This window comes from Pygocentrus nattereri, chromosome 26 (genome assembly GCF_015220715.1).
Source record: "Pygocentrus nattereri isolate fPygNat1 chromosome 26, fPygNat1.pri, whole genome shotgun sequence".
NCBI classification, from domain to species: domain Eukaryota; kingdom Metazoa; phylum Chordata; class Actinopteri; order Characiformes; family Serrasalmidae; genus Pygocentrus; species Pygocentrus nattereri.
This window is the reverse complement of record NC_051236.1, coordinates 18,235,591-18,379,769: the sequence shown is the minus strand read 5'-3', so window position 1 is coordinate 18,379,769 and position 144,179 is coordinate 18,235,591. Positions and strand designations below refer to the sequence as shown.

The window sequence follows — 144,179 nt, the reverse complement described above, 5'->3', positions numbered from 1 at the left end:
CTCTTTGCTACGAGCCATTCAGGCCCTGTACAAACAAAGCAGGAGTTTGGTTCGCAGTAAGTCAGACTTTTTCCCAGTGAGAGTTGGACTCCATCAGGGTTGCCTTTTGTCACCGATTCTATTCATAATTTTTATGGATAGAATTTCTAGGCGCAGTCAGGGGACGGAGGGTGTCCTGTTTGGTGACCTCAGGGTCACATCGCTGCTGTTTGCAGATGATGTGGTCCTATTGGGGACATCAGGCCGTGAACTTCAGCTTTCACTGGATCGGTTTGCAGCCGAGTGTGAAGCGGCCGGGATGAGGATCAGTACCTCCAAATCCGAGGCCATGGTTCTCACGCGGGAAAGGGTGGAGAGCCCTCTCTGGGTCGGGGATGAGCTCTTGCCTCAAGTGGAGGAGTTTAAGTATCTCGGGGTCTTGTTCACGAGTGATGGTACAAGGGAGCGGGAGACTGACAGGCGGATTGGTGCTGGGTCAGCAGTGATGCGGGCTCTTTACCGGTCTGTTGTGGTAAAGAAAGAGCTGAGCCATAAGGCAAGGCTCTCGATTTACTGCTCGATCTACGTTCCCACCCTCACCTATGGTCATGAGCTTTGGGTAATGACCGAAAGAACGAGATCGCGAATACAAGCGGCCGAAATGAGTTTCCTCCGCAGGGTGGCTGGACTCTCCCTTAGAGATAGGGTGAGAAGGTCGGTCATCCGGGAGGGACTCGGAGTGGAGCCGCTGCTTCTTCACGTCGAGAGGAGCCAGTTGAAGTGGTTCGGGCATCTTGTTAGGATGCCTCCTGGACGCCTCCCTTGGGAGGTGTCACAGGCAAGTCCACCGGGGAGGAGACCCCGGGGAAGACCCAGGACACGCTGGCGTGACTATATCGCCCAGCTGGCCTGGGAGCGCCTCGGAATCCCTCCCAGGGAGCTAGTGGAAGTGGCTGGGGAAAGGGAGGTCTGGGCTTCATTGCTCAGGATGCTGCCCCCACGACCCGAACCCCGGAGAAGCGGAAGATGATGGATGGATGGATGGATGGATGGCTTCTTGACAACTAAATATCCTTTCAGACTCATAGTGCTGAGTTGTCTTCTCACAGTGGAAGGATGGACAGAAACACTTGTGTTTTGTCTTGATTTTTTCATCTCTCTCGAAGATGATAGATGGATGGATGGATGGATGGATGGATGGATGGATGGATGGATGGATGGACAGATAGATAGACATTGGAACACTGGATAGACAAAGGACATTGGTACTGTCTATCTGATTGGGTCAGTGTTGGTGGTCTACCAAGGGTTTATTGCACTAAGCAGGATTTCTCAGTTAGCCAGACATCTTAATTATTTTCTTATTTGACAGACTCGACCTTGGGCTGGAGACATGGCTAAACCAAGAAGGCCTGCTTTGTGAAATACCTTCCAGGTCTTCCATGGTTGATAAGAGTCATATTTTGTCTATATTTTCTAATCATTTTATGTTTTTCACCTATTTCGTTTTGTCTTTCCCCTTCCTTAGTGGATTATCTATGTCCAATCTCCTCAGAAATATATCTTGAAAAATGAATAATTTGGACGTAATGGCCATTTTGACTGGAAAAAAAATAAATGTAGAGTGGTCTCTGACTTTTGGAGAGTATTTTAATTATTTATTTGTTTGTTTGTTTGTTTGTTAAAAGGGGGACCTTAAATAGCCGTTTTCACAAAATCTGAAGTTGTGAATTTGCAAAGGAGGGCTGCCTTGAAAATGTAAAATAAAAATAACTTTGATTGGTTTAACACTCTTCTGCTGTATAGTTCCACATGTGGTATTACTGTATATGTCTGCTTGGTACCATACACAGCTAAAGACAAATACACTTAGAGCCCTGATGACACAGCAGAGTGGAAGGCAGGAGGCAGAAGGGTGTGTCCACTAGGTTTACTGTATGTTTACTGTAGCTGGAATCTGTGTTACTGTTCAGATTGGAAATAGTGAAGTCAGAGTCACATTACATCACGAAAGTGACTCAGTGGGCCATGAATCCCTATCACACTCACACACACACACACACACACACACACACACCACAACCACCAATCCCACTGACTCTGATCCACTGAAACCCTGCTTTGAGTAAACAGCTCTGGATTATTCCAGATTATTCCAGATTAAAGCCTTCAGATGAATCTGGTGCTTGTTTATGCAGTGACAGACACTCACAAATCACTGTGTAAGTTAAGGGGATAATTCTGTGTAGTTAAATGGTTAAGATGTAATGAAGTTGTTCACAATGGTTTGATGTGAAATGTTCAGTTCTAGACAAATTAGACACTGTTATTAGACACTGTTCCTATTACAGCAAAGGTGATAGGAACAGTGTCTAATACTCCTAAAAGCTACACCACAGAAAGTTTTTACATGAAATGGAAAGGATTCTGGTTCCATTGACTTACACTAAGAATAAAGTAGTTTTTTTTTCTTCTACTGTAAGTTACCATTTTGGAGATTGAACATATTTGAAAATATTTAATTGGAGTATGATAATTTTAAATCCTCACAATAATGTGTGTGTGTGTTTGTGTGTGTGAGTGCGTGTTCAGGCTGTAGTAATCACTTAAGTTTCAGGTTTTATCTTTGTAAGTGAGAGTGATATAACAAAGCTGTAGCTATGTAGCTGTAAGAGCAGATGGCTGGAGAATCAATAATCTGAGTTATGAAAAATCAAACAGCCACACTTTATACATCTTACAAACCAGAGAGACTGCTTATGATTGAATGTCTAGTAGCATCATTTAAATTAGAAGAGTAGTAACTACACTACATGTCCAAAAGTTCGTAGACAACTGTTAATTCATAGTTTCTTCTAAAACAAATGTTATTAATAGGGACTTTGTCCCCCTTTGCTGCAGTAACTGTCTTTACTCTTATGAGAAGGCTTTACACTAGGCACTGGAAGATTGTGAAGATTTGATTGCATTCAGACATAAGGTACTAATGTCAGATGATTAGAAGTGAATCATAAATGCCATTCCAACTTGTCCAAAAGGTGCTGGGTGCAGCTCCATCACACACACTCAGTTCCACTGCTCCACATCCCAGTTTTGGGGGACTTCATATCCCTTTAGGCAACACTTGGCAGTGGGCATGATGACCTTAAGCTCATGCATGGCTGATGCATGGCATTTCATTCTATTATCAGGCTTTTCTATAGAGATTATACATATAACTGTGTGAACACAGCTGAATACCTCTGTCAGAACTGCTGCACCATTTAAGGTGGAACGGGAAAATTCAAGACAAAAAGCTGGCGGATAGCTGACTTTAGCTCCATATCACAGAAGAATTAGGGGTGGGCAATAATAAATAATTGTTGCATCCCCCTTGTTTTGAAGACATATGATTCCCTAAATTTAACTAAAGCAGTGAGGTTGCCAAACTTTACCCTCCTCTGCTGTTGTAACATGGAGCGAGGAGGCAGACGCATATGCTGAGATAAGCAACTTTTATCCTCCTGACTACCAGCAGTTCATTTTTGTCCTCTCTAGAGGACCTTTTTAAACTTCAATATCTCCCACCCCCTGCATATCACTAAACCAACTCATGCTGTTCCTTACAGAGGACATTTAGACCTTTTGAATGATATCCCATTTGTGGGGGTGGAGTTTTAGGAACTTTTTTTTTCTCTCAAAGAAAATGGCGTCCTTCACCACGGGGGCATTTTACGGCAAAAGGAAAAGTAAGTGCAAAATACTTAAATCTCAACAAATGTTGTTTTGAAATATTGGTGATATATTTTAAATAAATATCTTAGGAACATGTTAAATCAATTTAAATGTCAGTGTGACCCTGTTTCATCACAATATTTAAGCTTTTAAGACATGTCCTCTGTAGTGGACATTGGTAGTTATGTTTTTGATTTTGTTCTGTTTTTTTAAACAAGAGAAGGGCAGGATTCATTATCAGAGGCAGAGAGGATTTTGCTGAAAATTGTTGAGGGAAATTCAGACATTGATCCAATGTGGGCATGTTATACATCATTCAAACCGTCTGGCTCTCCGGATTACGATGCGATCCGTTTTACTGTACGACGTAGGGTTTCCGAATTAGAGCCAAAAGAGTGTGGCATTTCAAACAGGAGATTTTTTTTTGCGAAAACTCAGAAGCCGTGCGTAATGACCCCTGGCGGTCGGCGGAACACATTACACGGAAACCCCTTACAGATCCGGTTACCTCTCCTTCTTGGCTTCAAAATGACCTCACACCCGTGTATTTCCGGTAATGCGTTCGGTAGTAATCCTCTTTTTTGTGCAAAGAGTGCTTGTAAAAAACAGAAGGCAAAATTCTTTTATGTCTAATTTAAACCCAAATTAAAATATGTTCTCCTTGGGCTATCGCTTTCAAACACACGTGGTCGTAAAGCTGAGATTCTCCTTTTTCCAACGACACGTCAATCAAATCTGTCGACCAACCAGGTGTCACGTTAGGCGGACGCGCAACAGGGGAGGCACGATATAACCTGGAAGATTAGCGCCAAGTGCGCAGGAGGCACGGTAAACACAGCTCACATGTTTGAAGTTCCCATGTCCACTGTAGTGGACACATTATATCTTTAAAATAAAAAAAATATATATATATTTTAAATGTTGTCAATGTCTTTATTTACCTTAAAACATTTGGGGAAGTAAAAAAAAAAAACAAAGATTTTTAACCTTTTTTTTCCCTGGTAGTCAGGAGGTTATTATGAGCAAATCCAGGGTCATGGTCAAAACGGTCCAGGTTCAAACAGCCGATACAGAGAGCAGGAGGGACAGACATGGCAAAATGAACACAAAACCTCAAACAAGAACCAACACCACGAGAATACAATACAATACAGCCAACACATCAAACACGGTCAAAGACCAGCACTAGACTAAGGAAAACACAGGGCTTAAATACAAGAGGGCTAACCAGGGTCAAGTGGGAAACAGGTGGTAACCATCAGGGGTGGAGTCAGACAACAAGGGGGCTGGACTGAACCAAAACAAATGCACATGGATGAAAAAGTAAACAAAAAGCACATGGACAGGACTGGGAGGGGCCAATCTTGACAGCTGTCACTGCAGAGGTCACCTACAGAGCACCATTAGCAGCCTGATAATGAAGTAATGTTATTTTTAATTTGAGGTTTGTCCCATTTAATAGGAGAGGATTTCAATCACTACCCCTTGTAACTCACATCCAAGGGGCTAGATGACACTTGAAAACAAGAGGTAGGAGTAAAAATAAGAAAAGGGACTGGGCTATAAAGCCTTTCAGAGTGGTTTGGTGTGCAATGGTGCATTGTAGAGAAACCAACTCAGATTTCTGTACAGTGACGGTGATAGGAACCAAGTGTTGTGATGTTTACAACACAATTACAGCCATGTCATTTACTATACAAAACCATAAGTTAGTCTACATGCGTCTTCTAAGTTTTTATTTTTTATATATTAAAAAAAAAAAAAACAAATATATATATATATATATATATATATATATATATATATTTTTTTTTTTTTATATTAATAAAATAGCAAAAAAAGGCCAAAAGCTTGTATCAAACATATTGTTAAACAATGGATCAGACATTGTGTAATATATTTGCTAGCATTTCATATAATGGCTTTCTTTGAGGATAGCTTAAGAGCCATTCAACTCTACAAATATCTGGTTCCTATCACCACTGGAGTGAACCATTTGACTGAGTACTTTTTTCTAGAATGTAGCATTTCACATCAACCCACTTAGAGTGACTTTGTTTATATCCTAACCATTTAATTACATAGAAAATATATAAAATCTCACTTTGATGAATAGAATGAATCTCCATCCAGTCAATATGTTGCCAACAATGTCATTCTTTCAGTCACTGATTAATCCCTGTTTGACTTTCAAAGCTTATATAGACAAATGTGTCTGTTTGTATTATTGTAACACAAATGTTATTTTGAGATTGGAGATCCAGAGTTAAAAGAATAAATGTCATTGTACACTATCTGTGTGTGTCTACTCTTTTCTTGAGGCTGTGTTAATGCTGTTTTCTATCCTGTCAGCATTTCAGTGAACTTTGTTCAGGGAAAGAAGGACAGCATGTTCACGATCACGGCCAGGGCTAAAGAACTTAGTCCAGGAAAAAAAAAACTCTGCTCCCTCTCCTCTCCACCACAACACCAGCCATATTGATTTTTCTTCATCATTTCTTTGCGTGTGTCTCTCTATTTCTCTCTACCCCGTTCCCACGTTATCTCTGTTTTTCAGTCATTCAGTGACAGATGATGGATGGGGTCAATAAACCAGCAGGGCTGCTCCACTCTGAGCGTAATCACTCACCCTCCGCACCATCATCAGTGCACACGCTCTGTAAGAGATTATGCACTTTGCTCTCAAGGACAGATGCGCATACTGTTTAACATTGTGTTCTCTAACAATTTCAATAGTTATATGCAGCAGTTTGAATGACATGTTTTGTTGATTTTCTGAAAATAAGTTAACACATTCTCTACAGGGACTTAAATATGGCATTTTTCTACATATTTCAGTGCAAAGTGTGCAGAAGCGTGTTCACGGCAGAGTTTGCGTACTTACTTTCATGTCGAAAAATCAACAAAACAAGTCATTTGACCAGGGGTGCCCACCAAGGTAGCCTTGACATGGAAAAAACAGGACAAAGGTGCAAAAATGAACTTATGATTTCAAACTAAGACAGATAGTAGGATTGAAAGCGAGAGATAATAAAGCAGTTGAGTAATCGCAGTGATAGCAGCGGATTATTAAGGATAAGGTCAGAGGTCAATGGCTCAGGTGAGGGCATACCACAATGCATGTTGGAATGCTTATGAGCTTGCCACCTCATTTTACAGCTTCATTACAGGTTTTACAGTGATGTACTAAACGTTATCTAGACTGTGGGAATGTGAATTCAACAGAGATTCTGCTGAATAAATGTATTACTTCAGAGTCTACTCTGTATGTATGTGTGTATGTATGAATACAAGTATGTGTGTGTGCTAAAGGAATAGCTCCACCAAGCATGTTTGCTTGGCTAACAAAGAATACAGGGTGACAAACCATGGCTATTAGCTAGACCTTCAGTTCAGATCATAAATGTCACACGGTCAAAGGAGAAAAAAACTCAAAAATGCTCATTTCTGCAAGCACCCCCAGTGGGGTTGCTAACAGTATATTAGCACTAAGCTAACTCTGGCTTACATGAAAAGTTTCAGGCTATTCTCACACATCTAAAGTTTGTAAAATATATACTTTTTATTTGAAATTTGGAACAGACATATTTTTTCAAATATCTGTCCTAATCCAATGAAAAATTTACAGGGGAAGGGGTCTAGAAATATGAGCAGGAATTTTGTATTTGTTATCATACACTTTTGTAAAGGTTATATTGATGGCACCTCTCCAGTATATAATGTGGGGATAATGACAGCACATTCAACTCTGTGTACTTCTGTTCAGAGTGGGCAAATAGCCTGCTTTCCTTGATGTGTGTATTTGGTACTCCAATAAACAGCATCTTATAGTTCAGATGCAGATCTGTTTCCCTCATAATTTTCCACATTTCCCTTCCAACTTTAGTTTTTCCGTCTTTATAATTTAATTTTTATTAATGTATTTATTTTTTGACAGGGGCAGTTAAAGTCTATGGACATATATATTTTATCGTATTCTTGCCAGTTTCACAGTTGCCATCACTGTTTTGGGATTCTAACAACAGACAAAAACTGGGTTGTTCTACAGCTTGTCTTCACAGTCTAGGATTTCTAGAAAGACTAGAGTGATTTTTGTACAGAAACTGGATCTCTATATTAAAATTAAATAAATTAAAACATGATTCCTCTATCCATCCATCCATCCATCCATTCTCTAAGCCGCTTCTCCGTCAGGGTCGCGGGGGAGTGCTGGAGCCTATCCTAGCAGTCTTCGGGCGGAAGGCAGGATACACCCTGGATGGGTCGCCAGTCCATCGCAGGTGATTCCTCTATCATTTCATAATATATTGGTGGTTAGTCAGATGTTTAAGGCCTTCTGTTCAGCTCCTGAAGGCCTACACAATGAAGAGCTAGCTTGGCCATATCTATCTAGATACCAAAGGAAGGAAATTCATATTCAACAATTCTCCATTGGTCATTTTAAGATTTTTAATCCTTTTCAATCCTTCAAAACTTCAATCCTTAACTCTCATAACTACATAAAATGTTTCATAATAGTTCCTGAACAATTGATAATAGTTTGAAAGTTTTAAAATCAATAAGTGAATAATAGCTAACTACTTTAAAACCTGAACAGGAAACATGCTGGAATAATGCTGTTCAATGAGGTTCCGATTATTATATTAAGAATGGCACTCGACTCCTGATTTAACTAAAACAACAACATTAAACTAAAATAAAAGTAAACAAACTAAGAAACTGATTGAGAAAGAAAGAAAAATAATGAGAGAGTGCATAACCCCATGGAGAACACACAGTCCTTTGGAGCAAGGAGAAAAAGAAAGTGCTATAACTTATTTTTTGTTTCAGGGTGCGTCCCAAAAATGTCAGGAGCATTTCTGGGTTTGTGAGCTGACCAGGTTTTTCTTCGTATCCTGTTCCAGAGCTGGCTAAAAATACTGAAGCTGTTGCCATAGTGATTCGTCACCATTACAAAACCAATTCCCATGGCAACAAGGGAGGAAAGAGGTTTCTAGGGCAGCTGGGAGAATGCTGATTTACATACACAACACAAACTCACACATACACACATTCAGTTGGTTCAAGCAAATTATGTTTGCTCTTGTGTCTGGTGTCTTTAAACAAGCTAGAATAGTGGTAAAACTAGAACACTCAAAAAAAAAAAGAAAACTTCCTGTCTCCTTGTGTACACACCAGGTTAGCGCTGTAATGCAGGCTAATGTTACCATATATAAAGTATTAAGTTATCATATAGTATTAAGATATCTACCCATGCGTCGTGGATGTGAAATTGTGTAAGTAGAGATAACAAGAGTTGAATAAAGATGTTAGGACCCAGCTCTTTAAGGACCCCAGTGCTATTCGCTCACCTACACTGCTTTAGTTACAAGCTATAATTACTTCAGACCATGAGGGCCAAATGCTAGTCATTATAGGGTTTAGCAGTACTTAGTGTAATTTTATTTATTTATTTTTTGCTCTAGTTGACGTGATTCCGCTCAGGAAGTGCTGGATAGATAGATGAATCTAGCTATGGAAAAGAGTAAAGCGGATAATGCAATGTCCACTGGAACTAGGTAGCCCTGCTTTAAACATATATTGAATGAAATGGATGGAGGGAATTCTATCAGGACTAGATTACTCAACATCTGGCCAGATAGTCATTTAAGCCTGTCAAGCCTGAAGCCGCACTACAGATTAGCGAGTAGAATTAGTTCTGAATAGAGTTTTTTGTCAGCATGTACATCTTTCATCTCAGTCACTCCTATTTCACCCCCATATATATATATATATATATATATATATATATATATATATATATATATATATATATGTGTGTGTGTGTGTGTGTATATATATATATATATGTATATATATATATATATATATACACACACACACACACACACAGCATACGGGCACGTGTTGTGAGTCTATCTTCTAAACTTGACCCTGCAGCAGCAGTGAGTAGTGATGCACAGCTGCACAGTGATGCACGACTCTTGACTCCTGCCGCTGGAGTGCCAGGCTGGGGATTTAGTAGAGATTTAACCATCCTTAACATAGTTTTTTTAGTAGCCAAAGATTAGAGTGATGTGATGAAAATTCAGAAATCATCAGATAGCCTATTTCACAAAGTGAGGCTGGTGGTAGGAACTCCAGCTTGAGCAGGCTACAAGACGAGGAGTGACATACTGAGAAAATCATTACTGTTATTGTATTCCTTTGGAAATGAACCAGATAAACAGATTTAAAGCAAGCTTTTCATTCTGGAGCAGTTGAATTAAATGATGCAGCAGTAGCTCAAGTGACAGAATATTATTACCATGTAAGGTGGAATGGAATATTTGAGTAAGAAGCCAACTTCAGCTTTTTTCCTCTTATTTTTGGTTTCTATTCTCTGTATCATGTCTAATTGTTGTTTATCTCAAATCTAATCATGAAGGAAATGACGAGTTTGATTTTCTGTAAGCAGAACATTTGTTACCAACAGAAACAGGTTCAGCTTTGAACTTGCATATGCTCAACCAATAGTGCTACTGCTTTGGCTGTGTTAACCTTCATAGCACCCAACCTTCAAAACACAAGTCCATGCACAGCCACATACCATGCCAGCTATGTAGATTTTTTGGTACATCTTAGTGTGCAGCACTATACTACCAATAGTAAACAAATATATAATCATGTTCATTTTTGTGTCGTTACTATTTATGGATAGCAAGATAGCTAATTTGCTAACAGCACCAACATGAAGAATTTTTTCATCGCCAGTCTTCCAGGCAAGCCTCAGTTGAAAGATTAGGTGAACTGCAAAGGTCTAGTGCGACTGCAGCTTTCGGAGGATCAGTCTTTGTTTCAGTAAGAACTGGGACGTCCAATCTTATTCACAAAGGGCCGATGTGGCTGTTGGTTTTTTATTCCAACAACGAAGGAGCACAACTGATTAAACCAATAGAATCAGGTGTGCTCCTGCTCATTTGGGATGAAAACCTGCAGCCATGCCAGCACTTCACAGACAAGACACCCCTGGTCTAGACCCTGTTTCAGTTGCAAGACCCTCTGCTTCAGATCTCTGCTAGAAAAACCAGCACTGACCAGCAAAACCAGCATTTGTTGTGTTTTGGATGCTGGTCAGCTGAAAGCTAAAATGCTGATCACCAGCAAAACCAGCATATTGAAGTGTGGGCAGAAGAATAAAAAGGGGATAGCCATGTTTCTGCTGCAACACATGCTCTTAATTGAACACACTGGCAGAAAGGGGTATAGACACAGAACCAAACTCGAGGGTGAAGGTCACTGTTCACCATGCACTTCACCCTGACTTTGACCCTCCCTTACACAAACACCCCCCGACACAGAGCATCACAAATATCACATATCACATACTTTTAACAAATACATAAATAACATCAGTAGTAGTCCCTTTTTAGGAGGGCACTTGGATACCATGAGCCATTGTACCTCCAAAGTTTCAGGCGCCAGTGCAGGCCAGTAGTGGGACACTGCAATATCTTGTGTTTTGGATGCTGGTATGCTTATCAACCAGCATGACCATGCTGGGTGACCAGCCAAACCAGCACCAGACCAGCATAAACCAGCTTGGACCAACACTCATACAAACACACCCACACGTTGAATGAAAATTGACTCCGATATTTTTAATTAATATAATCAGATGAAATGATGTGATGGTGTTTCCTTATTTACAAGTATTGTTATATATTGCTGTGAACTGATGACAGGGTGTGTGTTAACATAGCTGAGCAAGAACAGTGTTTTTCCTTGTGGGTGGTTTTCCGTTTCTCTGGTTGGGATTTGGAAGAGTAATCCACAGAGATTTATCCAGGAAATTCGAGTGCTGGAGCAGCTGAGACAGTCACACACTGGTAAGGCCATATAAGGATAAACACACACACACACAACACACTTAGAGTTGTAGCCTGCACTTTGGTCACCAAAGGACAGATCACTAATTTTACACAGCAGAGAACAGTTTCATTAAAACAAGTCCAATTCCCTCTCTTCTAACACACACACACACACACACACACACACACACACACACACACACACACACACACACACACACACACACACATTCGTCCACAAATGCATTCACAAAGAACAGGCTTAAGTGCTTGCTGAAAGCTCTGGGTGAAAGGCTGAATAAATCCTTAATATGCTTGCTGAAGCTCAGCCAAAGCAGCAGCACTATATGACGCAGGTTCAACACAATAGCAAATACAACACAATCTACCCCACTATACTCAGCTTTCTCTGGAAATGATTCCGTTAACCTGGCTGCACCTCTGGTTCTCACAAACATCATGAAAACATCTTTGCTTTGTGAAGTTTATTAGATTACATTATAAAAGTGTGCAACAATGATCTGGACATGCACAGTAGCTCCTTGTTCTACTGTCCTATTGCACTGTGTGCAAAATCTTATCACCATTAATATGTAGGAGGTCCTAGAATCAAATGGCCTTATAACTCAAGTGAAAGTATGCTCCTGATTCTCTTTATGGGTAAGAAAGTAAAGGTAGAAAGCCTTTTGATTATTCTGAATGGAAATGTGTGTAGATTCTGTTTTTTAAATGTCATGCAAAGAGAGAACTAACTCAAACCTGTTAATACAGGATGTAAAGTGAATTAGTTACATAAATATATAATTAATTATAAATTTAATGTATAACAAAATTATAACAACAACTGTAGATGTCCAATTGCTTGGGCCTGCAGGGTAAGCAGGCAGTGGCATGAAACTGGCCTGACTGAAAGCAGGCTAAATGCAGATGAAGATCTTGGGAGGCAGATGGTTATAAAGGAGGCTATTAAGGATTTTGTGGCGGGCAAGGTACTGTGAATGTTTTTAAATTGAATTAATAGTTTCACACAACTACTGAATTATTATTACAGGCATCTAACTCAGAATCTGGAGGCAGAATCTGCAATTATGTTCACTTATTGTCCACAGAATGTGCGTTGCAGGTGATCAGCTGCTCAAAGGGTTTTTGCGCTGGCATATATACAGAGACACACAGGCTTTCAAAGATAACATTTTCGGCATAGTTTATCACAACCAAAGCATAATTCTCTTTATTTTGTGTTAGAGTGTTGAACACAGAACAAACAGTGAAAACCATGACATAAGGATTGGTTCTTATAAATAACATAACAGTACAGTATGATGGAATGTCATATAATCCACTCAGGTTCACCTTTTCATGTTTTGTAGAAATAGGCTAATCAATAAATAAAGCTCTCTTTATAGTATCTATTTTCACATCTAATGAACATAACTGGAATGAAGAAGAAAAAAACAACCAAAAGTGTCCAAACAGTGAAATCAGTCTCAAAAGGCTCATCACAAAACGTTGTCCATGCAATCTTCATACTCAGAAATCTCTCATTCCCTTCATGAACTCAGTATGAGTTTCTTCCCTTATGTATTTATTTCTCTTGGTCTTGTTACATTTATAAAGCACCTTAATGTCTATGTATTCTTTATTAAGCATCATAATGGCTTATCTAATTATTTTTGTGCTACCAAGGTGAAAATGTCTTTGACGGTTGCAACAAACTCACGTGCCATCAAAGCACATACATACGTGAGAACTGAACAATTGGATTGTCAGTTCCCCTGAAGCGTCTCTCCTACAGAATTCATAAACCTACTCAGTTCTCGTCTCTTTCAGAAAAAGACAGAGAGAGTGAGAGAACGAATGAAAACACAGCAGGAAGAAAGAGCCCAGACATGGGGCTACTGCCGTCCCTCCACCACATAGAGAGTGGAAAATGGCTGGAGGAGAGGGGGACCACACTCTTTCATTGAGATACATCTCAAAACAAACAGATGTGTATGAAGTCCAGTCCCATCAACTCCTGAGGGACCTGAGGATTGACCCTTGATCCTTGACCCTGTGGCCTTTCCTCCTTGCATTGCAATGGAGCCTTCAACCCTGCTATCATCATCAGGGCATCCACAGTAAGCCTGGCATGGCCGTTGGTGTAGTAACAGAAACACCTGTGTGTGCTTAATCGTTGCTGTGCTCCTCGAGCTGGGACAGAATGCTGATGAGGTTCTGAAGGCCAAAGATGTAGCCGCTGTCTCCACCTTCATGAACAACGACATCTTCTCCGTAATCACGACAGGTCGTGTGAGCAAAATCGATCATTCTCACATCCACAAGCGGTGAGCCTGACCCTGAACTATCTCGCCTCTGCGAGCGCCCACCGTATGCTCCTTCTTCCTCATCATCTTCATCTTCATCATCCTCCTCATCTTCCTCTTCTCCTCCCCGAGAGGGGCGAGGCCTAGCAGAGGCTGGGGGTGGTGCTCCGTCATAAATGATTAAAAGAGAAGAAGAAAAAAAGCGATAGCTCTCACAGGCTTCCAGGACTGCTCGCATCTCTTTGAGCCTCTGGAGAACTGGAGAGAGGAGCTCTTTACGCAGGACCCGTCCATCACTGAAGAACTGGCACAGAGCTTCTTTAAAGCCAGCCAGACTCAGCTTGCGTCCATGGTACTTATTCATGAAAATCAGCTGTCCTGTCACACTGTGATATACCTGCAGTCAAAGAAAAAAGTTTTAAATGTGCGTTTATTGATAAGTTTGTTGTAGTCCACTAACTCTGGCTGTACACAGCATACTTTGCATACCTGACCTAATAATGATTTAAACAGATTATGACTGAAGTCAATGTATCATGAAATCTTAAACTAATCACCCAGTAATAAAACACAGACAATAAGAAAACACACAATTTTTTTATTCTTACATTTGAAAATAACTCAATAATTTTTCTTTGGTCAAAAAAATAAGCACACACTTTATTAAATATTTTAACAATCTATTCTAATATACCACAGTTGATTCAATCAACGCATCAGGATACATCAATGCATTTCTACACCCCTAGTGCAGACTGCCTTTAGAGTATGAGTGTTTATTGTGTTACCTGCATCCCACAGAGACGGACTCCTATTGAGGAGGATGTGCTTTGTTGGCATTTGCGGATTTGATTGGCTTTCTTCTCTTCAGTGGCATCATCACCATGCTGCCGGGTTCCCATTTTCAGGTCTAAAACGCAGGGAACCCGATATCTCCATGTGAGGTTCTCCAACAGAATGAACTCTAAAAGGAGTCATGGGTCAAGGAAATAAAACTGTCCATTAAGGTGTCTAGATTGTCATTTCATGCCCTCTGGTTCTACATGTACTGAAATATCAAATACCCACCCAACAAAAAATGGTTATAGGTTATAGGGTTTCAATGTATTTTCATATGTATTTTCAAAAATGTCCTGATTTTGGAAAACCAAAGAAAAATGGGAAACCAACAAGGGTAGGATCTGTAAACTGCTTTTTCATAAGTTACACACTTCATTTTTTGAACTGAAAGGGGAATAATATTTCTCTTTGGCTACTGAAGTGAAGGTTAGGGGGTTAGATTAAAAAAATATATAATTCTTATTACACATACATTATATGAATGACACCACATGATACCACTGTATAAAAACACCCTGCATTTTTGAGTGTATACAGTATATTCTCAGCAGTAAAGGATACTGTGCTGGTTTCTGTGTTTGGAGTTCTCCTTCATTCTCTGGAGATGCTGCTGGTGGCACTGCAGACTCCATGGGTTATGTTTAATCTGAGGCACGACATTTCCTTTCTCCAGGCTGTAGTACAACACCTCTGCCTTATCCTCACGATTACTGCAGAACCAGTGATAGGGAGAGAGAGAGTTAGACAGTGTTTGTGAGCAAGAGCTTGAAATTGTCAAATGCCCTGAGGCACACTATTTGAAATAGTCTTGGCTATATATTTCAACATACTTATCTGTCAATATGTAATTAAGTATAATCAAGTCTACTCATCAGCTGCTTGATTTTAATTGGGTATAAAACTATAACATAGAACTTGTGTTTGTGTGAATGAACACAGCTCACCTCTTGCTCTTCTCCTCTTTGCGGCTCTGTCTACTTCTCTCATTTTCCAGAAGGGTAGATGGCTTTTTCTTATTCCACTTCAGAAGCTTGTTTTTGGGTTCTCCATCAGCTAAGGGTTCCTTATTCTCTATATCAGATGGATCACTGTGTAGGGGATAAGCTATCAAACACAGGTTCCCCTCCTCATCCTCCTCAAAACTCACTGACACCACCCCTATAGAGGGAGACAGAAAGAGAAAAGATGAGTACAGTTAATAGTAGATACATTTGCACACATTATAAAGTACATAAGAACTGGAATTGTCTTGAAGAATGTCTTGCCACACTTTAATCCTCCTTTTACAAAAATGACAAACACACAAATGAAAGAGACATGACAGGTGGTGCATCTATGCCCATGGAAAACATTAAACAGCAAAAAAGGCAAACACCACAGGATGGTTTAGAATGAAAATCATAGTACTTTTATTAATGTTTAGCACAATATTATACTGACATTAAAAATCATACATAGAAAGACACATGCAAGCTTTACAGAGAGAACCAGGCATCATGTTGGCTTCACAGAAACTTTTTTCCCAGTTAAAAATACAGCTTTATAATGTGAACATTACATTGGTCATACATTAAAAGCCAAAGCAGAACATGGAATAGAAGACTACAGCCACTTATGCAGCCTACGACTGTCACAAACTCGTACAACGTGGCCCTTTGGATAATTTACAATGTGCCTCATGGCAGCCAAAGATTGTTATGGCTTTAGAGCCAGAATCATATGAGAAGGAGGGGAAGAAAAGTGTTTCAAAAGCATTACTATCATGAAAGACAAAAAAACAGTATTTCAATTATACAAAAATAACCATGTAACACACACAGTTGTATATACACTAGGGGTGTAATAATTCACAAATGGTGTGTTGACTTGATATAGCAAAAAATGCAGAGTGACTGAAAATGTGCTGTATATTAATATATTAATGTGTCCACTTTCAGCTTATAAAACAACATAAAAGAATGAAATCTAAAACAAAAATTATGCTTTACAGTTTCTCTATCTAATGCTTTAAACATCAAGGTAACAAACTAGCCACAAGCAAGCATGCTAGTCACAATACAATGATATGACACAACATGATACACTGCAGTGCAATTCGATTCAATATTATATGTTGTATTGTTACATCCCTAATATGTGCTGTGTGAGCAAAGGAAAAAAGTGTGTCGTACAGTAGGACCCTGGGGCTCCTGCTCTCTGCAGTCTGGATGGTGACATCATAGGCTGTGATGTCACTGCTTTGCACCAGCGAATACTCATGTACACTCAGCTGCTGAGTCAGAAAAAATGTATGTGTATATCTTTGTATGTGGGAGTGTGAGTATTGGTTTTCACAATATCCTTATATTCTTGTTTGGGGGGCCCTTAAGGGGGGCTCTTATGCTGTGTACTGCATTCTTTCCTGTTAGTCATATTCATTCCGGCTGGTGTCTTTTTTTAGGCCTACCATACATTGCCACAGAGTCAAAGATACTGCTGACACACATTGCAACTGAGTCAAAGACACCGCCAACACCTTCCGTTCATCACACGCACACTGGGAGTGACGCCAGTACGCGTGAGAGGACAAAACTATATTCACGATTAAGAGTGCTGAACATGATATTCCATTGGAAACTAATAACATTTATCTGTGTCAGGACTCAAGTGAGTGTCCCTTCACATCAATCCAGATTTCACAGATTCTGTAATCCAAACCTTGTCTGGTTGCACATTTTGCTCTATCTGTATGTCTGTGTAAGTGTTTGTGTAAGGCCCTACAATGACTGAAGTCTTCTTACTATCTCCACAGAAAATATTATACATTATAACTTATAACCACAAAACAACACAAACAGGCAATAGGAAAATAAAAATAAAGAGAACAGCAGTACATCAGCGTACAGACATGCCTGAATTGTTTTAACCCCCTTAAAATCCTAGACTGATTACATGCAAAGCCTTACTACACAGTAATTCCAAAGACTACAATTCAGACTTCAAAACTGAAATTTATACACGAGTATAATACATTTATAAATGATAAATAATCAAATAAATAAATTATTCTTAATTTATACAAGAGTATAATACAAGTCCAGACCTGCTGGTCGGTTCTGGCCATTTAAGGGGTTTTAATGGTAGTCCTGTGTGTGGGGGGAGGCTCTTACCTTTGTACTGAGGTGTGAATCTGCGGATCTCGGGTGGAAGGCTCTTGTAGAACTGGTGTTCCCGGGGGATCAACGGCTTGCAAATGGTCTGTTCCCCAAAACGTAACACACATGAATGGCCTCCAACCTGATGGACAAATGGTTCCAGCATCACTCCTCCCTTCAGTGGCCCTTTCCCTGGGTATCTACACCCCTCCATCAGAGCTTCTAAAGCCGGACTCATCCTCCATGAACATCCGTCTCTCTCTAGCTATGGCTTTCTCTTCCTCTCCACTCTGCCTCTCCTTTATCTTCTGGGACCGATGCTGCCTTCCTGCGGCTACTGAAGCACAAAGAGCTAAAGCTAGCAGTAAGAGGGGATAGAAAAAAATAATATTCCTTTAAAATTGCTCTACTCCTGATTTAAGGAATGAAGAAATGGTAGTCCAGAAGGCAGTGACAAGTTTTTTTTTTTTTTGGTAGAGAGACAGAAAAATTGCACAAACACTGTTAACAGCCTGTAATGTCCGTGGTGCTGGCTCTGCTCTGACTGAGCAGTCTGTTCTAGGGTAGGGAAGAAAATATCACAACAAGTCCCTTAGCTCCTCCTTCTTCTTGTGGCTCAGCCAATCCGAGCACTCCAACTGTTGTCGGGTGGGAAACAAGGGAGAAAGGGGAACTGAACAAACAAAGGGCACGAAGGGGAGGAGGGAGATCAGGGAATAACAAAGAGAAGGAAGGAAAGAGAAAGTGTCGAGCTGCTCTCAGCTGTTTCTCTTCCATGACTGAATTCCTTATTAATGAGAAAGAGAGAGAGAGAGAGAGAGACAGGGGAAGATAAAAAAAAACAAACAAAAAAGGCATCTATTAAAACTAACCACTTTCCGTTTCTCCTGAAAACAGTAAGGCCTGCCAGTAAGGATGTTTTTTTTACTGGAACTGTAGTAGGTTTATTATTACGGGAACACTATAAAATATATTCACTCTCCCTTAATCTCTCTCTCTCATTCTCACTCTCTCTCTCTCTCTCTCTCTCTCTCACACACACACACACACACACACATAAATACACGCACACTCAATATGAACACTCCTGACAATCACAGAACAGTGCCGACTGACACTTGTAGTATTGTAAAACAATGGGAACACAGGATGCTATAGTGACAATCTCTCATTTTTCTGTCTCTCTCTCTTTTTTGCTCTCTCACTCTCGCTCTCTCACACACTTTCACTCTCACACACACACAAATGTACACTCCCCCCCCCCCCCCTTAGATTAGGTCTAATGCAGATTGAGAGACAAAATATATTTTACACCAGCCAATTCAGCTGAACAGTTTGGGAATGGTTCAGATCAACACTGCGATTAAAATGTGATTATCTTCTGCACATTCAGCTGTTGATGTGTTACAGACTGAACTGAACTGTGCCAGATCGCCAGTTCATGAGCTCTATGTAATGTAAAGTTCATTAAAAATTCATGAAGAAATTTCTTAAATTCATGCCAGGCATCAACACCCCTAAGAGTGCAACAAATGCCTAAAAGAAAGTGTAGCCAGTGTAGACACAAACACTGATTAAACTGGAAGTGTATTTGTTCTGTCAGATAAACAACTTTAAAAAAAATTTTTTAGAGATTTTGAGAACAAACATACAAATATGCAATTTGGAAATATCAACAAGTATTGAAAGCCTGTAAATGCTGGTAGGACCAGCCCCTAAATGAATTTGCTCTGATCAGCCCTATTATTTAAATGCACTCCAATATTTAAAGCATACGTAAACGAACCAAACATAGGCTTATCAGAATATTTTATTTACCAAGAGCAAATTTTAAATGGTTCCTGTGGGGCTTTGTGGCAAATTATATGTCAAAGCCTAAAATGTAAAACCAACTGTGATGATTTTGCAAAGAATGTGAATGTCTATTAATACTGCCAAAAATCAATGATGGTAATTACAATTACCTGTTACTAAAACAGATATAATGTCTAAAGTCTTCTTATTAATTAAAATGAATGCAAAAAACTAACCCTGGGACAAAAGGAAAATGTACCAGTGAGCAGAAGATGTGTATGTGAGTCAGGATGAGGGTCAGTGCAAATGTGTGTGGCTTATATGACAGAGAATGAATCAGTGTATGTTTGAATACTAGGTCACTATGCATTTTTGAATATTAGAGACAAGGAATCTGTGTGCGCGTGTTATGTCATGCTGGCACACACCGGCAGGTTTACACACTATGAGTCGAGACAATACACTCTGGCACCCACAGACGAGACCAGGTTATGCAACCAGGCGCAGGTCAACAAGGTCAATTTTTTCTCTATGAGATGGTTCTTACCAAAAAATGAGAAGAAATACCAATCATATTTCTGTGCACCAATGGGAGCAAAAGAAGAGTCGATGTGAAAAAGCTAAAGGAATACTTCAGGTTTTTTCTATCTGCTGACTCAAAAATCACAGCAGAAGTCATTGGGCAGTTGCTGTACATTAGTGTTGTATAGAGTAGAGTATTCCTTGAAAGGATGAACATGTATGAACCTGTTTGCTGTGGTTACAGAAGATGCATATTTCAAATCTGAAAATTTTATAAATAAAATGCAGAGATAAAGACATCTACAGGAGCATACAGGCATTTTTGCTGCACCTTTCCATGATTTTCTGTTTCAAAGAGGCAACACGTTAAACCCTTTTTTTCTTTCAAAACAATAGCTAGTAATGCAAAGGTAGCCTCTAATCTCTCAACTTTCACTGTTCTGCTCCACAGGATGAGTGTATGACTTGCCCAACAGCAAACATTTGTATATAAGAGACAGAATCAATATCAAAGACCAACAGCTTTTGCCTATTGTTGCTTATTTGATTTCTGTAGCCTATGCTTGTCATGACTGACTGAAAAGTTCCTACAGCTTATTAGAACACACTGATTGGTTTGATTAAAATCTGGATGAAGAAACAGGAGCAACTGGGTTAAACACAGACTGAGTCCGAGAAGCAAAAACATAGTGAAAGTTTATATGATTCAGGATGTCTTTGTGCTACACTAAAGGGAAAAACTGTCAAAGCAAAAAGTGTAGCTTTAAATGTACTTGATTGTGTACATTGCTTCGACAATAATAAAATACACTACATTAACATGTAGTACATTCAAAGCAACCTTTTCAGGGTACAAACAAACAAATAAATCAAATATTCATAATTTATTGCTGCTGACTACATTCACTCTGGCCTATATTAAATAGCGATAGATATCAATCTGAAGTCCAAAATTGACTACATCTGTTTATTGAAAATTCAGAAATTAATTCAAGAGTATTTAGTTCAATTTTAATTCTACACCTGTCCTGATCAAAAGATTTAGTCTTTGATTATAGGCATTGTCTACAATCCCCATTATGCTCTTTAAAAAATAAAAGCTACTAAATTAATAGTTACTGAACTTGTATTGCAGGTACACTTTCAGAATGAATAAATCTGCAGTCAACAAATTGTTTTGTCTTGCTTAATATATACATATCTTACTACTGTACATTCATGTGCTTATTTACTCTTTTATTCATTTTCAATTAAATTAGTTTCACACATTTTCAACAATATTTAAAAGCTGCCCAGTTAACAATAGTGATATACTGAAGAGTAAAATGGATTTATGTGTGTGTGTGTGTGTGTGTGTGTGTGTGTGTGATAAACAGAGATGCACTGCTACTGTTTATGACATCAGTGGAAGGCAATGGGGAAACCTGATAAGCCATTTTCAAAGAAACGGACGCACACCCACTTTCTCTCTCTCTCTCTCTCTCTCTCTCTCTCTCTCTCTCTCTCTCACACACACACACACACACACACACACACACACACACACACACACACAACCACCTGGTAACATTCTTGAAAACCCAAAACACAAACAGAGGAAAGGGAAGACACTGCTTCTTACCTATATTGAGAGAATTTTTTTTGAGAATTCTTTTTTATCATGAGGCCCAACTTCCTGGTTATACTGTAAACTAACAGGATGTGTAATACGTGATTTGCCAGTATTTGTCATCACTGAATTATTTCTGGATTGGTACAATGACGTACTAGAATATTCTGAAGAAAAAAAAAGTCAGACACGTACTGTAAAACAACAACTGTGTTGATGTGTGGCTATTGTCCATTGTAGGCTACCTCTAAGCTATGACCAAAAAGACACATGGTGTTACTCTCAAGTTTCAGCATAATTTTTACAAAGCAGCCTTTTCTGCATCATTCTGGACTAAGAATGACTATGTTTTCGGCTTCACCTGTCACACACTGATGTTAAGCTATAGCTGTCAAAAATAATGGGGGATGGGGATCTCTTTCTGAAATTATGCAAGATAAATTTGGGGTGTCTCAGCACGATCACAATGATATTACATAACTGATGGCATATTTTGAAAGTGACATAAAATCTCCACAAAACCTTCTGCACAAGTGAATTTACATTGTCACTAACCCAAAACAGAGTGGCTATGTGAATGAAGATACACACATACACTGAGCAAACACTATCTCTGTCAGACCACAGCAGCACTCAGCTACCTTTTACTTCAACAAGCATTAGATGATTACTGTCCATCTGTGCTGGTTTGCCAGAAAAGGTTCGTCACATTCAATTCCCTCATACGATAACAAGCAATGGAATCGAAGCAATGACAAGCAAGGGCAACAAACTGATATAATGAACATGTATCACAAAATACATGGCATTATTCCTGTTTACAATTTACAATTACATTTCTTGTTTTTGTTAATCATTTATAAGCCCTTAGATATTTGACAATATGGCAATTCTAACAGCAGGTGTGCTATTGCACCTTGTTTTAGGTTTGAATTGCTGTATGTAGACTTTATCTTCTCTACATTGGTTGCTCCCACTTGTCAGACCAAATGTGTACCCCTGACTAATACACTCTCCAAAAAAGGTACTTAAATGTACCTTTCAAAGTACCAATGCTGTTTCTGGTAAAACAGCCTCAAACATACATCTTCAGTATCTTTAGTTAGGAAACATACCTTCATACCTTGAGGACAAAAATATACCTGTACAAGTACCCTTTTTCAGACAGTGTACCACAGGCTATAAAATACTGTCTGCCACTGACCAAATGCAGCACACACATATATACTGTCTGTGATCCTGTAAATGCCGTGGTGTACATTTCAAATTGTATTCTATGACCTTTGTCTTTCAGGCACGAGTGGAAAAAGATGTCAAAACAAAGATTTAGTAGTGGAAATAAAGAACACTGATATGATCTTAAAAACACCCTCATACACAAACATATGTGTGTGCAAACACACACACACTTGTCTCATACTCTTGTTTATGTTAGAGCTTGTCTCACACGTCCATGCTTGCCTCAGAATCACTGGACTGTGTAATACTGTGGGTATACTCCTGTCTTTTTACAGAAAACCTGGAAAGTCACATGCTGGTTGTGGACAATAACAAACTTCTCATATTTCAACCCAGAGAGAAGGTTTCACCTAATGTCAAGAGATAACCTTTCAGGACGAGATGCAAAATATGCAGTATGTATCTATACATGTGTTTCTGCAAGCTGTCTATTATAAGTAAATGCATGAGAGTTTCACATTATACCACACGACTTCATGAGTTTCACATTATACCACATTAAACAAAGAAATTTGGGATGTCACTGTCAATTATATCAGTAATAATCTACCAATTATTCTCACAAATAGTGGAAAGTCAGTGCTGTATATCTACAAATGAGCAAATGAGTCATGGGTCAAAACCTGTGCCTTTGCTGTAATTCCAGCGTGATTGCTGCGAGGGCACCAAAGAATCCTATTATATGCCAAAACATTCTGAGTGCACATTTAGCAAGGGGACAAGTGAGACCTGGAGGAATTTGTTCTTTCCTAAACCTATATACTTTCTGTCTGCCTCAAAGGCAGAAAATAAACTCATGAATGAAAGATGACTGAAAATTTGAAGTCCACAAGACTATTTGAAAAATATTTACACTGATGAGTCAAAACATCATGACCACTCAAAGATGAAGTGAATAATGTTATGTCAAAACAATGGTTTATGTGAAGGTCTGAGATATATTAGACAGTAAGTAAACAGTTGGTTCTTGTAGATGACATGTTGAATGCACAAAAAATGGGCAGGCATGAAGACTTGAGCGACAGGCCAAATGGTAATGGCTAGACAATTTAGCCAGAGCATCTTCGAAACAGCAAGGTCTGTGGGGTGCCATTATTGTGGTCCGAAACGAGGTGTGACCATGGCACAAGTCACAGAAAAACTTAATGATGATTATGAGAGGAATGTATCACAACACAGTGCAACACAACCTGATGCATATCAGGCTGCATAGCACTGACCAGGTACAACCCTTCATGGCAAAGGTATTCACCAATAGTAATGGCCTCTTTGAACAGGATAATGTGAATTGCAACAGTGCACATATTCTTTGGGAATGGTTTGAGGAAAATGACGTAGAGTTCAAGGTGTTGCCCTGGCATCCAAATTTTCCAGATCTGATCAAGCATCAGTGGCATGTGCTGGAATAACAAGACTAATCCGATGTGGCCACACATGTCAACTTACAGGACTTATCTAATGTCTTGGTGTCAGATCCCCCAGGGCACCTTCAGAGATCTGGCCATGTGGAGGACAAACAGGATACTAGGCAGGTGGTTTTTGTTTTCTCTCATCTGTGTATTCTTAAATATTCTTTATTAACTGTATTATTTCGACACCTTTTAACTGAGGTAACTAAGGAGACATATCACTGTAGTTTTGTAAGTGAAATGTTTTCCCATTCTTTCTTAATACAGGATTTAAGCTTTTGGGGTCTCTTTCATTGTATTTTTTGTTCGTTAAGGCATCACATGTTTTCAATATGTCACAGGTTTGGACTGTAGGTAATCAATTTAGTACCTGGACTCTTTTACTACAGGGCCACGCTTTTCTAATGCATGCAGAATGTGGTTTGGCATTGTCTTGCTGAGATAAGCAAGGCCTTGGGAGCATTTGTTGCTTAAAATAGATTTTGAACTGTGCGCTGTTAACAAGCTTGTTGATCACTTTCTTCCTTAGCCTAGAGTACACAGCATCCATAGTTTTTATTCAATGGTCAACAGAACACTTTTCCACTTCGGCTTGGGCCCAGAGAAGTTGGAGGCGTTTCTGGATCCTATTTATAAATGGTTTCTTCTTTGCATTGCAGAGTTTTAACTTGCATTTGTGTATGCAGTGTTCACAGGCATTGGTTTTCGGATGTGTTCTTGAGCCCATGCAGTGTTTTCCACTACGGAATCGTGTTTTCAATCTGTTTTCAATGCAGGGCCCAAAGATCTGGCCCTGTGACCGAAAGGGTGCCGGTTCGATCCCCAGCACCAACAGTCCATGACTGAGGTGTCCTTGAGCAAGATACCTAATTGCTCTCCGGGCGCCATGGATAGGGCTGCCCACTGCTCCAGGCAAGTGTGCTCACTGCCCCCTAGTGTTTGTGTATTTACTAGTGTGTATGTGGTGTTTCACTTCATGGATGGGTTAAATGCGGAGGTGGAAATTCCCCGGTTGTGGGTCTAAAAAAGTATCACTTAAAGGTTTTAAATTATTTGCATAATCACATTCTATTACATTTTGCACAGCATCCCACCTAGAAATGAGACAGTAAAGAGAACCACTGCATTTGATATTTTTGGCCTAAATATCAGGAAACCATGTGATGTTCCGATGATAACTAGCTTCATAGTATACATGCACAATAAATTTGTACAAAAGTCCAATTGTGCTAAAAATGGCTGTTAGTTGATAGTAATAGAATTGCTTTTATTGCTTCATCTTTTTATGTTATTATGCTGTTCTGCTCTACTTCATTTATATTGAGCAATTAATATGTGCTCTAGTGCTGTTTTTATTAGCATGCTATAAATACAACTGGCCCACAAATGCCCCCTAACACTGACACACTTTCTGACACTCACATGTAAACATTATATGCTGAACCTCTCTGAAAGTTCCACCAAATCCTCTACCATATCTCTCTCATACATACATACACACTCACAAATTACATCAGATTAACTAATGAATTTCCACACACACACATGCACGCACGCACACACACACACCTGTGTATGAAAGCATACTTTCCACTCTACTGCAGGGCGTCTTTAGGTGCTGCCCGGGATGATTCAAGTCAAGTCAAAATTTATTTACATAACGCTTTTTACAACAGTCATTGTATCAAAGCAGCTTTACAGAAACATCCGGCAAACCAATGAGCAAGCCAGTGGTGACAGTGGCAGGAAAGAACTCCCTAAGAGCAAGAGGAAGAAAAATTGAGAGGACCCAAGAGTCATAAGGCAAACCTATCCTTCTCCGGTTGATGCTGGATAACAAACAATAACAAAAGAGCAATATGAACACAGAATAAGGTGTTAACATGAGCATAAAATTTTAAAATACAGAAAAGGGGAAAAACAGACTCTAGAGCACACACATGAACACATTCTTTCTGCTCCACTTCCTCTGAAGTTGAAAGGCCATTACAACAGTATCAGTTACAGTGGGGAGATTCCTCACAGCCCTTGGCCCCTGCTGCTGAAGCTTACTGCTGCTCCACTGACGTATGTGTGTATGCGTCACTCTACCTTCTTACCAGAAACTTGTGGAAATCTTTTTACTTCATATACTTATATCTTTTTTTCGTATCAAATTACACGAACCTGATGGTAAATTACTTTAGTAACACAAAATACAAATTTGCCACTTGTCCACACAGATGAAGCCTAGACTAAGCCTTTACAGAAGAACCCCAAATTGGTCTAAGTTCAATATATTTTCTAGCTAACCTGAGACCCACTTAGTAGGGATGAACCAGAAATCAAATTTTTTAATCGTTCACTCTCATTTTTTTAGAACCATGAGATGTTTGAACTATACTCTACCAGAAGCAGTGTAGAGCATATGTCTTGGGTTTTGGTCACAGACTCTAATTTGTTTAGTCCAACAAAGGAAACAAAGGAAGACTACTGAAGCCACCTAAAGGCTAACACATACTGGACAAGACATGCTGTACCATGCAGCCGATTGTTCATAGCACAGCTGCAGCACATAAGTGCTGATAAATCAAGCTTGGTAGATGTTTCTATTGCTATGTTACATATGTGGTGGTGGTGATTTTGACTGCTGCTGCACAAATATGAATAGCCAAATTTACTGAAATGTCTGTTCCTACTTTGTCACATGTTATGAGGTATAATGCAGAAATTAATTTACCTACCTACCTACCTACATTGGTGCTAATTTTGCAATAGCCATGACTGAGTTGTAAGCAGAAATTCCTGATATTCTTACTCTTTGGCAGAACTGAATGTTAAACGATAATGAAATGTCATGTCATGTTAATCCCTGTCAAGGAATTAATTCCAGTCAAATCGCTGGGAATGCTTTTCCTATATAAAAGCTTAAAAGGAAAGGATCAAACGATCCCAGAAAATATGAAACGGGTAGCTTTTACAGAGCTGTCCCGCATAGTAGTAGGTGAGCCAGGCTTGATTTGTCATTGTATTTGCACAAATGACATAAACAAAGACTGGGCAGTACAGGAAAGTGCTTAACACTAGTTTGATTTACGTTGCGCCATTACTAAGTAATTACTCACTGGCTTGTTGTGAGAGTGGGAATTGGAGAGAAGCAGTTTTAGAGCTCCAAATAAGGCTATGACATTCATATGCTGCTGCCATGTACCTGTCTTGTTTGAGCTCTTCAGTGTAATGGTTCTATAAAAAAATGTGAAAATTAGACAGGAAGATACTTTAGATAACACACACTTGCAAACAGCTGTATCCATTTCTTTGTCTCTCATTGTCTAATAACTCCCGGCTCCATGACCTTTCCCCCCATGTACTCAATGACCCCCTAATCTTAGTGCACAGCCTGTTCTAACTTATCTTCTAACCAACAAAAATATATATACTTTTTAATGTTCCCAATATATAACCTCTTTTCTGGCTTTTATTCCTAGTAACACTTTCTAACTCACTCAGTTCAATAATTGTTCTGACTGTCCCTGTGGAACTGTACTTTAATTGAATCCATATGCCCTGCAGTTATAAAAACACTGAACACGTGCAGAATTCTGGGGCTCACGTGGACTGTCAGCAAAGAAGTCTGGGATATCAAAAATGAGCAGAAGCAGAGACAGTCAGACAAGCACTAACATAAACAAGGTCATAGCCAGATCAGTGGAACCCACTTACTCGCATAAACAAATCCATACGAATAAATCTACAGGGTTACATATTAAATAAACTAGTCAAAACACACCACAAAATGACAAAAACCACCTGGACTGGAGAAAAACTTTACACTGCAGGTACAAATTCAAAAAGCATGTCTGAACAACAGAACAATGTTTCTGCTGAAATGTAGTGAAAAAGTCTGCGATAAAACTGAAAAAATAAAAACAATCTATATAGCAAGCATATCTCTCTCTCTCTCTCTCTCTCTCTCTCTCTCTCTCTCTCTCTCTCTCTCTCTCTCGCATGATCCAGCTGGAATGCAGCATTTTGAAAGGATGTTAAAAAGTTCCTAATGTTCTTGGAATAACCTGAACATGAGCACTGGGTTATCTTGGAGACGCCAGTGCATGTGTGTGCGTGCGTTCATTATGTAATACACCTCAAAAGGTTTACCCTCAAGCCAAGCACATAAAGTTCACAGAGTGCAGAATTGTGAAAAACAAAACCAAAAAGCATAAAATTAGCAAGACAGTCTGAAACTTCAAATCGGTGTCAACAAACCCTGTCAAACCTCGTGGCATTTTCAGTAATAGCAAACACATTTCTTGCAAGCAATTAGACACATTTCCTTATCAGTAAACTATTATCTAGATATTTATTCATTGCATTTTGCCTAACATTTAAAAAAAAGACTAAAACTTTAAAATATAGCATATATATACCCACAGATCAGTTTAAAAATGGGTAATAAAACAGCACAAGCTGTTCTGGTGTTCGTCAACAATGCAAATATAGCTAAATTCTCCATGAGCAATGATTTTCTTCTGGAGAGGATTCTGTACCAAAGGGTACCACTTTACTCTCTGGGTCCTTTTACATTTTCAATCAGAGATACCAAATGTCTATCTCATTCCATTGCAAATGGCCTTATTTGGCATTATTAACCCAAGTTTGTTGCCATCAATAACCAGAACTAAGATTACAACAAAACTACACCACTGAAAACACTTCAAGCTAGATGTCTTTCTGTGGTCTACCGCTAGTCCAACATTACTCATAGAAACTTCACTGCCACAGAAGAAAACTCAACCTAAGGTAAACTGTCTGAAATAAGTTGCATAGCACTGCTAAGTAGCTAATACATATTTGGGCTTCTGATAATACTGCATGACATGGAGCACTTCAAAGAGAAAGGACTTGAAAGGGCAGTCCAAAGACATGCAGTCAGGCCAATTGGATATGCTACATCGCCCCTAGGTGTGAGTGACTGTCTGTCTGCCCTGCGATGGACTGGCGACCTGTCCAGGGTGTATCCTGCCTTCTGCCTGAAGACTGCTGGGATAGGCTCCAGCGACCCTGACGGAGAAGTGGCTTAGAAGATGGATGTATGCTTGTGAGTCTATAGAGCAGTCATTCAGGCTGTCTCCACTGGCACAGCATGAATCATATAAACAATTATTGTGATTAAAGTTGTTACACTTAGAATGACAATACAAGGTTGACTGAATAGCAGCTGGACAATTATATTATATTCCAAAAGGCCTGTGTCTGGTGACAGTTAACCGTATTGCTGTGGTAACAGCCCCAATTGACTGCAAAAATATAAAACACTCTCTTAATTTATTGATTTACTTCATGCAAACCAAAGCAAGACAGCAGTATTTCCAAATAAAAACACAACTCAATGTTTAAACACGCTGGGTAATGTGATATCCTACATAAACATCATATTTACCGTACCTAGTAAGACAAGATTGTTCTAGAAATGCAGCTGCCCTGGTTAAACATGCTTGGTTCAGCAGACATGTATCACACCTGCACAAAAAGCCACCTATGTTAATGTGCACATTTTAAGACACTCTCATGCCACTGTATCAGGATTAGCATTAGGGGTGCAACGCTTATTCGATGTAGTCGACTAAAACAAACGACCAAAAAGTTGGCGATTCATTTAGTTGTCGATTAGCTGGTGACGTCATTACTCGTCTTTCTCAAGGTCACTAGAAACGTTTTGACATTATTACCGCTTACTGGAGAGTTAGCTAGCTAACAACAGCGCGATGACGACCTCAAGAACAAATTCCTCAAAAGTGCGGGAGCATTTCACGCTAAATAAGGTTGTAGCTGTGCTGTAAAGCCGACCTTAGCTGGCGCGGGAGCACATCCTCCATGTGGAGTATCTGAAGAGGAAACCTTTCGGTTCACTGGATGAAGAAGATTCAGCTCGGTAAGATACGCCGCGTCGCAAATCGCAACCTAGTTCACTAAATAGTGTGTAAAAAATAACAGATATAGAATTAGAAGCGCACTCATTAGTATAGTGTGTGAAGTACAGGAGTGTGTGGTTTGGGACGCTGCGATAGTTGTGGTAGCCAGCTAGTTAACTTTAAGCTAACGTTAATGTTAAAAGCCGTCCTACTTCATGTTGTGAGCCGAGCTCTCACGTTTGCTCTTTAGAAATGTAGGTTCTCTGGAGTCGTGAAGGGGGACAAGTTAATGAGAAGTGGAGGGGGTCAGGTATCTGTGACACTCTGAAGTTGTCTCTCTTTGAGCCAGAACTTAGCAGTACATCATGTCTCACTATAACATTCCTACAGGCCCACAGGCTAGCTCTGACCGGTCACCACACTGACACTGCCAAAGTAGAGCCAGACTGGAATGTTGAATCAGCACACACACACACACACACACACACACACACACACACACACACACACACACACATATCATAGCAAACTCACACACCACTGAACACACTGCTGTATGAACACACACACATATAAAACCCTTTGGCATGATCACTCATCATTCTGGAGGTAAATATGTGGGCAGTCATAACCTCCAGACTAAATTTAACCACAGCTCACTCTTTAAAACTCTCACTGGCTGTCGCTCTCTGTCTCAAACACTCCACCAGACAGTTACCGGTCTATGTGCAAAAGACTGAAAGATTCGAAACAATCCTTGCAGTTTTCCATCTTGTGTCCGAGCCACACAAAAGGACAAAGTTATCACTATTTTACAATTTCTGCTATAATTTGGAGTAAATGTTGCAAGTTGATACATTAACAGCATAAACATCAGTGTTTCGAAAGCTAGGTAGCTTGACTTGCCCAGATTTTGGACTTCCAAAAACGGCCATCCAATGGGCCATCCAATCACTCACCACTGCTATCAACAGGCCCAAATGATCTATTTCACTCCTGTTCACATAGTTTCATATAGAAATGATGATTCTGCATATCTAGTTTGATAATAGCAATACACTTAATCATAGTGCAGTGTTATGTTAATGCATGTTATGAGTAAAGTCCTCATAGCATAGTGAATGCTAGCATGCTGTAGCTCTAAACTAGTGCTAAAGTCCAGAATGAACTTAATCCCCCCCAGACTGCACTAACCTACATTAGTGCTCAGCAGACCTACATTACACTCATTTATCAAAGAGAACAATTTGAAGAGCAGAGAGATAGATTGAAAGGGGGGGGGGGGTAAGGGGCTAGATGGTACTGTAGTATTTTCAATACCGGAATAATTCCATGTTGTGTTGGGGACTAGACAGCACTGTCCTAATTCTGCTACAATCCCATATACCATGTGCATCCACACTTGCCCCAACAGCATTTTACAAGTACTCCCAGATCTGCCCTTGAAAATAATAACATTACCATGTTCACTTTGTACAGTTTGTTTTTTAATCAAAATATTCTGCTTTTTGATTTGTAACAAATAGTTTTCCTTTTTATGATGGTAGGTAAGTAGATAGATTAGTCAGACTGGATTTTGGCTTATTACGTAACAGCGATGATCTATAAGTAAGTTTACTGAATGAAAGACCAAGTCACATTCCACTGCTAACTTAGTAGTGAAATAACTTTGACAGAGAAGCTTAAATTTTGTTCAGGACTGACAACCTGGCAAGTCATTTAAGTGTTTTACATAAAACTCTTACAGACTAAACAAGTGACTGCTTCCTCACTTGAATAACATGCAGTCAAAACAAGAGCTAAACAAATAAATGTGTGTTTGGCTAGTTCTCTTTGTTTAAACATTGGATGCTATTTCATCTTTCACTAACTTTAAGATTTATTATAGAATTTTTTTGTCAGCAACAGATAATCGACTGCTCACGTCAGGTTCAGATGTCATTTCCCAAACATGTGTCAGGGTCAAGTTGGGTCCAAATTTGGTATTTGGGTTCTCACAGCCCAACTCGCACCTTTAAACGATTTTACTCTGCCTTAACTCCTGCTATTACTTTTTTTTAAAGCTGACATGGAGTTACCAGCTGGTGTTGTTGACAGAATTTAGCATCAAGGCTTACATTTGAGAAAATGAAAGTGAAAGAAATGAAAGTTTCAGGAAAGTAAAATTTAGTGCCGGCAAAAGGGACATCCCTGTTTAATTTGTGTGGCTAACAACACATTTCGTCTGTATTAACATTGTTTGGGATATTGCATTTTAAACTTACTTTTGGACAGCTGATTTTGTCATGTTTTATATTATTGTTATTATTGAATTTACCCATGATCTAACGACAACCATCATTATCGCTGTCTTAATTTATCCAGTGCTTTCAGTAGAAATACGTCACTTTGGGTGATAATGGGTTACTTTTAGACACAAACCCTGATGATGTGAGTGAGGCTCACACAGCTTTGGTCAGTTTCAGACTCATGCAGTCAAATTACACATTTCTTTGATGTTCTAAGTGAAAAATAAGTAAACATCCACTACACAGAACATACCTCTGCACATTGTAATGCACAATAACTGCTTATTGGCTGAATTTAATTGCTCTGTCTCCTTTCTGCCACCATTTCAGCCAAAAAACTACTTTACATGAAAATAGGGACATCCATGTATATCACAACCAAATCAGTGATAAATCTTACTTGATGTCTGCTTCTTTTTGATTGGTTTGACAATTTGCATGCAAACAATCAGGTTGCTGATGCAGCATGTTCCACAATGCATGTGGCAAAAAAGAAAGACATTGCATCGCTATTATTTCATTGCTCAGTTGCTGCAGAGTGATATCAGTATCTATGAATCAAACATTAAAACAGGCATATTATGTAGACAGTACAGCACTCACATGATGCTAGAAGAAGCAGAAATCCATGTTCTGATGTTGAACTAAAATCTTGAGTTTGGTGCATAGCATCACAAAAATGCAATTACCACCAGCAGCACACTGAACCAGGGTTAATCTGGAAGCAAACTAAAGCCTGTGATTTCTGTCAGACTATTAGTTTGTTTAGTGTTCAGATGCTCTTAGTGTCATGAATGTTCTTGTATCGTCTAAAACCTTACAGCTCCACCCTGGCCTCGATAATCTAAGCTAATTTTTATGTCATTCTCGCTTATGTAGATATGGTGATACAAAGTGCATGTGTCACTGTGGCTTGGTGACACAAGGTAAGCATCACCTAGTGTACACTATCCTGTGCTTTTGTTATTTTTACAAGTATTATGTTCTCCGGGTAGTATGTTCCAGTTTATACCTTTTCTCAACTCCTTGAAGGCTGTATTACAACAGAAAAAGTACCCAACTACACTCACGTGATTTAGACAAAATACTAAACACATTTTGTGACAGCATAGCAATACACCTTATAATTCATTTAAAACACATTCATAAAATCTTAATGTGACATTGTTAAAGTTGAGCCTATGATATTTTGACTAACATTATTTCCATTTATTACATTTCTATTTATTACACTTCTTATTAAAACATTTACTGATTCATTCTACCACCTAAAAAACTTGATGATCACAGCACACAGAATGTAGTGGCTAGATATGCTAGATATGCTAGGTATGCTCAAACCTACAATATAAGTATAGCAAAGGGTAATATTGTGATAATAAGTAATAACTGATATTGTGCACCAACCGTGGACCTGGAGACACATTGCCCTGTACATTAACGCTTTAACACATCCACTTCAACTCAGTTTGGGGTTGCTAATGAACCTGAAAACACTAAAATGTACAGAATTGTTGCTCCAAACTGAGCTTGGACAAAAGTAGGGTCTCTCTGCATCAGACTGTTCTTGTTTTTTTTTTTTTTTTACAGATTTGAATTTGGATCATCTGTCTGCTTCTGTCCTGACCCTGTTAATGGATTATGTTCCTGATTAACTGATGCCCCAGTAAACAAAGCCTCTCTATTGTTCTACTGACTCTGGTTACAGTTGGCTGCAACTGGACTTCTTGAATACCTTGATCCATCACAACATTCACAGACCACACCTCTGGTCATAACACTCACAGCATACAATAAAACTGCTATAATGTTGGCAGAGGGCTTGTTTGCATGTGGTGCTACAATAAAAATTAACAAACCATATTATGTTCAGCCCTACTAATTGTACTAATCTCTATTTTGCTGTTCAAACACACTGTAGATTCCTACAAGGCACTAAGAGTGTCTGACCATAAATGGGCTTTGCTGGGTAGTGAAAAAGCCCCAGAGAGAAATACCCTATCTTCACCCCAGAAGGCTGCGATGAAAGCAGCAGATATGTGTGTGTGTGAGCAAGAGAGAAAGAGTAGTAAGTGAAAATGTGTGTTAGCTCTTTGGGGGTATTGCAGAGTTTTGCTTTGGCTGCTGCATGTGAGCAGAGCAGCACGTGTTCCTGCAGAGACCAAACACACACACACACACACACACACACACACACACACACACACACATACATACACATGCACACACACACTTTGCAATACTAAAGTGGCACCCCCACTGTGAGTTTACCTATTTAATCCATGCTCACTTTCTTTCGTTCCACTCTCTGTTCGGATCTGCATCCACACTTCTTATATCCACTGAGCAATCTTATAAAATCTTACACTTCAGACATTTTTCTGTAGACCACCCTACATAAACTACAAATCACTGTGAAATTTTGCACTACTGATATTGACACTAAAGACTGAGTACTGGACTGAGTACTTCAAATGTCTTGAAGTATCTTGATATTACATTTTTGTCTTATAGCCAAGTAGAATCACTGGATATATTTCACAAAATCTCTCTTCTAATGTGTCAGGTTACCATATTTATCTGCATTTTTGGGTATGTTAAAATTAGTAAACCCATTGGGGAAAGTATTCTGCCAATTACTTTTTAAACCCTTTTTTAAAATATGCCTAGTGTGATATACTCACAGTTATTTTTTTTACTCATTTTGAAAAGAGATATTTTGATATTTGCTTTTGTATTCATGTATGAATACTTTTTGCATTTGCTCCGACAGGCAAAATACTAATTTTAGTCTTTATTCTTTATTTGTGGCAAGATTACCAAGGGTTTGGAGATTGACAGTTTATAGCTAGGGAATTAAAACAAGCCTCCATCAGCTATGATACCAACATAGCTGACAAGGGACATACTCATCAGATCACATTAAAGAACAGCCATTTACTCCATCACATACATTTTATCTCCTTTGTGCTCTACCCCCCTTTATCTTCCATACCTCCACTCTCTTCTCCGTCTTTATCTCCCACCCCTTCTATCAGATCAAATACAACATGAAATATTTAAGTGGAAGACCACAGCACCAAAACATTAGAATCACCAGAGACAGCTTAAGGTCACAGTGGGTAAAAAAGATCCTGAAGATGTATATGCATGCACCTACACTTGTGTGATATCAGTCATTCTAACAGAACAGATGGTACAAATTGCACAATTCACACATATGTCACACATACACACGTCACGTAATAAACACTTTCCATCATCTCACATGCAAATCCTTACAGTCAGCTAAACAGCATCTCCCATCCTCTGCAGGTACACAGTTCTGTTTAGCACATACATAACTGTTAATGAATACCCAAAATGGGGAAATATAGGCAGTAGCAAAACACTAAGACATTTGCTGCAAACCCATGAGTTTAAAGAGATGCTGACAAAATCCTATACACATATCTGTTTTGTTTCTAAGGGTATTATGGCAATACATGCTTAAACTAACATGAACTGCAGTAAGTGAAGATGATAAAGAACAGCCGAACCTTTTGATGGTTCTTGGCTCAATCTACCTGTGCTGGGATGTTTCCATTTTTAGCAACCCAGGCCAGGCTGTAGACTTCACCCTTTAAACTACTGTAATAAATGCCTCATCTTTCATTACTTAGCTTACAACTGTCATTACTAAAAAAATAGGTCTAAAACTTTGCCTTGGTTAGCTGTTTCTCCTAACAGAGAAAACAGAAGTCCAAACAGGTCAAAAATGATTTCTATTTCACAAATATGTACGCAGCAAGTACATTTTCATGCACACTACAGATACAGTGCTTAATCTCAAATTTGCAAATATTTTCAATATATTTTCACATCAAATCTCTGGACCAGACCTAAAAACCTAGTCAGAGAGACAAACAGAGAGAAATCAAAAGTGTGTGTGAGAGAGAGATATTTGGAATCTCACTGTGACAGCTACTCTGATATTCTTTTGAATTCTTCTCACATCGTACCTGTTCTGCAGCAGCTAAAAATAGAGTACTTGATGAGCGCTATAACTGTGGCTGTAGTAAGTGTGGGTGAGAGTTTATGGAGGTAAGGGCATAATATGTGTAAGAAGCCATAACAACCTCAAAATATAATGCAGATATACAAGTTCTATGAAGCTTTACATTATGTTTGTGCTGCAAATATACAGCTAACTTTATCCAATTGTAAGCCACTACAGGCTTACCTATATCAATCCTAAGAAGTACTGTTCAGTAACTACTAGCACATGTCCTATGATTTCAGTGTAAACCAATAATACATAATAAGTGATGTAGTTATCAAAGGCCCTTTGTGGTTTATGCAGTTAAACTGGAGCCTTAGTGTGTGTGGGCTGGGTGTACATGTCATTGAGGCAATGATGATAGTTAGCACACTTGTGAGTATGTGCAGTAAGAGGTTAGATGATGGAGTGTGTGACTGGAGTGACTTTGCACCAAGGGGGCCTGGTGTATGTGACGTCAGTGTGAATCTGACGCAGTTTGTGTGTGTGATGATGATGAATCAGACTGCAGGTTTTTGGGAGAAGAGCAGGAAATTTGTCCCTGTTCAAGTACACAATACTTTTCATACACCAACTCAGTCTATCCTATAGACAGACTAACAGACAAACTTATAGACACACCCTCACATACATTCATCATGACCCTGAGCCACTGACATACAAAATACCCTTCTTAATGTGTTTAAGTTATGTGGGAAGCCTGTGGCTTCAGGGTTATGAATGTATGTGTGTGTGGCTCAGGGTCAGAGTTACATAACGTCAAGGACTGACCCAGTAAGACCATGGATTAGGCGACAGACAAAGAATACCAAAGAGGAATAATAACAGAGTCAGGCACAAAAGAGAACAAAGAGGGGGACAAGGAGGCTATGTGAACTTCTAGACTTGGCAGCGACGGGGGGGTTAATCCACCCAAGAGTTTGAGAATAATGTCTGACGGCAATGTGTGTAAGTGTTGTGCGCACATACTGGAAAGCCCCAGTGTTTGAATTTGTCCAGCTGCTGACGCCCTTCTAGGCAGACCAAATCCCCCCTATGGGCCTAGAATATGAGTCAGGGCTAACTGGCACCAAAAGACAGGCTGTCTCTCACTCACACACTTGCAGTAAGTACTGACTAAGGTGCAGCAGCACAAATTTGTGGGCTTGGAAACCCAATTTTCCACATACTTTGAGTCAGCCAGTGAGCCAACTAGATTACCCCTTCAGATTATGGATGGGAAGATCAAAACCGAAACACTGACACTTTTGTTCCTGACTTTTTCAACTCTTACATGACTATATTGATTTTTTTTCTTTAAGCAGTAATTGAATTTACATCAGTAATATTAAATGCTGCTACTCTGACTACATTCTCCAAAGGCCAATGGGTCTGATTTGCCTTGCATGAGAAACACAATCAATCATGCATTTACGTCAACAAAGTAAATGAGAAATCATGTATTCTATGAACATAGACACATGCATACACCACAGTCACTGAGTTAGAGTTAAGGGAATATGTGTGCAGTGACTGCGACTTAACATCACACTTATGCTTTAATACAGGTGTATAATGCATGTGTTGGCTCATTTCTTATTAGCCTATCAGCAAAAACGTGCTGAAGCCATCATGTGCCCATTCTGTCTCAAAAGTTTCATCATCATCAAAAGCAGAGAACACCCAGCACAGACCGCTGTCCTTTCTTACAGTGCTTCAATATCATCAGCTTACATGAGTGCTGCAGTGACTGACACAGCAAGAATAAGTCTGTGTGTGTGTGTGTGTGTGTGTGTGTGTGTGTGTGTGTGTGTGTGTATGTGTATGTATTTACATAGCAACAGTTCACGTTATTCTTAGTTTTGAAAACTTAGTGGCATGCCAGATTTCAGTAATAACTAATTACTGATGTAATAACTAATATGAGTGTTCACATAATAGACAAGCCACACATATAATTACAGCTTACTTGTACACACTCAAAGAGCACAGCAGAAAGTAAATCAACTCACTAATGCACATATCCAAACTCCTTCATTCTCCCTACTTTACACTTCTAAATTAATTTGTGCAGTCTTTTACATTATCAAAGTATTCTGCACTCAATTAAAATAGCTGCTCGAAAAACCATACACAGTACCACTAAGACATTCAGGTGTTATACCTCCAGTCCGGCAGGGACAAGTGAGAATGAAGAATGAAAAAATAAACACAAGCTTTCCACTGCAAACCACTGTCATGTTAGGTAGGTACTCACAGTGTTTCCAAACCCACACAAGACGCCTCTGGTCCATCAAGGCAGGGACTCTCAAAGAAGTATATTCCCAAAGTACATTCACAAAGTATATGTTTGATTCCTAACACAAAAGATGTTGTACTTCGATTTCAGTGGGATTTCTTTGCCTTCTAAACCAACACCACAACGCAGAGTCTGATCAATGAACAACTGCGTGAACCCAAAGCCCTTAGTGTCAAGACTAACCTTGCCAAAGAAGACACTTGATGATTGGGTTGGCTCAAATAAAATATCTTGAGAGGGGAGTCTGAGTTTCTTTAGGCACCTAAAATAACCCATGCAATAATTTAATACAAGTTTCAATCATATCAAACAGAAATACTGTAGTGACAGGAGTCAGAAGTTCATTTTCTCTCAGGGTTCACTATTTCAAATTAAATGTGTAAAATTTTAAACTATTTTTGCTTACTTTTGTAGTATAGTGGTTTATATTAACTGATTTTGGGACTGGTCATATTGAGAGGAGTCAGTTAATTGCAAAGCCATGCAGCTGCATTGTTTTGGATAGCTCATTCGTTGGCATGTTCGTATAATATGCCACTATCATCACGCTGTTTTGCATAATAAAATCCAACCTGCCGTTGCTCATCCTACCTCCCTGTGCTGGTTTCCAAGTAACTCACTTCTTCAACAGCCTGATAGTCAAATCACTGGCATAATAGGCCTACAGAGCGCACCAGAAAATAAGTTAATTTTGCCACACAGATAAAGACCATTATTTGGCAAAACAGTACAATGTATGGAAGTGCATCAATTTCAAAATTAAAATGTAAAATGGCAATGTATTTATATATGTGCCTTTAGATTCCACACTCATATATATAATGTTCAAAATGAATAAAATGAAAAATTAAAATCAAACGTATACTTCTATAGTAACCCTATAATAAATGTATATATAAATATATGGTAATGGATCCAAATAAAAATTAATGGTATCGATCATCCTTAAAAACATCAGTTGATACCACAAAGTAGGCCAATGACCAGCTAACACTAACCTAGCACTACCCTGCTGGAAGAAATCCCCCATAGAAACCATTAAGTGTTTCTCTCAGTTTCTGATGGGTTTGTAATGTGTTTAGGCCTTTAGAATGGGTTGATATAGAAATGTAAACGTTCCTAATATTTTAACAAGTATCTAATTGTGGATTCTGAATGCATTTGAAGGTTTTCTAATAGGATCTAAAGGTGTTCTACAGGAAACTAGCGGTCTTCATTGTAAACCATTAAGCCAATTCACAATTGAAAGCAAAACCATTGAAACCAAAACAATTAGGTTTTAATCCTTATAGTTTCTTTCTATAGGTACTTTTTTTCAGCAGGTCATTTGGCTGAAATGCTACTAAAAGCAAATAAAGATCACCAGCTGACTTACCGTTTATAATGACACACTGCCTCAAACACTTAAAGCATAAACAGACCCACATAAATGGGAATTATTACCATGGATGTTAGTCCGCCTCATTACGGAATCATGCTAGGCTAAGCTAGGTGGCGTTAGCTGTTCTGACTGACAGGGATCGCTACAGCGGCCTTCTGTTTGGGTTTAGGGTAACAGGTAGCTAAACAGATAGGTTAGTTAGCTTGTGTTCGCAGTTATTTTATATGGTCACATAACCATACAAATGCTGTTACTGCCCCTGTTGTTTAACCAAGAAAAGCAGCGTTCTAACAACAGGCTCTCATGAGAGTACATTAACTGGTACTCACTACTACGTTATCACTCTATGAAATAAAGTCTTGGCTAAATTATAAAGTATTAAATGAGCTGGTGTTACACCAAAATGACACCATTGCATCAGCTAAGCAGAACCTATCGTCAGGATGAACCAGCTCGGCGGGGGGGACCACTACGTCCACCACACTGGTTCAAATGACAGTTGGATCGGATTAGCACTGATCTGTTGAATGTCAGCTGAGCTTTTAATCACAACTGAGATGTTCAAGTGACCTCTGTGTCGAGCTTGCGCTCATCCATTAAATCCTGAATTTGACATGCACCAGAGTGCAGTTACAAAATGCTCTTTTCCAGCCACTAAACTGTAAATAAAGCCCAAACGGTTTTCAGTTTGATAGGGGGAACGGACCGAGACAGCCGCACATGGATTTCTTCTGCAAGTGTTCAGAAGAATTTTCAACAAATTCATTTTTTTAATCCCCCTTTTTGTCTCCCCACTGTTTGACGTGTATGGGCACTTAAAAAACAGTAGCTACGGACGTCCTCCCACTGTCCCCTGTAAATACTGCCTAAGAAAAACATTCACCATTGCGTTCTTCTTAAACAACAACAGAGGGCCTACGTACATTTTGTATATCCACAAAAGAAGGTTTTCTCTAAATAAGGTACATATTGTATTTGTATGTGCATGCAGGTGTATGTGTGTGTATGTGTGTGCAGGCCCGTGGCAGACAGCACGGCAGACAGTAAATTACAGTCTTTTTTAATGTCGCATCTTACTGTGGCAGTCTCTGTCACGTCATTAACCATGTCTCCCGTCTGCCTGCAAGTATATCTTAACAGTTTATTCATGCTGAGAAATGTGCATTTACTTGCCCATACATCATTATCTATCCCTCAACTGTAAAACATCACAGGCACAACTCAGATAATGAAAACCAAGTGTCAGCGCAAAATGGAACAATATGTACTCCACCCAAAGGCTGCTACAGCTCAGCCTTTTACTGTGGTTTGTTGGAGCGTAAAGATAAACCAAAATGAAATCATGTCAGTCTTTGTTACTTATTAGTGATAATTATGTAAAAAAATGTGAAGAAACATTTGCATGTGAAATTACACAATACAGAGTGAAAGTTACCAGTCCAGGGCAATTTCTTTTTTACATTTTGGGGCCCTAAACAACAAGGGGGCTCTAGCCACCTCAAACATTTTATTGTGCACAAGAAAATGTAATGGACTGTAAATAAAATATAATAAAATATCAGAAGATATCAGACTTGTCCTTAAAACAAGTCAAAATGAGGCTCAGTATTGTGTGTGGTCTCCACGTGCCTGTATGTCCTCCCTACAATGCCTGGGCATGCTCCTGATGAGGTGGCAGATGATCTCCTGAGGGATCTTCTCCCAGACCTGGACTAAAGCATCCACCAACTCCTGGACAGTCTATGGTGCAACGTGGCATTGGTGGATGGAGCGAGACATGATGTCCCAAATGTGCTCAATCGGATTCAGGTCTGGGGAATGGGCGGGCCAGTCCATAGCTTCAATGCCTTCATCTTGCAGGAACTGCTGACACACTCCAGCCACATGAGGTCTAGCATTGTCCTGCATCAGGCGGAACCCAGGGCCAACCGCACCAGCATATGGTCTCACAAGGGGGTCTGAGGATCTCATCTCGGTACCTAATGGCAGTCAGGCTACCTCTGGCGAGCACATGGAGGGCTGTGCGGCCCTCCAAAGAAATGCCACCCCACACCATTACTGACCCACTGCCAAACCGGTCATGCTGAAGGATGCTGCAGGCAGCAGATCGCTCTCCATGGTGTCTCCAGACTCTGTCACATCTGTCACATGTGCTCATTGTGAACCTGCTTTCATCTGTGAAGAGCACAGGGTGCCAGTGGCGAATTTGCCAATCCTGGTGTTCTCTGGGAAATGCCAAGCGTCCTGCACGGTGTTGGACTGTGAGCACAACCCCCATCTGTGGACGTCGGGCCCTCATACCATCCTCATGGAGTCTGTTTCTAACCGTTTGTGCACATTTGTGGCCTGCTGGAGGTCATTTTACAGGGCTCTGGCAGTGCTACTCCTGTTCCTCTTTGCACAAAGGCGGAGGTAGCGGTCCTGCTGCTGGGTTGTTGCCCTCCTATGGCCTCCTCCACGTCTCCTGGTGTATTGGCCTGTCTCCTGGTAGCGTCTCCTACCTCTGGACACTACGCTGACAGAAAACAGCAAACCTTCCTGCCACAGCTCACATTGATGTGCCATCCTGGATGAGCTGCACTACCTGAGCCACTAGTGTGGGTTGTAGAGTCCGTCTTATGCTACCACGAGTGTAAAAACACCACCAACATTCAAAAGTGACCAACACATCAGCCAGAAAGCAGAAAGGTACTGAGAAGTGGTCTGTGGTCCCCACCTGCAGAACCACTCCTTTATTGAGTGTGTCTTGCTAATTGCCAATAATTTCCACCTGTTGTCTCTTCCATTTGCACAACAGCTGTGAAATTGATTGTCAATCAGTGTTGCTTCCTAAGTGGACAGTTTGATTTACTTGGAGTTATATTGTGTTGTTTAAGTGTTCCCTTTATTTTTTTGAGCAGTGTACATTATTAGCATATTGGCAAATGATCTATATTCTGATTAAACTATTCTATTTGTTATATTCTGTGTTTGTCAGCTTCAGGATACTGGTTTGTCGATTAGGGGCAACTATGAGCATGCAGACAGACAGAAAACAATAGATTTTTACCTGGTTCAAACTTTGTGTAAATAAACAGCAAGACAATGTGCCGATGTATTGTCCTTCAAAACAATATGTTTTATTTTAGTCTGAAAGAAACAATATCACCTCCTACACACAATCACTAAATTAAGTAGTGAAATTTAACCTCTTTTGACTCAGGGTTCCTGTGCTTTAACTGAGTATAATTATGTCTGTGTATATTATTTACTATTTTTGGCACCACAAGGAATCTAGAACTCCAGCATAAACAACATGAACTCAGGTAATATATAAACAAGCTATTGTGAAAAGATTACTGTTTATGTATTGTACCCATATGTGTGAATGTGTGTGTTTACACTGTGGAGTATTCTCTGTTTGTCTATGTCTAGAACAGCACAGCATCAGCAGCTCTTGCAGATAATCACCAGGTCAACAGCATTACAGGCCTAAAGCCCATAAAGCACTGGAGCCGGCTACTGATATCAGTCTGCTCAAACAACCACAAGTATTCAGAGTGGCTCCAGTGTTTAAGGGACACTGCGGCACACTGTTTTGCATTTGTGTTTGCATGTGCATGTTTTGCATGAGAAACTTATCAAAACTACTGACACACTAGACTATAGTACATGCACCCACCAACAAAACTGCTAAGTCATGAATGTTGTGGTAAATGCTGAGGACCAGTATAATTACTGTTCATGCATCTGAAAGAGCATAAGGGCCAAGACAGAAAGGTGCCATAAAGGAGCTGTAGCTATAGGTGTAACTTTCCCTTGGGGACATGGGGACACCTTTGGAAATGCAATTTTTGTCGCTTCCAACTTACAAAGCTAGCTAGATGTACACACTTGAAGAAGATGGTTCTTCAAGGGTTCTGAAGTAAAGAAAATGGTTCTATGTAGAACCATAAACACTCAAAGACCCATCTGCATTATTAAAAAGTTCTTTTGTATGGTGAAAGCGGTCTTCAACTTAATGGAGAACATGCTGTTCATGGGTCTATATATAGCACCTTTTTGAAAAGGGTTCTATATAGCACCAAAAAGGGTTCTTCTATTATTACAAGCTTGACAGGGTAATAATATGTGTGTGGTAAGTTGATAAATAGGGTAGGTCTTCTATTGCTGCCCAACTCCTAGCATCCAGATAATAGAAATAGAACAAATTATGCTCTATTCTTTCACTGCAACTCTTTAAGTCTGGACAACCTTTACAGAACTCTAGCAAAAATTCTAATGAACTTAATGGGAAACTATATTACACAAACTAAGCTTTTGATAAACTGAGAATTTCTGAGTGTGCCATTCATTTTAAATTAGGTTTATTTTGAATGCATGAAAAATCACCTGGGCAGTTCCATGCACTGCATTGCAAAACCTTCAACATTAGGTATACACTAGCCAGTGACCTTTCATATCCATACAAGACAGATGTTACTGTACACTATATAGCCAAAATGCCAACTATGCGCAATGACAAGTGTTGTCTGGATTGATGTAAAACATGTTGCCACTGGACTCTGGAGCAGTGGAAATGTGTTCTATGGAACAATGAATCACACATCTCTATCTAGCACTAATTATAACATGATTTAATTGATAAAAATCCATGTGAAGGAGAAGTACACCATGTAATATGGCTACACCAATTTCCATTGTTACTTTAATACTAACAAGTCTAAGAAAACATGCACCATAAGTGGTTGAATGCTATTATGGTAGAATTAAGAGGCAAACAATTTAGTTTTAAATATTCAAACTATTAAAAGGGAATAACTTCATAGTGTTTAACTTTACAGTGCCCTCCAGTTCCTGAAAGCAGTAATAATTTCTTGCTCTTAGCCAACGTTCAGCAACATTCCTCATTCTTACTGGTTCCCTGTACTGCATAGAAACAGTTCAACAGTTCAGTAGTTCTCTGGAGGCTGCATCCTTTTACAGGAGTACTGTACATATTTGAAGCATTAGAACCCAACATAGTCTGGAGCCATCAATGAACGCAAGATGATGAGTTTACAGCTTAGTTGCTATCACTATGTGTACAAAACACCTAATGCGGCGTGACAGTAACTAAGCACAGTGACAAGCACTGAGGAACACTTTCACGTGCATGCACACACACACACACACACACCCACGTGTCAGATTTAAGGCAGCACACAAGGTTCAGGCTCCTCCAGGAATTCTGAGCATTGAAAAAGAAGTGGTTTCTGTGAACAGCATGTACCCTCAGTACTGGAACAGCTCTCATGGACTTCTAGCACAAATATATATCCAATATTTACCCTGCTAGCAAATTTTATTTCTTGGTTTAAAATCCACATTCAGTATAAAAAGCATATCGCTGTTATTTGAACAAAACCTTGTATCTCCAGACTTTTTAGTACTTTTAGTACTTTCGTGCCGTTTCTTTTAGTCCATTCTTCATGCAATTCACAATTTAAAGGGCAGCAGGGAATTTCAGATCCATCAGTTGCAGTTTCTTTTGTTACATCTGTAACAAAAATTAGTAATCAGGTATTTTTTTTATTTTGGTTTGGTTCTTCATCCAAATTCCATACTGTTATTTCAACTTTAAGAAAAGTGTTCTCTTTTAATAGCTTGAAGGTTAATTTCTGATGTAGCTCACTGCCATGACTCTGATGAGTGAAGGGAACAAATGAGGAAGAGATATACAACATGCCAAAGTGAGAAACAGAAGGTGCTGCAGAAAAGCGCTTATGTGTATGAAATGCTTTACACAGCAGTGGATCATAACATGCTTCTGGTTTGGGAGCTTTAGTGGGAGAGTGGTTTCTAGTTATGTAACGCCTCTGGATCACATGTGTGATTATGGCCTGCTTTCACATGCTGCAGGAGCACTGCCGAAAGTAAACTGACTCACTAACACAGATTATGAGTCTCTCTGTGTAGTCATTAACACAGAGATCAGAGGTCTCTCCTTCTCCCTGGTTCTGCTTCACACATAGAGTACTGCTCTGGCAGTATGGGGAGAGATGGAAACAAAGAGAGAGTGCGAGAGGAGAAGTATGCCTGTAGGTTCCTATAAAGATGAACAAGCATGATTAATTAAGATTAAATCCTACAAATAAACAACCGGCCTCAAATGTCTATAGTTACACAATCAGGGTCTAAAAATCTACAGGGCAAAATCAAATGTTGAAAAGAAACAATGTTACAAAAAAGTAAAAAGACCCATTATGAGGCTAAAATATAAAGACTAAAAGAGAGCAAAAAATTTTTTTCTCAGATTTTACAAAATCAAATAAACTTCTAAAGTTTGTAGGAGCATTTGTATCTAGTCAGTTTTTCTATGTATCCCCTAAAAAGTGAGTTTCCCATTTTTAATATATTTATATATTTGAATGAATATTTTGTTATGTACAAATTAATTACTTTATTTTGTCGTTGTTATATACAGCAACTATTTGTATTTTCAAGTTAGATAAATAAATGGATAGATAGATATAACAACAGCAATAACGCAAAAATAAAAACCCTGAAGTGTGCTATAACACCTGCAGGGGGCAGCGCTGAGTGAAGTTTGTTGAGTTCATTTTATTGGAGCTCGAACGGTGTCCGTCTGTCAGAAGTAAACTTGAAATAAACTCGAAAAAAACTGATTTTTAAATTCTTGCCTTCCAGGTGAGAATAGATCCACCAGGCGCTGATAACTACATGGCTACTATGTGTCGACGGCTGTTTTAGCGGGCTAACTTTTAACTAGCTAGGTAGCTAGTTTACGCAAACGTTGTTATCGTGCTTGCTTCCACTCCCACCTCCTTTTATAACTGACGAGACGCACTCTTAGCACAATAAAACGATGAAATGGGACATTATGCAGCACGGTAGAGCTAAAATGGTGATTACATTGTGGCTGGGCATAGTACAGGGTGTTGTCGGAGAACATGACACGTTAGCACGTTTTGGTCACCACAGCTCATTTTTTAAAACCACAGTGAATATGTCGAGGTAAGTTAGCAGTAATCTTGTAAGGATTTGTGGTCTACTCTAATTCTTACCTTCAGGATCACAGTCTCACATCAGCTGAATGCAGACACATTATTCTCTCGTGAGTTCAGGTAAACCACAGTGCACAGCTCATGCAGCTCATGAAGTGGGTGCTTGATAGTTATCATGAGAATCAAACCTCTTAGATTATTAGACACGGAACAAAATTTAAGTGTGTGGCTCTGTAACACTAAAGAAGAACCTTGCACAACTTTGAAATGAAGACAAATTGGCTGTTTAAATCAACAGATTCATTTAATACAAAACCTTAATCGCTGTGTCTTTAACCTTCATGTGAAATCCTGCCTGTTCTAGACTCTTCGGGTTCTGCTCTGCAGTAAACGGACACCTGGGAAGTGGACTGTCAATTTGTCCAACGGCGCCACCTGGCGACAGATGAGGATATCGACTACAAAATTCTGAAACCATCATCGAGGTTGCGATCAGAGCTCATACATAAGGTACAGTCGATGTCAACAATTAGACAAGCAATTATGTATTAAAGAATAAGTAATTTGAATAATTTGAATTTAAAGAATAAGTAATTTGGGTTGCAGTAATAAATATATCACTTTTTTAACAGTTAATGTTCACCCCAGTCCTGTACACATACGTTTTCATACACGCACACACGTTCCAGAGTGTGATTTTACAATACTGTGTGGAATAAACGGCAGGTAGTCAACATAAAAACTTATAAAAAGAAAAAGTACAGTAAATGTTTTCCCCGCTGCTGCCGAAACCCGGGATCGAACCAGGGACCTTTAGATCTTCAGTCTAACGCTCTCCCAACTGAGCTATTTCGGCGCGGTGAGTGGGGCTTGACATTCAGCTTTTAATGAATGGACGATTACTACGATTTCACTGTCGCTCTAGATAGGCCGTCAGTTTTCCGTGCGTGCCGATTGTAACTATAAGACGTGATGGTGGCTTTAGCCAACAATGCTGACGTCTGTGCTAAACCAACAGCGGCGTTTTATAACCAGTCCAAACTGCAGTCTAGCGACATCATCTGGTGACATTGACCAGCACCGGGTAATCCACACTGGGCTCGGGTGACATGTAATGACCGTCTAGGGGAGAGTTTTTCAAAATAATGGGTCAAAAATAATAGGTTCAGAAATAATCGATACCTCAGTATAAATGCTCTCATTATGTCTCAGCTAATTGTAGACTGAAGTGTTATTTCATAAAATGGATAGATTGAGAGTTCAATTACGTAAAAAGTGGAAGTGGAAGAAAAAGCAGTGTAGCTGTGTATAGAATCCATATCTACACAATGTACAAATATGTTCCATACATATATTAACCAGGTCCTGTAGTCTGGAAGAGCTTCATCACAGACACCCTTAGAACTATAGCTTCCTATTTCCTTTTGATGCAATAGCACTGGTTATATGGTTACTTATTCCACCACCCCTACAGAATCTCTCTCTCTCTCTCTCTCTCTCTCTCTCTCTCTCTCTCTCTCTCTCTCTCTCTATCTCTATTCCTCCATCCTCCAAGGTGACTTTCCCCCTGCAGAGGCGGATGTCTTTGTTCTTTAGGCGAGTCTGGGGACTGGAAAAGAGAAGATTGTGGCAAGAATAAAGGAATAGAGGTGGAGGGCTAGTGAGAAAAAAGGGGGAAAATGACAGGAACTGGAACAGATGGGATTAAAAAAGGGATGTTTGAGCAGAAAGAGTGAGCGTATGTGTGTTTGAAGGAAAGTATGACAGCATTACCTCAGTTGTAGTGGGGTATTATCCCCCCCCCCCCCCCCCCCCCCTCGTTCTCATTTATTGACCTGTGAGACAGATCAGTAGTGACAGTCCCCAGTTTGTTGTGCACATATCATAATTGTTGACAAGCAATAACATAATCTTTATGTTCTTACCTTTGTTTAGCATTTCCTTTATTGCCACTCGTTGAACCCATCTGTTTATTAAGGACATGGTTGTTGTTTGAGCTGTTTGTTGAAATTAAATGTACATATCTCTTGCGTTTTCAGACCAGGGCCTGTGTTCCTGCAGTGTCTCAGAGAAGGAGTGCTGATTTGGGACCTGTTCCCCTTAGTTAAGTCATAGTAAATAAGGGAAGAATCAGCACTCCTACTCTGAGAAGCTTTGTAAATACAGGCCCAGGTTTTCATTTTTAGTGTTCAGGTCTTTAGCACAGTAAGACTGAAGTAATACTGAATGTGATAGTCGCTCTGCGATTGTAGGATGATCTGTGCACATTGATGTGTAGCAGGATTTACAGCCAGACTATTCAGTTTAAATAATTCATTAGTTGATGCCGATAGACCAAACGCTCGCAAAAAAAATAAAATACACAGCTTATGTGGCTTTTTGCAGTTTTGCGAAAGACATGTCATTCAGACATACATTCAAGATTTTTCTTTACTTCTATAAGCTTGTGCCCTGCCTTTCTTTGGGATTCTGGAATGAAGGTCACGCTCACAGCAGTCCATTCATGATATACCTGTTGACTGAAATGCAGAGCCTGTAATGAATAAATGTTAATGCTGCAGCTCCTGTAGTTTCAGAGTTCCAGAAGCCTTCATTTAATATTCATTTAGAGTATCCTTAACCTCTAAAAGACCTGGACTTGAGTCTTCTTTACCAAGCCTCAAATGAGTCTCGAAATGTCAGTGTATGTCATCAAACATTAATAGAAGTAAAGGTTATTAAACTGCACCTGTGGAGTTCAGCATACATCACTAATAATGAGGAACGAGCACCTGCACTTTACTCTAGCTTCTATTTACATCAGTGTCCAATAAGTCTTTAAAGATTAATAGGCGACTCTGAGCGAGAGAGAGAGAGAGAGAGAGAGAGAGAGAGAAAGAGAGAGATTAGACAGGCTGCTATTTAACTAATTAAAGGGACACTGGCTTACCTACAGAACTCGATCATTGATTTTAGAACACAGACACTGACAGAGACGCAGGATAGTTTTAATTGGCCTCTTTGACTTTTATCAGTTGGGATGGGATTAGGTGAACCTTTACTGTAACAAGGACTGAGATGATCCTAAGCAGACAATATTCCTGAAAAAGGGGCCTAAAGCCTAAAGCTTGACAGTGTGAAATCTTAAGGATTTACAATGTGAAAGCTCTAGCTTTGAATTTCAAAGAATAGTGAGGTATGTGCTTAGGGGCATTATGCCTAGAGCTGTGTGTGCACCAACAAGCAGACACAAGAACATCCTCTGCAAGCTCTAAAGTGTTTCTTTATTGTGTGTTGTTTGGAGGTGGAATTAAAGTTTTGGGAAACAGCCAACGAGGGGTAGAGTGGCACTAGAGTGACAATGTATTAAAGATTTGATATTTAAAATGACTTCACAATCCCTGATTATAAAGGAAATAACAGAATCAGAGATGCTCATTTGGCTAACACCAAATGAAAACTAGTAGCTAGCAGTTAGCAAGACATCATTGGTATCATGCTACTTGGCTATCAATATGAGCAGCATTAGCATTTTGGTCTGAATTTAATCCTTCTTCACAGTAACCATAAAATGCAGTTTCTATGTGATTTGGAGGGGGTCCCTCAATTAAACTGCATTTTTTTTTCATCAACACTGATAGAATATATTTCATGGAAACGTGTATGATTTACAAAGCGTCTTTGTGGGTAAGCCAGCATTACTTTGTTAAAATTCCTAATCAAAATCTTATGAAATCTAATCTAAATCTTTTATCATGCCAGTTGTAATATTGTTATGGCTGCCACCAGCTCCATTTCACAGAAGGGGCTCTAGAGTTGTGGTATGTGAAGCTGCAGCATGCATGCTGTGTAGTTCTGTTAAAGGGAAGTGAAATGTTGTGTGTGTTGTTAATATTGTTCTTTAGCTTAAAGTGTGTGCGCAAGTTATTTTGTGTTGGCCTGTGCGGTAGTTAGTGTGCGGTTTGTCTTAACCATGGAAAGAAAATATATAGCTAGGAGTGACCTGCTTGCTGTTCCAGTGGCTTTTTGTGTGCCTTTTCTGCTGGTGTTAATTAAGAGCATTCTTTTGGCAGAAATCATGGCCTCTCATGTGTCTCATTATTTTTTGTATGATGAAAGCTGCAGGTGTACTGTTTGTTTTATGTAAAGTGAGACTGTCTTTGTGAAGAGATGTGAATGATATCTTTACTCCTCCCCTTTTGCCCCTCATTGCTCACCAGCAGCTCAACACATATATAATCATAGCATTTCAAACACAGACAACCAAAAGAGTCCTAGCTTATCTGATACCATAGTCATGGGGAAAATTATTTATTTGATTGTTTTAATTATAATGGTCTGAATCACTTTACATTTTGCCAGCAAAATGGCCACTAGGCTACAGCAGGGTGCCCAGTCCCAGGCCTGGCGAACCCATGCTCTGTATGCGCCGCATTTTCACATTTTCTCTACTCTGACTCAGTCAATGACGAGCCTGTTAATTAAGTCATGAGTTGAATCACATGTGCTAAATGAGACAAAGCACAAAAATGTGCATAGTTTGGGGACACCAGAGCTGGGACTGGGAACTTCTGGGCTACAGTAACTGAGGTCAAATCAGTTGCAGATCAGGACAACTTTTGGCACTCTAACTTCCTGTGAATGACATTGGTAAAGAGAAAGAGTGTAGCATGATGGCTGATAAACATGCTGCTCCTTAGGTGTGTGTGGAACAGCAAATGTCCTTTTTATGGATGCATATTTGCATGTATTAATTAGCATTATTATGTATGAGTGCTTATCCATGCATAAGCATCCACAAACTTAATGTGAGAGTATGTAAGCATGCAGGTCCACACATCCGTATGTAATTCATATTAGACACGTGAGTTAAAACATAACAGCAACAAACAAGGGACTATATCTGTTTATTTATAGATTTTGGTCTTATTGCTCATCTATTGTAAAATGCACAATGACTACAACTGAATTGAAATAATTTAGAATACTGACTGTAAGTACACACATGGCACACAAAGTAAAATTAATAGATTTAGACCTTGTTACAGTTATTTTTCCAAAGTCAGTTGAAAATCACAGATATTCATAATATTCCATAATATTATTTACATCCCTGATCATGTACATAAATAAACACAGTAAATCTATTGCACTCTATCAGTAAGAAGGGCACAGTAAGTACAAGATTTATGCAGTTTATGTATATATAATGTGAATAAATGCTTCAAACCACATTGTATAATGTCAGTTTTAGAATTAATTCGCATGAAATGTATTTCATGCATACCCTGGTTTATGAAATTATTGCCTACAATCTCTTACACACTCACTCACTGACATACGTTCTTAGTTTCTAGCACCACAACAGTAAATCTGATCTATGTGTTCATGGTTAATTAGACAGTGCCCTGTGGTTTTCTCTGAGATTAGCTCAGTGTGCTTTGGAACGTGCGCTTCTTATTTAACTGTGTACTGAATAAATGACATGCAAAATCAGATGATTTCTCCTTTTTGCTCCTGTGTGTTCTGTACCTCTGTTATACTCACACTCATACATATCACACTCACACACACACACACACACACACACACACAATCACATGGACTCTCACTCCCTGGTGGCCTCTGTTAGACAACGGTCAGTGGCGTCGCTGCAGTCTGCTCTGTGCTTACGCCGGTTCCTGGTATTGGTCCGAATGAGCGCATGCGTGTTATTTGTGCGTAGCCTGCGGAGACGTGTGTGCAGAACTTTGCGCAGTTTTTGCCGTGTGAACGCGTACAGTAGTGGATGCAGCACCACTGTCCAATAGGCAAGCACCAAGAAACATAGCCTCAGACGCTCCAGCCAATCAGAGGGTCCAATGGCTAGCAGGAGAAGAGGTGTAACGGAGAGAGGTGCCCAGCACAGTAGGAAAGAGAGGATGATGATGATGGACATGCGGAAGACACGTTTCTGCCGCTCGCGCCGGTCCCTGTGACGTCTCACAGCACGGCGCAAAGCCAAGATGGCTGACACTGAGGCCCCCACACCAACACTTGGAGGGTTATGCGCACGAGCGGGACTTAATGGTGTGGTTACATGAGACACAGTAGGGGTGGGGCTCAAAGATGTGACTATGGTGGATGATGGGTTAGGAGGAAGAGAAGAGGTTATAGTGGCAATAGCTGAACTAGGGCCTAGAGGTGTAGTAGTGACGGATATAGTTGGGTTAGAGTTTAAAGGTGAGGTTGTAGTGGATGTAGCCAGAAGAGGGTTAAGAGGTGTAGCTATGGTGGATATAGCTGTGTTCGAGTTTAGGGGCATGGCTATGGTGGATATAGCTGTGTTAAATGGTGTGGTTGTGGTGGATGTACTTGGGTTAGGGTTTAGAGGTGTGGTTAGGGTGGGTAGTGAAGGGCTAGGACTCAAGGGTGTTGATACCAAAGATAAGCCTACAGTAGGGGTAGGACTTAAAGGTGTGGTCACGATAGATATAGTGGGGGTGGGACTGAGCGGAGTGTTCACTGAGGGTGTATTGGTCTCTGTGTTGATGGTTATTGTGGTAATGGTGTCCGAGGCCACTAGCGGACCAGTGGAGAGAGGAGGAGGCGAGATGGGTGTAGTCCTTGTTCTGTGATCTGGCGACCTCACTGACCTTTTCTTTCGTTGCCAGAGTCGCCGGGCAGGCCGCCGGGCATCCCGCTGAGATCTGGGTGGGTGTCCAATGCGAATGCGCAGGGCTTGCAGAATGCGAGAGTATGTAAACAGCATCACGGCCAGAGAACACAGGAACACAGGCACCTGCAGCAAGAGGTGAGCTTGCAGAGTGCCTGCCCATTCTGAGCACAACACCGTGCTGTTAGTATGAACAGCCACTTCTGCCGACAGACCAGACACAAACCCTGCCTCAACAAATGGTAGGAGGGGCACAGTTAAAGACACCACCCACACTCCAGTCAGCAAAAAGGCTGCTCTTCGTGGTGTAAGCAAACGATTGGCTGGCCGGACACTGATGTCGTAGCGATCGAGGCTGATGAGCAGCAGGTTGAGTGCTGTTCCCACACTGGCGAAGGTGGCCGCTGATTCATGGAGGCAGCAGAGCAGGGTGTGGTGAGGGATGGAGGCCCCGCCCAGCAGGAGGAGTGTGGCAGTGACGGGCAAGCAGAGGAGGCAGAGTAAAAGGTCAAGTGTGTGCAGGCTGAGTGTGACGGCATGGCTCACAGATTCCAGAAGGCTGCAGTGACCGCAGTATAACACCAACACTGTCAGGTTCCCGCCCACTCCCAACAGCAACTCTAGTAGCAGCACGGCACTCACTGTTGCCCGAAATCCGAGCCACGCCCCCTCCTGCTCAGCCAGCCCCGCCCCCACACCATCACTTGCCTGTAGGAGTGGGAATCCAGGACCCTCAGTGATGCTGCCATCCGTCTCCATGGAAACCATCATGCACCATCAAGCACATTGCCAACCCCGCCCATCTGTCATGCTCCGCCTACTCATGCACCTTCTTGGAGCTTTGAGTGGCTTTACTGGTTGACAGGCCTAAGAAAAAAAGGAGAAAATAAATCCTAACAGCATGATTTAAAGGGGTAATATCCTGAGAAGCTGGTTCAAAATGAGTTTTTTTGCTTTTTACACTCTGAAAAGCTTAGAAAACACTGTTAAAATGAAAAATGCATGCAGTGCACCATTTCCCAGTGTTACTGGTGAAAAATCATGACTTGTTTTAGAAGAGCTTCAGAAATAGTTCCAGTTATGATGTAAATCCTGGGACCCATTAGAATAGACCTTTATAACTTTATAAGGCCAGTTACAATATTGTCTCCTTTTACTTATCACTGTGTCAAATGAATGAATGGGTAGTCCATGAGTAAGTAAGGACTTTTGACTGAGGAATTGTGCCAAGCTCAACACTGTATAATCATATTGTTGAATTATATTGCTAATTATGAAGTCTGTTGTTTACTGAATCAGATGTGTTAGAGCAGGAAGAAAATTACATGATACTATCATAGTGGCTGATGCTGGAGTTGGGCATCGTGTTGTTTGTACATATTCCAGAATTAAGTCTGTTTATTGTGAACCTCATAATCCCCAATTATGTGGCACATTGGCTTCACTTATACAAAAAATGGTTTGTAATAAGAGAAACGTGTTTGCAAGCTTTGTGTTACAGGTGGGACACCTTCCATTCAATTGTCATGCTTTGGGGCTTCACCCTGAGTTTTATTAGCCAGTCAGAGAAATGGTTCATGAATATATGCAATGCAAGTACAATGTCATAACATGCTTTGAAAAAGAACAGAAAGGCTCAGAAAAAATAACTAGAAACTTTTTATTGAATAGGCTGCAAGAAACAATTTGAAAGAAATGAGAAAAAAACCCAGTAGTTCTGATTTCACACTGCTTGACACTGGTAATAAAAGGCTATTAAAGGCTAAGATTTTAATAATAAAATCTCTCATGTAAATATTGCATTTTTGACAAGATGCATATCTTTTGGTATGTTCTGAGGAATGGCACAGGACATTTAGGTAATAATAACCACTCTGCATTGGAATATCTAAAAACACAAAAGCAGTTCAGTGTTTTCAAGTGGAATGATAGATACACAAAGACATACACTCAGCAAATGTGTGCTGAATCTTAAGTGAGGGTCCTCTTTGATTCTGACAGATGTAATGAGATATTGATTTGTCAGGGATAATATGATAAAGATGAGACGTATGTGGTACATGTGACCACAGCTAGTATTGAGTGGTGTCCAATTTTAATGGGTCCATGAAAAGCACTCAAAATTAATCTGTTTATGGACCATTCTGCTGAAGTAGCTCAAACTGCAGTCCACAGTGAAGAAAAAATTATTTCAAATGAGCAATTAATATTCAGACTTTAGATATTTACAAGGATTATGTTATGGTCTATTTAAACCCATTCACTCAGGTGTTAACGGAGACAGTAATAAGCTAGGACAGAAATAAAATACATGCAAAATCAGAATTTTATTCCATAGACCAGGCTTTAGAGCAGGAAGTAAGACCGTGTCCCTGTCCCTCATTGCCTAATTACCTGAATTGTTATTGTGAAGTGAATGTGTCTCAAAGTCTCCCAAAAAATCAGTCTATATCCTTAACAGTTTTCACTAGTGAAACACAATTTTTCTACAATTAAGTGAACTGTTTTTGTGTTTATTTTTTCTATGTAGAAAGCTGTGTTTGCTGGCCATGTGCTGGTTATTAGATAAAATTGTCACTCCTGAAACATTTGGTAATGTTTTGGTAGTGATAACTGTGGGGATAGTGACATTTGTTTTAACTATAATCAACATAATTAAGGTATATGGTAACTCAAGGCAAAAGAATTTTAGTCTGAAATCGAAATAAAAAGTCTGAAATGTTTCTTGGTTGCTGACTTTAATCCAGTTAGTTAGAATGATGCTTATACATGTTGATACATACCTTTCTTATAACGCATAAAACTGTGCCTTTGTATTAGGGGGTATGATTACCCACAGTGTATTATTACTACAATTATAACTACAGAGCTGCTTCATTTAAAAAAATATGCAATTTGCCTAGATAAAAGTGACTTAAAATTATGATCACTGTTCTGACAGTTGTAAATCAGCTGGAACTGGATGAAAATATGTGGGTTCAAAATCACAGCAGCCCATGCCAAAATAACCCTCTAGACAAATAAATAAATAAATAAGTTTGACTGGGGGCTGATCCCATTTCTATGATGGCTGTTACTATGGCAACTGGTCTACGGGTTTAAGTGTGCGGTCGAAAATGTAAAAAAGAGAGACTATCTGCGTGTGTGTGTGCATTTGTGCGGAGTGTTCAGCCTCAGACATTGCCTTTTTAGCACAGCTGTGACACTGACCCCGGGTAGAGAGGATGAAGTTTTATGAAAGAGTGAGGAAGGACGGGTTTGGGACAGTACAGCACTGCCTTTACTGTGCAGATTAGAACAGGTCATTGACAAGTGGCAACATGGGACAAAAATGTGGTGCTGGTTCACTTGTGTTTCATTAAAAAATAGCCCAAAGCACTTGAATCTATCAATCACTAACATACAGTTTATACACTAAAAGTCCAATGTATGTCCAAAAGTATCCAGACATGTAATCAGAGAATTCAACAGATATTTTAAGGAGGACCAACTGATGACACAGGTATTCAATTACACACACACGGCTTATGTAATCTCTATAGAAAAGCGTTGCTAATACAATGGGATGCCCTGTAGCAGCCTCACGAGGTTGACCATGCCCAAAGCTTCAGCTGGATAGAGCTCCCCAGCTCTGTGGAGCAGTAGAACTGCATCATCTGGAGTAAAGGAGCTCCATTCAGCATCTTTGGGATGAAGTTTAAAAGAGTGTAGTTTGATCCAGAGCTGATCATCAAACCTCACTACCTGACCTCACTATTGTGGCTAAATGCAATCAAATCCTCACAGCAATGTTCCAGCATCTGGTGTAAAGCCCTCTCAGAAGAGTAGGACAAACTCTAGACCATTGATTTAGTAAGAAATGCTGTTTGAGCAGGTGTCTACAAACTTTTGGAGATGCAGTGTATATACATGAGCCCAAAGCGAGTATGAGGATGCACAGACAGGTAGAGGTAGAAAGATGAATAAAGAGAGACTGACGGAGCATCAGCTGAAAACTACACAGAAGCAAAAACAAGATTGATCAATGTCAATAATGGAAGGCACCGGGGAAGAAGGAACGAGAGGGAGAGAGAGGAAAGAAGTGGGAGGTGCAGGTGCATGCTGAGTTGCGAAATTGCTGGGGAGAAATGTTTGTATCTCCTTCTCTCCATCCATCATTCTGCCTCATCTCTCCATCACCATGCCTCATCATCTCCATCTCCTTCCCTCTCCTTTCCATAAACCATTGCTCACCACATCTCATCCCTCTGTCACGCATTTTTTGCACACTCATTTTTAAAAAGGAGAGAGTGACACTGTATAAAGACACTGTATGTAACCTATGCATAAAAAAATACAGAGACCACTTTTAGTGAATATTAAATCTGTAAAACTAACTTTGTATGAAGTTGAACAGTGCTGAGTTCCTTTGCCTCTAGAAAACACTTTTAATATCTCCCTCCGGCTCTCCGGCTATTAACTTATCCCTCCCTCTGCACCCCCCCCCCCTCTCTCTCTCTCTCTCTCTCTCCCTCTCTCTCTCTCTCTCTCTCTCTCTTCCTCTCTCTTTCTCCCTCTATCTTTCTCTTTCATATTAAGCTCATCTCTTTAGAATGGGGTCACATAATTGGAAAAAGGCACTCACACTGGAATAAAAAAAATAGATGAAGTCACGTGCTTGTGTGTGTGTGTGTGTGTGTGTGTGTTCTCTATGCATGTGTGTGAGACAGTAGCTTATGTATCTAGGCTATGCAGGCTCTTATCATGATTATCATAATCATGATGGTAATGATGATGATACTTTCGAAAAATGAGAAGTGGATAAACCGCCTCAGGCTGACAAATGGAAACAAGAAGGCATAAAAAACAAGCAGCTCCTGAATTCAAAGCCGTGCTAAACGCGTGCGTTCCGTAACAGTAGTGGTACTTTAACACGGGATAGTGATGAATAGGCTAGCGGTGAATTTCTCTGGTAATATTTCCCCCGAGTCACATCTGGAAACTGCAGTAGCACATCTGGCTTCTGCACTGTGACAGTATCCGGTAAAGGAATCATAACGGACCTGCTGGTGGTCGCCCATCGATGAAGTGGTCGGACTCTGCAGAGTCCGGCTGCTCCATCACCTGCTTCCCTGCTCTGGCCTTCGCTCTGACCGGTCCCTTTGGCCATCAGAAAGTGATGTACCGTGAAAGCGTAAAGAAACGAAAACACCGTCGAGTGAAAGAGCCGCTTTACTCACCTCAGCCTCGCGTGCAGGGATTCCCGCGACATTCCACTGCGGTGTGTGTGAGAGTGAGTGAGTGACTCGGTGAGCGAGTGAGCGCGAGCGTGCGGTGGGCTTGGGGGAGCGCGCGCTGTCAGAGCGGGACGGGACGTGAGTGGAATGGGCGCGCGCGCGAGCAGAGGGAGCCCCGTGATGTGAGGGACGGCGAAGAGGCTGACGCTCACACTCACTATCCTCCGTAGCGGTCTGTTACAGCTGCTGCTGCACCAAACTCTCTACTCTGGCGTTCAGACGCTACACACACACACACACACACACACGGTCAGCTGCACCGCTTTCAAACGCAGAAGCACGTGGACATTCACCCAAGCACACATAAACACAAACACACAAGTATTCCTATCTTTATCGGTTATTTTCATTACTATAATTTATTACCAAACGGGTCGGGCCTACATGTTCCCCACGACATCAACATATTCATGTCTTTCTCTCTGTCTGAGATCTGAGGACGTTTGCTCCCATAAAAAGCTGAATGCATTTAGAAAATGAATGTCAAAGGCAGATTAGATTTTAAAGGTAGTACATGATGGATGTGACATTTAGAGGAAGATCTACATATAAATTCACATTATATACCGTATTGTAAACAAGACAGAGACCACCATTCATTAATGTAATTTACCAGGCAAAACTGACTTCATGTTCAAGCTGTTCATTTTCCAGCATCAGGGGAAAAAGCTCACAACATATGTTTAAGAAGTTAAACACAAACTTCAATTCACTATATCTGCAGGGATATTTTTCACACCTCCAAAGTTCAGTCTTATACGTTGGCTGCATTTTCTGCTTTTCACAATCAAAACACATTCAGTGATGCTGAACTCTGGGGTGGCCAGGTCATTTTGAGCACCAGCTTTTTTGATTTGCAAAAAGTGTTTTTCTCTGTCATGGCTTCTTAACAGCTGCACATTCTTTTAGCCCCGTAGTACTGAATGGTCTTCTCACTGTAGAAGGATGGACAGAAACACCTGTGGATTTGTTCAGATCTGTAGCAAGAGTGGAGCTTGATTTTCTCCTACCAGGACTTTTTTAAACTCCAGTTTTGGAATCTCCTGTTTTTCACTTACTTTCCTATGCAAGTGCATTATTTTATATCTGATGTCCTCCTGAAAATGAACAACTTGTATTCAGTAACCACTTTGACTGGAGATGAAATAAATGAAGAGTGGTTATTGGGTATACATGTATGAATATCCAACAGCCTGACTCATCTTATTTACTGGATTTATATCTGGCCAGTCTGCTGGAAAGAAGACCATCGATACAGCCCAATTTGCTATGTAATGTGTATTTTATAACTCTTATTGCCTGTGGACTGTCTCATGGGAGTCCACAGAAAGGCTCAGCTGTTTTCAGGCAGGCCCAGTGAGAGTTACAGTGAGGTAAATTAGCATACATGAATTTAACAAAGTTTCCCCAGGTTTTACTCGGAGACCGTCAGTGCATTGTCATTATTTGTGGAAGTGTGATTTTTTGTTAAGAAGGTGTGAGATGTAAACTCACTGTAGTACTGTTGAATGCGTCTACATTTTGCTACCAGGCGTAACCACTCTTTCACACTGCCCACGAGGTGGAACGGATTTGTGTGAGCACGGTCTGTGCACAGAAACAGACCTTATCTCACATACCCCCTGAGTGTTTCTTCAGATGGAAGTGTTACAGCTGGGATTCGGCTTCATGAGACATTTTACATCTTCGGCTGCGAGCAAGATACGGCCATCTATTTGAACCAAAAGGTGAAGAGCATCTAAATGTTTGAAAGGTAAAGAACTTCTAGCAGGAAGAAACATGGACACAGAAATGTCTGACCCTTACCTACTGACCGGTAGTGTTCTTAAGTTCAACTGGGTTACATGGAGCAAGTAGCCAAAAAAGCCATGTGAACAGAAATCTAATTTTTGAATTGAGAGTTTACTGTAGAACAGTGGTCACTGTGTTTAAAAAAAAAGTGTAACTCCAGTGTTTCAACAGCATGCAGGCCCACATTTCTAAGTCCTGCTGAATAAGTACTATGCTTGCTGCCCTACATTTCCCAGACAATTTCCATAGGTAGCTCAGTCAAAAATAGTTATTTTAATAGAGTGTGACATGGAAAAAAAAACGCCATCCAGTGACTCAATACTGAGACATGTGAAAGTACATTCCGTAGAAAGTAGGCAATCATCAAAAATTAAGCAGTAATCAGCAAAATCTTCTGTTTGTTTGTGAGAGACAATCAGTGTTAATAAAACTCTCAGTAAAATCTCACCACTCATAAGGAGGCACCTGGAGTGAAAAGATGAAATGACGAATCCATATGAATACATATGAGTAGCTATGAATATGAAAATTATGTTTGAGTGACAGCTCTGGGGTAGCAGCCTAATTATTCTAATGCATTGCGATGAGATGGGGGAAAGTCATCTCTGACACTGTTAGCATAATGTATAAATGGGGCAGGCACATAACAAATAATTTAATAAATAAGAAAGAGACAGAGATTGAAAACAATAGAGCTAATACAGTGTGCAATTTCTGTCTACAGTGGGCTGCTGCCTTTTAAATAGGACTTGAGTCAGATTACGTAAGCAGGAATTCTAACTGATACAGTAAATACATGTTGACTGAATGCTGATGTGTGCATCACACACAAAAACACCCACACATGGTATTGCAGTCAGTGGGGTTGTTTGGTCGCTGGCAGCTGACTCCCTTCACATTGTCATTGTCATTAAAGAGTTTAAAGTAATTTAGTGAATTAACACATGCATGTATCTGATGAGATCGTAATCTGCTTGACATAACTTAGGTTTATTAGTAGAATCTGAACTAGAAAAAAATCCCAAGCCATGTATTCATGAGTCCAGACCAGGTAGACAAACTGAAATGTTTAATCATCATTTATTAAATACAAAAGGACATCGTCAAACACACATTATAAATATGTCTGAAAAATAGCACCATTCTTTTTAAAGGTAAACATGCAGTGATCATTTAAGAAATGTTCCTTTTAGGCTCCAAGCTGAAAAAATACAAATCTCTATTTACAGTGCTGCCCTACACAGCAGAGACTGATTGTGTACTAAAAATAGCAGCTGAGAAATGGCAGTCATGATTCTACACATGTAAGCAGGCTGACCTTTGCTTCTGACAAAACATATAGTTGCAGCAAAAGATGTATGAACATTTTTTGGCCATACCAACAGAAACCAAAACCACAGTTATAAACAGATATAAATAATATATGCACTCAGACAGGTTATTTTAGGCAGTTAGTGCCAGTTAATGCAAAAAAAAATCTAATCATGGAGCTCTTTTGTGAATGTAGATCTAAATGTTATACATCTGATACAATGATAATATCTGTTGTTGCAGTCTTTGAGATTTTGTATTAGATAGACAAATACAGGTGTAACACTCCATGGGGTGAAACTAATTGCTCCATCAAATGCCACTTAGAGCTTGTAGCTGTTACCAGACAGTGATGGGGTGCCTGCTTTTCTTGTGATATAAGAGGAAACTGGCTCCACATCCAGACAGTCAGGAAGGTGCTGATAGTGATTTACACATGCAACATTCTAGCATATTCTACAGCAGTGTTTCTCAAGCTGGTTCTCAGGGCCCTATACACGATCCACAATTAGATCGATCTAAATGAGGACCTTCTGTGGTGCCCTGAGAACCAAATTGAGAACTACTGTTCAGCAGTGCACCAAAAAGCAGGTCAATAGACAGTTATGATTTATTGATCCTACTTAATGTCACATCTCTTAGCCCTTGAGTAGCAAAATCACAAACTGTCATGGATAACAATTAAGACATTTCTAACAGAGCTTTGCCCTGTTTCCATTAAGTGCCTGGATTTATATTAGTGGTATATATAACTGGCAAAAGTTGGCTTTGTGTAAACACACATATTGGCCCTAAATGTCACACACAACTTACAATTCATAATGATACTTTTAAGCAAGTCCTTTACAGGGTACCATACTTTTACCTGGATAAAATTGAATTGTCTATGTAGCTTGAGAACACTTTTCCATGTATTAAGAACACATGACCACAGTTCCGCTAATTTTATGCACTAGTCCAAAGATTTCCTGCAATAAACATATGGTTTGGAAAAAAATGTGTCTATATATTTTAGCTCATTGTGTCTAAAAAATGGCAATGATACACTTAGAATGTGATATAGGATGGTTTGAAGTTATGTAACAGCTTCTTGATACACACAATAATAAATATGACACAGACTGTCCAGCCAAAGATGGACATACCAATTCAGAAGCATCAGAAGAATATGATGAGAATACTGAACACTGATTCTGTGCTGGAGAGTTTGTAATCCCGGCTTTATTGTCCACCATTCAAACCAACAGCAGCTGTAACACAGATCAGATAGGAATTACACATGGATGTGTGCTTTCTTTTTATGTTCTGAAATCTGTTTATCAGGTTTCGTTTGTACCTTCTCTCTGTCATAGGCAGTGTTGTTCACACTCCTCTTTGTGTGTGTAGCGGTTGCCATTTCCTCCACAGCCACTGTAGATAAAGGGTCTACAGACGCCCACCTGAGAATTAAAGTACCAGCGCAGCGTATATCTGGAACATTCACCCTCATCCAGTGGCAATAAACACAGATCTAACGTGCACACGAACAAACAACAGAAATGCACAGCATAAGCTGATAGTAGGCTCAGAGAGAGGAGGACAGAGAAACAGTCATGCTTTAATAACTTCAGTATTTGGGGATATATGGTATATATCAGACTTCTGAAATGCAGTATTCACATCTCCTGATGATTTATTGATGTTAGTATGTAGTTGTTACTCTGCATTAAGAATCAGGCTTACTTAGAGGAGGGTAAAATACTATGATGCTTCAAGGCATTTTCACGATACACATTGTGCATCAATGTTCAGCCTTTCTGAAGTTTGATAAGTTAGAACAACAAAAAGAACCAGTTGGACAACATGTGAAAATAAACTACAAAACAATCTAATTATGTTCTCTTTCAAATGAAACATGACATTTTTCATTGTTCTATAAGTACTGATAATATCCACAACACAAAAGCATACTGTGCAAAACCTATTGTGACATGAAGTGACCTCTAGCATGATAAAAATATATTTCCCACCCCTAGGCCCACTGTTAATGAGATCTGTTTAAAAAAAAGCACGTTTTCAAATTACAGTGGCTTGAACTCGTTTATCAGAAGTACACAAAAAACACAGTTGCAGAGTGCATGCACATGCTTTACAGAAATCAAAGCACAAATGTACAGCATGAAAACTGGATGACAAAAGCATGAAAAAACTAAAAGATATCAACATTGTTGCAACATTTTTATGGTTCTTATGTTGAAAACTGGAATGACATCTGCTACGAGTACTACAGCAATTTTCTTCCTTACTCACATTCAGTTTTAAGACTGAAACCTAAGGCTGAAATTACAGTGAACAGATGCTGAGGAGAGATGCCTGCACATCAAAGCCTCTACCAGCCACCCATGCACACATTCACCTGCTTTCATATCATGTGCATCCCTCATTTTGCCAAAATGTATCCATTATTTTGCCAGTTCCTTGTAGCTAGCACTTATAAATTATAGTTGCACTGTGTGTGAACCATAAAGGCAAAAGCCTTTGTATGTCATCACTTCTAATGTAGTTCATAATTACTGCTGTAGCTTATTTTCCACGCATTCTATAATAGTTAATGAGGACATCAGTAAAGCATCAGTTCCCAGCAAACCCATAACATGCTTAGTGCGTTCATGCTCCAGTGTACGACCCTTCAAGAACCGTAACACAACAAAGGTCAGCTTACCTTCACCTTTAATCTCTCTTTTCTCTCTCACTGCATTTAACTCAACAACTCTGGTGGCCTTACCTGCCAAAATATTCATATTATGTCATTCTATGTATGTGTGAGTTCACATAGTAATACACTAATTTGCAAACTCTTCTGTTCACACACACCATGCACACAATCTTATATTTTTGTATAAGGATTGTCGTACCTTGGCTCTCGTTGACTGGAGGGGTAAGGTCAACAATTTCTTCCATGGGGTCATCATAGCTCTCTATGGAGTAAATATGCTCATAGTCGGGGTCATTTGTGTTAACCACGACACGTAATTCATGACCTGAAAAACACATACACCATACACACAAAAATAAATATTCATAACTGATTGGAAATGTATTTGTAGAGAGTTTTTAAAATCTGAAATCCTTAAAGCATTAAAGGAATTGTTTGACCAGAAATCAAACATACATGATTTTTTCATTCAGGCATGGCTGATATAACAAGATGAAGTCTGCAGTTCATACATGGCTTCTGCAGGTTTGTACCAGACCTAAAATAGTCCCCAATATAGACAGGGGCTATATAAAAATGTAGATGATTGGCAGGATTCTGAATGATTATATTATTTTTAATCCTGTGAACAAAAGACTTCATTCAGAATTCAGTTATTAGCTGTAAGACTTAATACTCAGTAATTACTTTGAAACTATTATGTAACATATGTAGACATGAGACTGAAAAACTGAAGAGCTGCTGGCATTTTTGGAACATGCTGAAGATTTTGATCATGAATAGATTTTTAATTGTGGAACTATAACTACACAGAAAGTGATATATTTGTTTTATTTGCTTTATTAAATGCTGAACCTTGCAGTCTCCTGTTATCATGATTCGCCTTGTAGCTCTGGTACAAAACTACACATGTATGAACATAAAATACAAAGCGAATAGCACGCAAGTGGAAAATCATGTAAATTTGAGTATTCCTTTAATTGAATGAGTATGTGACTGGAGAATGTTAAATACAAACATCTTATTTAACATGTCTCATGGCTGTTAATTACTTACAGAGGCATAAGGGAGTACAAAGCTAGCACAGTAATCACAGGACATATATCAGCAAGACGTTAACTACACAGAAGAGAGAAGAATAACATGAAGAGGATGGACAGAAAGATGAGGGAATGATGGACAAAAAGACTCACCCTCCTCGTCCCCTCGGCCTAGCGAGTGCTCAGGGGACGTGGAGGAGCGACCTCGGAAAGACTGCACTGACGTATGGGCCTGAATTTCTCCAACACCTGACAACACGCCCACAAGAAAATCACACACACAGGCCAGCTAAACCCATCAGTGAACACATACTCCTACACACTTACTGACACACGTCACAGCCCGGTGACATGCACTCTCAAACTCCACATTCAGTAGAACATGCATTAAGTCCCAACAGCATAATCAAACATACTAAGTTACACAAACAACAAACTTTAGGTGAAGCAACTGGACCCGTAGCAGAGTGACAGCCAGATATGTTGTTTTATTTGTTATCTGCAGACACATTTATTAAACTGAAACAAACTCATTAAAAGGTGCAATAGATAATATTTTCCTGTCTTATTATTGCAAATAAACTGTACATACAAACACAATGCTGGGAAAGTTGATACATGCTCAGTGTACCGGCTTTGGTAACATAATATTGTATGTAACATAAAATATTGTTTACAAAATGTGTTGTATATTACTAGGTATGTTTCCATCAGCTTTCTGCATAAACTGTAATAAATAAAACATTTCCATCAAACTGAATTTTAGTGATAAAAATAATTTATGTAATATGTCATATTCTTAAAAATAAAGTTTTGGTTCATTGATTTAAAAAATGTGTTTGAAAAGTGTGCATTTGTAATTCATATAGCTACTTGTGTACCTTTAGCTTCCCTTACAGCCCCATGACCAAAGGATAAGGACATTTGTTTGGATTGGTTTATTTTATTAGATTTTTTTTCCCACTGCAACTGTAATGTGATGTAAAGTTGTTCAAGTGCTTTCCATTTAGTAATGCTGTAGCCTTTTCTTGTGTTTCTTGAAAGTGGCACGATAAAAAGCATTTCCTTTGTAGCTTTTTGCAACATTTCCGGTATCAACAGTTAATTTTTACTGCTAAAGATGAACAGACAAAAGGTGCTTTGTCGACATTGCTAAAATATTCCAAAACCTACATCAGCAAAACTTTCTGAAGTGTTAAAAAAATATTTGTAAATTTTTGTGCCTCATTTTGTAGCACCTTTTACACCTTTTCACACATTGCACCTTTAAGGCAGAAAGAAATCAACCTGTGTTCCATGATGGTTTTTGTGCTAAGTGATTAGAGTGAATGTAATCCAATGTTAATTGCAGTAGTGTCATGATATAATGAAAGTGCATGGTCACTGAACGTACCTCCACAGGCTTCAGAGAGGAATATGAAGAAACAGAGAATAACATAAAATTAAAAAGGTTTGCAATATATGGCGGGACTTGTTATTATCTTGAAAGGAATACAATGTTAATACAAAATGGTACATTGTGGATGCAACATGTATTAAAATACACACTCACCACAGTGCTGGTTCATCTCAGACCTAACAAAAGCACGAATATCTTCCTCCTAAAGAGGATAAGCGACAGGTCGAGTGATAAAACGGAAGAGTGAGTAGAAAAAGTACACAACAGGTGGAGATGTGTGTGTTAAAGTGTATTTTCTGACCATCATGCCTGACTCTCCTCTCTCTCCTTTAGCTCCATCAAGGCCTACTTCTCCCTGACACAGACGAGAATGAGACACGAGTGAGAAAGGGATCCATTTGGAAAACAAATTCATGAAAATGTTTTTATTTGTATATGTGAAATACATATAACACAAACTGTATTTCAATTTAAATGCATTTCAAACACGAAAACCTTAAACAAAAGGCATCTCTGGCCATTTACATGTGCTGCAAAATGTTGCATATATAGTTTCCATATAATGCAGAGAGGGAGGTGTGTAGGCTAACCTGTTCTCCTCGTTCTCCTGGGATTCCTGGAATACCTCGAGGGCCAACCATCGCAGCACCTGGAGGACCACGTTCACCCTGCAAAGTATTTCACACATATTAGCTTTTACTTCTAACTATGGAGCTTGCTTTCCTACGCAAATGAATGGAAAAAGAACAGAATAAAGATCAAAGCATCATCCTCAGAACAGCAGCACACAGTGAGCACAGTACCTTCTGCCCCTGCAGTCCCTCTGGGCCTTTAGCTCCAGCAGGCCCCTGAGGGCCCGTCAGTCCAGGGGGCCCATCTGCACCTTGGGGACCTGGGGGGCCAGGGATGCCAGGGGGTCCCTGAAGAAGGAGAGATAGAGAGAAAGAGAAAGTTGGAAAGCGACACTAGGGGAATTTACCCATGTTATCTTGTAGTTGAACACTTACCCGTTCACCTTTGTCTCCTTGTGTTCCCTTTGGTCCCATTACACCATCGAAACCTCTTTCTCCCTGACCATTAACACACAGAAGGCTTAATGCACATACATACTCTTTATCAGCATTGCTAACACTGGACTCAATGTCTCATTACATTCTGGGCTTCCAAAGAAACAAGTGTCTCTCATTGTAAAATTACACTTTTATCTTTGTTCACTATGAACCTTTTATGATAAATATTTTAAACGATATATTCACACTTGAAAGAATGTCTAAAGAATGTCATACCTTTGGTCCAATAATTCCCTCTTTTCCTGGGGTTCCTGTGGCTCCTGGAGGCCCTACATCACCCTGTAATAGAGTCCATTGACACAGGCATGAGACAAGTACATTTGCAGAATTTGTGTGTGTTTGTTCTTATACATTTTTGTGACAAAATTTCCTGACATTGTAGAAAAACTGACACAACGCAGGACAACTGAGACAACAGAAATAAAATACTTTTTCATCTGGGCAGCTCAACATGCTTAGAGGTGAACTCTAGCTGCCATTCTGTTATGTTAACTAACAAATCACTTCAAAATCTCATTTTTAAATTACGCTGGCATTTTCAAATTATTTTAAAAACTGAAAAAATGGTTTTGTTCTGACATATAAAATGTATTAATATGATTAACAATATTAATATAAATAATATTTTAAAGTCATAAATAATATTAATATAATAAGCAGTGATTTATGTATGTTAATGTGTTTGCTTAAGTATTTCCAAACTTCTCCTCGTAGCAGCTCAGTATTATTTTATTTGTTATCCAATAAACAAAATAATATTTGTTGGCCAGTCAATACTTCATGAAATTAAATCAGGTGTGCTTCTGATGTAATTTAACAAATCTATGCGATTGCTGGGGGTGTTGGGGAGACATCGGGAACCAAACTTTCTTGAAACAAATTTGACTTTTTTACTATATTTATGTTTATTTGCATTTAGTTTAATGATGTATGGTGTTTTTAGAAGTAAAACATCTATTGTCTAGATAAATAGGTTTAAACAATGTGTTTAGATGCTTGAGGCCTTTGCACAGTACTGTATATAATGCGTAATGGTCATATGTATAGGACAGTATTAGACCGTGTATCCTGACATGATCAAATATTATGTGTCTTTGTGTGTGTAAGTGTGTGTACCGGCTCTCCTTTTCTCCCAGGTAAACCTGGTCTGCCATTAACTCCAGGATCCCCCTAAGAACAGACATCACATCATTCAGAATGAAAAACATATAACAAAACTTTCTCTCTGTACCTCTTTCTATATTTTACTTACCCTTTCTCCTTTTGGTCCATTTGGTCCACATGTCCCCTTTGACCCTCGTTCTCCCTATAATCCAGTGAGACTGTCATTCAAGCTGCCAGTCACATGACATGACAGAGAGCAGTAAAAGTATAGACAGTTTCACAGAAGAGATCTATAAATGTCTCTGAAGAGTAGAGTACTATACATCTCTCTCTCTCTCTCTCTCACACACACACACACACACACACACACACGCACACACACACACACACACACCTCAAGCATACTTCGATCGAAGTCTGGTTAGTGACTTTGAGCAAATGGGTTGAATCTAGACAAGAGATTGAGTGCTTTAGTCTGAGAGCTTTGACAATCCCCCCATGGATCAGTGATGCTCCATCTGGGCAAGTGTTCTGAAGTACTGTGTACAGGTGTATACGTCTGTATGTGTGTGTTGCTCTGTTATTGAAAGGACAGTGAAAGAGGTCTCTACTTAAGCCTCTCTACCCCGACGAGGAGTGATTCATACACAGGTGAATGCTTTTCATGCCCCCAGTGCAGTCAGCCAATCAGTGCCTCTGCACACGCACACACATACTCATGTGAGTGTCAGGCAATGTAGTGTCAGATCCAGACTGTAGCTGAATTATAAGCAGTGCTATCATCTGGCATGGAGGGCTTTTCAAGGTTAGAGATGAACTTATGCGCTTTGAGATCTAATAGAAAAGACAATTATAATGGCACGGGCACACACCAGCACATTGTAACATGATTGCATAAACACAAACGCACACAGAAACGCACACACAGACACAAACAAGCAATACACATGCATGCAAAAGCAGTCACATACCTTAGGCCCACGCATTCCCGTTAGACCAATCTCTCCTTTCTCTCCTCTCATGCCAGGGAGGCCATCTTTTCCAGGTGTACCCTGATAAATACAGACACATATCAAGCTTAGGGCAGAAATGAGATTTGTTTGGAACTGCAAAAAACAGCACTTCACTATTGCTCTGCAAAGAGCTAGAGAAATCTGAAAAGATGGCTGTTGAGAAAAGATGCAGAAAAAATACATACAGCATCTCCTGGAACTCCTGGCTGTCCCGCCTCTCCCTGCAGACCAATCAATTTACATTCAATTACATTCAGTTTTCCCAATTTAGAATGCAAAAATAAAAAAAAAAATAAAGTGAACAATAACAGGGTGGCATATACAGGTATGTTTCAAGTAGTGTTAAAACTACACAGTACTGCCCAAAAGTCAGAGACCACCCTTCTTTTATTTAAGTAAAAAAAGCCATTAAGTGCATTTTTTGTCAAGTTATATTGCTGTGGAGATTAGTTATGAGACAATCCACTTGCACAAGGAAAGGGAAAAACAGGAGTTTCTAAAATAGGAATTTAAAAAAATTCTTAAAAGTCATAAAAAGATATGGGTTCTCCTAAAAACCTGTAAGACCTGGAAGACCATCAAAACTGTGCCCATCAGATAAACAGTATTTAAAGCTTTCATCTTTGAGAGAGGAGAAAAAACAACCTCCATTCTTGCTTTAGATCTGAAAAAATCCTCAAGTGTTTCTGTCCAGACCTTCACTGTGAGGAGACATCTCAGAGCTATGAGTCTGAAAGGATGTGTGGATGTCAAAAAGCTGTTACTGTGAAAAGGAGAAAAAAAACAACACAAAAAAAGAAAAAACATTTGCAAAGAAGGTGCTGGTGTTCTTAAGGGAATGATTCTCAGAGCCCAGACCTCATCATCAGTGAATTGTGGCTGGGATTACTTTAATCATGAGAAGCAACCAACTTATAAGACTGAACTTTGAAACACTGAAAGCAAATCTCCTGAGAACAAAAGCTGGAACAAAAGCAAAAGATGGACACACTAAATACTGAAAAAAATATATTCAGCTGTTGAGGAGTCATTTTCTAAACTTGTATTTAATAGCTATTTTGACTGCAAATTAAATAAATGAAATGTGGTATGGTACTGTATATTCTGTAGTATCTGACAATTCTGTTTCTCATGTTTGAGGTAGGAGATATTCACAGAAATACCTTCTGTCCTCCTGGACCACGAGCACCCTGGAACCCAGAAGAGCCTCTCTCACCAGGTTCTCCTCTCAGACCCTATAAACAAGAGGAAAAAGTTTACTACAACACTGTTAACCACAGACACACGTATATGTACAGATACAAACACATACTGCTTTCCTTGGAATATTTATACACAAACTCACCTGTACCCCTGGTGGTCCCTCTTGCCCTTTAAGCCCCTTTTCTCCTTGTATTCCTTTAGGGCCTCTGTCTCCCTGTTGAAAATGAAAGAAACTTACTTATTACATCCTAAAACGTCCTCAAACATTCATATTATCATAAGAAAATAGTCATCAGAAACCCCAAATGTCAGTCCCATGTTTTTATTACTACAAAAGAAAACACAATAGTCAATATCAAACAATACCATATATAATACCTATGTAGGCTTACGAAACTCTGATTCTGAGATGTCCAGAACATTCCATGCACATGTAAGCAGTTAGCATGCATAAACTCTGCTCTCAATTTATTCAACCAATCAAAGGTGTAAAAACAGGGAAATGCCAATCTTAAGCCTTCAAGGGTTTAAAGATCCATTTCATCATCATCTCTTGCCCTCACCATTTCCCCATCACAGGATTTAGGGAAAATCTATAACATTACCAGCTATAGTGAAGTTTCCTGGATGACCGCTCTGAACATAACCGTAGACTTCAAGAACAGAATTTGCCTCCATCACAGACATTGTGATTTGTTTCTTATTCAGAAAGTAAACTGTGGACAAAGCTGTTTGTGTATTTAAACATTGATATATTTACATGTATTTTATGTGGAAAACCATCTGTAAATAACAGCTGATCTATCTTTGTTGTTTTGCTTTGTTAGCTAGTATGTAAGGTATATCTTGCAAATGTTTATATTGAGCTCATATTGTTGGTTGTTTAGTTGTAGATTGAAACTAAGTGTGCAAAATGCAAAATAAGTGCAAGGACAAGTACACTCTTAATCTACTCATGCATCCATGCAAAAATATCCTCCTCCATCCTCCCCTTGCCCTGTCCATGACCTTTCAAGTGATGCAGGTGATGTGTACTAATGACTCATGAGACACTGACAAGGGCAAGTTGAAAGAGTAATGAAAGAGAACCCAAGTAAATACTCTCTTCACATTCTGTTTGCGTAAATGTTATTAATTTCACAGCTTTAAATGACTCACCGTTTCTCCTTTATTTCCTTTCTCTCCAGAGGGCCCACCCACCAACAGAGTTTCACCCTGCAAAATTCAAGATGAAACACAATATCTGGAACTACAGTAACTGCCCACATGTCAATCACAAACAATACCATGCTATATACTATAAAATACAACCTATGAGACATTTATAAATCAAATAAACATTTACCTTCTCTCCTTTGCCTCCTTGAGGACCTGGCTCCCCCTATTAGTCAAAAGTAAGTTTGTGATATGCTTAGTATCTCTTACATCATTAGAAATAATCTGAGTCTTAAAGAGATGGTCAGTTACACTCACCTTGTCTCCTCTGCTCCCTTTGCTGCCTGGAAAACCCTGTGGAAATTATGTACATTACAGTATTAATTACAACATGAAACGAACACAATTTGGCTGCATTATAACTAGTTTGCATGATTACATTTATTCTGCATCTGTATGTTACGCACTGAGAAATATATGTTATAATTTGTTATGTTGGTGTGTGGTACATTTTAGATCATTTTTTGTGCTTTTGTTCAAAGCAATCATCCAATGCCAACTGCAGAGGAAGTACCCCCGGAGCAATTTGGTGTTAAATAGCCTGCTCCAGAGAACAATGGCAGGAGATAACAGAACGGCAGCGTTAATAGCTGAGATCATACCCATGATTTCTTGGATCATAGTCAAGCTCTCTGTCTGCTGGGCTGCCACTAGTATATATGTGTGTGTCTATTTTTGAGCCCTGATATACAACACAGTACAAGGTCTTGAATCATAATGATCTGGAAATTACAGTGAGTGGGAGAGGTATACATCATAGCACTAAATATAAAGTGTGACAAACACAACCACTCTCCCCACACATCCGATTCTGACTCAGAATCTGCTTTTCCCTCCCCTCCTGTTCCCTTGAACACATTCAGATATGATACCCTGACTCTCTATCTGTAAACATCCTGGTAGAGACATTGACACAATTGATAGCCCTCTTTCTGGGCACTGTGTGTCACCATGGATTAATAGCAGACAGCAACAGACACAAACACTGTGGTGGCAGATAAACTATTGAGACAACATGGATAGATTGTATTGACTGCACAGAAAACCAGGACCGCATGAACTTGGAAACAGATGAGTAGGTAAGTTATGTGAGTAGAAGATGATGTAATGTACATCTGCAAACACATAGGAAACATGTATAATTACCGGAGCGCCTCTTTCTCCATCTTGTCCAGGTCGTCCTTCTTCTCCCTATAAATGCATGACAAGCCACTTTAGGTCCAACTATTTATCTGAGAAACATACATTAATTTATAAAATATGTATTATATTATAAAAAAATATTTTTACATAGAACATAACAAAACCTATTAATATGAGAAACTCAGTAGTGTAGGTGCACAGCTACAGACTTTAGGCCATCTGATGTCATATAGAATTTATCAGCCACTATCTACCCCAGTGGTTCGCAATACTGGCCCTTGAGTACTTCTGGTTGTGCATAGTTTAGTATTTTTCTTGCTCTAACACACTCACATCAACTCAGAAATGGCTTAAAAGATGGTTAGTTAGCTGAAGGGTTTAATCAGGTCTGTTGGAGCAGGAAAAACAGCATTTTAAAACCCCAGATGCTTCAAGTGTTAATGTTTATGAAAACTGTCAGATAAAATATTACAGTGACACTGACATGGAACTGTGTGTAGTGCTGCCATGAGGCACAACAGTGTTGCTGTAAAGCAGTGTTTTATACACTCGTGAGGTTGCTAGGTTGAGAGTGGACCATCACCCAGAAATATCCAGCCGAGTGCCTCTGTGGTCATTACCTGACCACTGATGAAGAGACAGAGGATAGACAGACTAGAGTTTCTAACAGTACTTTTCTATCAGACAGTGCATTATTACACAGAGCAGCTTCAAATCTGTGATCACCAATTTTCTCATTATTTCCCCTGCCAAGTACCTGCACCATACCAAAGTATCTGCACTGGTTTCATTACCCTTATTGCTAAAGTGCAAAATGTATAGAACTGGAATGTATGGGTGGAGCTAGAAATTTTGCAGGCCATTGATTGGTCAAAAATAGTGTCACAGATAATCACTCAAGACACCAAGGTACAGATAGTTATCCTTTTGGAATAGTAACTGTATTGTGCTGTGCACTGTAAGTGTGCACAAGAAAGATATAACTGCAAAGTAGAGGGGGGGGGTCCTAATAAATATACTTCTAATATGCAATACTTTGGTCTGAGGCCTTACCCGAGGTCCTGGATCTCCTCGCTCTCCTCTTTGTCCTGGTACTCCTACAGCAACTTCACCCTGAAGAAAAAGGGGACATATTGTTCTTATCACCACAGGCTTGCTTACACACAAAAAACACTAACATTAGGACAACTACAAATTTTAATATACAATACACAATATGCAGTTATTACACATGACTTAAATACATTCTTGTTCATTTACTGTATTTAGATTTATTTGCAATTATTCTAATGATATGGTATTTTTACAGGCAGAAACACCTTTTAAATAATTTGATAGGTACCTAAGATTTTGTATGGTACTGCATGTCTACAGAACACATTTAACAGCTGTACATGTAATTTATGTACAGTAACAGTAAAATCACAAACACTCACCTTATCACCCTTAAGCCCTGGTAGACCTGCATTACCCTAGTGAAGAAAGAAAAACACCATGGACATCATGATAAAACTTTTTTGTTTTTGTTTTTTAAACGCTTTGTCTCTTTCTATCTCTTTCCTACTCACTGGTGATCCAGGGGGTCCAGCAGTACCATGGCCACCTGGGTTTCCTGGTTTGCCTATAATGCCTGGCAAACCCTTAAACACAAAGCAAAATGAACATCAACACCACGATTCAATACAAAAAAAATCCATGCTCAAGTGTATAATTTTCAACATGTATATCTTTAAAATTGGCCATCACCAACCCTCTCTCCAGGAGGTCCCGGAGTCCCTGGCTGACCTGCTTCCCCTCTATGGCCTGATAGTCCTGGGGTTCCTGCTATACCTTGAGGCCCAGGGGGACCAGGAGGTCCTGGAAGGCCAGGATCACCCTGATCCAAAACATATATCACATTCAAACTTAAAGCAAATCAGAAATTCAGAGGTAAAAAAAGAATAGGATTGGCTGTTTGTGTGCGTGTTTGAAACCTTTAAGCCTGGAGGTCCAGCTTGTCCTGGTGGGCCAACCATTCCCACACCTCCTTCACCCTGAAACCAAAAATAACTTCAAGTTGACATCTCTGAAAAGATCCCACCAAAATAAACCAGCAAGCAATAGTGCCAGCAACTATAAGGCAAAATTAGTTATTTACTTTGCCTCCCTTAGGCCCTGGTGGTCCTCTGTCTCCCTGAAAAAGCAAAGTGGAAGAGAGACATTTACTTTTAAAGTACAGATCAGGCTGGTGATGGGATACATTGTTGTTTATCCCTGTTTGCAGACACTCACTTTTTCACCATGCTCCCCGGGATCACCTATTATGCCCTGCAGGGCAAACATACAGCATCGTTTTATCAGTGGATTGGTGTTAGTGTTTGTAAGTTGTCTGTGGTGGGTCTGAAAACATGCATATCACACTCACTCTGTCTCCTTTGATGCCAGCTGGTCCCTTGTCTCCTTTAACACCCTGGGGACACAGAGAAGACATCAATCGGATTAAGATTTACCATTTGAAAATAACCATGTAATGTGTGAAGGAAGCAGTGGAGCACTGGGCAGCATGAAAATTAATGAGATTATTGGATTAGTCAATAATAATGTTTATAGGAGTATCAGAAAATGTACAAACATATTTCTTTTTCTAGCTCTGAGTTAGTGTTAGAGGGAAATGTCATGCACTGATGATCTAAAAATAATTACTGCAGAACCTTGACAAGTTTTCAGTTTTTGACTTTTTCATACATCTACTATGACTTTTATTTTGATTACTACTAGGGAATAAATATCAGTGCTTAGAAACAGGTGAATTGGATAGTTAGATAAAAGGATGACACAAGAGTAAGAATCACCTGTGGACCAGTTAGGCCTCGCTCTCCGACTATCCCTGCCAATGTTTCTCCAGGAAGACCCTTTAGTATTCAGAGAAAATATGGATTACATTTAAATGCTGTTGCAAGCAGTCAAACAGTAATACAGGGAGCAATAGAAAAAAGATATAATCTATTGTTTGCAATTGATAACACACAACCCTGATATGGTACCAATCTATTTTCCAGAGGAGTCATAAATAATACAAATGACACTCTGGCCTGCACTAACGTCAGAAAATAAAGAAGCAGAAACAAACATCTGTCAACTGAAAGAGTAATCTGTGTACTTCAAAACATTACATTTTTTCTTTTTGTAGAAAGCAGTAGTTTGCTTCCTGTACACTAAACCAAACCTTCAAATTATCCACTATGCATCACTGCTCATGTCACCTAGTCTCATAAAAACACATGCTGTTCTTTAGGAAATAACCAAGTTCATCACTCACCCTCTCACCCTTCACCCCAGGGGGTCCAGCTACTGACTGCATTTCAGTACAGGAGGGAAGTAGAGAACGCAGGAGACCAAAGAATCACAGCATATTATTAATATTAGTATTATATAAGCCTTGTGTGCCTTGCATTAAACACATTCATACGTATTACATGTTCACATGTGAGCACAGTGCTCATATTATTTATCCTAACTGTACAAACTATTGTGCGGATGACTTTCTTTACACCTTAAGTTACTGGCGTTCATAATGTTCCCTGCTTTATTCTTTGGGTCCTATATGTCATATTTCTTTGCATAGGTACAGCCTGAAGACTGTGGCTTTTTGGCTATTTTTGGCCTTTTCACTGAAATTCCAATAAACCCAACTTTCAAAAAAGAAAAAAGCATATGCATTAGAAACATACCTTTCCTGGTGGTCCACTATCTCCTTGCTCACCTTTTGATCCTGCAGGACCCATTGGTCCAGGAATTCCCTGTAGAACAGAGTGTGCAAAGACAAACAGACATATGAACATTTGGGCAACAAACGAAATGCTAAGAATACACACAATCATATTTACTGATGTCAAAAACACATGAACATTTACCTGTTTTCCAGGTAACCCAGGTGTTCCTTCTTTTCCAGGCACGCCATCTCTACCAGGGACACCAGGCTTTCCTCCCTCTCCCTGTAGAAAACGATCAATGTAAGTGAGCTGAAGTGCAAATGCTTTGTGATCAAACATAACTAGACTGTTCTGTGTAAAACGCCACACTTTTATTTACTTTATTTCAAGAGGGCAAAATGGCCATTAAGTACAAGTTATTAATTTTTTAGCAGGAAAAAGGCAGAAAACAAACAGAAGCCTCAACAACTAAACATTATACTAAATCTTTCAGTATCTAGTGTTTCCACACTTTAACGTTATTGCAGCTTCTCTTCTTTTCGAGAGACTTACTTTCAGTTTTTCTTCCACACCTCTAAAGTCTCAGACATTGGGTGCATTTTCTACTTTTCACAATCCAAGTAATCTTAAATACACTATATAATGATGTCGTTTGGACTCCATGGTGGACAGTGCATTGTTCTGAGAACACCAGCAGCTTCTTTGTCTTATAAGTACATGCTGATCTTCTCAGCCGGTGCCTGGGGTCGTTATCTTGCTGCAGAATGGATCTCTTCCCAATAAAACATTTCCCAGAGGGTACTGCTTGATGAGTTAAAATTGGTTTGTAATCATCAATATTCATGATGCCTTCAATCTGAAACAAATCTCCAGATGTTATTATGTATTCTCAAACATTAACTGGACTGCCATAATTTTCTTGCTTTTTTTGATTCTGAAAAGGAATAACTTTCACTTAACTGCCATTATGACTGTTTTTAAGTAATAGGACATAAAAGCTGGAGGGTGCTGTTATGAATTAAATCACAGCTATGATTTGATAATTTATTGTTACAGCTATAATTTGTGATAACATTTATTGCTGTATTGCTTTCATACAACAGTTTTTTTTTTTGCATAATAAGAAGAGTCCAGTTTTTTTTGCCTCATGTTAAAATTTCTTGATGAATGTCAAAAAATATAATTTTGGAGAGGATATGTTTCAACAGCGATGATATTTTTTTTATGATGACGTAATTTCTTTTGCCTAAACAATATTTCCCTTACAAGTGCTGCGCTGCGCCCACTGTTTTTTACTTAGCGTGGTCAGAGGAACTATAATGGTATGGTAAAACATGTTCTGCCATCAGATAAAACCAACAGTTGTGTAAGATGTTTCATTACTAAAGTCTTACCACTTGTCCTGGGAGACCTGGAGGTCCTTGTGGACCCTACAAGAAATAACACCATTCAGTTTTGACCTCCAGGGGATGAATATGCTGTATGTTATTCACCTTCTGAAGTCATTATTATTAAACATACAATTATAGAGAGGAATGAGAGGAAAATTTCAGACAAGAATGTTACCCGTTAGCACATGCCAAAAAATAAACATTAATTAGGCCCTAATGGGCTGGCTGACTTTCCCTGTTCTGCATGAAATGAGTTATTAGCAGGAGTCAGATGAGAACACGTATGCCACAGGTTTAGGAATTTCATTATTTATTTCTGTATATTTTTTTCTTCAGAACTTAATATAATCTGATTCTGTTGAATTGTACAGAAATGGATACAAGTGTCTAGAACTGGTATTGAACTAGCAATTATTTTTGAATAAATTGATAAAACATTTTGCTTTTCAGTTTTAGCTATGTTTTGAGCATATGACATCATAGGTCATATTCTGCATTTAAGACTCCTGTCTAGTTAGATGAAAGAGAATGACTGGTAGCCATTTTTTAAAATACAAAGCAAAATACAAAGTCTGTCACTTCAAAAGAGGCCTGTATTAATAATTTATTTGCATTTCTTATGCTCAGTGAAAATCTAAGGGCATCACAATGACGAGTAACAGCCCAGACTGACTATACTGTCTCATATGATTTCATTTTTTCATTTGAACTTCTATTTTTATGCAACACCAACAGCCCACTACATAAGCTTACAGAAATCTTCTCTTACGCTTCGATGATTGATTCAATGGCAATCAAGGTGGAGATTAAGCTATTAGAAACACTATGATTAGGATTAGAACTGATTGTAGCTTTCATCTTACAATAGCTCCTGGTGTGCCTATAATTCCAGGCAATCCTCTGATGCCTTGTGGTCCTGGCGGGCCCTGTAAAAATGAAAAGACATTGCTAAGCTGAGAAGACTCTAGTGTTTTTGCCAGTGAAATGGTTTGACGTTCTTAACTAAATGTGACAAAAATAGTCAGTCAGCTTTTATCCCTTAGAATTAAACAGGCTGTTTTTCTTACTGTGCCTTTAAGACTGATAAATTATCTCTCTTCTGATTGGCTGCCCTGTGTTCCATTTTGCCATAAAAAAAAGAAAAAAAAATCAGTCCCTTCTGAAACACTCCTTCAGTTCAGCAGGAATTGATGGGCCTAAACTGCTGTTTGCTGAATAGGTGTATATATGTAAATGGGTTGGATTTTCTGACATGACACAAACAATGAATTCAAAACAGGTCATATATACTGGAGAGTGAGTAGTACTTTTTAACAAGTACTTTTTAACCGCATCAAAATCTTTTATTTTAAAATTACAGTAGTTTTGGCTTCCATTTCTCAATGAAATAACTTAAGAATCAATCGGTTTGCATTGGTTGTCATTGCCTTTACTGAATAATAAGCCTTAGGATGCAATAAGTACAGACATTGAAGGGCTTAATGATTAAATATATGCTATTTAAGCTTATATCATGTAAAACTACGTTTCTTTTTTTTTAAATACACGTTTGATGTAATAAATAAACATTATCAAAGTTTTAAAACACAGTTCCCCGGTCTATTCAGTCCATGTATGGAAAGTATACTGTAAAAACAGCCTCTTTTGAATGAACTGTTTATTGTTCATTATGTTCATTTACACATATCCTTCTATTCATTCAACAGCAGCCCTGCCCATTCACACTGAAGTTATAAGGAGTGTTTCAGCCTGGACTGCTTTTTGAATGAGGTGCAATTCAGGGCAGTCAATCAGAATAGAGGTCATTTAAATATGTCAGTTTTGAAGGCAGAGTAACAAACGCAGCCTCTTTAATTCTAAGGGATAAAAAGAGGTCAAAAATATAAGTGGACCTGTAAAAATGTAAGTGGACCTCGGGAGGAAAAATAAATACAACAAAATGTCCAGGGCCCTCAAATGTAAGCACCTGGTTTAAGGTGTTAAATAGAAGATTATACTCAAAATAAAGACTTACCTGAACTCCTACACCTGGCTCCCCGTTGTCACCCTACAGGTTTCACACATAAACACACAAACACACACAATAACCTTTTAATTGTTGCAGTCAAACCTGATCATTCAATGGCATTCATCGATACAGAATAGCCAGAACATTCCTCCACTGTAACATTATCAGAATCATTGGCTATATGTCTTGGTAACACACTGACCTTCACACCAGGTGGTCCTGGAGGTCCATTTGGACCCATTGGCCCCTGTAATGATACTCATAATTAGTAAAAGGCTTCTCTGCATGTTTTGTCTGACTATAAGAGCATGTAAAGTGAAAACTTACAGTTGGTCCTCGTATTCCCGGTTCTCCAGGATTTCCCTGTGTGCAGTACACATTACAGTAAGCACACTAACACACAGCAGGAGCTTCCAGCCACACACACAATCACATGAAATAACACATGTAAGCTTGTGCATATTCAACATTGTAAGAACTGACACACATATATTACACATGTGCCTCTTCACTATACAAATGCTTTTTAATTAGGGCTGTCAAAAAAGTATTTACCTTATTTGTACAATATATAGACATTTTCCAATTAAAATGCACTGCATTGTGATATAACCAAAAACAATAAGTTTCACTGGAATGTATTTATCACATTCAATAATTCAATAAGATTATTTTCATCGTATTTTTGATTACTATTTGATTAGGTATTGCTTTAAAAGCCATTTACAATTTGCATTTTAAGAAAATGTTAAAATGCTGTGACAACCCTACTTTTAACATATGTACAGTTGAAGTTACGGACACACACCCCATAACATAAGCATACTCACATATATTATTGATGTAAATAATAGTATAGATGCACCAATCCAACTTTTCTATCTGGATACTGATTCTTATATCTGAGCTCAGCTGTACAGATTCAGCACCAGTGTTTAGTCAATTTTGGCAGTTTTGGCAATTATTTTGCAGTCACAAAGTACATAAATATACAGTAAAGACTAATGTACCACAGTGAAAGCTAGTGCTGAATTAGCAGGGCACAATATCTATTTTATAGATATATATAGATTTTATATCTATCTATCTAATTTTTATATATATATTTTGAACCCTAAATATAGTTTTCCAGACTGACGGTTAGTTGTTGTTTTATAATGTACACAGTACATGGGTGTTTGGTGTAACTCATCTACAGGCTGTTCAGAATCTCTGCATTGTCAGGTTAAATTTCCTCATTGATAACATTGGCTACAATACAAATTCAACTGTAATTTGAAAATTGTGATTTTGTTATGAAAATGACCAATCTTTCAGCTCCAGCAGTAGTAGTTTTTTTAATTACATGGTTCTATTAGGTCTATAAGAACTGTTATGATTATGCAATTATATAACATCCATGCTTAAGAAAGTATTAGTATTAAGAAAGCTTTAAAAATCAACTAGTCACATCTTGCCAATATCCAAAATATTTAAAAATAAAATTACTGCTGGTGTCAATTCCAGTATATTGGAATGGGTCATCATTACTCAATTGTAGTAAAAAGCTAAATAACAGACAAACACACAAGCACACACTTCAACACTTACAGAACACAATGTAAAGACAAACAGATGGACAGGAATTTAAGCAGACAGACAGAGAGACTTCCAGTCACCCACTATCAACCCTCCCCACTCCCATCAAAAAGCATAGCAGCCAACAGTCACAGCCACAGAAAAACCTACCGGTCTGCCCAGCACTCCTGGGAACCCCGGCAAGCCCTAAAGAAAGAGGGGGGTGGGGATGGGGGGTGGAGAAAAAGAAAGTATAGTAGAGAAAAGGACAGTGATGGTTAGAAAAGTTAGAAAAAAATGTAAAAGGGCAAAGATAAATCAGAAATGAGAAGAAAGGGAGACAAGAAAGGAGTGGGAGTAGACAGATATGAGGTTGGGGAAAAGAAAAGACAGGGATGTGAGCTGTTAGAAGCAATGCTGCATATGTTACTATCTACAGTTCATCTATAGGTAGCCTCAGCCCAAGAGAAACAGCTCCAGCAGCTTTTGTAGCTTTCACAGCCAATCCCCAGGCTCTCCCGAGGGGGGCTGCCATGTTGGGCTACTGTTACTCACAGTTGGGCCTGGTGGACCGGCTGACCCCTTGAAACCCTGCTCCACAGGGGAATAAATAAAGGTGTGAGTGGAGCCTCAGTGCCCCTCCACCTCCTCAGTTCAGTAATGTCCTACCTTCAAACACTGTCTCACTTCTTTCTCCATCTCATCTTTCTTTAATGTAAAATTATGATGCATCTCAGTACTGTTTCTCTTGCCTTCGCTCAGGCCTTCATGTGATATTAACTCCACAGCTGACAGAAAAAAAAACTCTATAAAGCACTCCATAGAGTACAAACTGCTGAGTCCACTTTCCTTTAAAGATTTTCCCAAGACAGCAAAAAGCTTTCTAGGACTCACCTTTTTCAGGTCACCTGAAATTATTCTGGCTAGAATAATAATGAATATTCCAATATTCACATCAGCACATATTTTCATCATTAAAGGGTGAACATTCCATACTAAATGGCTGCTAAGCGTATTATAAATCTTTGCAATAAGAACATTAATAAAGAGTACAGACAGTTAAAATAAGCCAAATATGTTTAACATTTTCAGTGTATCCATGGCAACCACTTTCTCACCGACTTTCCATCCAGTCCAGGTTTTCCAGGTTCTCCTGTCAGCCCCTAAAAACAATATTCCCTTGTTACTTTGCTATCAACACTGAAAACTGAGCCACATTTGCACATAAAACCAAAACATTCAAAGTTCAGACTTACAGGGAGGCCATCTCTGCCTTTTTCACCTGCTTCTCCTCTATCACCCTTTTCCCCACGAACACCTGCAACACCCTAAATAATATGGAATGACAGACAAATTTAATCTTTAAAAATAAAAATATGTGCAAAAAAGATGTGCCTCACAAATACAAACAAAAGACACTTACTCGCTCTCCTTTAGATCCAGGAGGACCTTGTGCACCAGCCTCTCCTTTAATACCTTGAGGGCCTGGTGGACCCCGTGGACCGGGCACACCAGGGAGTTCAATCACTGAATCGCCCTATAATCAGATATATAGAAAATGCTCAAATCTGAGTGGAGCAATACATGTAAATATTTCAATATGGAAATATGACAAACTTCTACAGTATAATTTGTTTAGACATGAGCAAAAAGGTGATAAGTTTAAAAATCTAAACACAGGATAAAAATAAAGTGATTTTAACAGAAAAATTAAAAAGCTCTGAGACTAAAACAGAAGGAAATAAGTAATCAATATTCAATGATCCAGTTCAACATGCAAATTCAATGTAGTTAAAACTATACTGCTCTTGAATTTGACCTTATTTGTTAAAAATATGTTGCTATTATACAAAATTTGAAAGATCAATCTGACAGAAATCTGAGACCTTATTAAAAATAATTATAAACAGAACTGGATATCGTTGTCACGATTGGCCCCTCCCAGTCCTGTCCATGTGCTCGTGTTTTTGTTTTGGTTTTTAGTCCAGCCTCCTCGTTTCATGACTCCACCCCTGATTGTTTCCACCTGTGTTCCCACCTGTCCCTCATTTACCCTGTGATTATTTAAGCCCTGTGTTTGCCACTAGTTGTTGCTAGTCTTTGTTGTTTGTAATGTTTGATGTGCTTTGCTTGTACTGTTGATTTGTTGGTCTATTTTGAGACTTCGTCATGTCTGATTCTCGTGCACTTCCTGTTGGATATCTGAAACTGGACTGTCTCGACTACGATCCTGGATCTCCCCTGAATAAAAGTCGCTTATCACCACATATGCGTCCAAATGATTTACTTCTCAGCATCAGGAAACATAAACATAAACATATATGTATACAGTCAAATGCAAATGTTTGGGTCCAGTGATTTTAGGTTGTTTTTACTCCCTATTTTTACCTTGGGCCCAGGAGGTCCTACTGCACCAGTTAATCCAGGTTTACCCTAAAGACAAAGAGGTCAAATGTCAAGTTCTACTTTATAAACAGATTGAAGTGAAGATCTTGTTGGATGTATACTCACAGATTCTCCTTTGTCTCCTTTCTCCCCTCTTTCTCCCTATAAGTTGCAGATGAAATTAAAACTTTCCAAACATACAGCCATATATTTACAGTCATTAACATTAATCAACAAAGTAATAATACGTATTTCTGGAAAGTGTCTGTGCAACTACCTTATCTCCAGGTCTGCCAACCTCTCCCAGTTCTCCAGCTCGTCCTGGTAGTCCTGGTATCCCTGGTTTTCCAGGCTCTCCTGCCTGTCCAGGGGGGCCCTCCGGGCCCCTTTCTCCTATAGCCCTGCCTGTTGGGCCCTGAGGGCCTAAAGGCCCTTGCTCGCCCTTATCACCTTTTAACCCTCGCTCACCAGGAAATCCACGAGCACCCTTACGTTGAGAGTAAAAATGACAGAAGAAAAGCCACAAAGAGAAAGATTATATGAAATGAAGAAAAATGGGAGGTTCAAAAATAAAACTTTAGTCTAGTAAGCTCATTTCCATAACATAACTATGTTAAAACTAAAAAATAAACAAAGAAGAAAGAGACCAATGCAAATGAGACTGTGCTGCTGGAGGGTTTTAGGCAAGAGCAGCTGATGGCCTGTTGTCAGTTCAGCACCACAGACGGACAGCACCATGGACAGTGCCTGAGGAGAATTCAGCCCCTACACCTGCTCTTCTCTGCACAGGCCAGCAAAAAAGGCCAAGCTTTTAATTTGACCTACAATTACACACATGCATACACTTACATCAGCACCAGAAGGGCCTTGGGATCCTGTATCTCCTTTATCTCCTTTTTGTCCTTTATCTGGTTTCTCTATGTCTAATTTCAGCAGGATATCCTTTTTGTCAAGCACCGTCTTCAAATCTCTGACCTACAGAAAAGAGAGGTTTTAAAACACCACAAACATCATTAATCATGATTTCTGAATAATGATGATGACATCTGAATACCTCAATGCCGAAATCTGAAAGTGCCCTCTTCACATCCTAAAAGAGACAAAGAAAATGTTAGTAAACTCTCTATCTGTTTGCATGCATGTGTGTTCCACTGTGTGTAGGCTTACTACAGGCATTCCTGGCTTCCCAGGTGACCCATCTTCGCCTGGATCTCCCTGAAACAAAAAGTATAATTGAAAAACAAAAACATAAATACAACAATCTAAAAAACAGATATACAAATAAAGTTAATAGAACATACCTGATCTCCTTTTACACCTGCTGGACCCCTCTCTCCCTTTAAAAAAGAAAATGAATTCATTTAGCAGCACAAATGAACAATGAAATGATTAATTATTATCTTGTTATGGTTTTTATTCTACATGACATCACTACATTTATGCTTGTAAACTCACCCGAGCTCCTGCAGCTCCTGAGACCCCTGGAATTCCCTGAAAGAAATTGTAAAACAAATATGAAAACACATATGTAAAGATTTCCACTAAACTATTTTTCTTATAGTCTAGAAGTAATTTTTTCTAAACTATTTTTGTCCACTGTACAAAAAGTTAATGCCAGACACCACTTCAAAACACGCAGGAAACAGAGACTTATATATCTACAAATATACAAATATATCTATTGTTTATAGATTCATTTAGATTGTGATATAAGGTTGAGTTTGCTGGGGAAAGCCTATAGACATCTTTGAAAAGCATGAAGCAAATGTATTCAAATGCAGCAGTCATCACTGGCTGTGGGTAGTACCGCTAATGGACATTTCAAATAAGCTGTTATATCAACAGATCAAAATATTATCATCTACCAAGATTTGCAATATTTGTTGTTACTCACTGGAGCTCCTGGAGGCCCTTGGGGTCCTGGGATTGCTGTTACCTCAGCCCCTTTAATATATATCACCTGTGGGTGAGATAAGGATAGAGACAGAGAGGGAGAGACAGAGGGAGAGAAAGATCAACAGGAAAATCCACAGCACAAATTGCTTTCATAATTAATGGACAAAAATTTGCACATCAAATAAATTCTTGAGGGACTACCAGTACGATCACGCATTCGAAAACCAAAAGAAACACAGGCAGACACGAGACAAAGGCACCTGTCCTGGGGGTCCAATATTGCCAGGTACCCCTGGGGAGCCAGGGGGTCCTGCTGGTCCAGTGGATCCTGCAATGCCACGATCACCCTTCAGCCCATCTTGACCCTGTCAAAGAGAGGAATCAAGAGAGGGGGGCATGCATGGAACAAATACATTTTTTAATTAATGAGCATAAATTTGCACATCAAATAGTCTCATCTGTGAAGAGCTCTTCCCGTGGGCTGTCTCAAACACAGCTACTGTCAACAACGCACACACCAGAACTCTTCCTAAAGGAGAGGAATTTGGCTGTGTGTATAGATATGTTTGAAAATGTAGTGATTGTGCTACACTTAAGAGAAAATCTTTAGATAATCACTGAATGAAAATAAAGCTGTGAGATGAACATCAACTGACTGCTGTTGTGAAGCAGTAGAAAAGAAAGCCAAAAGACTAAGTGAGATAATGACTCAAAGAGAGAATAACAGAATAGAAGAAAAAAATTACTGATTTTATTTTTTGATAATTTTTGAATTTATACAGCTTTCTCTCATTTTAGAATATTATGTGTCTCTGTTCATCATTCTGGACTAACAGATAAACTATGTGGAAGAGTTGAAGGAAAGTTACATTTCTTCCTGGGGGTCCTGGATCTCCTTTCTCACCCTGCAGATAAAAACAGCCAAGAGGCAATCAGAATAATATAAAAATGATGTATGATTCAGAAGGAATGCTGTGTCTTACTTTGAAATTTTTACCTTTCTGCCATCTTCCCCTGGGACACCATCTTCACCCTGAATTTTTTCAAAGGAAAAAAATAACAAATAAATATAAATCAAAGTGCCAAGGTCAGTTAGCAAATATAGCTACTGCTCTCTGAGAAAAGCATGTGCAATTGCACGAGCTCATGAGGTGAGCACAAAAACAACATACAACATCTAGTATACAGGCTATTTAACCTGGTTACAGTATTATCACAGTGTGCATAAAAAGGGAGCACCTAATATTAGCACCTAAAATGCAAAAAAAATATATATAGCACAAAGCTTTTCCTACACTGTTCTTCATCTTTGAAATAACCTTTCTGTCAGTATCTAGAACCCAATCGCAACCTGTAAGCCTAGGCTGAAAATGTACTTTTATCTGAGGGTTCATGGATGTAGAGATTTAAAGTGAACTGAGAGGTCACTCTTACATGCTCCCTCAAGTCTGTTGACATTGGAAAGTATGTGTGCTGATGTCTCATGGTGACCTCATGCCTGTTTTGCCTTCTGGCTCTTCCGTTATAGTTTTAGTTATGTTACTAGAGCCAGGCCTGCCAGAGACACTGTGCCTGCACTATGCACCACGTGGTAAGTACTAAATGCTCTAAACATAACTGACAGTCTCTTGTGTTGTAAGCATCTTCCTATTATCTAATATGATGTCAGTGCAAGATACTGTAGCATTCCTGCCTTCTAAACCGGCTTAACCACTTTGGTGCCACCTGCATTCAGCTTTAAACTGTGATGAAATATCCTGAGGTGCAGGCCTCATAAATGATCACATTCCTCTTATTTCATGGCTTGAAATTAGCCTCATGACCACCAACTGCTGCATGAGGTCCTAACATGGGGTGCTGTTTCATAAATTTTGTTATGTGTAAGCAGATATCTGCAGCGATCTTTCTCTTTTTTGCATGAAGTGTTTCATGAAGAAATCACAATCTTGAGTTCAAGTAAAACAATGCTAGGTTGTCTTTTCATATTTCCATAGCAACATTATCTGTGTATTTTGACATTTCAGACAAATGTTTCTTGAGTGTCACACTGCAGACTGTTTTAGTACCAAGAGACTAGCTTTTTTATCAAAAGTGTTTTTTTTTAATTGTGTGTATAATTCACCCCTACTTTAATTACTATTTTGGTGCCTGTTATTGCACCATTTTTGAAGCATGTACATAACTCACAGAAAAAGCTAGGCAGGCTCAAATACAGCATTTAAGCCCTTGACAAGCCAAGGCAGGCCCAAAGTATTATCACACACTTCTATCACCTAAGAATAACTTCATTACTTAGCATTAAAGTCCCTGTAGCTACTGAACAATATGTATGCAAAAAGCATTATTAAGGGTTATACAGCAGGGTTAGTTTTAACATTACGTTACAATCAGCAGCACCAAGACTATCATTTTGGATGGGCATGACAAATACGTGGGGGGTATCGTTCAGACACTGCAGTAGGAGGTAATGATTTACTAGTCAACCAGAGCACAAACCTGGAACTCATAATAGGAAAAAAATCAACCCCTCTCTCCTGTCTTTACCTTAGTTACATGTATTTTGATGCATATACTTTATGCAGATTTTTTTATTTACCTGCCTGTTTTTAAAGAATTTTGAGCTATATTACAAATTTAATGTATCAAAGGTACTATATGTAAAACTGTATTGAATGAATTGTGTTTGTATCAGCTCAACACTTTTGGTTGAATTCACAAATGCAAACAAACATTATGTTTTCAATGTAGCAGAGACATGTATGTTGCTGTATAAAAAAAAACTCAAATAATGGAGAAAATTGGAAAATCAAAAAAGCTGTGCTCACAAGCTTGCCTCGTCCTGCGCTCAATCAAAATAATTTACATATTTGTGAACAAAGGAGGGATGTGCAGTAACTATAAAAGAGCCGCCATTTCACTGGTGATTTGCAACCAACATTTTTTCATAAAAACACATTTTGTGAAAGACCTTTAGCAGTATGCACTGGCTTGTCACATTGATGGTTGATCCAAGTAATCTGTTTGGCTTTGTTAATGTCACATATAAACCTGTGCCATAACTGTACTGTTATACTATTTCAGGCTAGAAGAGCCTGAATTTAACTGATTCTCTGTTCTTTCTCCTCAGTGTTTCTTCTTCATGCTCTTACAGTTTGTCCTGCTACTACTGCCCTTGGCTTGTTCACTGGGGGTCTGGACCCAGACTTCTATACAGCTGCTATGTGGTAAAGTCTGTCATACAAAGCAATATGTAAATAAAACCAACCTGAACTGACCTTACTTAAAGGAAAATATCTGGTGTATCTCTCTGATGAGAAGCTCAGTAAGTTTTAAGCTGTTCTTGGTGAAAGAACAGTACACTGTAAAATGCAGAAAAGTGCAGAAGGTGCTTTGGAATGTTTCTGAGATTTTAAGTGATGTCTAATATTGCTTTTGTTCATTTAAACAAAAATTTCCATTCACTGCATGACATTTTTTTTTTTAGGTTGAAAGGACAAACCAATTTTTACACTGTACTTAATAAAAGAAAACATGTTACCTCAAATCACTGCATTACATTTTTAAGTGTCCTTCCATTATTCATTTTCCGCAGTTCCCTCTGTTAATTTTTCATCAAAGGTGTTAACTGTTCTTGACTGGCTTTTAATGTACCAGTTCTGACAAACACTTTTTTGCTTACACAATCAGTATTTTGGCATTTGTATGATAACTCTGTGTTTGTAAGTGCATTTGTAGCCTGTTCTCTCATCCACCAGCAGCCTTATAAAAACATAAATACAATAGCTCTTATCGTTGCTAAAGTAGTTTCAGTAATGTCATCAATAAGTCATTTCAAAATGGAGGACAGACTGGGAGCAGTCTCACCATGTACATTGTAATCTCTCTGTTGGGTTACTGGAGCATTTCTACATGACTGAGCGGAGCTCAGCTCCCATTTCTGCTGCACACGGTTTATTAGGCTGAATTATCTCACACAGATAAGTCATTATGGTGCAAAGTGCTGATTTATGATCATCACTTTGGGCTGATTTATAATCAGCAAGATGGTTGAAATGCCTTATTATGTAATGCTTAATTGTCTCGTTAAGTGAGCCAGCCTGGGGTGTGTTCACTTAGCTGGAATGAGAACAGCATGATGACATTTCCATGGTGCAGCTCGACACATTTTATATGGAGCTCCACTTCAGGGGGGGATAAATCATACCTGCAGGGAGATCTACCAACTGTAGCTACTGCTGTCTGAGAAAGCCATATAGGTTGCAAGAGCTTATGAAGTAATCACAACAACACATGAACAAACATCTAACATACATCATTAGTTTATGCTATGTGCATGTGTATTTTTTATTCTGGGTTGTGGAGTGGTCTAACGTGGGTTTTGTGTTCTTGGGTTGGTCACGTCAGGATGAAGCATTTGATTATTGGTGACCTCCCCCACTGTTTCAGTGCTCTGTATGTGCCTTTCTGCTGGTGTTTAATAAAGAGCAGAATCATAGCCTCCCCTGTGCTTCTTCTTCTTCAGCCAATGCCACAATATAGGGAAAGACTAAGCTCAAATGTATTATTTTATTATGTTATATTATTGTGTGTGGACTATTTAAAAAAAAGCAATAATAATATATTATAACCGTGCTCTTATTTTGCCGTAACAGCATGGGTATTTCACAAACAATGGATTACTCCACTGAGAGGCCGTTGCTAATCAACGACTTTGACAGCTGTAGGAGCCGTTCTATTGCTTAAATACGTTGACCATCAATATCTGTAGTATTACCAGAACAGCACACATAAAAAGCACCATTCTGTAAACTACAAAGAATCATTTAAGCATTCAGGATGGTTCTTTAAGGTCTAATGCTTCTGTAAGCATTTATATTTGCTTTAAAAATGGTACACTATTTTATACTGTTGGTAAAACTAGAATTTTAAAACAGTGTCTTGAATAATTATTGGAAGTCTTCAAAAAAGGCTAACAAATCAAGTCTGTTATCACCTTAATCTTACAATGGAAATAAGAGAAATGTAACCTTTAGTGAGAAAAAAAAAATTATTATTCATTTGCAAATGAGTAATTCAAGAAAAACACTCAAGGGATTTAAAATGACCTCAAAGTCGTAACAAGGCACAAAGCAGCATTCTCTGTGGTTGGTGTAAACTACCTCCACTGAAATTAGTATCCCTTCAGTTGGCTTGCTTTTTAAATTTCTCAGAATGTCTTCAAAGATGGAAAGCAAGAGCATGATTAGGAGTTTTGAGACTTACAACTTTTCCTGGAAGGCCAGGTTTTCCATCCTCTCCAGGTTTACCCTAGTAAAAACAAACAGAAAAAAGTCTGTTTCATCATCTCACTGTACACATATCTACATAGCATTTCTGTGCTGTTGTTACACTGCATGCACTTATGGTTCATGTTTGTCTGTTTAGTATATACATTTAATATGTCTTACAGGTGTGCCAGTAGATCCTGGAGGTCCTACAGGCCCTGGGGGCCCCTGAGGTCCTCTGAGTCCTGGTAGACCCTGAGAAAGTAGCAAAATGCATATTGCTATGCTTGTCACAAAACATGCCTTCATAGGCCATTGAAGATTTTCACTTTGTGCCTCATCTGTGAGAGATAAGAAAGGAGTAATCCCCCTCTAGTGGATGAAGATTAAAACCATGTTTTAAAAAAGACAGATGGAGAGAATCAGCATTTACTCACATCTCTGCCAGGTTCTCCTGGTTTACCAGAGTCACCCTGAAAAACATTAGACATCATGGTCACCGCAGAAATGGAATTATCTGAAACTCACATTAAAGTCACAATCAGAGCTTTCTGAACCTTCATCAGAAAGACTCATTAATTAACCATTGAGCAATTTAATTTATCTATATTTTTCACTATATTTTCAAAGTGCTGAAAGCCCAACATATTTGCTAGGTTTCCAAATCACATTATGAATGACCTATTTTCTCTTCTCTGCTTTCCTTATCACAAATTCATATAGATTATCCTATTATACACAATAAGTTTTCATCTCTAGAACAATGCATTATGCTATGACTGTGTCCTATAATCCATTGTTTTGATTTTATCCATAAGAAAAAAAAATATTTTACACTTTTAAAATTCATTAATATGCATTTCTCAGATTATCTCAGTAAACTGAAAATCAACATCAACTAAATGCATATATACGCCCAGTAGTCCTTTAAGTTCCCACAGTGAGATTTGCATTTAGAGAGCATGTGTTCTGACCCTCAAACCAGCAGATCCAGGTGGTCCAGGCTTTCCATCCTGACCAGGCCGTCCATCCAATCCCGCAGCTCCTCTCTCCCCCTGAGAGCGCACACACACACACACACACACACACACACACACACACACACACACACACACACACACACACAGACACACACAGACACACACAGACAAAGACACACACAAAATCAATAACCACAGATGCTGTGGATGATTAGAATGAATAACTATGTCGGTGTAAACAAGACGATAACCTTGGTGAAACAGTACACATATACACTGATTAATACCAATAATTATGTGTCAATTGGACAGTCTACACAAAACATTACAAAACATTACACAAACCATAAGAAAGTCTTGATATTAGATATACTGTTGCATGTAAAACTTAAAAATCAAGTATGTTATAACAGAATAACTGCTAAACTGTGCAGTTATATAACCAGCCAGACTGACATACACATTAATGCAAATAAAGGACTTTTGGAAGATTTCCCACTGCTGATAAAGGTAAGATGCAGTGTTGTCTATAAATTATTTACAGACTAAATATGGTGTAATTAAGGACAGACTGACTGAACAATTATACAGCAACTTTGGACCCAATCACATTAACTGTTGTCTAAAACTGGACAATGACATTCTGTGAGACTGTACCTTCTCTCCTGGGCTGCCTCTTTCCCCTGGATCACCCTGCAGAGAAGCAATAGATGTGACTCATGATTTGTAGGCTAGGTGTGGGTCATATGTTATACATACATCACAATATGTCAAGACATTTTCACAATACACAACAGATATACAATATTTAGATAAGATGAAAGAGAGAAAAAAGAACCAGTAGAGACATTTAAAAAACACTGTCAACACAAAATCAAAAAGCTATGAATAAAATGACTTTATTCAACATTTCACATACTGATCTGCACTCAATCCAATTAAAGAGGTTTAATTATGCTCCTTTTGAATGAAACATGCAGTTAATCAGTTTTAAGAACTGACCATATCCATAACATGTTCAGAAAAGTATTGTGATAAAATGTGACATAATTTATCATGAAACAATAAATACTGTCATATTACTCACCCCTACTATACAGTATGGTAGAGTTAAGCTCATCATTTGGATGTTGAAGACATGAAGAAAGTCTGACACAAGAAGCAGACTATACATGGGACGGTATTACATTTTTTTATCATGATATCTGTGACCAAAAGTATCTTCTTTTTTTTTTAGCATAATTGTGGGGAATGTGTTTAAAAAGCACTAATACACAAGTAAATAATTTCACAAGTAAATAATTTCACCAGTGCATGATATTGGCTTATATTGTATTTTAGTCTTTAGAACACCAAAAAACAAAGAATACAAAATTATCACCAGCACTTCTACTGTTTATGGCTCAGCTTATAAATATGAAAACCAGTGTTACGAGTGAGTGCACTTTGCAGGGAGACTGTAGCAGGAGGCTATTTACTTTCACCCTGACAGACAGTAATTGTGCACAAATTATTTTTAGGAATAGTTAAAAAGTGAAACATTATTATTATTATTATTATTATTATTATGGGGGTTTATACTACAATATATCATTAAAACCAGAAACTGTCCTATCCTTCAGCAGACTATGAACAAAACTGAGAAAGAGACAAAAAGACAGACAGACTATTAAACAGAATATCATTCATTGTTTTTCTTACTCTGGCTCCAGCAGGTCCACGTTGACCCTCAGGTCCCTGAAATGAAAAAAGAAATAGTTAGCACAAAAATAAGCAACAAATTCAGAAACGTTTCTACAGAGTGAATGCACTGCAGTCCTTACCCGTACTCCTGAAGGGCCTGAAGGTCCTATTTCACCTTGCTGACCTTTACTACCATGTTCCCCAGGGTCACCAGCTTCTCCCTAATTAGCATACCAGCAGCAAATTATTATGTATTAAAAGTTGCTGATATATTGGCAGGAGAAAACACAATAACAAATGTTTAAGGGCAGAATGAAATATACAGGTTGGGGGCGGGGGGTGGTTGCAGGGCACATGGACATGTTTGTGTATGCATATATGAATTTTGTACTGTGCCTTCTCTCCTCTGTCTCCTTTCAGTACTGTCTGCCCATCTGCCTAAAATACAAAGGCAAAGTATTAACAAAAACAGAGAAAAAGAAGGCAAGATAACAGTGCTAAAGTAAATGCAGACTTACTACATCTCCAGGGGGCCCAGGGGGACCTTGAATCCCCTACAGTGAAAATATAACAGAGCATATTATTTGCCTGTCAATGCAGGTTGTGTAAGTGCACCAATAAATAACAGCGCATGAATGACTGATTTCACACCTGATCTCCCTTTGGCCCTCGTGGTCCTGTAGGTCCTGGAGCTCCCTGTGTAGAACACAGCACTGTTCACAAACTACCAATGCATGCAACACTGAACACAACATTAATCATTCATGTGTTTTATGCAGTTCTGCAGTTTAAATTGGGCACGGTACCAGAACTTTTAATTGATGACTGTCAGAGTGCCTACATTTTTCATGGGCAAGTGGTGTTTCTTGGTGGAAGCCATTATGCCATATAAGTTTGCCAAAACATGTTAGAATAGCAGCCGAGTACATGCACGAATAATGCCAACACATATGAATCAGTGCTGAAATTTATAACATGCTTTTCTAGCCGCAGTCAGTGGCTACCACTTGTAACATGCTACAGACACACACACACACACACACACACACACACACACACAGAAATCATGCTAGAGAAAACGTTAGAAATAATTTCAGTGTGGATAATGTCTGATGCATCTGTGTGATGATCACTTACATTTCGTCCGTGCTCTCCAGGGTCACCCAAATCTCCCTTTGCACCCGGTTGACCTGGCTGTCCTGAAAGACCCTAAAATGATAAGGATCAAAGTTTAAGATGCACCTGACCATATGGAGCAAATGGCATTAGGATGGTAGACTAAAATGAGAATAGAGTTGCATATGATGAGGGTCTCCTGCTACTCACCCTCAGTCCTCGTTCTCCTGCTTTACCAGGCAATCCAGGCTCACCCTGAAAAGCACATAAAAGAAAATGAATACATTTACATACATACACACATAAATACATACATACAAACACACAACCAAAACTGAAAATTTAAAACTCACTGGAAGGCCATCTTCTCCTTTATCACCTTTCAGCCCCTAATGAAAATAGCATTACACTTGATTGAATGCCTTGATTAATGTCATGTTTTCTTAATATTGAAAGTTAAATAAAAACATTACATACTCATTGGAAACACTTATTATATAGCAGTTTTATGGTTACAGACCATATGGTTACACCCATCTGATGCTGTAATATTAGCCCCTTCTACCCCATTCAATCACTGGAGGAAGACCACCATAGGACCATCACTGGCCAGACATTATTTAGGTGGTGGACCATTCTCAGTACAGCAGTGATACCAACAACTTAGTGGCATGGTAGGGCATGATGCTGGTACAAGTGCATCAGACAGAGCAGTGCTTCTGGAGTTTTTAAACACTTTAAACACCTCAGTGTCACAGCTAGGCTGAGAACAGTGTACCAACCAAAAACTGACCACTGATGACTGGTCAGAAACTGACCACGGATGACGGCCTAGAGGATGACCGGGACAAGCTGTGCCTGGAAAAGGATGAGCTACAGCCTCAAACTGTTAACCTAAAAAGTGTACCAACAAGTTAGCTGCGTGTAATAAAGGGGACAGCAACTGCAAAGGAACACCACTGTTTCTGATACACTCAGACCAGTGAAATACACACTAACATGCCACGACCATGTCAACGTCACTTCTGTGCTGAGAATGATCGACCACACAAATAAAATCTGAGCCCGTATTCACAAAGCTTAGGAGTGCTAAGAGTAGGAGTGCTAATCTAGGATCCGTTCCTCCTGGATCAGCACTGCACTGGTGTGACCAGCACAAGGCGCATGCAGAAACCTCTACACATTTGACAAGCAACCTGTTGAAGTATATAATCATGCTAATATGAAAGTACTGATATACAAAATTCTCTGTGCTGTAAAGAGAGCAAAGTAACCTAAGAAGATCAAACACATTTTCATTCATTAACAAGTTCTGTTTTCAGATTTACATTTTATTCTTAAAGATTTTATTTAGAGACAGCTATTTCTACAGAATTTTTCAAAAAGCATGAGCCATTCATAATTTTAATCAAGCATAACATGTTCACAGCAGTGACAGTAATGTTTCTTTCTGAAATAAAGTACTGAAAGGACTTCAGGGTTTTCCTTTGTACTTTTCAGTCAGTTTAGGTTTCAGAGAGAAACACAGAAGTAATGAGTATTAAGATTACTTTTGCCAAGAAGTAACAAATAAAGTAATCCCATTACATGTTTGAAATGAAAGAATGAATACTTTGTAATGGATTCCTTTTTTCGAATGTATTGATGGCAGATGCAAGGCCTGCAGAAATTGATAGCAGAGCCACGATAGCACTCCAAAGCGCTCACCAGATGCTGAAAAGCTGGACCAAAACAATTATCAGCACCTTTGTTGTGGACTGCAGCATGTGCAGAAGAAGGGAGGGGCTGACTGATGTTACATGGCTGATGGCCATTGAGGAGCACAGCTGCAGTTCCAAAAAGGAGAGGGACAAAAAGGGCCACATAGGCAGCAGCCGCAGAGAAGATCTCCCAAACAAAAGACTGCTCCTATCTGCTCCTTTTCTACTTTTACCTCTCTCTCTCACCAGGCTCTACGACAGACTCAGACCCATGAGTAGATTCCAGCTGACCCTACTCACCCTCCGCACTCTGAGCTCTTCCTCACGGGACTGACACGGGTCCATCTATGCACCAAAAAGCTTGAACATAGAGCCGTATTCTTTTTTCCTTACTGCCTCAAGTCAGGTGTAGTTTTTCTTTATGCACTGTTTTCAAGCTTTGGCCTATTCAAGCTAAACTCTATTTTGAGTCTGTAATAAATGTTTCTGAGCTCTACTAACCCTGTTTCTGGTGTGTGTCCAGTCCAGTATCTATACCAACACTGGTCCTTTTCCACTGTTGGCGCAAGGCAGTGGTGGCTTTAAAATTTGTGCACTTCTATGGTAGGTGTACTTGATAAAAATGGCCAATGACAATGAGTATTTCTGTTAGTTTGTACACATATTTTGTATACCACAAAAAATAAGCATATTTAGCTTCATTATAAATCCCTTGAGATCACGTGGCACAACACAGGGGTGCTAAGAGATGATTCTGTGAAAAAGTGTTAGTGCATGATGAGTATGAGAAAGTGCATCAAGGTATTAAGAGGTGCATGCAAAGGAGCACATTAATTACCTTCATATCTCTATGGAAGAGAATGAATGCAGGGAAACAACAGAGAAAAATGTTAATAGCTGTTACTTATGAACTTATGAGTTAGTTGCTATGATATAATGTGCCTCAAACAGTCACCCCATCATAAAGTGTCCCAAGCTTTTTAACAGTTATGGTCAGACATTTTGAGATAAGATGCCGATATTCTCTCCACAGTTATCATGATATCAATATGATATATTATGACCAGCAGTGTAATACTAAATGCTTGAAATAAGATCTTACAGAATCCCAATACAAATCTTAAGACCTTTGTCAAGTACAAAGACAATGGGAGTTCTCAGAGAATGGCAGTTGGTCTCACATCTTTCCCTCTGGGTCCAATTGGTCCTTGAGGACCAGAACTGCCTGGCTCTCCTCTCTCTCCTGCTTCACCCTGGCTTCCCTGCAATATCATATGGTAAAACAGCAACTTGTTAAATATGATCTGGTCCAATGTTACTGGTGTAATATCTCTGCAGAGCTGCCAAAAAAGCTGCTAAAGATATTAAAGGGTGCACATACCTTTGGGCCTAGTCTTCCAGGTATGCCAGGAACACCCTGTCAGTAAATTCAATCAATATTGCAGAGGTACTTAATATAAAAGGTGAAATGTGAGCCACTGTGAACAGCAAATATACGTTTCAACCTTTTTATGAGGTGGAACCTCAATTACCCAATATTTGTCTATTTTATGTGACCTGATGTTCAAAATATACTAACCCGATCACCCTGCTCTCCTTTAGGTCCAGGCTGTCCTGCTGTTCCTGCTCCAGGTAGACCCTGAAAGATAAAGTAGCAATATTAGTAAAACACTTTTTCTGATTTAAGTAGCGGAGCACAACTATTTGGATTTTAATCATATTTGAAGGCAGCTGTCCATTTAAGGTTTTCCTGGACCTTAACAATCCTGAATAATCCATCAGGGAATATACTACCAAAATCTGGCCTATTGTTTCGTCATACTGAATCTGCTGGTAGGTTAAAACAACAAACACCACTGTACAGTTTCTTTTCTGAGCCACAAAAATCTAAAACGACAAAACTCACCCTTTCCCCTTTCTGTCCTGGCTGTCCCTTTTCACCTGTGGGACCCTCAGAACCTGGATCACCTTTCTGACCCTGAAACAATAAGAGGAAAAGACAGTCAGAAATGGCTGGGATAGGATTAACAATAAGAACACAAGGTAAAAAAAAGGTTTACTTGTATTTCATTTTCTCCCTTCAGACAACTAATGACATTTTTGTGGTTTTATGTTCCAAAAGCATAATTAAGTTTTTATTACTGTGTCTTTAACACTGACATATCTAAATGACCTCTGTCGTCTGTGGCTGCCTCGTCATATTGTGCCTTATTCAAAAGCAGTCTAGACTGAAACACTCCTTATAGCTTCAGGGGGAATGGGTGGCGCTTAACTGCTGTAGGTTGGACAGGCAGATGTATATGTAAATGTGTTGGCTTTTGCAAGACGACCAAAAAAAAATTTAAAAATAAAAATGAGCAGTTTTGAATGCTTTCTATATATGAACTGTATATATGGACTGGAGAGCGAAAGAGTTTCAGGTTTATATACATATTTATGGATATATAATGATATTTTGCACTAAAAATGATCAGTTTCATTTTATCATTCTTATTGTCACTGAAAATTTTACCTACATACAATTTAAGTTCAGTTGGAACTTTTGTTGCTTTAATGATTAGTATTCAAAAGATATTACAGGATTGACAGATTTTCCCTCCATTGTCACAGAAGAGAATGTTTTTATGACAACCAAGAGCTAAATTAGCCACATTTATCCAGCAATAAAACAAGCATGCACATGTTATTCCTCCCACCTGTTCTCCTTTCCTCCCAGCCGCCCCCGGACCCTGGAATGAAAACAAAAGCAAACATCTTCAGCATTGAAGAAATAATGCTGAAAGACTTTATTACTAAAAAAATCAATGCACATATTTTTCTTTTACAACTCCTTTGGTACCACATTTATGGTTTATAATAAATTTTCTTTGGAAAAGACGTTAGAAAAAATCTAAAATAACTTGTTCTTGGCAGGGTAAGTTAAGCGTTGAGTTCGGTGTTCATATACATATTTTATCATTTACAGTGCATTTGAAAGATATTAAGATGTTGCACTTTCATAAAGAATATTGTACAGACTTTTAAGTACAGATTTTATATTTACAAGCAATGTAACTTGACTTAATTAAGCCTTAACTCACACTGTCGCCTGGTTCCCCTTTAGCACCTGAAGCTCCCTGATGACAAAGACAGGATGAAGATTAATACACAGCAGAAAAAAGCTCTGAAGTGCCATCTGCACTAAGACAAAGCACTCCTTACCTTCTCACCAGGAAGTCCAATCGTGCCCGGTAAACCCTGGCAAGCATACATATAAACAAATTTACAACTTGCAAATACATGTATGTACCTTTACAAATTAGCCACAAGCTATAAGACTACTCACCCTGAGTCCTTGAGGTCCAGCGGGTCCTAGTCTACCTGTGTCACCCTAATACCACCACAAAAAAGGAAAGTACCCTCAATACTCATAATATGTGATATACGTGAAGGAACATTACACACCACCTTGATGCTATAACATCCAAACACTGTAGATTCTCTTTTCCTTTTTTTCCTGCTTGAAAACACAAGCTACCTTTTGGTCCAAAATTACTTGGAAAAAATCTCTTTACATTAGCATACATTCAAATTAAGAATGCTTTTATAAAAAAAAAAATGCTTTTTTTTCTCCTCCTATAAAGTTTCCATTTAAGAGATACAATGTTTTATGGCAACACTGATTATATGCTTATAAAGTGTATTTTTTTAAAACAATAGAGTTATGTCAGACTCACCTTCTCCCCTCCTGGGCCAGGTGGGCCTCTCTCACCCTGATTACAAAAAAAACAACAACATAGAGACAGCACATGAAGGTTCAGGTGATCCTAAAACATTTATCAACAATCTTAATCTTCAGTATGCCACTCTGTCAAAGGAAAGAGATTCTATGTCACTCAGTAAAAGGAATCAACACTAGTAGAAACTGTAATAGAGTAACAGTTGGCTGAAGAGGAAGAGACTGATGTAGCACACTGACACCATCGGTATCTCACAATGAATCATCAGGATTCTTATTCAGTTTCATTCAGATAGCCTGATGATGAGTGGAAATATCATCCACAAATCATTAAGAAACATTCACTCACTTTGTCACCATGTGATCCAGGCTGTCCTGGCTGCCCACGATCACCCTAGCAAACAGAACAGAGATGACAGTTTGTTTTTTGCCTTTAAGTTTGTAAGTTTCTTATGAAAAAAGTAGTTTCAAATAAATCATGCTTTTCAACCTTGCTTCCGATTTCACCTGGAGGCCCTCTTGGACCCTAGAACAATATACATAGAGATAACAGTAACAAAAGGTTCTTATGGTTATTTAATGTATGTACACTGTAAAAAATTACATTGTGCCATATTAACAGTAAATAACAATAAAACAACAACTTGTACTTGTACTGTGACTCCACAGTTACCTGGACCATAAGGCTACTGTGATGTAGCTGTATTCTCCTGTATTTTTACAACAACTGTAAAAGTACTGAAATTCAGTAGGCAGCAATAAACAATACATTTTTTGTCAAAACATTAGCGTCCCAGCATTAACCATAAAAAATCCAGCATAAAGTACAAAACATGAAAAGCTGAATTGTCAGAATTAAACTTTCAGTTTCTGTCATTTTCCACAATACCGTATGGTACAGCTCATTGTCAATGTCAAGAAAATAAGTTGAAGTTGATTTCAATAAAATGATGAATGTAGTTCTTTACTGTAACAAATCAATGTTAAATATTGTCAAATCTCAGCAACAATTTACAGTGTATTTTTGCATAACTGTGGCTGTTCCTATCTTTCAGTGTGCATAAGTGAGGCTGTGTGAGGTGGGTGAGTTAGTAAATTAAGAAATAAGTAATATATAAATTATCATAATGTGCCTGAAAGGATATAAATGTGTTCATGCATGTGTTGATAATGTGTGTTGCTTGTGTTGTGCATGTGTAAGCTGTCACACCCGATCACCAGGCTCTCCTTGTCTCCCTTGGAGTCCTGGACTGCCTTCTGTGCTCTCTCCCTGAAAGACACAATGAAATGCACAGTTAACAGGTTAAATATACATGACAAACATACAAGCTTCTCTATGCAGTGACACACACACACAGAAACTAAATTTAAACTCAAGGAACAAATACAGGTGCATCCACATTTACACATAAACAAGCAAGCTGAGGTGGAACAAAAACAAGGGTTAGAAAAACCTTCAAACTCACAGGTTCTCCTTTGACTCCTTTTTGTCCAGGCAGTCCTCTTGGGCCCTGTGGCCCTGCTGGTCCTGGACTCCCCTACAAACCCCAAAACACAAACATGATTTTTATTACATAATAGCTCTATGTCACCGAATATCTTATCAAAGACACATTCAGAAGCTTTAATTTTGTTCCCTGGTTGCAGATTTTAATGAATGCATTTTCATGCTTTACATAGTAAAACGAATCAATGTGGAACTGGAGTCTTCTGCTACTGAGTTTTATATCACTACACAAATAGAAATTGTGCCTCAGTATGCCACATATGTTCTGAAAATAATACACAAAAACACACACACACACACACACACACACACACACACACACACACATATATATATATATATATATATATATATATATAAATAAAATAATTTGCTACATGGTACTCTTTGGTAGTCTTCCTATAGCATTAGATTAGGTTTTCTGAATTACCTTAATTAAAGGGACTAGGAAATGAAGACACTTACAGGTTCACCTTGATTTCCCTTTGCTGCCACCCCACTCCCCACTCCTGGAAGACCCTGTCAATCAGGAGCAGGGAAGATTATAAAAAGATTAAAAAATGAAGACATCAGTTTGGGATAACATATATTATTATTATTATTATTATGTATATCTATATAATGTATAACAAATCTATATAATGTAATCTATGAACATAGGTGAAATTAGAGAATTCATTACGACTCACCCTTTCTCCTTTCTCCCCCTGAGTAAAAAAGAGTAATGGTTTTAATTGTGCTTCTTTTTAAAAAGATCTACTAATTACTAATGTTGTAGATCCTAAAGTCTTTTGAAGGGCTGATTCAGTATATGAGTAATATAATGCCTTTGGTTTTTTCCTGAGATTTTTTTTATCTTACAATAATGTGATGATAGTGATTCTAGGGATTCACTGAAATTTAGGCCACTGGACATTTTTGGCCTAAAATCAAAAACTGCACTTTCCACTGAAATTTTTGTCCAAAAAAAAAGATAAATACTAAATAGGCCAACAATAGAGTATCAAAATGTAAAATTTTATAAAAGAAATTGTTATAGAAACAGTGATTAATAATGCATTTTTTTGCTTCACTTTCGCAGTCACTGCACACATATTCAGCAGATCAGCATGGAACGTGTCATCCATGTGGAAGTATTTAACCATTTCTACAATGCATTTTAGACAAGCATTTGCAACCACTGCTCATGCTAAATATCAATATTGACCAAGGATGACTCCATTACAGAGACCACTTGAAAAATGCTCAATACACAGATTACAGAAAAACAATAGAAGCAGGAAAGAAAATCCTTGTGAACAGCACCATATGTGTTGAAATAACAAGTGTTACTCCAAAGGAATATGTAAAGAAACTTTTAAGCTGTCATTACTCTGCATTATTATATTCATTTTGGATAAATGGATTACTTAAGAAAAGAAGACACAGCAAGTTACAATTAGTGACCATTTGTAACCCTAACCCTAGAATGAGTGATGATATCTCACTTTTATTGACAGGCCAGGTGTGCCTGGTGTCCCAGAAAGACCTGGCACTCCAGGAGCTCCTGCTGTACCTTTTGTCCCGTCTGCTCCTGGCCGACCTGGCGTGCCCTACACAGACACAGATGGGTACACTCAATAACTCAGAACAAGCCACGAATTTGGCTCTATATCACTGTGTGTTTCTTGCCTGTATTCCAGGTATTCCTGGTTCTCCTTTACGTCCTGGAAGGCCTCCTCCTATAGAAGATCCAGGCTCACCCTGAACAACAAACAGGTTTAACTTTTTTTCTAATGAACCAAACCATTAAAATAACTATTCTTGGCATTTAGTGACAGAATCATCATTGGTAATGCTCATCTGTGAGCAACAAATATGAGTACATTGTGTTTGAAAATAAATCACTTTCTGACAAACAGCAATCAACTACAAACTCTGAACACTGTAACAAGATCACCATGACCATCTGAATGCACTATAAAACAAGGAGAGGAAAGTCTTACCCTATCACCTTTGTCTCCTTTTGATCCAGTGGATCCTGCAATGCCAGGCTCTCCCTACAAAAAAGAAATACATATAAAAACTGAAATATAGTTGTTCCTGTGTGAGTGAGTATCTGTGTGGGTAAGTACTCACAACGTCTCCTCTGACTCCAGGTAATCCCTGAGAGCCCTATAATAAAGGAAAAGACTTCAGTTACAAACCTCTGATGATTTAAAGCTTGAAGTTATGAAGCTATAACTTGGTGATAATCAGACTGTTGCTTTGCATATATTGCACTGCCTGCCATAACAGTTTGGAACAATAACAGATATTTAATTGGTTGCACTATTGTAACCACAGTTATTCCCACTGCCTTATCAGTTTATTTACCGGAGGTCCTGCAGCTCCAGGAGCACCGGGACGACCAGGAACTCCTGAACTCCCATCTATACCTGGAAAACCCTGTAAGACAGAAAAGTGAGGGAAATATGATAAGTGAAAGTAGGGAATTGTTAAACAGATTGCTTAACACAGCAATATGTAGGGAAAATGTAACTCTACATGTCTGTTTGTGTTTTATTGATTTTTTTTCAAAGGTTTGAGGCAAATTGTGAAGTTAGTTTTTCAGGGGAATTTACAGTTAATTATAGTGACAGAAAGATCAACCACTACACCATTCCATTAAATAACACAACTGTAAAAGCAACAAGAGCTTTTGATGGGTACAAACAGGCACAAGTATCAAAAAGGCCAGTGAGTAGTTAAAGATAGGCCAGAGAAAAATAAGGTAAAAACAAGTAATAAGATAATTTAGGGACTAATAAGATATATAGAGTAATAATCATTATAACAAGTAATAGGAAATTAAGTAATTTAGGAAAAAGTTGCCTTTTTGTTTAGAACAGCCTCAACAGCGTCTTTTTTGGAATGCTGTTCTAAGTTGCAGCGCCTGTTATAAGTTTCAGTGAGTATTTTTTTTCTAAGGTGAAACACACCATATGCAGGTCAACCCATTACACCAAATTATGTTTTAAGTATTCAGGTTTTTAAATTATTACAGCAGTCTGTGTTCTTATTTCAACACAGACCTTGATAATAGATGGTCACAAAAGGTTAGCGCTTTCATAAAATGTTTAGATTTAGAGGCAGCTTTTCTAAGTGTATGTGTACATATGTGTATATGTGTATGCACAATGCATAATCTATAATGAATGTATTAGACTCCTTATAAAATTTAATTCACTTCAACATACTATAGGTCCCCTGGTTTGTTTGCTATTTCTACTGGTTTATCTAACCTCTGCTTGTTACAAGAGCTGGCAGCAGTTACCTTCTCTGGCTATAACAAGAAAAAAACGGTTTAAAAAAGTTTTAGGGGATTAACAGCAAAAAGTGGTGGATGAATATCGTGCAGATTTAATTTGCCTTAGGTATCAATGTACTGTGTGTGCGTTCTCACCCTTTCTCCTTTTTCTCCTTTCTGTCCTAATATTGGTCCCTCACTGTTTCCTGGCAGACCAGGGGGTCCTTGAGGGCCTCTTGGGCCCTCACGACCAGGTGTGCCATCACGGCCCTGACACACACACAAACACACACGTTTATGAAAATGTGGGTTCTAACTATAGTGTGGTATATAAATAAACTATCTGTATAACTTCCAGACAGAAAGTGACGAATGATGATTAACGCACAGGCTCTCCTTTTCGTCCAGACACCCCATCTCTGCCTCTTTCCCCCTAAAACCAAAACCAGCATTAATCAACACTATCATATAATATAAAAATATCATACTGAAAATATTAAGAATATTTCTTGATTAATGTTCATGCACTAAAATATGATCCATACAAAGATAAAACAAATAAAATAAAATACTGATATAATTTAGATATTTTATTTAGGTTTAGATGTTTCTGTATGTTTTTCAAAATATTAATTTATTTATTGAATTAGCACCATAAACACAATGGAAGCATAAGTGGTAGTAAGTAAAAAACTTGTTTGGTTGTCCATCTCCATAATGGTGGCTTGTAAATTTACAAGCGGTATATGCCAATCAGAGTTATGCAGACAATAAGGTTCAATATACTGTATAAACAGGCACTATTATGCTTCACATATCTCTAAAATGGTAACTTTACAAGAGAAGGAAAAAACATTAGTAATTAGTAACTCAAGTAAATGGAACAAAAAGTAACTCTGGACCATTCCTATTGGTGCATTTATCATGAAGTTCTAATAACATGAAAGTGCAAGCATGAAAGTTGTTCGCTAGAACAAAAATGAAAATACAAGGTTTTGTTCCACTAACATAAATAATAAATAAGTCTGTTGTTTTTTCAGTAGACATGACTTCAGAGGGCAAATAAAGGCAGGAACAAATGTCTGTATTACACTAGCAAATGATACAGGAACAAGCCACGTCTTCATGCAGTTCTGCTTACCATAATACTGAAATTATTGTGTATCTATAACCAAAACTACAGTGGTTTAGCCATATTACTATGCACAGCACTTGTTTATAGTGCTTTAACAACACATACAGTACATATCTAGGTTTATTTTTATATAGGCTTTTTTACCTTCTGTCCTGGTTCCCCCTTTTCACCCTATTAGAAAGGTAGGAACATTAAATCACAACAATACATTTATGACAAAATAATTATTATATATATGTGCAGCTGTGTGCAGTTATTTACCGGGGGACACTGGGTAGTGCATGGCTCTGGAATAATAACCTTCACCAAACACATATAACACAAACCATCAAAAAACAGCCTGACATCACAGTTCAAAATTTCATACTGAACATCACTTCAGTTATTTATATTCAGTTATTATGTTGATAAATCTAAGAAGTTTCATGAAATAAAATGTTTTCATGTTACCGGGCCAGTAGTCCCTCTTGCAAGGCCACAGAGGAGGTCTGCCAATTCTGGGTGTAGTCTGTAGAGATCGGCTGCGTCTCGGGCATACAACAGATTCTGAGTGCTGCCATCTGTAACAGCCCGACGCAGCTCACCCAAGTCTGCACGCCCGATTCCTACAGCCAGCACTGTCACACCTGAGACACATGGATTTCCGAATGTTATTCCAGAGACAGGACAATCTTTGAATGTTCAACTCTTTACAACTGACGTAAAAATGTGCTATTTGTGTGTAGTCTCTTCTTCTTCACTGAAGACATAACCTCTCAGCACTGCTGTCATATTTATTTATTTTGATATGTACAGAATGTCATTTAAAAAAACTAAAAGCTCAGAGATTTTCATTTAATAGATTTTCACAAAATACCTCTGTGAACAAAAAATGCATGCAATGGAATACAGGTCATATATATATATATATATATATGCTTCTTTTATACAGTGATATAAAACATGGCAAAACAGAGACAGCTCCAATTCTACACAAGGATACATTTTACGGTGGCCAACGTGGACATGCACGTGCCTTAACTACTCATGGCCACTGCCAAAGTCATTTCTGGCAAGACAACTGGTTTGACCTCCTAGGTCTCCCATGATGTATACTCTTCTTACATTTTACTTCATTATTTTTACTTGTAGCTTATTGAAACAAATAAAAAAATTATCTTGGAAGTGTGTATTTTAAATATTTAATCAATGCCACATTTGTGTTTGTAAATTTATTTCATCATACTTAGAACTTGATAAAAATTCATGGCTGTCAGGGTGGCGTCACCAGCCTTACCCACAAAAGACCAGTTTGGCTGCAAGTTTTCATCTCTATCGAACACACAACATATAACTAAACAGTTGTTTAAAGACAGACTAAACGATTAAACACACTGGCCCTGGTGGCCCCTGGTGTGCTGTTTTGTGTAAAAAAAATTAGTTTGTTTATCCTTTTAATAGAAAGAAAGTCAAGTATAGATGTAAACTTGAGAGCAGAATGTAAACCTAAAGTAAATATAGAATAAATTATTACATAAACTCTTAAAAAAGATGGTTCTTCTATAAACAGAATTGTTCTATAAAACCACAAATACTCAAACGACCTATTCCATGCTTAAATGGCTCTTTGCATGGCGAAATGTTTCTTCTTGTGGTTCTGCTTGACATCATAACAATATAACTATTCTCAAAAAAGGTTCTTCCAGATACAACACATTCTCCAACAATCTGAAGAACCATTTCACAATGCAGAGAACCATTTAAACACAGAAATGGTTCTTTGAGTTTTCATGGTTCAATATAGAACCAATGTCTTTACTAAAGAACTCTTAAAGAACCATTTTTAAGAATTAAGTGTATAATCAATTATGTGATTGTGTAATTACACAAATAATTATGCAAATTAAAAAACGTCTAGCAAATTTACAATAGTAAATCTAGGCTTATAAGTTAAAAGCGGAGTAAATCGGGTGGCGCTGTTAAGACAATGTAACGTATGCATGAGCAACTCACCAGAAGCCTTAACTGCAGCAGCAGCTCGGTTAAGATCATCAGTTGATTTTTCATCAGCAATAATGACGACCACACCCGGAACCTGAGGCCTTCGACCCGCATTCACACTCAGCGCAAACTGCCGAGTAAATGTCATCGCCTGACCTAATTACACACACATAATTTCACAATTCTCTTGTAAAACAGCATATGCACAAATGCAGGCAAACAGATAAATACACAAAGAAAGACATGTAACTGCAGAAACATATTAACAAAGTTTGATACCAAAAATTAGGGTTAACAAACATCTACACAAGACCAACACACTGAACAAAGCACCAAGATTCCACACAGACCTATATTATTTCCTGGTTCATCAATAAAAGGAGTAGATAGAATTTCCCGCAGAAGAGTTCCGCTGTTGCTATGCTGACTGAGGGGGAAGCGCATACTGGGTTCATCACTGTAGACCACCACCCCCACCTGGAGTAAGAAAGCATTACATACAGAAACACACAGCAATTTAGTATGCAACCATTACATTTACACACACACCCAACAGCACACCCACTCTCTCTCCTACACACTCACCCACTGACCCATACACTTACTCATTCACTCACTCACTCACTCACTCACTCACTCACTCACTCACACTGAAATCACAAACCACACATAATTCCATAATGTCTTCTCTGAGACAAAAACACTGAATAAGTATCCTCACATCTTCATTCAAGATGAATTGTTAGAGCTGTACAGACATTATAGGCTAACTAGCTAGGTACAAATGTGTTTCTTTGAGCCATTTAGCAACAGTAAGTTGGTAAAACAGTGCCTACTGTTACCCCCAAATGTTACGTTCCCACAATAGGTCCAGGGGAAAGTGTGGGGGCAGTAACATGTGTGGTGTTAGTAGGTGGAGATGGCCAACCAGTGAGGAAACCGGAGAAATACAGAAAACAGATTTAATTGAAGGACATCCACGTTCATACACAACAGTATACATTGGATACAAATAATTACAAAACACCAAGACAACAAAGTAGGACGCTGAAGAACTGGACCAGACTGGGGGAGAACACAGACAGCACCAAAGAAAAGAAAATAACAAAAGGACTAAACTAGCTCGTATTTTCGTATCTTGTCTAATTAGCAAAATAAAAGAGCTGACTGCTACTCCAAGCTGAATTAGACCAAAAGTACAGGGGTGGCACCCACCTCTAAACTAGTGTGTCTAGACACTCAGACTACCTACGTGTGGCAGTGCAAGTGCGCTCACGTTCTAAACTGCTCTTCCTCCCAGCAGGAAACCAGCTCAAACACAGTGAGGAGAAAGGGGAGACAGTAACAACAACCAATACCAAATGGTTAACAATGACAACAGCAATACATATAACGATAACACATACGTATAATAGCAAAGAGCTAAACTGGGACACAAACAACTTCACAAAACAGCATTATCTAATCGAGCAGCACAGCGTGAACACAACAACAAGCGAGCCGAAGGCTTCCGCGCAAGTGCTGCCGCGCAGCTTTTGAACACAAAGTCCCGCCAGTGTAGTTCTTTTGTTATTTTCTTTTCTTTGGTGCTGTCTGTGTTCTCCCCCAGGCTGGTCCAGTTCTTCAACGTCCTAGTTTGTTGTCTTGGTGTTTTGTAATCATTTGTTTCCATTGTATACTGTTGTGTATGAACATGGATGTCCTTGAATTAAATCTGTTTTCTGTATACTCCAGTTTCCTCACTGGTTGGCCATCTCCACCCACTCACACTGCACATGTTACTGTCCCCACACTCTCCCCTGGACTGTAGCCTTTTGTGGGAACGTAACAGCTACATTTCATAGTAATGCATGTCAAATTTAATAAAAACTGATTACATGGAACAGGTTTGCTGTATGAACCAATGTTTGACTTAGCTTTCTCCTTTCTGATCTATAAGCCATAATGCCTTGAATTGACTTTGGATTTGGTCTTGGACTTTGAATAACAGCAAGTAATCTAGCCTACTTAAAAGGTGAGGCAAAATTTTAAAAAGTAGTTAAGTATTTAGTTTAGGTATTTTAGCTTTAAGTAAAACATGAAACAGCACTGCTGCTCTTATATTACTGTAAAAATCAGTAGAACATCTGATAATTAAAACGCATTTTACACAGAATCTATTGGAAAACAATTACTTTCTTATCCAATTACAGTAATGGTAATGTAGCTCCATCTGCAGTCTACGCCATCCAAATATGCCAGAGCTCTGTTCAGGTGTGCTTGGGCCCAAATTAACCCTGAACCAGAGGGTACATATCACTGTGCCATCTAGACACACCTGTGAGTCCCTAGCGCCAATGGCAGTGAGGGATCCAGCAGCACTTGAAAGCAGAGACAGCAGAGGTTCCTCAAGAGCAGAGCGATCACGAGAGGCAGGAACCAGAAACACCACATCCAAACGCCCATCCTCACACACTGAGAGGAAGAGAAAATCACATAGATTTGCCTCAGGTCAGTTAAGCAGTGGAAGTAGTTCTAAAACTATTATTATATTTTCACATGGTTGTCAATATGATATATTTATGAAACATTATATTAATATTTCAGAACTAATATTAATATTAGTTAACCCTCAATTTGTTACTGCCAAGGATAAGTTAAGGTTTTTACCAGCAATATCCAAAGCAGGCAGAAAAATCTATATTAATTTTTACTCAAAGCTCATTAAAACTAACAGTTACGCTAAAGGATAAGTCTAAACTTTCAATCAATAGCAGCTGAAGAGGAGATATTTTATTACGATCTGAATTTGACAAGTCATTGTTATGAGCTTGTTTCATGGAAACAAAAAGGTTTTGTTTAAATGTTTTCACATTTTGAGTAAAAAGTTTTTGTAATTACCTGACACTGAACAAAAGCAAAAAATCCAGAGGTCCAGACTCATTTTTGGTCAATACAGAATATAAAGCAATGTAAATGTAATTCGTGATGTCATTATGTAATTATGCCATATTTAAATAGTGTAGTCACTTTTTTACCATCTGTAAAAAACATGAACCATTTTAAACTATAAAAGTAAGTAACTTTTAAAATTTTAGATAATTAATTCATCAACAAATTGCAAGTTATCGTAACAGGACAATGAGCATGGTGTTACATGGAGTTCAATAAAATGACACATTTAAGGCAATCCAGCTGCTCTTTGTTTTTTTTCTTAAACTCCAAATCAGTTTTTTAAAATGCATTATTTTTAGGATTGAAAAAAAAAAACAAGACACATTTATTCTTCACCTCAGGGGCTTTTAGCGTAGATGAACCAGTAAACATACGCTAAACAATTCTCACCTTGATAGGTAAAAGGCAAATAGGAAATTGTGTAACCTGTGCGCTCTTCCACGATGGCCTCAGGGCCAACATTGTTGAAGAAGGATGGCTGCAGAGCGAAACGGTATCGACGGCCCAATCTCAGACCGGTCACACGGAATGAGCTAGTCGTACCAGGAAGAGTCAGTGTCTGAGCAGAGCCTGGGTCTAAAGCAATTACACTCAGTTATACACACTCAAACACACCTGTTTCTAAAAAACTCTCAGTGGTCATGCACATCTCACCTCTCTCATCCTGCCAGCGCAGCGTGTATTCTGTGACACCTGATACTGGATTCCAAAGCAGCAACACAGAGTTCTGTTTAATATCTGTCACCCTGAGGTCTGTCACACGCTGCAGTGAAGCTGAGAGAGCAACATATATGATGTAAGACTGCAGTAATTTGCATGACAAAAGGATGTTGTGTTATAACAAAGGAATGCTGTCATTTTATTAGGGCTGTCAAAGTTAACTCATTCACAAGCACATTAATATGATTAATTATCAATGCCACATTTTTTTTACATTTGCAAAATGTAAATTGAATAAAAATATAATTAATTACTTACATAACTAAGTTTAATTAATAATATGTTTATTGAATTAAATGTAAACAGTACAACACAAGAATAGTGACAGTTCAGGATTAGTTGGTGATTTAACATAAAGCACAGAAGTGAATAAACTAGTATAAGACACGTGTGTGTGTGGTTGTTATTACTCTGTACCAGTGTATTCTGTAATGGTGACAGCTTGACCTTCTCTGCCTCTTATCACAGGAGCCAATCGTATAATGTAACTCAAACCAGGGCGAAGTCCTTCCAGGCTGAATGAGGTTGCATCCCGGTCAATCAGACGACTTGTTTCAGCCTCCCCTAAATAAAGCAAGCGTAAACCATTTGTGATGAGGCAGACTATGTGCTTCTACCATAAAATAATGACTTGAGTTATTGTTTAATATGCAGAAGCACCTTGTGAGGACCTCCAGTAGATTCTGTATCCATCAACTCCTCTCACTGCTCTCCAAACAATACGCAGTGCTCCCGGGGTTGACTGTACTACACGCATACCCTCTACCTGATCCACTAGTGGTGCTGGTGATGGAAAACACAAATATATCCCATACATAAACAAAAATATCTGAATATTATTATGCAATTTATTTTGTACTTTGCAAGCTCCTTATACAAGGCATGCACATGGGATGACATCCTGTCATTGACACACTCTCCCAACAACACACACACGTTAACATGCATTAACCTTGAACCACCTAGCTCGTAAAGACTGGAATAGCATTTTAGAGAAGATTAGAAAGGCAAGCTTAACAGGTTTTTTTTTTTTTTTACATACAAATTTTAGGCTAGTAAATGCCTTACAAGTATTGTTTCTCCTGTTGTAATTGTGCTGTTATATTCATTTAGAGTGTATATTTCTGTGCATTGGGAAATTTGTAACTAAAACGAAAAGTGCTTTATGAATAAATATTACTCTCAGATGTTTGTCAAATACACAGAACAATCCACGCTCCTCTCGTGTAGTACTGACCTGTAGTGACTTTGATAGAGACTGGAGGCCCCTCTCTGTTCTGGACCAGAGCCACAACCTGTACGTCATACTGAGCTCCTCCCTCCAGCTTCTTCAGATCCACTGATGTTACGTTACCACCAACCAGCTGAACCTGCTCCTCTCCACCTACATATACACATAAATGCATCAACTCACCAGCAAATGTGTACAACTGATAATTAAATGAGAAATCAGAGGTCACCTCTCTTTTATATTTCATACATGGACTCCATATGCGCAAACCACAGCAGAAGAAGACAGGCATACTATTCAGATGGGATTCGTTTTACATGAGGTAATGTTTATGACTGATTCACATGGAGAAGAAATCTCGAGAGACAAAAGTGGGCGCATGATTTATGCACTGTCGGGAGCACATGCCCATAAAAATTACTGACATGCCGAATGCGAACAGGCCTGAAATCAGAGAGTAACGGCATTAATAATTACATTATTCCACCTATCCAATGAAAACTAACCCCATTAAAAGTGACCAAAGACTAGCTAAACTAGTTCTGAAAGTGTGACTATAAAATAAACATGGTAGAACATTAACATTCTCAGTTCATACTCAGTGCAGTTCTTGCAGCCCCAATAAGAGATTTGGTATGATGGATTTTATGAGATAAGTAGTGTTACTTAATAATAATGGTTTGTTCCACATGCAGTTCAGTTAAGTATAGTGTCTTTACGTCTGTAGACTGGCTTAATACACTACTCAATCATTCATAAAAGCGTGCATGAGCATAATTGCTCGCTCACCATCACTTCTCTTCCACAGCACTCTATATGCTGTTGCACCCTGCACTCCAACCCAGCTGATCCTGACCAACTCTCCTCGTGGCTCGTGCTGTAAATCAGTAACACGTCCAACCACAACCTCTTCTGAGACTGAGGCCAAACAAGAAAACAGTCATCTTAAGTAAGAAGAACACATGCAAAGCTTTGTTAACATAAAGCTACTCATTCATACTTTGTTTATATACTTGGCAGCTTTAGCTTCAAAGTGATATTCCTTAGTGTGAAGATCATTACCTAAATAACCATTTAATCTCTCAAACTATTATTAAAAGCTCATATTCAATAAAGGTGCTAGACAGTTAACAGGTTTCAATGCTAATGAGTGCATAAAATGTTTGAGCTTTAGCATTATTCTCAGACACTACTGTATTAAACACTTCATAAATACTCAAATACTTAGAGATGTAACATTGCTGTGTGTAACATTTTGAAAAGCTTGGTGTCCCCAAACATTTAACAGGCAAGATGTCTTTTTTTCACACTGTAAGATTCATGTTCATGTTACAATTAAATTATCAAAGGAAGAACTACCCATTTCATTTGTTATAGAAGATGATATTTAATATAGCCTTTTTAAAGTGAACAACAGACAGAATGAGCTGTCCTATCATGCCATGTGTGTTAGGTGAGTCTTCTACTCACTGGCATGCTATATGTGGTGATGATGTATGATTAGAGGTGGTAAGTGAGCTGGGACCTGTTCTGGTGTTCAGGGTGGCAGCAGGTCCCTCCCGGGAGCCAACAAGCGCAGAGACAGATATCCTGTAGGAGGAGCTCTGTTGGAGACCATCAATGGTGTAGGACCTGGCTTCAGCAGGTATGACCTGAGAGTTCTCCACACCTGCAGTTAGAGAAGACAGGATTAATAAAAAAATGTGCAATCACTGTTCAGAAATATGGAATCAGTATATTAAAAGTAATTCAATAATACAAAATTAATTTGTTCGCAGGTAAATATACAATAATTCAAATGTGCTAGTCCTGTCCAGGTAGTAAGCTCAAATTTCTGGAAGCTGAAGAAAATATCCAGAATGGTAAAAAAATGCAGATGTTTCTAAAATGATTGTATTTAAAAAGTAATGATAAAATCATATGGCAGATAACAAAAATTTATGTACATGGATACAGTCGTGCAAAAGTTTGGTTTTACAAGGTAAAAATAAGTACACATCTTGTACAGAAAGCACACTTCTGCACATTTTAATGCACATTAAATATGTTTATTTACTTATTTTAACATAGAGGAAAAAATAAACGTGAACTCAGCAAATAATAGAAATTGTGCAATAAGCAAGTAAAAAGCAAGTATTTTGTTTTTCCTGTTGATGATGTGTTAACATATTTACACTTAGACAATCAACATAACCTGTATTTTGACTGAAGATTGTCAAAGCTTTGCATACAATATAATTAAAATATATTATTTATCATTTAATAACTTTTCATGTTATCAAATAATAAATAACAATCAAGTCAATTAAATAATTAGATTTCATACTGTTAAACAATAACTTACATTTAGCCTTGCACTTTTTCAGTACTAATCTCTTATTACATTACCAGCTCTCTTAACTAACAAAAAACGTTCTTCACTCTAATTTCATGCCTACCATCACTCCGTCGCCAGGTGATTTTATAGCCTGTTGCCCTGCCTACAGGTGTCCAGGATATGTGCACACGTGTGGAGCTGACATCAATGATCTGCAGGCCTGTGACTGCGTATCCACTAGTTCTAGTAGAGATGGTGGTCACGTCACCTGCTCTGCCGTTACTCAAAGCAGCCACACCCACAACAACTGATTCATCAGGCTGGAGTCCTTCTATAGTAAAGGTACTGATATCTGCACCAAGCACACGGGTTTGCTCCGCATCTGTGAGAGGGAGAGAAATTATCCATAAAACATTAATGGTCTGGCCTCATACAACAATTTGATTTAGTTACAACTGTACAGGATACGATTCAAAGCATTACAATATCTCAAATTTCAATACATTCAATTTGATTATTTTAGCACAATTAATACAACTAGAGGAACCTTTTACATAGTAGTGGAAAACGAACAATGAAAACAATGTATCAAGCTATTTTTGAATTTTATGTTTGAAAATAGCCTGATAATTTCATTTTGGCCAAAAAACATTATGCTTACTTTATTGAATAAAATTACAAATACGATCGATTGTAACATTTACATCCATATAAAAGATGCCATATTTTAAAACTAACCTACTACACATAAATGTCATTTATTTACTGTAATTCATACACTTACTATTGCCTTGTCTCCAGGTGACCCTGTAACCTGTTGCCTCTGTAATTCCAGTCCATGTGATTCTGATCCGTCGACTGTTGGCACTCACTACACGAAGGTTGGTCACCTTGCTTGGAGTTTGTGCTGTGAAATATTTGGTAATGCAAAAGAATGTAAGCAGGTACAAAAATACTCAATCATGCATTCATCCATCTATGTGTCTGTTCATACATCTATCCATCAACCATCAAACTATCCATACATTTGGAAAAAGAATATTTCTTTTGCTATTCCTTGAAGCAGTTCGTCTTTCACGGCTCCTGGAAGTTGAAATGTGACATGTACCACTGAGGAATCAGAGCTGGCCTCAATTCAAGAAACATCAACCAAAGTTAATATGAATGTTGGCAACTTGACAGCTTGAGGAGAGCCAAGAGGCAATATCATTTATAATCCCACAAACGAAACAAGAAAGGACATGTGTATGCACACAGCGTACTACCTGCTCTGCGCATGATGGGCACTGATAAAGAATGAATTAGTTATACACTGAGCCTGAAGCTGGGATGCCCACTGTTGCATCTAGAGATCTCCTGCTGTATTAGAGATGGGATTCGCTACACGCCCACAATACAATAATATTGTGACTGTGAACCACAATACAATCCTATTTTAATATTTAAAGTTTTGTGATATGGTATGTATTGTGATATGACACATTAAGATATATGGAGATTCATAATTTTTTACTTAAAGTGTTTTCCAAAAAAAGTATTCTGTTCTATCTCATGAACACTTAATCACTTATTTCTCATTTCAATCTTTTTATTGAAGCTAAAAAGAATTGTGAAGTAGACAATCAAAAACCACACTGTCCACAGAGTACCTTTCAACAGATGCTATTATTTGTGTAGAAATGTGAGAAGTCTTGCCTTATTGGACTCTTACTGAAATATAATTGGCCTTTCTCATTTCTGCCTGAATGGACTTTGAGCTGACATGCAGACGCACTGAGTTATCCACTTCACGGAATGTTTTTAACGGTAACTCCAAGGAGGGAAACCTTGATCTCTCCAGAGGGAAACCATGCCATCTTGTGGATTAACACAGAAGTGTATTTTGGTAAACTCTAATTCTAGTAATCGGCTTAATACACATTAAATAGATCAATAATTCAAAAATAAAATATTGCTGCTTGGACCTCCTTGTATTGATACAATTTTTAAACTCAAAATATTGGTAGATCATATGGTATTCATTTTTTCAAACACAAGTGCTGCAATTTTAAAGAAAACTTAGTTTTGAGTGGAGAAATTGTAACATCATAACTCAGAGCTTGTGAACTGGCATTCTGGCACACTATATTCAGAGTTCAAGCTTGAAGCATGAAAAAATAGAATTGCTGATCTTCTTGGCATAAAGCATTTAAAGAAAAGAATCACATTTAAATCACAATATTAGTTAGAAATTAGGTGCAAGGGGTAGTGCTGTTGCCTCACAGCAAGAAAGGCCTGGGTTTGATTCCCCTGCCAGGCGATCAGGGTCCTTTATGTGTGGAGTTCTCATGTTCTCTCTGTGTGTGGGTTTCCTCCTCCATTGGCCATGGGTGCCTGTAAATGTGTATGTCTGTGTGTGTATCCTGTAATGGACACCCTATTCAGGGTTTCCTGCCTTCTGCCCTATGAGTGCAGATCCCTTATGACCCAAGAGGATAAGAGACGTGTATTTCCAGCCCTGTCAAGGTACAATTGATGCATCTTATCAAATATTTAAGACCATATTTAAGATTAGGACTGTAACTTAACTTTACAGGGGTAAGGATTGACATCCCAGTCTATATTTCCCAGTCAATCCATATTTTAATAAACTATAAAGTATTTTTTTTATTCTAATTATTCAGTTTCTGACTCAGTGAGTTTGAAGCATGAAAACCACAATTAAACAGGCAAGTCTGCATCTTTTTTTCATTGGTTAGGTTGAGAATTCAAAGGAAAGCTGATGGTCCTCAGACAGATTTGTTTGGGCAAAATGGCTTATCCTGTTTACACACTCCAACATTAAAGAACTCTTATTTCAACACACAGACAGATAGACAACCAAACAGACATACACACACCTGCTTTGATGTGGACAGTTACTGGGTCTCCCTCATTGTAGCCCACCAATGCTGTCACACTTACAGAGTAAGACACACCTCCTTGAAGGTCGGTTAGATCAAGGGTCGTCTGGTTTCCAGGAACAACCCTGCTTACCTCTACCCCAGCTGGAAAAAGATGAACATGACTATGTTAACAGATTCTACACATATAAGGCAAAATATAAATAGCTTAACCTTTAATATTTTAAAAAATCTAATAAAAATATCAGAAATCATACAAAACAAAGCATAAACTGCTCCTATATGTCTTAGCTCAGAATTCTCCTATTTTCATTTTATTAATGTGGAAATTACGTACACATTTGAATCAGCTAAATTTAATGCATCCCTTTTAATTTTATGTCAATGCATTCTTACACTGAGTGTTGAGAATGCGGATGTTGTACTGTGTTGCCCCTGAAACCCCTGTCCAGCCCAGCCGCGCATTGCTGCCAAACGACTCCAACACACGGAGATTGGAGACTCTACCAACCGGCTGGTCCACTAAACACAATATTCATACAGTAACAACCGAATAAAAAACACAAAATACACATATGCAATTTCACATCAAACGGCCATATCTGAAAACCCCTTTTTCAAGGAAACCATCATCAGTATCAGAAAGCAATGGCATCTGTATTCTGTAAATGGCAAAAATATTGCATAGATTTGCTACACTGGCTGAAGGCTCTGACCTGTTGATTCAGCTGAGATGTATGTGGCCTCCTCTCGTCCATCATAGAGTGTGTACAGAGTTATGATGTAATCAGTACTTGGCTGCAGACCTCTTATCTCATAGCTTGTGGTGTCCTTAGAGAAAGTCTGTTTCTGAGTCCTGCTCCCTGTGAATTTAGAAATAAAATCCTTACACATAAAAATATAATACATTAACAAATTTCCTGTTTAAAATAATAAATTTTTTTGTACTGAATTTACTACAAAACACAGTGCAAGGTTTGATAGATAGTTTCTTAATACAGCTTAGCTTTAGGAAATTCCACTAACTTTGTTTCGAAACATACATTTGAACAAATAAGTTCTATTAACTTCATAAAAGCTCAGTCACTGTAGAAAGAGACATTATGTTACATATGTTTGTATTCAGAATTTTACAGTTATTTCAATATTTGTATTTTTTCATGTTAAATGGTCACAAATATTTACAAATGTCTCTATTTGTGATAGTAAAGTATGCGGTAGATTGGATGTGAAGAAAGTGCACTATGTAGGCATGTAATGAAATATAATGTGATGTGATTTATTATGGCAGTAAAAGGCAATAAAATACACTGAAATTATTTATTATTAACACAAAAATCAGCTAGAATTCAAATAAATATGAAATTATATCCAGCACTAATAATGTTTAGATTATATCTATGTAAACAAGCAGAGGCCTGGCACTTTGTATGGACACTGCTAGTTGGTAGGATTTACTGTATTTTTTAAAAAGTCAATACATGTACATGGTTATTGGAATTATTACAACTTGAAATAGCATTATGATCACTTCGTTTTATACAGTGGTATATTATTAAAAATGGTACCGGTCCTATGCCTAGCAGTACGTGTAATGTTGTCTGCAGGTGTGCAGGTGTGACTCACTCTCTCCTTCTTTCCACCACTCCAGTCGGTAGCCCCTGGCTTTGTCTATGAAGTTCCAGCTCAGCCTGATGCTGGTGGGTCCTGTAGTGCTTGCTTTTAAAACCTGCTGCTCCAAACGTTCTGAAGCACAACCACATTATAAATGTTTTAGCCTTCTTTATATACAAACATTCATTCAGAGCTGTCTGACTCATTAAAAGAGGCTCTCAGTTTAATAATGAGTCTGTTGCTTGAATTGCCAGACGTTGAGTCAGCATTTGAATTAAAAACACACTGTGGTGTGTCAGTCTGTGTACCTATCTTGAAACGTGCAGTTGCGGCAGCCCCCTCTGCTTCTCCGTTGTACAGAGCAATGACTGTAACAATATATTCTGTGTCTGGCAGCAAATTCACTAGAGTATAAGCTTCACTGTCACCTCTCACCTCTACAGTCTCTACATCACTTCCTGAAAAAAAGAGACAGAGAAAAAAAGACAAAGATAATAAATAATTCATATTGTGCATGATATTTCCTCAAGTATCTCTGCTTTCTTTTTTTTTTATTACTTTTTAATATTTAACACCTTGAATGGCCAGGGCCTGCTGGTGGGCCCAAAGTTTTATTACATACTTCTCTAACAAGTACAGCTCAACCAGCTTGCACTGAAGCCTGGGATTTTAGGGGTTTAATACTATATTAATACTATATCAATATTTTGGGGTTGTTTAACAAGGCAAACAACATAGTTTTAGGACTTTTTGTTTCAGGTTTTAGGATTCTGTTTGCATCACCTAATAAGACTGCAGCTTAGAACAAGTATGAACACTGTTCATTAAACGAATCAAATGAATACAAGCAAATCCAATTACTGAGGAACTGACACATCTTTAAAAGCATTTAAGCATTTAAATGAAACTATTAAAATCACTCTAACCTAAAAGCATTTATGCATACCCTACAAAGAGTCAACAAGGATGCTGCAAAATTTTTAAAAACAAAATCAATACCTATGATACTTTGCAAATGTGGCATGTATCTATGTCCATTTTATTCAAAAACAGATTCAAAGTCAAACATGTAGATCATCGGTGTCCAAAAAAAAAAAAAACGTAAATTTTTTGTTGATCTTTATTTGTCTATGTCATGAACACTGCGGTTGCTCTTTACTTTGTAGGATAAAAACGCTTTAAATTAACTATTATCATTCTTTTTCCAACCTGATATTCTTGCAGGATCTTAGAACTGAATACCTCTAATAGTAAGAACTAAGACAATTTCAGACATTTTAGCCACCTTAAATGTTTAAAACCTATTTTAATACTTCATATAACATTTAACCTCATCCACCTACAAAATATCAGAGCATATTCAACCCAGATTACTCTCCAATTTGTTAATGAATCTCAACTCTGACCTCTGAATGGTCCCCAAACAAGCCTGTATCCTCTGGCACCAGTCACTCCCCTCCAGCGCACTTCAACACTGCTGTTAGAGACAGTCACAACAGAGAGTTCTTGCACTCCTGCTAAACGCACTGCACACACAAGCACACACACACACACACACACACAGGAGTAAACAAATCATGTATGCGTACAATACAACTGTTATGGTTGCTATACTAATTATTGCTAATTAAGTCACAGATTACAGGATTTCAACATTATCTTTCACTGTATATTCTTAACATTTCTACACAGTCCTACATTTGCACAAGTCAGTCACCACTAAGGGGCAGCACCACATGGCTCAAAGGCCTAGGTGAGATTAGCTGCAATGGGTAAAAGCAAGAGGGTACCATGGTGCATGTGTGCACACATGACTGGACAGTGAAAGCAGGAGATGTGGGTGTGTGTGCTTGTGTGACTGTGTGCTCACTCACAGGTGCGGGCATTCAGAGTAATGGGAGCAGCGTTGTTATTAGGGAAGAGAGGGTACAGGTTGATGACATATTCTGTGTCTGCTTCTAGACCATCCAGTGTGAGAGAAGTGGTCTCCACCCCAACTGTCTGCTCCTGCAGGAGAGAAGCAGGCTGACCTGTGAACAAAACAGACACTATAAATTAAGAGATTTACAGCCTAATGGCAATAAGAAAGCACTCTTTGTCCCATTCAATTAGCAATGGTTTTCTAAAGTTAAGCAGATGTTCTTTGTAATAAATGTTTCAGAAATGTTCCAGTAAAATATGCATGATCAAATGAAAGCAGGCAAGCCTGTATGAGACAAAATCTTGCGTGAGCATGCATGAAACAACACTTCCTGCACCTATACACCACCTAAAACCCAAAGTTCTTTTCTGCTCACAGACCTGAGTAAAGTATTCGGCCTCAAAAAGATAAAAATGTGCACACAGTCATCTGTGTGTCAGACAGCAGATCAGACAGCAGGGCAGGTTGAGGCATTTTTCGCATGTCTATAAAACTCTGACCTGACTAAACACAGAGACACACCTAATCTAACCTATTAAGCCCCGCCAACTCAAACACTACTCACAGGAACCACACTAGGGATGCCCAACATGCCTCAGCCATACTATATAATTGAGGAACAAAAGTATATGGAGCTCATAATAATGACTTCCTTTCACTACAGAGCTGACTACCCAGATAATACACTGAAGCATTCATTCCTCTCAGTCTGCACTCTCAATTACACAAACTAAAATAGGATTAACATATGATCTTATAGTTATTACTACACACACAATTCTTTACTTGAAAACTGAAGTGCTGTAAATGTGAATCAAGATGACCAAACAGATTGAAGTTGTGTGTTATTTTACAGCTGGCACTATGCCCAAATAAGGAACTCAGGGTCTAAGCCAGCTTTTTATATGGGGAAAAAACATGAACAGTATTTTATACTATGTACACCCCCCCACACACACACACACCCCAAATATCACTGGATTAATTGAATTATGAGTTCAATAAGGAGATGAAATGCGAATAATAGGAATGCACCAAAATTGTGGACACTGAACCGTTTCAACTGAAAACATCTGCACATCACATTCCTGACAGTGGATCGGAAATGTTCACATCGTACTGAAATTGTTGTGAAACCTCTTTTAGCCAGATGAGCATTGGCAAATGTTTTTTCTGTGGTCTTTAGAAATTGTATTTAACTGAGACATGGCAGGCACTAACAAATGTGCATGGTGACCTGACTTTGATGGCGAAGACTCAGGATAACCTTTTTTAAATAGGGTCAGTCACATTCAAACCCAATAGTTATCCCATTGACTCAACCACCTGAACCTAATAATCACTTATACCAAACTGATAATTCTAGAGGGTTCACTTACTTTTGCCAACCAAAATGATGACTACATGAAGGAAAAACTATACAAGTGTTAGCATTTTTATTAGGTTCTCTTTTTCTGCTGTAATGACTTAAATGAAGTCCTGATCAGAATTTATGTAGGAATTTACAGAACGCTAAAGGGTTCAGTGTGTGAATGTTTTTCATTCCATGCATTTCATCTTTTATATTTTTAAAGCAGCTGAATCGGTAGTGAAAGTCGCTCTGACAGCAGACAAGCTGCCTGAGGCGAGACAAAACTTTAATTTCCGTTAAGTTCTAATAATCTCTGGTTCCTAGTTAAACTATAGCTGCCTATTAAACCTTACAGCACAATCACAGCATGTTCTAGCCTCTCTCCTCTTCTCTACTACTCTCTGTTTAACATGTTTAATACCCTTTCAATAGTAGTGTACTTCTTTTATCTGGCCTACAGCATTTACTCTTAACCCTGTTCTCTGTTAACTTATTGACTTCATTTTTTCCAGTTCCTCAGGCAGTGTTTCCCTCCTTTCCTTCTTTCTTTTCTTATCCTCACCCTAATTACAGGATCTACCACTGAAAAGAGCTGCTGAGGGATTAAAGAAGGAGGTTAACAGATTTAACTGTGTGTTTAGCTGTGGGCGTGTGGTTGTGTGTGTCACCTCTGGGCCCATATGTGATTCTGTAGCCCTGTATGGGGCTGGGGCCGGTGGGAGCATCCCATGCCAGAGACAAAGTGAAGAACCCAGCCTGCACCAACCGCAGTGCGGCAACACCTGGCAGAGACCCTGAGGAAAACATGACAATACAGAGAATAATAAAAGAGCTTTTGTGCTATATAAGACATTCTCTGCAGGATTCTCTTAAGGATTGGCTGCCAGTATTTGAGTCTTTGTTTTTTTCATGCACGGGCAAGTGTGTGAGACTCTTTGAGTGTCTGACTCACTTGTTCGAGCTTTGGCAGACATGGCCTCTCCGACGCTATTGGGGTACTGGGCTATAACAGACACCAGGTAGTCAGTGCCTGAGCGAAGTTCACGTGCCACATAGATCTGCTGGCTGGAAGGCAGAGTCTCCTGGGAGTCAAGATGAAAAATCACAAGGGATGTTTAAGCTCTTTGATACTGTATATCTAATGCAGATGTTAGAGAATATGCTGACATTCTAGGGGTGTAAAAATGCATCTGTAGGAATTCAACTGCATTGATTTTAGAATGCTAGAATTGAATATATTCCATTATAATGATGTACAACATTTAACAAAGTATGACCACATTTTGGCCAAAACGAAGGGTGTAGAGGTGTATTATTTGGCATAAATATACTGTCATTCCAAGAATTTTTCACAATGCATTATATGTCATGATTTATTTTTTACACCTGAGCAGTTAAAACAAAAAAGAAGCAGCACTGCCACACTGAAAAAATACAATTAGAAACTATAAATTCAAAAACATTGATTCAAAATTTCACTCATTTCTTTGCACATCAAGAGGACTCATTATGCTCCCTTTGTAATGAAACATGCAATAGATCACTATTGTAAAAGTACACATGATAATCACAATATGCTCAGAAAACCATATCGAGATGTATTGTGATGTAATTAATCACAATCAAAATAAATTGTCATCTAGATCATCATATAGCCCAGCCCTTTCATTTTAACTATAAAAATAAAAAAAGAGTTGCTGTGTTGTTTTTTTAATCATCACTACATCTGTTGTAAAAATGCCTACTCGCCTCTTACAGTGGTGCTGCAGTAGTCTCTAAAAAAACAAACTCTTCTATTGATGTATCTTTAAGGTGGAAGTAAATTCTGAATTACTACAAATACCCAAACATAAATTCCCAATGACTGTGTGATGTAATTGCATAATGCATGCTGGGAATTGTACTAAGGGAACAATAATGAACAAAAGTGATGCAAAATTATGAACAGATGAGGCTGTAGAGGGTAAAGGTGCACCATAGAACACTATTACAACATAACAAATAACAAATTAAATCCTAGTTTTAGGCAGGAATGAGCCTTTAATAGCATCAATATAATTTAGTCAAACTGCAGCATGACTCCATGATGCATTGAATAATTTTCTAAAGAAATGTAGACAATTTGAATCACTGTGAGATCAGTGTTTTATACCCCAAGCACAGAGGGGTATAATATAGAGTATATTTCTTGCATACATGGAAAAATATGTTAATGTCCAACTTAATATTACAAGAAATTCAACAAGTGAATGATGTCTATCTTTGCAAAAAGCAGAGAAACATTGCCTGTACATTTACAGCTAACATTGTTCATCCCTGCCAGAACACATACATCCACAATCACCACAAAAATGAGAGAGGGAGAGACAAACTGAACCTTTTATTGCTGCTCAAAATGAAAGTCTCTGTAAATTGTCTGCTCATTTCAAGATCAGCGATTAGTTGAAATGAACTGCTTGACCTCAAAAAAGCGAGTCTGTACCAAGATCTAATGCCAACTCCTCCACAATGTAACAGCTGTCACAGTACAATAGGCATCACAACAAGCCTGAACAGCTCCTCTCTGCAGCAGAAAATAGCTGCAGTCTCTAATAGAAACATGCACATGGTGTACATTCATACAGGCACACAAACTTTTCTTACAACAACAATCCCGCATTAATTATCACCCTCACCTGTCGTAGCTCTCCTGTAACTGGCTGACCCAGACCAGAAAGCGGAGTGTACTGAATAACATAGCCAGTCACAGGGCCTCTTGCAGCTGTCCACCGAAATCGAACTGAATCAGTAGTCTCATCTGAAACCTGTAAGCTAGTTGGGCCACTAAAGGCATCTGACAGAAAGTAAAAAAAAAAGGACAAAACAAATTGGCTGCGTTTATTTGTGAATCTTTACAGAGAAAAATGCATGACATTAGTCTCAGAGTACATGCAACTTGTATACCATCACTTGAATAGGAGCCTCCAGATGATGCACATACACGTGGAGTCACCAGGGGCAGCAGAGAGCTTAGACCTCTAAAGTTCCCAATAAAGGAGGTGAATTCACTTTGAGGAGGTGAAGCAATGATGTTCAGTTCATTCTGATCTGCACTCTTTATACCTGATAGTGAAAGAAACAAATAGGCATAGATTGAGGCAATAGATAAAAAATAATATTAGGGCCCAGGTAATTGAGAACTAAATTTTCCTTACTTTCTTGAAATAAAAGACTTTTCAGTAGTGTGTAAAAAACTGTTAGTTTTAAAACATAATGCTCACTCTCTAGTCCATAGAGTCCATCTATGGAAACTAAGCTGTAAAAACAACCCATTTACACATATCTGCCTGTTTTGACCTAGAGTAGTACCCATTCTTCATCTATTCATGCTGCAGTTATAGGGAGTGCTTCAGCCTAGACTGCTTTTTCTTAAAGGCACAGTAACAAAAACACACTGTTTGACTTAAGGACATAACGAAAGGCTAGAAATGGACATAATAAAAAAACATAATAAAATAAATTATGTTTTTGTACATACATATCATATGTGGACCTCACAGAAACAATAAGACAAATGTAGGACATGGGCCCTTTAACCAATTAAATAACTCAATAATAAATCAGTGAAGCATCATACAAGATGCAGTTCTCACCCACTGCAAATATTGTGACTCCTAGGCTGCGTAGTTTCTGAGCTGGGTCCTGAACATTGTCCTGAGATTTTCCATCAGTGATGAGAATAGCAATCTTGGATAAAAGGAGAAAGAAATATTAAACAAACTAAAGGGCACTACAATAAATCCTAAGATTTATTCGGATTGACAGCCATTCATATCAAACATAGCATCAACTAATGCAGCTCCAAAGCACAACAGCATAAGCAGTGTAAGTAGTCACTGCTGTCAAGAGAAATCTCTCCTCCTTTCATAAATCTCTCAGTAAAGCTTCTCTCTACAAAACAGAAAATCTCCTTTAAGCTCCCTGTGCATTACAAAGTGCTGTGACCTAAAACAACAAATATGATAACAAAGCTAAAACAGTAAAAATCATATAAAAGTTGACAATGCACAGCTGGAGGTTTTTATCTATGAATATTATCTACAGTGGTAAGGGTGCTTTACAAAAACAACATATCAACTAATCACTACAAACCACAGCAACAATCAATCAGCTCACCTTGGGCACATCTCTGGCAGTGGCAGGATTAAAGAAGTTATCTGCTATGTACTTCAGACCAGCCCCAGTGCGTGTGTTTCCTCCTTTATAGTTGAGATTTTCTATAGCACTGACCAGCTCAGTGCCATTCAGATACGTTGTGAAAGTAAACTCCACTCTGAGAATGACAAAAGCCATGAAGCAGATAATTAACACAGACAAAACAAGACTCACATTCAGAACATTCCAGCATAGACTAAGGGTTCTACAAGAAGAAAAAGTACTTACAGTGAAATGAAGTCTAATAGGCTTATTCCCTGACAAGAAAATGAGCTGCGATTGCAGTAACCCACATGTCTTAAAAACAATTAAACATGCACACACCTGGCAGTGTCACTGTACTGAACAGCTCCAAAGCGGACACCAGATGGTCCGACTCTTCCGGCAAAAGGTTTAACAATCCCTGCCATGAAAGTCTTCACCAAAACAAAGTTGGCACGTCCGATACTGGATGACCCATCCACAAGGAACACAATATCTGCCTCAGCAACATTATTACACTGACCTGCATGTGGAGACACCAACATTATTACACTGACCTGCATGTGGAGACACCAACATTATTACACTGACCTGCATGTGTTTTTTAAATGAAGACACTGTTCAAATTACCACAGCCAAAATGTTTCCTGAAGTTTGAAAGGATCACGAAAAGGTACCACGTGAAGGATACCAGAAGGGTTTGGTCCATATATATATATTAATACACACACACACACACACACACACACACACACACACACACACACACACACAATTTGCACATTTGTGAGGTCAGACATTGATGTTGGATGAGAAGGCCTGGCTCGCAGTCTCTGCTCTAATTCATCCCAAAGGTGTTGTATTGGGTTCAGGTCAGGACTCTGTGCAGGCCAGTCAAGTTCTTCCACACCAAACTCGCTCATCCATGTCTTTATGGACCTTACTTTGTGCACTGGTGTGCAGTCATGTTAGAACACGAAGGGGCCATCCCTAAACTGTTCCCACAAAGTTGGAAGTATGAAATCATCCAAAATCTCTTGGTCTGCTGAAACATAAAGAGTTCCTTTCACTGGAACTAAGGGGCCGAGCCCAACTCCTAAAAAACAACCCCACACCATAATCCCCCCCTCCACTAAACTTTACACTTGGCACAATGCAGTCAGACAAGTACCGCTCTCCTGGCAACCACCAAACTCAGACTCTTCCTTCGGATTGCCAGATGGAGAAGCGTGATTCATCACTCCAGAGAACACGTCTCCACTGCTCTAGAGTCCAGTGGTGGCGCTTTACACCACTGCATTCGATGCATTGCATTGCGTGTGGTGACATAAGGCTTGGATGCAGCTGCTGGGCCACGGAAACCCATTCCATGAAGCTCTCTATGCTGTTCTCAAGCTAATCTGAAGGCCACATGAAGTTTGGAGGTCTGTAGTGATTGACTCTGCAGAAAGTTGGCGACCTCCGCGCACTATGTGCCTCAGCATCCGCTGACCCCTCTCTGTCATTTTACGTGGCCTACCACTTCTTGGCTGAGTTGCTGTTGTTCCCAACCGCTTCGCTTTGTTATAATACCACTGACAGTTGACTGTGGAATATTTAGTAGGGAGGAAATTTCATGACTGGACTTGTTGCACAGGTGGTATCCTATCATGGTACAACGCTAGAATTCACTGAGCTCCTGGGAGCGACACATTCTTTCTCAAATGTTTGTAGAAGTGGTCTGCATGCTTAGGTGCTTGGTTTTATATGCCTGTGACCTTGGAAGTGATTGTAACACCTGAATTTAATGTTTTGGATGGGTGAGTGAATACTTTTGGAAATATAGTGTACAAACATATTAGAGCACAATATATCTGATGAGGCTGTACATACTGTTATGTTAAGCCATTTGGTTATTGTATTCATATCCCATCTCTGCACCATAAGCTGAACTGTAGGCTGTAGACATAATGCAAAAATATGCCAAAATAATGCATATACAGTTCTGTGCAAAAATCAGAGAGCATCTTTTATTTATTTAATATCCAGGCAACTTATTAATTTGTCATCAAAAAAGCAAAAAATATATATTCAACAAAAATATATGGAAATTGTTTATGTATTTAGTGTGTTCACCATTTGTCTTTATTACAGCTCTTGCTCTCACGGGCAGCACACAGTGTGCCTTGATTCGGCCACAATATTTGCTCATAATGGGCTTAAAATTACCATTCAATTGCCTCTGCGTATAGCCTCACGTATCAACATGTTCATGAAGCACAGTATATAAAGGGCATAGTAAGCCTTCAAATAAATCAGAAAAAAAGCTGATGAACACATATTGGTGCTTATATATGAGGTTCTTTTACCACAAAAACCAACAGAGGTTAAAAACTGAGTTTGAGAAACTAACGCCGACTACGTTTAAATACTGTAGCTGCATCACAGCACTTTCTCTGAGAAAAAACTGCCACAAAAAGATTAGTACATTAGATACAATGTGCTTAATTTTTGAATGAAAAATATCACATATTTAAAAAAAAAACTTATGTAGCCCTTAGGTAGGTCTCCAGTAGTCCTCTAATATTTATCCAGTTTGGACAGGAAAAGCACCAGTATTGGGTGGCCCACCATAAAAAAAAAAAAATATGGGTTTGAATGGATGATGGGTTTGAAGATCACACAAAGACCAGTCCCATCCTCTAGTATACCCTCAGTACAGTACACTACAGACTGTATGTTTGTTAGAGTAGGATTAGAAGCTCCTCTCAGATGTTTAGAGATAAGCTTTTAAAATACTACCTTGGGCTGTAGCTGTATATGGGAACAGCAGAAACACAGCAACTGCCACAGTCCAGTGCCACATCTTCAGACCCTATAAACAAGCATGCACACACACACACACACAAACACACAAACAGAGCAAATATTCAGTCTGATTGTAATGCATAAACACTGACATGATGTTCCAGGCAAGTCTTGACTAATGACCTTCATTCATCCCATATGACAAACGATTAGATGACAGAACTTAAACACCCAAAACTAAAAGAACCAAGGTGAGGTACAGCCCTGGGTAACACATGTTAAAAGACATAGAACATCTACTGTACATTAAGATATACTAAACATTAAAGAGCATTCTTCATTAAGAAACATGTTCAAACACATACACTTTGCAGCATCACTACAGTATGTAATATATGCACTCACCAGGAACACCTGTACTCCTACCCAGTCATGCAATTATCTATTCAGCCAGTTGTGTGGCAGCAGCGCAGAGCATAAAATAATGCATGTTCAGGCCAGCAGCTTCAGATAATGTTTAGATCTACCATTGGAATGGGGAAAATGTGGTTTCTTTGGGCTTTTCTGGGATTTTCACACACAAAATTCTCTAGAGTTCACTCAGAATTGTGTAATAAAGAAAAAACACCCTTTGATTGGTAGTTCTGTGGATGGAAACACCTTGTTGATGAGAGAGGTCAATGAAGAATGGCCAAACTGGGTCAAGCTGACAGAAAGGCTACAGTAACTCGGATAAACACTCAATTGTGTTGAGCAAAGAAGCATCTCAGAGCGCACAACATGTTGATTGGGCTACAACAACAGAAGACCTGAAAGCTGTGGCTTCAGTGGGTACAGGCTCACCAAAACTAAACAGTTGAACACTGGAAAACATAGCATGGTCTGATGACTCTTCATTTCTGTCAAGGCACACAGATGGCAAGGTCAGAATTTGGTGCCAACAGCATGATTCCATGAATCCAGGCTGGTGGTTGTTGTGTTATGATGTCATGAACAAGAACTTACAAGAACAAGTACTGTTACAGGCACTGTCACTTTAAACCGCACTGAGACACTTTATCTAGACACTTTATCCACTGCTCTAAGTCAATATCATGCTGCTATAGCAAACTTGCACTCTGGACTTCATATTGCTGCTAACTTCCTACTCTCCCTCTCTTGTGTACTTCTATTTATTTATCTATTTTAATAACAGCTCTTGGGTGTAAACTGGACCATGAGATCTTAATTTCGTTCCACCTCATGTACCATGTGATGCGAATGACAATAAAATCTCCTTGAATCCTTGAATGAACGTTTGGTACGCTTTGGACTTGTTAATACCAATCAACCATTGCTTGAATGGTGTTCTAGTGCAAATTTTACACTCACAGTGTTAATTATCTTGTCATGTTAATTATCTTGATTTTTTTCAGATCTGAAGCAAAAGCAAAAAATGCATCCCTCAGTCTTTTTTAACCCCTATATCTCTCAAAGACTAAAGCTTTAAGTAGTTTTAATCTGATGTTAGTTTTGATGGTCTACCAGGCCACACATGGTTGTTAGGAATCCTGTTTTCAATTAAAGTTGTTCCTTTGATTTTCCTCTTCCTTATGTCAGTGGACTAGCTTATATTATACACCATTATGAACATAAACACCCTTTTAGATGCACATGGGACTGTGAAAGGCAGCAAAGGTAGTTGCTCACATATAAATAACTTGTACTTTCCGACTGGAAAATAAATAAATGAAAGAGTGCTCTCAGACTTTCTCTCACATCACCATGTATCTTGATCTGAATGTTGCAAAGTGAGAAAACGGACAGTACACTCTGAGACTGGTTTGCTGGTTTGTTAAATGGTTTCACTTCACACACACACACACACACACACACACACACACACACACACACACACACAAATGCGCACGTGATTAAGCCTTCAAAGTTGTGAATCAGAAACGTATGATGAGTGACTCGGGGATTATTATTGCAGTGACTCTGCTGTCTGGGAAAAGGACTCAAACTCTTTGATCTTCTGCTTCTTTTATTCAGAAGCTTCCAATTAGTCTGAAATGCTTGTTTTGGTTTTAGGTGCCTAAAAGTCTCTTTTAGGAAAGTAAGTAGCCCAAACCAAAGTATTCATATTATACACATACACGACTATAATGTATTCCAAATGGTATCTCAAACACACACACACACACACACACACACACACACACACACACACACACACACACACACACACACACACAGTTTCAGTTTCAAACAAGTACAAACATACAGCAAAAATATAATGGCAACATTTGAAGATGTTTTCATGACACATTATATACACAATATTTAATTTATTTCATTTTAAAAATGTAATAAAATACTCTTCAAATACTTTTCAAAAATACTCACAATATTCAAATATACTCAGAAATACCCTATATACTAATCCAGAAAGGCACAATACTACTATGACACAATAATATATTGTCATGTTTCAGTCCTACTGTATGTACATGTACACTGTACATGTTTCAGTCCTATATGTACAAATATACAAATGCACAAACACTTGACCTATATCCTTCAAAATTAATCTAAATCACCCAAAATCTTCCAGATCACGAAATATTCTTGTGTTTTAATGTAGTTTATTTTATCTGAATGAATTTGTTCTATGAATGAGTCCTTTCATAGTAACATAATAACATAATGACAAGAGAAAACCAAAGAGAAAAGTTAATGGAACAGTCAGGAACCTAATGCTACTAAGTCCAATACTTTCAACACAGGCCCAAATCCTACATCACCATTTTATTTTAAGTTACAAAAACAGACATACACAATTTAGTAATATCACACTGAATTTACAATTCAAAAAATGATCTATAGCTGTCTTTATGATAAACCCATTCCAAAAAGAAATCTGTCTTTATGCAATGTTTTAGTTTTTAGTCAATGTATGCCTGCTTTCAATAACTCCATAATTATTGCTTTTTTTGCACTTTAAGATCACATTATTATTTATAGAGCTTTAATTAAAAACCTTTGCAAAAAAGCTTCACCTTTCCCTCTCGCTCATTCTCCCTATGTTTCACATTATGAGTGGCTCTGTCACACCTCTGGTTTCAGCACAATTTGCTGAAGGGTGCGTCTCACACACTCACACGCTCGCACATAGCTTGCAGCATGCATGAAATATTAAACAGTCAACATGCCACTTTTTCCTGTATAAACTGTGAATAAAGCAAATATGGAATGTTAGAAGGTAGAGGTGGGCAATATAACAATAAATTATCATGACAAATTCAGAATACACTTTCCTGAGTATACTGTGTGTGTCATCAGTATATTAAGAACAGGCTATGGTTTGTTCGGTCTTGGGCCGCAACAATGCAGCAATGAGCCAGGAGCTAGTGTAACATTCTGTAATTTTTTATATAATTTCTGTACTGCCTTGTGCGTGCATGTACACTATATTGCCAAAAGTATTCACTCACCCATCAAATCATTGAATTCAGGTGTTCCAATCACTTCCATGGCCATAGGTGTATAAAACGAAGCACCTAGGCATGCAGAGTGCTTCTACAAACATTTGAGAAAGAATGGGTCGCTCTCAGGAGCTCAGTGAATTCCAGCGTGGTGCTGTGATAGGATACCACCTGTGCAACAAGTCCAGTTGTGAAATTTCCTTGCTACTAAGTATTCCGCAGTCAGCTGTCAGTGGTATTATAACAAGGTGGAACTTATTGGGAATGACAGCAACTCAGCCACAAAGTGGTAGGCCATGTAAAATGACAGAGCAGGATCAGCGGACGCTGAGGCGCATAGTGCAAGAGGTCGCCAACTATCTGCAGAGTCAATTGCTATACAGACCTCCAAACTTCATGTGGCCCTCAGATTAGCTCAAGAACAGTGTGTAGAGAGCTTCATGGAATGGGTCTCCATGGCCAAGCAGCTGCATCCTAGCCTTGCATCATCAAGCGCAATGCAAAGCATCAAATGCAGTGGTGTAAAGCGCCACCACTGGATGTGGAGATGAGTTCTCTGGAGTGAGGAATCACACTTCTCCATCTGGCAATCCGATGAATGAGTCTGGGTTTGGTGGTTGCCAGGAGAACAGTGCTTGTCTGACAGCATTGTGCCAAGTGTAAAGTTTGGTGGAGGGGGGGACTATGGTGTGGGGTTGTTTTCCAAGAGTTGGGCTCGACCTCTTAGCTCCAGTGAAAAGAACTCTTAATGCTTCAGCAGAGTCCTGAACACCAATAGAACACCTTTGGGATGAATTACGGTGGAGACTGAGAGCCAGGCCTTCTCGTCCAACATCAGTGTCTGACCTCACAAATGCGCTTCTGGAAGAATGGTCAAAAATTCCCATAAACACACTGATTGACCTTGTGGAAAGCCTTCTCGGAAGAGTTGAAGCTGTTGTAGCTGCAAAGGGTGGCCGACATTATATTAAACCCTATGGATTAAGAAAGGGATGTCACTCAAGTTCATATGCATGCTAAGGCAGACAAGCGAACACTTTTGGCGATATAGTTTGCGATATAGGTATGTTGCCACTGGCTGATGTCAAAAAATAAGAAACTGACCATATTAACCTCCTAATGCAGGTTTCATGATGCAAAAACTAAATGGCCTCCAAAACAGGCAGAAACTGTATTTTATGGCTTCTGTGGGTTAATAAGCTTTTTAACATTTTACAGCAATATAAAATTAGGATCTTTGCTATTGGTAATGCAAATGTATCAGATCCATTGTGTGGCCTGAGGACATTTGAAGCTGTCCACTTTGTCATTTGAAGACAAAACATTCCTCAATAACAGAAAAACATCTTCTCAAAAAAAATTGAGAACCCCAGATCTACAAACAGAACAACTGCACGTATAATATGTATGATATGAATCATGTCGTGAAAATGTATTAAGGCTATTTTGCCCACCCTTGTTATCAAGAGAAGTGACCTGAAACAATTCTTTTCTGAGCTTCCTAGAAAAACATTTTTTCCACTTTAGAAAAAACAAGTTCCACTTTCATATTCCCTTTTTATATCACATCTAGATGTACTGTGGTAAAGTGTATGTGTCAGGTTTTGTGTCTTTAGCTTGAAAGTGAAGCCAAGTCAATAAAAGAGTGAAGCAGTAAAGCAATATAATGAGGGAGGAAGTTCCATCTTGAAAATTATAGGAAGATGCATATGAAAGAGAATTAACAGAGAGGAGCTATTCATATAAAAAGTAGGAGAGAAAAAGATAACAGAGAAAGGGAATCTGGAAAGTATCCAGTATAAGAGACAGTAATCAAGACTGTCAATTCAAGTTTGGTACAAGTCTGGGATGAAAATGGATACAAAAGTGAGACTGTGTGTAAGTTAAAAGAGGGCTAAGTTATAGAGTAACTCTAAATGAAAGATAGAGTTGAAGTCAGTTAGGTATATGAGAAGGTGGAAGGACTGAAAAAAGTAGGAGTGGAGAAAGAGATGAGTATAGCCTAGTATAACCCTAGGCAGTCAACACTGAAATGTTGCACTCACTTAAAACTTGAAACTGAACTAGAAAAAAAGAAATGAAAAAATTAAGTCGTTTTTAAACAAAATAAAATGTATACAGTGCTGTTAAAAAACGTACATGCCTGTCACGATTGGCCCCTCCCAGTCCTGTCCATGTGTTCGTGTTGTGTTTTGTTTTGTAGTCCAGCCCCCTTGTTTAGTGACTCCGCCCCAGATTGTTTCCACCTGTGTTCCCGCCTGTCCCTCATTTACCCTGTGATTATTTAAGCCCTGTGTTTGCCACTTGTTGTCGCTAGGCTTTGTGGTTTGTAATGTTTGGATGTTTGACTGTGCTTGTTTGATTCTGGTTTGTATGTGATGTCTGACTTTAGATCTCTCCGTGTTAACCCTGATTTTGGATTTGTCTGCAATAAAAGTTGCTTATCTCTGCACATGCGTCCGCAACCTCGCTCCCTGTTACAATGCCTCCTTCCCAGTTTCTTCTGTTTTCTGCATTTTTCTCACAAGTGAATGCCTAAGATCATCAAATTACTTTTAATATTAGGAAAAAAAAAATGCTTAAACACAAAACAGTAAAAAAAAAAAAAAAACATACAACAACCTACAGGAAAAAAGTAATTGTGCCCTTAGCAAACTAAATAAACTATTTAAACAAATTTGATTATTGGGTTTTATTTTACTAGCCACACCCAGGCATGATTACTGTCAGACCTGTTAAATTTAAACATCACTTAAATCAAAACTATCTGGCAATGTGAATCAGGCTAGAAGGTTTTGAAAAACAGCACATGATGTCACGTTCTACAGAGATTCAAATTCAGATGCGAAAAAAAGTCTTTGAAATCTACCAGTCTGGAGAGGGTTACCTAGCAAATGCTAAGGCTCTGGAACTCCAGCAAGCCACAGTCATTAGACACAAATGGAGAAAACTTGGATTAGTGGTGAACCTTTCCACGTGGGACTGGCCTACCTAAAATTCAGCCACATCACCCCACTGCTGCGCTCCCTTCACTGGCTTCCTGTAGCTGCATGCATCAGATTTAAAACCCTAATGCTGACCTACAAAGCCAAAAATGGACCAACCCCTACCTACTTGATGGCAATGGTGAAATCTCAAACTGTACCACGAGCCCTTCGAGCTTCGAGTACAGCTCGGCTTGACCCGCCATCCTTCAAGGAGCGTGGAAGACAAGCGTCGAGAATGTTCTCTGTACTGGCACCCAAGTGGTGGAATGAACTCCCACTGGCTGTCCGTACAGCAGAGTCTCTTGCTGTCTTAAAAAGTAGACTGAAGACTCATCTCTTTACACAGCACTTAAATGAGCATTGAATTATAAACTGCACTTATATATTATATTTTATTGTATATATATATACTTTCTCTAGATAGACAAAGCGCTTCTTGTAAACCGCTCTGGATAAGAGCATCTGCTAAATGCTGTAAATGTAAATGTAAATGTAAATTTCACCAAGAGTGCATCGACAACTCATCCTGGAGGTCACAAAAGAACTCAGATAAACATCTAAAGAACTGCAGGCCTTACTTGCCTCACTTAAGGCTAATGTAGATTATTCCACATTAAAAAAGACACTGAGCAAAAATGTCATCCATGGGAGAGCTGCAAGGCGCACAACAAAACAACAAAAAGTCTTCTCTTGTAATTGACAAAAAACATCAAGATGACCCCCACGACTTTACGATTACATTCTGTGGACTGATGAGTCAAAAGTGGAACTTTTTGGAAGACATGGGTCTCATTACATCTGGCACAAAGCTAACACTGCATTCCACCATAAGAACATCGTACCAACAGGCAGGTTAGTGGTAGGGTGACAGTATGGGGCTACTTTGCATCTGCAGGACCTGGACTACTTGTCATAATTGATGGAACTATGAATTCTGCTCCCTATCAGAAAATTCAGAACAAGAACTTCTGCCTCTCAGATTGTAACCTAAAGCTCAACTGCAGTAGGGTTATGCAGCAGAGCAATGATCTGAAGTACACAAGCAAGTCCACCTCTGAATGGTTCAAAACAAACAGAATTAAGGTTCTGAAGTGGACGAGTCATAGTCCTGGCTTGAAATCCATTGAGATGCTTAATTTTTACATTTACAGCATTTGGCTGATGCTCTTATCCAGAGCGACTTACAATTTGATCATTTTACACAGGCAGGCCAAGGTGGTGTTAGGAGTCTTGCCCAAGGACTCTTATTGGGATAGTGTAGGGTGTTTGCCCAGGTGGGGATTGAACCCCAGTCTACAAGGCAGAGGTGTTAACCACTACACTAACCAACCACTACAGTGGTGTGCTGTGACAAGAATGTAAACGGTCAGTTAATGCTCAATAATTATCCAATTTAGCCAAATTAAAACAATTCTGCAAAGGAGACTGGGCCTAAATTCCTCCACAGTGATGTAAAAGACTCCTAGCAAGTTATCACAAAACATTTGATTGCAGGTGCTCCTGCTAAGGGTGGCACAACCAGTCCTTACATTGGGGGGGGGTTGCTTTTTCATGTGGGTAATATATGTTTTGAATAAATGGTTATCTTCAATACATGGAGTGATCATTCAAAATGTGCATTTTGTCTTTATCTTATAGCGCTAATCTTATTAAAATTAGTTTGATGATCTAAAATACAAAAATAGAAGAAATCTGGCAGGGGCAAAAAAATTGTCAAAAACGTTTTTCTTTAAATAGTGATTGACCAGATGCTATTCTCTTACAGTTGTTGACATGCATATCATACAGCTCCAGAACATTCCTTCATTCCCTCAGGGTCGCGGGGGGGTGCAGGGTGCGCCACCGTGCCGCCTAGCTCCAGAACAGTTTATTCTAATATCAATCTTTGTGTAAAATGTTCTGTCCAAATTAATGATGTTTCCAAGAAATAAGAAAATATCTGAGCCAGAAAAGGGAGTAATGGTAAGAGAGTGACAAAGGAAGTCAGATCTTTCAAAATATCCAAGCAGTCATACAAATGTATTAGAGTGGCCTCAGAAATGAGGGATTGTCATTAGACAGCAGTTAGATCCTACAATACTTTCTTACTGAGTGAGAAGTGTTTTACCAGTGCTTTTATTAAAAAAACTCATTTTATGTTGCTATTAATCATTACATTACGTTAACCACTACATTTCCACTTTTGCACATGCAAAAATAGAAAATGGAAAAGAATAAAATGTGGCCAACAATATGGGCTGAGGAAAGTTTTATGCTGTGTGTAGCAAAACAATATTTACGTTAATCTGGCAAATACTGAACAGGCGCTGAACTTGATATTGACAATATTTGGAACGTCATTGCTTCACTTTTTCTTAATTTTGAAGAACTATTGTATAAAAGCAATAAAACACTCAGGGTTGTGGGTTCTCATTAATACTACCGTTACTGTGATGTCTTTCATGATAAGTGACTCCCTCTCGTGGCACTATTTAAATGCTGCATGGCTGGAAGCTCAGGATGGTCATAACCTAATGAGACATTCTAAGACATTCAGAAACTTTAGTTCAAATAACAGGTTAAAAAATTGTTAAATGTAGTGCAAGAAAATATTTCCAACTTTATAATAACAGGATTTGTTTGTAAAATTATTATATATAATAACTACAGGGAATTTCTACAAGCTAGTTGGAAAGCAGTATTGAATAAAGCTGCAAAGAAAAAGGGAAGAGAAAGATCATAGAGAAACATGTTTAGGTATAAAAAATGAAAACACAAGAAGCCACAACAAAGTTCCTGCTGCCCTCAAGAATCCAGCAGACCACAGCCAGAAAGTCTATTAAAACAGCACAACTTAGAACAGATCATTCTTTATAGCTTCCAGAGAGTGAGGAGAGGGCCACTTCCTTTCCCATAGATGTGGATCTGCAGTACATGTTTTTGATAAGTGAGTGAGTGAGTGAGTGAGTGAGTGAGTGAGTGAGTGAGTGAGTGAGTGAGTGAGTGAGTGAGCGAGTGAGCGAGTGAATGAATGAGTGGGACAACAACAGTTTTCAGCAACAGAGACAAAACATGTGCCCAGAAAAAAACGTGACTAAGCCCAAACGCATTCTAATCAGGAAGCAGAGGAGTCAGAGAGCCTGACACACAGATGCTCTCTGTCACACATACATGTCACACCGATGTGAAATAGGCCAGTAAAGATAGATGTGGAGAGATCACTGCACAGAGCTGTTTGTAATATATGTGGTCACAATTTAAGTATAAGTCAAAATGTCAAAATGAATCAAACTGTTGAATGTGCTACTGCAAGTATACTTGAAAGATGTCTCAGAACTCCTAGAAGTGTGCAAGTGTGCAGTAGACCAAGCACATTCAGAGAAAGATGTCAAAACAAATGACGTGGGGTTCAGGAATTCTGTTTAACAAGCAGCGCTCACTACACCTAATGAACTCTGACCGCCATGTGCTTTAGGCCAAAAAGACATGGTTGTGGCTGAAAAGACACCGTTTAGCTTGTTTGAAGTATACTGTTGGGGTGGGGGTCAATTTCAGTGTACAAATTGCATCAACGCAATTACTGAAGCTGAAAGTAATCAGCTGAGCTGATTGCAATTATTTTCCACAGTTGTTAGTATGTTCTAATTCTAAGCAATGACTGATGCTATAACACCTTTAGATGGCTGTATTAAGTAATATTTGTTTATTTGAGCTCAAGCTTTTTGGGAGTTGGGACTGCTACATGTCAACAGCTAGGAAGCAAGATCAGCCAAACTAAGGTAAGCAGCTAAAATGGCCACTTTAGGCTTGTACTGTAATAACAACAGATTTAGCAAAAAAATTGCAAATCACAATTATTTATATGGCAATTAATCTTCAGCTAAAATTGTAGGGTTGTGGTAGGCCCAATAAATAGCTCACACATCAGTAATCAGTCAAAAAACTGAGATATGTTCATTTTATTTGAGGCATTTAAAGTGTTTGCATTTTCTATAGCTCAGCTGCTTTGTAAGACCACCACTTCGTGTATATATATATATATATATATATATATATATATATATATATATATATATATATAAAATTAGTTCTCCATAGAATCGTTTCAAACCTGAAATGGATGTTACACTCATAATGTACTCACACGCACATACACAAATGCCTTTGGTAAAATCTTTTCCTTTTGCCATGCACTCTCACAGGCCTCCAGTGCCACAGAGCCACTCGTTCACTGCCTATCAGAGTGCGAGATATCCAAAGTGACGAATCACGGAGTTCAGCTCAGGTCATGGTACCGCCCATACCCCCATCCAGACCCTCCAGACACACCATAGTGCTTCAGCAGGAGTAAACACAGCACACATACTGTGTCCCCAAAATAAAGCTACATCAAGTATTCCGTCCAGAAATAATGTCTGTTATAAACTTACAATGCAGTGAACAGACATACTATCACTGTCTCTTATAGAAATCCTTCCCTTAATCTGGCATTAGAGTGCAGTATGCATCAATGGGTCTATTAAACATAAGTGAGCGTCAAACCACATCAAGGAAATGTTGCAACACCAACCTAACCATCAGAACAGAGTTACAAAGTGAAACATACATTAAACCTGCTAAGAAACGATCATGGTTAAACATTCCCATCTTCAACATTTCCAGTATGTTAAATCACAACCACCACAAGGCCACCTTGTTAAACCTAAAATGATCAACATTCAGGTCTGATACTGTGAAAGCATTTGACGCACTATTATATAGAATCTAATGTTTGGTTATTGCCATAGATATTGAGCTCAAACAATGAGAGAGTATGCTGTGTAAACATATATTCTGCTCTGTCCAGACGTGCTGTGCTGGCGGAGAGATAACAATCTGACGCTTAACTGGATCTTCCACAACTAAAACATTATAATTTGATGCTCTTAAACACTCATCACAAGGAAAAGTTACAGGATCCTGCAAAATATTACAACCCACATGCCGCCCACGCATCTCAGACCTTCTCCTGTGAAGACCGTTACATGACACTGCGATAGGGAAGCTGGAGCATCTGCACTTCCTTTTCATGTTAAAGCATGTTAAAGGGATCTCTGCGCTAGAACAGGCCCTTTCCCTCTTCTATACTCTGGGTTTAATCAGGTGCGTTAAACTGAGGAAAACACAAAAATCACACTGGCATTAGGAAGCAGCTCTGCTGATCAGCCAGCGAATTTGTGGCCATTCTCTTAGAGTTACAGTGCCACACAAAAAGCTGCCCAAACATTACTGGCTCATCTGTTATCAATTTGGGGAACTTCGGTTTATTTCTGAAGGTGCTCAAGATTTGTTACTTCTTAAAACTGCTAGCTAGTCAGAGAGGTTATTTCCACCTGCGCAGTGCCTTTAGGACATCATGAGACACCATAACACGAAATGAATGAGGAAAAAAATCAGTGCACAGAAACATCCAGAACATTTTTCCAACAATAAATAGGCCCACATGTCCCAAAACGACTCTCATAAATCATTTAGCTTGTTTAGTCCTTCTCTTCATTTCTTCGCGTTTTTCTGTCACTGTCGCAATCACTGGACTTAAAAAGGTTTAAGGTAGAACTTACCGGTGAAAAGACAGACGGCATCAACACCGACAGGGGAACGAATCAGCTCTCGTGGCGCATAATCCCCCGTTCACTTTTAAAACCTGCCTTCCACAAATACCAACTTCACGCGTTTGGACTCGACCCACAAGCCGCTCTTCTCCGTGAGAAACTCCCGCTTTGGAAACCCTCGCGTTCACTAACTGCGCCTTTTTGCGACGCATATAGAGTGATATTTCAGTAGCGCTGTTACTTGCTGCAGTAATAACTAAAGCTGCAGTCCAGACTTGTTGGGATGCCTGCAGCTAAGTCTTTCCTCTGACATTCCCTTTTTTTCTGCTCTTAACTTCAGGATCACTTTTCGGTGCCTAGCGACGTAGATCCCGCCTGCAGGTGTTGCAGCCAATCAGCTCACGAGTGTGGCGTTGTTACTTCGCGCGTGCTTTGCCTGGACCAATCACATTACAGTACTGCTGTATTTACAGTCACAGACACAAAGCAACTGGCCTGAACTGGCCAGCCTGCACATCCATTTAAGCTCATTTTTATCAGTTTTTTCATGATTTAATGGCATGTACTTCAATTTACATGCTCATATATATAATTTACCATGTGTTTCATGATGATGTAGCTTCAATTTGTATCTCATATTCTTATATGTTTACGTAAGAATAGTTTTTCACATCGTTTCTCAGCCATGTACTCAGTCACAAGTCACAACGCCCATTTGTCCTCAGAGGAGAAAAAGAGAGATAATCTTGCAAGTAACTTGGTAAAATGTGGAGGGCCACTTAGTGATAG

General features: G+C 38.8%; 3 protein-coding genes, 1 long non-coding RNA gene and 1 other non-coding gene across 8 annotated transcripts; 1 reads left to right on the top strand and 4 right to left on the bottom strand.

Moving 5' to 3' along the window:
- Nucleotides 1-12,743: 12,743 nt before the first annotated feature.
- On the bottom strand, nucleotides 12,744-18,383 carry ip6k2b (inositol hexakisphosphate kinase 2b). The gene is made up of 5 exons (XM_017719738.2): nucleotides 17,839-18,383; nucleotides 15,634-15,847; nucleotides 15,251-15,399; nucleotides 14,638-14,813; nucleotides 12,744-14,246 (listed from the first exon to the last, which is right to left on the bottom strand). The coding sequence occupies exons 1-5, from the start codon at nucleotides 18,059-18,061 to the stop codon at nucleotides 13,713-13,715; spliced, it is 1,296 nt and encodes a 431-aa protein (XP_017575227.1). The 5' UTR covers nucleotides 18,062-18,383; the 3' UTR covers nucleotides 12,744-13,712.
- An 11,606-nt stretch (nucleotides 18,384-29,989) lies between these two features.
- LOC108439935 lies at nucleotides 29,990-34,436 on the top strand. Its single transcript, XR_001858792.2, has 2 exons — nucleotides 29,990-30,307; nucleotides 34,166-34,436. It is a non-coding gene; the product is annotated as an uncharacterized LOC108439935 (long non-coding RNA).
- A 13,606-nt stretch (nucleotides 34,437-48,042) lies between these two features.
- On the bottom strand, nucleotides 48,043-48,115 carry trnaf-gaa. Its single transcript has one exon. It is a non-coding gene; the product is annotated as a tRNA-Phe (tRNA).
- A 3,545-nt stretch (nucleotides 48,116-51,660) lies between these two features.
- On the bottom strand, nucleotides 51,661-59,368 carry LOC108439925 (G-protein coupled receptor 22). The gene is made up of 2 exons (XM_017718591.2): nucleotides 59,113-59,368; nucleotides 51,661-54,760 (listed from the first exon to the last, which is right to left on the bottom strand). The coding sequence occupies exon 2, from the start codon at nucleotides 54,662-54,664 to the stop codon at nucleotides 52,847-52,849; it is 1,818 nt and encodes a 605-aa protein (XP_017574080.1). The 5' UTR covers nucleotides 54,665-54,760; nucleotides 59,113-59,368; the 3' UTR covers nucleotides 51,661-52,846.
- A 2,644-nt stretch (nucleotides 59,369-62,012) lies between these two features.
- col7a1 (collagen, type VII, alpha 1) lies at nucleotides 62,013-143,695 on the bottom strand. Of its 4 annotated transcripts, none has more exons than XM_017719712.2 (121): nucleotides 143,400-143,695; nucleotides 131,361-131,433; nucleotides 128,922-129,102; nucleotides 128,559-128,715; nucleotides 128,036-128,129; nucleotides 127,347-127,505; nucleotides 127,079-127,236; nucleotides 125,356-125,485; nucleotides 125,072-125,197; nucleotides 123,006-123,161; nucleotides 122,538-122,657; nucleotides 121,440-121,589; nucleotides 121,144-121,263; nucleotides 120,234-120,380; nucleotides 119,914-120,039; nucleotides 119,515-119,661; nucleotides 117,420-117,542; nucleotides 116,757-117,017; nucleotides 115,844-115,987; nucleotides 115,108-115,236; nucleotides 114,325-114,471; nucleotides 113,748-113,870; nucleotides 113,505-113,651; nucleotides 113,022-113,141; nucleotides 112,794-112,943; nucleotides 111,751-111,887; nucleotides 109,784-109,910; nucleotides 109,446-109,589; nucleotides 107,904-108,079; nucleotides 107,715-107,753; nucleotides 107,598-107,624; nucleotides 106,707-106,751; nucleotides 106,475-106,588; nucleotides 105,406-105,477; nucleotides 105,169-105,204; nucleotides 105,036-105,089; nucleotides 104,722-104,793; nucleotides 104,538-104,642; nucleotides 103,740-103,757; nucleotides 103,516-103,569; nucleotides 103,010-103,081; nucleotides 102,754-102,813; nucleotides 102,034-102,069; nucleotides 101,893-101,937; nucleotides 101,542-101,577; nucleotides 101,151-101,195; nucleotides 101,027-101,062; nucleotides 100,906-100,941; nucleotides 100,522-100,554; nucleotides 99,732-99,803; nucleotides 99,405-99,464; nucleotides 99,207-99,242; nucleotides 99,007-99,087; nucleotides 96,479-96,514; nucleotides 96,336-96,380; nucleotides 96,147-96,218; nucleotides 95,661-95,705; nucleotides 95,528-95,563; nucleotides 95,406-95,447; nucleotides 95,150-95,230; nucleotides 95,028-95,063; nucleotides 93,984-94,019; nucleotides 93,321-93,401; nucleotides 92,784-92,819; nucleotides 92,530-92,601; nucleotides 92,345-92,389; nucleotides 88,080-88,115; nucleotides 87,952-87,987; nucleotides 87,343-87,447; nucleotides 87,081-87,146; nucleotides 86,642-86,677; nucleotides 86,488-86,523; nucleotides 86,354-86,401; nucleotides 86,241-86,276; nucleotides 86,036-86,161; nucleotides 85,464-85,673; nucleotides 85,313-85,348; nucleotides 85,190-85,234; nucleotides 84,225-84,338; nucleotides 84,058-84,129; nucleotides 83,920-83,964; nucleotides 83,357-83,392; nucleotides 81,572-81,607; nucleotides 81,447-81,491; nucleotides 81,251-81,283; nucleotides 80,100-80,162; nucleotides 79,240-79,275; nucleotides 78,047-78,127; nucleotides 77,864-77,932; nucleotides 77,452-77,487; nucleotides 76,985-77,044; nucleotides 76,558-76,602; nucleotides 76,425-76,460; nucleotides 76,291-76,326; nucleotides 76,127-76,186; nucleotides 75,904-76,029; nucleotides 75,722-75,793; nucleotides 75,590-75,625; nucleotides 75,207-75,266; nucleotides 74,157-74,201; nucleotides 73,269-73,304; nucleotides 73,141-73,176; nucleotides 72,954-73,010; nucleotides 71,938-72,009; nucleotides 71,756-71,827; nucleotides 70,778-70,813; nucleotides 70,551-70,631; nucleotides 69,728-69,781; nucleotides 69,592-69,645; nucleotides 68,692-68,754; nucleotides 68,413-68,475; nucleotides 68,209-68,325; nucleotides 67,996-68,073; nucleotides 67,707-67,760; nucleotides 67,559-67,607; nucleotides 67,400-67,408; nucleotides 66,160-66,255; nucleotides 65,166-65,291; nucleotides 64,973-65,035; nucleotides 63,608-63,781; nucleotides 62,013-63,521 (listed from the first exon to the last, which is right to left on the bottom strand). In XM_017719712.2, exons 1-120 carry the CDS (start codon nucleotides 143,418-143,420, stop codon nucleotides 63,618-63,620), a joined length of 9,378 nt encoding a protein of 3,125 aa, XP_017575201.2. In that variant the 5' UTR covers nucleotides 143,421-143,695; the 3' UTR covers nucleotides 62,013-63,521; nucleotides 63,608-63,617. The 4 variants fall into 4 exon arrangements, 3 of the variants coding, with proteins under 3 accessions (XP_017575201.2, XP_017575193.2, XP_017575211.2); XM_017719704.2 differs by lacking the exon at nucleotides 83,357-83,392 and adding an exon at nucleotides 82,973-83,008; XM_017719722.2 differs by lacking the exons at nucleotides 64,973-65,035; nucleotides 83,357-83,392 and adding an exon at nucleotides 82,973-83,008.
- Nucleotides 143,696-144,179: the final 484 nt, after the last annotated feature.

Excerpts from the sequence above, each read along its gene's own strand:
- ip6k2b (XM_017719738.2), bottom strand. The coding sequence starts at position 18,061 with ATGAGTCCGGCTTTAGAAGCTCTGATGGAGGGGTGTAGATACCCAGGG. Across the intron at positions 15,400-15,633 it reads AAAGAGGAGAAGAGCAAGAG|TAATCGTGAGGATAAGGCAG; the intron begins GTGAGCTGTGTT and ends CTGGTTCTGCAG. Across the intron at positions 14,247-14,637 it reads TCCGTCTCTGTGGGATGCAG|GTATATCACAGTGTGACAGG; the intron begins GTAACACAATAA and ends CTTTGACTGCAG.
- LOC108439925 (XM_017718591.2), bottom strand. The coding sequence starts at position 54,664 with ATGATGGTTTCCATGGAGACGGATGGCAGCATCACTGAGGGTCCTGGA.
- col7a1 (XM_017719712.2), bottom strand. The coding sequence starts at position 143,420 with ATGCCGTCTGTCTTTTCACCG. Across the intron at positions 96,219-96,335 it reads CAGGAGAACGAGGACTGAGG|GGTCTTTCAGGACAGCCAGG; the intron begins GTGAGTAGCAGG and ends TTATCATTTTAG. Across the intron at positions 75,794-75,903 it reads CGGGACCTCCTGGAGAGAGG|GGTTTGCCAGGCATTATAGG; the intron begins GTTGGTGATGGC and ends TTTGTGTTTAAG.